Source organism: Rhinolophus hipposideros, assembly GCF_964194185.1.
Source record: "Rhinolophus hipposideros genome assembly, chromosome: 16".
NCBI lineage: Eukaryota > Metazoa > Chordata > Mammalia > Chiroptera > Rhinolophidae > Rhinolophus > Rhinolophus hipposideros.
The window spans coordinates 57,610,132-57,752,071 of NC_138062.1; the positions used below are offsets into that span (position 1 = coordinate 57,610,132).

At 51.5% G+C, this 141,940-nt stretch overlaps 2 protein-coding genes and 1 pseudogene across 10 annotated transcripts; 2 read left to right on the forward strand and 1 right to left on the reverse strand.

The window, feature by feature from the left end:
* The first annotated feature begins 4,318 nt into the window (after positions 1-4,318).
* On the forward strand, positions 4,319-105,051 carry PTPRS (protein tyrosine phosphatase receptor type S). 8 transcript variants are annotated; one of them, XM_081075996.1, is made up of 35 exons: positions 4,319-4,499; positions 43,093-43,283; positions 49,505-49,650; positions 50,195-50,336; positions 55,708-55,896; positions 61,810-61,920; positions 72,657-72,926; positions 74,644-75,225; positions 76,168-76,301; positions 76,563-76,707; positions 82,017-82,322; positions 83,582-83,775; positions 83,931-83,957; positions 86,142-86,259; positions 87,995-88,603; positions 89,021-89,118; positions 89,777-90,030; positions 90,646-90,739; positions 90,843-91,058; positions 91,540-91,697; positions 92,199-92,210; positions 92,440-92,552; positions 93,889-93,936; positions 95,047-95,144; positions 95,220-95,343; positions 95,889-96,064; positions 96,143-96,262; positions 99,104-99,258; positions 99,358-99,643; positions 99,831-100,009; positions 100,784-100,910; positions 100,992-101,117; positions 102,790-102,944; positions 103,105-103,240; positions 103,887-105,051. In XM_081075996.1, the coding sequence occupies exons 2-35, from the start codon at positions 43,193-43,195 to the stop codon at positions 103,953-103,955; spliced, it is 5,808 nt and encodes a 1,935-aa protein (XP_080932122.1). In that variant the 5' UTR covers positions 4,319-4,499; positions 43,093-43,192; the 3' UTR covers positions 103,956-105,051. The 8 variants fall into 8 exon arrangements, with proteins under 8 accessions (XP_080932122.1, XP_080932125.1, XP_080932124.1 ...); XM_081075997.1 differs by lacking the exon at positions 4,319-4,499 and adding an exon at positions 35,869-35,952; XM_081075999.1 differs by lacking the exon at positions 93,889-93,936.
* A 3,160-nt stretch (positions 105,052-108,211) lies between these two features.
* LOC308508858 (U6 snRNA-associated Sm-like protein LSm5) lies at positions 108,212-108,713 on the forward strand. Its single transcript, XM_081076263.1, has one exon. It carries the CDS (start codon positions 108,357-108,359, stop codon positions 108,630-108,632), a length of 276 nt encoding a protein of 91 aa, XP_080932389.1. The 5' UTR covers positions 108,212-108,356; the 3' UTR covers positions 108,633-108,713.
* A 17,664-nt stretch (positions 108,714-126,377) lies between these two features.
* LOC308509441 (small ribosomal subunit protein eS1-like) lies at positions 126,378-127,210 on the reverse strand (annotated as a pseudogene). Its single transcript has one exon. The product of its transcript is annotated as a small ribosomal subunit protein eS1-like (transcript).
* Between the last annotated feature and the right edge of the window lie 14,730 nt (positions 127,211-141,940).

Consider the following 141,940-nt stretch of genomic DNA (forward strand, 5'->3'; position numbering starts at 1 on the left):
AAAACCATTCTTGCCCCACTGAATTGACAATCTTGTTGAAAATCAATTGACCATAAACGTGAGGGCCCATTCTGGACTCTTAGTTCTATTCCACTAATTGGGATATTGATAGGGATTGAGTTGAATCTGTAGATCAATTTGAGGACTATTGCCATCTGAACAGTATTACGTCTCCCAATTCATGAACATGGGATGTCTTTCCATTTGTTTAGGTCTTCTTTCATTTCTTTCAACATTTTGTTGTTTACGTAGCATAAGTGTTGCACTTCTTTTGGTAAATGTATTTCTAAATATTTCATTCTTTTTGATCAATTGTAAAAGGAATTGGTTTCTTCATTTCGTTTGTTCATTGCCACTGCATAGGAAATAAAATGGATTTTTGTGTATTGACCTAATGTCTTGCAGCCTTGCTGAACTTATTTACCAGTTTTAATATTTTTTTTTTTAGTGGATTGCTTAGGATTGTCTAATACCAAATGATGTCATGTGCAAATAGAGATCATTTCACCTAATTCTTTCCAATTTGGATGTCTTTTACTTTGTTTTCTTGCCGAATGGCCAGGTTATAACTTCCAGTCCAAGGCTGAATAGAAATGGCAAAAGCAGACAGCCTTGGGGCCGACCTGGTGGCTCAGGCAGTTGGAGCTCTGTGCTCCTAACTCCGAGGGCTACCAGTTGGATTCCTGTTTGGGCCAGTGGGCTCTCAACCACAGGGTTGCCGGTTCGACTCCCGCAAGGGATGGTGGGCAGCGCCCCCTGCAACTAGCAACAGCAAATTGCTGAGCTGCGCCCTCCACAACTAAGACAGAAAGGACAACAACTTGGAGCTGAGCAGTGCCCTCCACAACTAAGATTGAAAGGACAAAAACTTGACTTGGAAAAAGTCCTGGAAATATACACTGCTCCCCAATAAAGTCCTGTTCCCCTTCCCCAATAAAATCTTTAAAAAAAAAAGCAGACAGCCTTGTCTCTTCCTGGTCTTAGGGGGACAACATCCAGTCTTTCGCTATTAAGTATGATGTTAGCTGTAGGTAGGCTACATCGGGTTGAGGAAGTGCCTTTCTATGCCTAGTTTATTGAGTGTCTTATGAAGAGACGCTGAATTTTGTCAAGTGCTATCGCCATGTCCGAACCCAGATCTTTTTGACTGCAGAGTCCCAGCACTTACCTGAAACACTAAATCGGAGGACTCCCAAAGGAGTCCTACATGGCACCCAGAAAAGAGCAGAAAACCCATTCAGCAAATGGGGTGTTCCCATGTGCCCCTTTTCTCTTCGGCATGTGAAGTGAACTTCAGAAAGCAAGAGCGTGCATGTGTGAGAGTGAGAGAGCACCATGTTTAATTTGAAGGAATGTGTAATGATTGTGGAATCTCTGGCATAGGCCAAAGTTATACGGGGGATGTTTTGGACCTGTCTCGCAGAGACTTAAGACTGGGTTCCATACAGACAATCTTGAACTTGGCGTGAAGAGTCCTGTTTGTATACAGTGAGGGGAAGCTGATGGCTCCCCTGGAGTTGTCTCAACAAAAACACACTGGAGCTAATTACCAGGTTCTAGGAGAGAGTGGGGCGGAAGCTGGGCCAGAAGGAAAGGAGGAGGAGGCTGGGAAAGTGGGGACAGTCCCCCCACCCCCTGCAGAAGATGGAAATGTTCATTGACTGAACTTTTCACCTAACATCGAGTCACACCCACTGCTTGCCAGGTGTGGAGGTCAGCAGAAGAGAAAGAGACCCAGAGCCCACCAAGCTCCACCTCCCAATTCTAGTATTTTTCATAGTGTGGAATTTTGAGGCTTCAGCTTTTCCTCCTGGGGAGAACATTCTCTTCTTGGTTCTCTTCAAGCTCTGGCTTGCAGGAAGTCTTGGTTCGGTGTTACTAAATCCTTAATGCCTTTCTGACACTTGTCAACCTCCTGAGGCTGCCCGGAGGCTACGACAAGATCAGACTAGAATGTTCTGTTCTCCTTGTATTGATTTTTATGGTCACCTACCTGACTAGCCATTCTGGCTTTCCCATTGACAGTGGCCACATTTATCAAGCAAGCCCTTCTTGAATCTATACTTGGTGCCAGATGCTCTACATGATGTAGTTCATTTCACCCTCCCAACAGCCCTAGGAGATAGAGACTATTATTATCCTCCATTTAAGACAGTCAAACAGAGGCACAGCTAGGGTGGGGAGACTGACAAAAAACAAGCAAACTGGCCAAAATAGGAAACCATTTCAAATTGTAATAAATAATCTGGTACTGAGATGAAGGGTGAGGAGGATCCTGCCTTGGGAAGAGGGGGAGGAACAGCATCCGAGGCAGAGGGAACAGCCAATGTAAAAGCTCTGAGTCTGGACTATAACTGATGTTTGCACAGAACAGCAGGGAGGCTAGTATGGGTGGAGTGGAGTAGTAAAGGAGACAGCTGGAGGAGGGAGGAGATGGGAACAGGTCGTATAGGACCTTGTGGGCTGCACAGAAGACAGGTTTTTTACCTGGAGTGAGATCTTGTCTATTATCTCCTACCCTGGTCCATTAACTCTTGGAGGGCAGATATTTTTTAGCCTGTTTTGTTTACTTTTGTGTTCCACTTCTTAAAATAGCCTGGCACTCAGATTGATGGCCTGAATGGATGGGTTCCCCGGGCACAGACTGCAACATATTTCATGCCTGTTTTCCTTTGCTGCTCACAAGAACACTCAAAGGTAGATGTGGTTGTCCCCTTTTAACAAATGGGAATTGTGAGGCTCAGAGTGACTTAAGGTCCCTCTCCTAAACAGGTGGCAGGATTGGGTCTCATGCCTCCATCGAGCATGTAAGGCTTGAGCACCTAATGTGTATGAGAAACCATGCTCAGTGTTTGTGGGACCATCCCATTTAATCCTTCAAGATGGAACTGTGTCCCCATTGCTTGTATGAGAAAACCAAGGCCAGATTGCTGACGGTTAGGTCAGAGACATGCAGCTAGAAAGGACAAAGTAGGCCCTGCAAACCTGGCCACTGCACTGGCCGCTGGGAAACTCCGAGCTTAATTTAGGTTCCTTGTTTAATTATTCATTCTCTCCTCTCTCTTCTCCTATTTATGACTTCCGCCTTCTCATTTTGTTCCCCGGTTAATGCCTTTTGTTTATATCTGCATCTTTGGCCCGCAATGAATGAATCAACGATTTTGGAGGAAAAAAACCCCAAATTCTAAACTTGCGTTCCTTTGTGGGCATGAGGCCCTCTCCAAATACACACCTTGAAGAAATAAAATGCTTTCAACATGTTCAGAACACAATGACTCCGTGTGTAATCTTTTGTCTTTGAGCACTCCCACTTCCCATGATAATCCTTCCCTTTTTCTTTTTTTCTCATCCCATTTTCAAGCACCAACTATAGGCGGGACAGGCACATTATCACAATTCATCCTTATGCTCTCCATGTGAACAGGGGTTACTTTGCCCCATTTCACAGAAACTGAGACCCAGAGAAACAAACCCATTTTGCAGTTGGGAAAACTGAGGCTCAGGGCCCCATACGGCTAGTCAGTTCCTGAGCTGGAGTTCCTACCGTGGTTTGTCCTGACTCCAGGGCAGCAGAGGATGATATTAGGTAGAATGTTTCTGAAGTGCTTACTCTGCTGGGAATGCTCCTTCATCCATGCCCTCATTCATTCAACCAAGAATACATGGGGATTCCCCAGGACCCATGGAGTCACACCCTAGTGTGACCATAATAAAGACAGGATAGGATAGAGAATGCAGCGGGATGGCTGGTGCGCGGGGGTCAAGGAAGGTTTCTCTAGGGAGTTGTCGTTTGAGCACAAACTGGATGATATTGGTTAAGACTTCCAGGAAAAGGAACAGCAGGTGAAACGGCCCTGGGTCGGGAGTGCGCAGTTTGTTGGAACCGTAAGGCGCCGGTTTGTCTGGAGCACAGAGATCCGGGGACAGAGTGGTGGGTACGAATGCGGAGGGGAGGTTGGATTTTATTCGAAGGGCAGTGGGGAGCCAAGGCAGAGTTTAGAGCTGGGCATGGCAAGCACCACAGCCTTTGTACCAAGCACCCTAGGGCTCTCGTGGGGAACCGCAGGCGCAGGGGTCCCTCGCGTTGACGCCTCCGCTCACGTGTCCCCCGAAGCCGGGTGCCCGGCGCCCCACGTGCGTCCTCGGCCATTTAAAAGCCCGCGTGCCACGTGACCGCGCCGCGCCGCCTCATTGGCCGGAGGGCGTGGCAGCCGCGCGGCTGCGTAGTGACGCGCGCGGTGTGGCCCCGCCGCGGCCCCGCCCCCCGACCGGTGGCGGCGGCGCTGGCGGAAGGGATGACGTCACCGGCTGGGGGGGCGCGCGAGCGGGCGAGAAGGGAGAGCGAGCCGCAGTGAGTGTCCTCGCGCCGCCCGCCCGGCAGCCCGGCCGGCGCGCGCACGCCGCGAGGCGCTGGCGCTCGGGCTCCGCTTGGATCCCATGCAACAGCCAGGATGTGAAGCGGGGCAGAGCCGGGGAAGCCCAGCCCAGCCAGCCTCCAGGTAAGGGGGGAACAAATATCCTGAATTACCCCCAAATTGCAGGCACTCCAGTGGGGTCTCGGAGGCTACGGAGTGGGCAGCGCGCCGGCTTTGTGCCGGGGAAGCCGCTCCTGCACGGCCATTGTGCTCGGAGGACGCTCCGCTGCAGCCGGCTGCACGCCCAGTCGCTGCGCCCGGCCAGCTGCGTCCGAACAATGCCCGGGAGGGCTGCACCGGGCGGGGGCCACTGGAAGGCTGAGCCGGCGGGATGGGGGGCTTCGCCGCGGCGGGGGAGGGGGCTGGGCTGGACTCGCCCGGAGCGCGGCGTTGGAAGCTGCCCAGCGCCGCCGGCTGCACCACCCCGGGCTGCGGGCGGGGCGAAGGCGCGCAGTGGGGACGCGCGTGTGTGCGGAGAGTGCTGGCGCGGGCCAGGGACCCCAGGAGGGTCCTGGAGGCAGGGGTCTCTGTGCTGGCGTGGGGGGCGCTCAGGTACCCTGGAGTCGAGACCAGCCCGGGACGGGTGGCCCCAGGTGGGAACGAGCGAGGACCCGCAGGTGCGCCCAAGGCGTTTGCTGTGCCCGCCACCTTTGCTCTCCAATCCCCTTCCCTGGAGACCCCCAACTGAAGATCGGCTCCGTTCAGCGCCCTCACGGCCTCGTCTCTCCCTTGAAAGGGGGTCGCTCCTCCTGTACCCTGGCTTTGCCCCACCCTTCTGCGGCCAGGCGTCCCCTACCAGCCCTCCAAGCGGGGCGAGGCTCAGCCCCCAGCCCCCGAGACTCGCGGTCGGACGAGCACGAGCCCGGCACCGGACCTCCCTTGGGTGCTGCTCTGGGGCCCCCATGGGGATCCCCGGAGAGGGGAAGCCGCCCCTTGAGCCACCAGCCCCGCGGGTTCTGCACACCCCGGGAGCCCCCCGGGGGGGCTTGGGGGGAGGGACGGTGACGTCATCCTGGGGCGGAGTCGTCGGAACCAGGTTGAAGGGGGCATGCGGGAGTGAGGGATTGCCCTGAGGGGAGCCCCCCAAGTTAGAGTGCCCGTGCCCTGGACGCAAGGGTTTTGGCTGCGGCCAAGTTTACTGCTCCTTATGGAAATCTTTCAAATTTAGGACCCCCCCTTAGCACCTTCCCCCACAAATCCAGGATACTTACCCCATAAGCCCCCATAAATCCGGGAACTCCCTTTCAGCCGCTTTCTATCCAAAATTTTCAAATCAGGGAGCCCCCCCAAACTGGAATTTTTTTCAGCCACACCCCCCCAAATTTGGAATCCACTCTTAAGTGACCCTTTCCTGATTTCCAGTCCTCTAGTAGCCCCGTAAATATGCAGCTTTTGAGAGTGCCCCTTCCTCTGTAATCTTTCCTTAGATGTAATCTAAAGACCTCATACCCTAAATTAACAAACCTCCTCAGCGCCTCCATCTGGGGGGCGCCTCCCCTCTCTCTCCTGGGCTCAGCTGGGATTCCCCTGTCCCCCATCTCAATCTGGGGAGTCCCCACTCCGAACATGGGGCCCTTCTGCCCCTGGCCAAACCCCTGAAAAATCAGCCTGGGCGACACGGCTGTTGAAGGAGGGTGTCTGAGGTGTCCAGTCTGGGCATTGGTACTCTAAGAAGCCAGGACAAAGCTGGGGGGTTCGGAGGGTCCCCAGGACAGGGGCCCGCCCAGTCTGAGCCCCCAGCGGCTTCCACCCAGATTGGTTGCTGAGGTTCTGGCCTTCTCTTGATGTCCCTCACTGCTGTTGTCCCTGGGGTGCAGAGGGCGAGGGCCCCTCTTTGTTTGGGGCACCCTGCTTTCCCCTCAGAACCGTCTGTCGCGTGCGAGGACAGGGAGCCAGCCTGCACTGCTACTCCTATGATACCAGCTGCTGCTGCTGAAGGTTTTATTAATGGCTGAGGAACCCGGTCGATTCCTCCATTTGCATAGCTCCCCTCCCCCTCCCAGGGTCCCTTTCCTTTGTGCCCCCCTCCCCCTGCCAATCTCGCCTGCCTTCTGTCCCTCAGCTCTCTTCTTCCTCTGCCAGCTGATACTTTGGCTACAGAAGGCAGGCAGCTGGGGCTGGGGGTGGCTGTTTTCCACCCCCAAATTCCGGAGCCCACCAAGTTGGGCCTGAGTCTGGCTGGACACCCCTGCCCCCCCTTCCCCACGATGCCCTCCCTTGGGCATCTCTTGTTGCCTGCGCTGCCTGCTGTCTGTCTGGGTCTCCATTCTTCCTTTCCAGAAATTTTCAGAAATCTTCTTGCCCTGTCCCCAGGCCTGGGGGGCATCTTCACCATGACAGTGCACTTCTTCGTGGGGCCCAGCCTCCCCAGCCCCCTGGGGGCTGCCATCCACCATACTCTGTTGCCCTGAGAGTTGGTATAATTGGGCTCAGGCAAACAAAACATCGAGGGAGACCTGGCTTGCCTGGTGAGCTCATGCGCTTTTCTATTCTTGCCACCTCAGCCAGTGACATTGGCCCCCCAAGGGGTGTCGAGCTGGTGCTGTCATGTCAGTGGCCATCCCTGAGAGGAGAGGTGAGGGGAGGTGATAGATAGCCTGGCCCACTCCCCACTCCCTGTGGGAGACGGGGGATGGGTCATTGTGGTGTGGCTCCAGGGTGTGGCGTTGGGGGTCGCTGCGGTGGCTGGGCTCTCTGGGGGAACCTTCCTCCCCGAGGGTCCCTGGCAGGCCCCTGAGCTGGGCATGTGGTGAGCTCAGCGAGAGGCACTGAAAGCCGGGTGCCTCACGGCACAGAAATCATCGCCTGTTGACCATGTGCTGGTCTTTCTCCCTCCTAGCCCTTCTTTTTTCCCTGCTTCCAAAGGAATTCCGGATAGTTTCCCATATCCGTGGACCCCACTTGGAGGAGACAGGAGGCATTTTCTCCCAATACCGGGACTCCCAGCTCTGGGCTGCCATGTCAGGAACAGGTGGAAGGGGTAAAGCTCCCTTGAAGTCAGGGAGTTAGTGGTGGCATCTGGGTAGACAATTCTGGAGTATTCACTGTCCACCCGTTTTCTTCCTCATTGGGTCACACAGAGCGTGGCACTCTGCCTGGCATTTTTCGGAGCTAGGGCCAGTCAAGGAAACAGAGCCACCGCCGATGGGCAAGTGGCTTTTCGGGGTGACTCAGTTTCCCGTCCTGCCTTGTGGGTCAGCACTGAACAGCATTTGACAGGTGTTGGAGTGCAGCACACACCTCCAACCGCTGCTTCCAGCATCTCCGCGACGGTAGACTTGTGGCTTCTTCGCTGATTATTCCAACGGCTGCATGGCCTGAACGATGGTGAGCGAGCAAGGTGGCCAGGGAGGGACAGGCAGGGAACATGTGACACGAGGCGCAGCGTGGCCTTTCCACCCAACTCCCTGCGTCCCGGTGTTCACCTGCTAACCGTGACTTTAGTGCCGACAGCCGTGTGTGGGGGGGAAGTGGGAGGGGCGTGGAGAGAGTTCGCGGTGGGGAGGAAAACCCTAAAAATAAAGATGGATATTTATAAACCCAGCAGGTTTGGGGAATAATTGACGAAGCTTAATGTTTTCAGTTGAGAGTGATTTCCCCCGACTGCATTAGGCTCCATTTGTGGAGTTACTCGGAGCCAGCTGAAGGTTCTTGAAAAGTGCGGTGGGCTTGGTGGGCGCCTTGCGGGCCGAGGCTCTTTCTGAGGATGGTCTTATGTTTCTGGAGGGAGGCAGTGGGCGTAGGCAGGGGCCAGGAGACACAGAGTCCCTGGCTTTCCTCCACGTCCAGGGCAGCCCCCTGGCATACCCTCCAGGGGTGGGCAGCCCGTTTTCCAAAATTTGCAAGGAAGAGGGTGCCCCTCTCCCACAAAGCTGGTGCAGACTGCCCTTGCTCTGTCCTTCCCCTCAACAAAAGATACCGGGGGTGGGGTATTTGGAGAGACCCCCAGCCGTCTGCTAGGCAGGGCAGCTCAGTCTCCAGTGGGGACCGGAGGACAAGATGAAGGCATACCCTCCGTGACCGCCGTGCCTGTGCAGGAGCCACGGGCCACGCCAACAAAAGCCCACCATGGGAGCGTGGACAAGGTCACATCACTGCCTGTATTGGGGAGAACGAGGGTTCGAGGGCTTTTCAAATGGTTTTTAAATTTTGTCTTTTCCCCCTTACCTTACCTTGGTCTGGAATCAGAAAGTTGCTGGCTTGCAGGGTGGCGAAGCAGGGGCAGAGGGGGGGCCAGATAGGAGTTGAGGTTCAAGTGCATGCTGCCCTGTCGCAAGGAGGAGGACAGCCCAGAGACAGGCAGATCTTAGCTCTGAGGTGCACAGGGAGTGGTGACACCTGAGTCTCCTAGTCTTATAGCCCAGTCACCCTTTCTGCTTTCTAGAAGCTCAAGGGTATTGAGTGTAATATGTGGGTTTTTCCCCCTCTTCTTTCTTTTTTTCTTGAAGGAAAGAAAAGACGCTCGAAAAAAGAAAAGAAAAAAACCCAATGTAGCGTTTCTGTCTTGTCTCTGCCTGATATTTCAGAAGCGTTGGGGTGGGGGGAGGGTGCGTGGGGAATATGAAAAAATCAATTGGCTTACACTTCTGCAAAGGCGAAAATTAACGAGCGGGTGGGAGTGACTCACGGACGCGGCCTCGACATTCCTTGCCTTTTTTTTGTGTGTGTGTCTCTTTTTTCCCCCTCCTGTTGGAGCTGCCAATCCCTATGCCTGCCCCGTGGCTCAGCCGGGATAGACCTGGGGGTCAGTGCTATTCCTGCCTGGCTGTAGAACCCTGTCTTTGGTTCCCTGGAATCGAGGCACCCCCCGCCCCCCAAGTTCTGCTGAGGCCAGAGGGATCCTGGACCTGAAAATCCACCGTTTTTTGTCTAGCATTCAGCGTCCCCATTGGTTCCCTTCTCATTCCCATGGATTCCACCTTGGTCAGGCGCTTGGAGCTTGGTTTTTGGGTTGTAGTGACCCCTCCCTGAAAATACCTGAACTGGGGCTGAATCTCAAATGTCGTTTTTTCCTTTGGAAGGGGTAGATTTGGTTCTGAACCCCCTGGGTTGCCCCTGTGGCTTTTGAGTTGTTTGTTTGTTTTTAAAAATCTTTGCTGTTAGCCTCTTGTAGGAAGGCGAGGGGTCTTCTGTCTTCCTCCTGAGGGAACTGAAGAGCCCAGTTTTTCTCTTGGTTCTCTACTTCCTCTCTCTCTCTGTGTGGCCTTGCCTCTTCCCCTCTGCGCCAGAGCCTTCTCGCTTGCGAAATGAGGTTATGCCTCTGGCTTGGGCATCAGAGCCTTGATTTCCACCACACACCCAGCTTGAGCTGTGCACCCTGGGCTGGTTAGTTGACCTCTCTGTGTTGCTTCATCTCTAAGAAAGATCAGGGCAATCACACGGTTTCTTGGGCAGCCAGGTCATGAGATGCTTTGTGTCTGACATCTGGTCCCCGCAAGGCATAGGGCAGCCCTGGTAGCCTGGGACCCCTGGATGGAGGCGGGCTGGGGGGCGAGGGGCTGGGGAGATGCTCTATTATCTCATTTTCATGTGGGTAATTGAGTGTTGGTGGAAATTCATGGATTCTGGGGAGGCAAGGTCTATCCGTCTGTGTGTGTATAATTCAATGCCGCTTATAATTAGCCCCATGATCAGCAAATGAGGGGATGTCGGGGGCATAATAATAGCTGCTCCAACTTATTTGCACTTGGTGCTCCGTGCCAGGCTCTGTGCTGAGGAAGCATACCAGGCACGTCCTTATTGCCTGTAACCTTCACACTCCCTGTTAGCACAGTTGCTGAGATCGGAGCCCCATTTCTAAGAGAGGGAAACTGAGGCACAGAGAGGGGTCTTCACTGGCCTGGGGTCCCACAGCCCTTAAGTGATGAAGTGAGGAATCTTACCCAGGGCCAACAGATGCCAGAACCTTAAGTCTTACCTTCTGCACTCAGGGGGCTCTGCCCAATTGTCAAAGAAGTCGTTTTGATGACATTTCACCTGCTGGGGGCACCTGAGAATCACTATTGAGACTGGGGCTCCCAGCTGCCTTCCTTAGAGGGTAAGATGCTGGACGGTGGGATGCTGGCATGGATGCTGGACGGTGGGTGCTGAACTGAGGCTGCCCAGGTTCAAATCCTGGCTTGGCCACTCACTGACTGTGTGACCTGAGGCAAGTTGCTCAACTTCTCTGTGCTTCCATTTTCACATCTGTAGAATGGAGAGTAACAGTATTCACCTCGCAGAGTTGTTGTGAGGATTAAACGAGTTAATACATATAAAGAGATGCTTTGTTACTTAGCGGGACCTGCCTGGTTTGCGGGTGGGCAGCAGCCACCTTGCCCCTCCATGGGGTCCAACATGGGAGAGATGTCAGGATGACTCAGCCACTGCAAACTGGGGCGTTCCCTGTCACTGGCTGCCTAATCAAGGCCGCCCCACTTCCACGGCAGGACCAGGCCAGGCGCCTGGCATGATCTGAACCACGGGAGGCCAGGCGAGCCTGGTGGGGAGGGCAGGTGGCTGCCGCGGGAGGCCCTGAGCACTCCTGGGACCTCAGGAGATGGCCCCTGATTGCCAGGGTCCCTGGTGGCTCCAAGTGAATGCCCAGGGGGAGGTCTCAGCTTAGTCTGTGACCCTACCATGGGGCGCTCAGAAGAGGGTCAGTTTACCAGCTTGAAGTACAAGCATCCATTCATTCATTTGCCAACTCATTAATTCAGTCAGTCAGTATTTGTTGAATACCAGCTGCTAGAGAACTTGAGAGCCAGACTCTAGGTTCAAATTCCAGCTCTGCTGCTCACTGGCTGTGGGGCCTCAGGCTAGTTACCCCGTGCCTCAGTTTCCTTACCTGTAAAATGGGTACTTTGGTCTTGCTTCACTCATGGTAGGGGTATAGTGAGGGGCATATGAACAAATATATGCCTGGCAGACAGAAACCGCTAGTAAGTTCTTTTTCTTTTTAAAAATTGCAAATAAAAATTAAATTCTTGGGATACAGCAGTGAACAAGGCAAGCTGGGTCTCTCGGACCCTGAGGTGTACTGGGGGAGACTGTGAGTACCTAAATGAGCAAAAACGTGTGACCTACAACAGTTCTGCTGAGGCTGAAAATAAGACAGATGAACAGGTGTCACCCAGTACGTCACCTGGCCATTATTTAGTCTGGGGGGGGGACACGGAAGACCTTCTGAGATGACCTTTGAGCTGAGCCCTGAAGAGAGACAGATGAACAGGTGTTGGGGACAGCAAGTATAAAGCCAGGAGGGGGGGCACCCTTGGCTGGAGGTGAGGAAAGCAGAAGTGAGAGGCAGGAGGAGTTCAAATTGCATTTTAAACACATGGGGCCAGTTTGCTGAAAGCTCCCCAGATCCGGGGTGCAAATATTGCCAATGGACACCTGGGAGCTCAGGGAACACCTCTTGCCAGGCCAAGGCCCAGAGAAGGAGAGAAACTTGCCCAAGGCCACACAGCCATGCCTGCCTGCCCACTGGGCCAGGCCTCGAACTAGAAGGTGGGCTGGGTCCCCTCACATCAGTCTGGAGGGAGAAACCGAGGCAGGAAGCCGTGGCAGGAACGTCATTCTCAAACATAAGTACCCATTAGGGCCAGGCAGGTAAAGCCCATGCGTGGCGTGGGCTGGGTGGGCTCCCCAACCAACTGGGCAGCCCCGAATGGCTCCACAGCCAGAACTGCAGGGTAAAACCAGAAAGCTAGATTTTATGAGAAATTGCCCTATTTTACATCCTTGGATCTTGAAACACATCCATATGCCGCTGTGTGACCTCGAACTACCTCACTTGTCATCATCACCAAGTTTCAGTTTCCTGGGCTATAAAATGGGTTGAAGATTGGAGGCCACCTTGATGAGGCACTGGTGCATAAACGCATGGTGGGGGGCAGGGGAGTGTTGCCGAGAACAGGGCCTGGCCCAACGTCCGCGCTCGATAAACGTTGGCTCTGATTATATTAATATTGGTCATAATGATAAACTTGACTTAAATTAAATGCTGTGCAGGAGGAAGCCGGCTAGTCCCGCGGGGTAGGGCTGTGAATTATCTTCTGGCTGCAGGACCCGGTCCTCGCGCTCTCGTCTTTTCCGGAACATACCTATTTGCTCTCCAGGCTGGGGCTTGGGGGTCACCAGTGTCACTTGTAGAGTTTATTGCAGTGGTTTGCAACTTGGGGCGATTTTGCTCCCTGGGGGACACATGGCAAAGTCTGAGGACATCTGTGGGTGTCACAACTGGGGGTCCTCCTGGCATTGAGTGGGTGGGGGCCAGGGATGCTGCTGAACATCCCACAGTGCCCAGGACGGCCCCCCACAGAAAACACTCGGCTCCAGTGTCAGCAGTGCGGAAGGGGAGACGCGGATTCCTGCTCAGGACCTGCGGAACGGAGAGAAATCAGGCTGTTGGCTTGTCCGCGGACACCCACCGCCCCCGCTCCACAGCATCCTGCTGGACCTGAACGCTGAGATTACCAGTGTACCCGCTGTACACTTGTCCCGGCCCCACTGCCCACCTGATTATCAGAAGCGGGTAATTGCCCTGGGCTTGTGGATTCTACAAAGTGGAACGGCTAGGCTTTCCAGCGATGGTGCTGGATCTGGGACGTGGAGGGACTGCCTTGTCCAAGTTTGTTTTTTTCCCCCTTTCGTCCCACCTGGACCTGGGAGCCTGGACTTTGTCCCCACTGGGGAAGGTCTCTTGGAGGCTTGAGCACTCTAATTTTGAATCCTTTACATGGGTTTTTCCCTGGCTGTATGAGACAACCCATTATTCTCTCCTCTCAAGCCTCAGTTTTCTCATCCATGAAATGGGGACGAAGCTTCCCTGCTGCATCGCTGGGGATTAAATGGTGTCATGTCGATATGGTGCAGGGTGCCCAGGGTGCACTGTGTCCTCCGCCCCCCATCTTCACAACAACTGGGAGGAACAAGGATGGAGCCCCAAATCTATAATTGTCCAACAACTGCAACAGGGGAGCTCACCCTAGCAGGCATTGAGTCCCTCTGTCATGGAGCCCGTGCCACATACCTGGCCCTGGGCTCCAGCTTTGTTCGCATTTTCACTTTTCATCCTTAGAACAGTCCTGAGAGGTAGGAACTGTTCCCTCCCCATCTTGCAGATAGGGAAACTGAGGCACAGAGTGGGGATGAGAAACTGGAATGACTGGAGTCTTTTGTCAGGGCTGTCTGCCCCCCAGCCCCAGGTGAACAGAGGTGTCACCTGTGCGTGGAAGCTCAGAAGGGTCTGCGCTTGGTTTAATGCCCTGGTATTTTCTTAAAATCCTTAATAATTTTTGTACAGGGTTTCATTTGCACTGCGTCCCACAATTATGTAGCAATTAGGGAGCCATCGCAAGAGATTGAGGGGTGGGGAGGGCTGTTGGTCAGCACTGGGTTCCAGATATGTTTTTGCATCTCACAAGTTGTGTGACTTGAGGGAAGTTGCTTTGTTCCTCTGGACGGCACACCCAAACTCCCCTCTGACCAGCCAAGCCCCTTACCCTCTCTCCCTGCCTCTCTACCTTTCGCTCATTCTGTAGCCACCACCATCCCACACTAATTGTTCCAGTTAGGCAGGTCATGGCCAGGAAAGCTCCACCTCAGCAGTTCAAACACCCCTGCTCAGCTCACACTGCTCTGGGCAGGGAGGTTAGGAAACCTGGTCCCGAGTGGAGGTGCTGTGTGACTGCCTACTCACTCGCCCTGTCTGAGCCTCTACATGTCTCACATGTCTGGTACAGAAGCAGTGATGAGTGGCTGTTGAGAGGCAGGGGTTTTGAGAGTGGGTGTCAGGGAACCCTGAAACAGTCCATGAGATTTCCTGTGTCCTGGAGAAGCCCAAAGGAGCCAGGGACTCCAAAAGGTTCATAGTAGCCAGGCCAGGTCATTTTAAGACTCAGCTATACCTAATATTTATTTGATAGTCTGTGTGTCCAGCCAGATGGCTAGAGAAGTTTCCAAGGAGGCTCCCAGGAATGGGTCAGGATATCTTTTGGGGATTGCATTTAACAGTTGAAGAACTCCCGTTCGAGTCTTGGCTTGGCCTCATGGGCAGTGTGACCCTGGGCCAGTGGATCTACCTGCCGGGTGTCAGTCTGCTCAGTCTGTAAAATGGGTGTGAGACTTTCTATTGGGCAGTTGGAAGGATCCGTACCGAGTGTGCCTGGAAAGTGCTGGCATAAATATCATATAGTACAATATGATGCTTCCTGCTCTCTGGGAGCAAATCAGGGGACCTGTGTACAGGGTTTTGGGGGACAGGGTTTGGGGGTAATGAGGAGTGGTTGGGCCCAAGTCTGCCTTCCCTCAAGGATGTGGAGTTATGCCTGGAGCCTCCTGCTGCAGAGCCAAGAGCAGGCTGGCAGGAGGCAGTGGCAAGCCCTGGTCAGACAAAACCACAGGCCAGGCTGAGGCTGGCAGCAGGCCTGCCCTAGGACCACCTGAGCCACAGTGACTGGAGGAAACTGAGTCACACTAGTGTGGCCAGAGACCTTGGCGATTAGGGGGGTTCTGACCACCTAGGTCTCTGCTGCAGAGGTCACCCTGCAGGCTGCACTGAAGCCTCTGGACTCCCTGTCCAGTGCTCTGCCTGTCACCACCCACATTTCAGTCCCTCACTATGATGTGTTCCTTTTGCCCTGGCTGCCTGGTCCTCCTAATGACTGGATAGTTCCCGGGAAGCCCAGTCTCTTTTAAAACTTAAAAGAAAAAACTTTGTCTTACTCTCGTGAATGGCAACCTGGTATGTCCTTGACATAAAAGTAGGCAGGACCTTAAAACTAAATGTGACTGGAGCAGAAGGAAAAAAAGACATTCAATCATTTGGCTGCTGCTGCAGGCTTAGAGCAGAGGCCAAGGGCTACTGAGGCATTAAAGCCGCATTAGCGCCCACCGGAGACTTCCAACCTTCAGAAGCCTGGGAAACACTGAGGGCAGGACTGGCCCCCTTGCTGGTTGAGTCGTTGTTACCAAATGCGGCTAGAACTGTTTGGGGGTCTCCTCGCCTTGGTGGCTGCGTCCCCTCCCACCTTCCGACTGGACTTTCTTGTTTGCATCTGAGTATTGCTTCTCAACAGCCTGGGGAGAAGGTTATTTCTCCCTGAATTCAATTAATGAGCCTATTAAAAACTATTTATTTTCCCTGACAGTTGTTTACTGAGGAGAAGGAGATGAATTGGTCAGGCGTCCTCACCAGGCAGGCAGGCAGGAGGGAGGATGGGGGATGCCTGGTACCTTAGGCGCTGGCGCTTGGGGAGTGCTGACTATGGGTGAGGTCCTGCCTTTGGTGGGGGGGGGGGTGGTGGCGAAAAACACAGAGCCTGAACTTGGGCTGGGGCCAGTGTCTGACCTTGGAGTCTTTGGGGAGGCAGAGCCCAGGAAGACTGAAAACCATCTTGGTGCGGTGGCAGTGGGCTGGCCCCAGTGACTTCCATCTTCACTTTCCAGGCCAAAATATCTCAGATGCATTGGTTTGGAACCTAACACCTGACCCCATGGGCCATATGTTTGTGGCAGGGTCTCCCAATGTCAGTTCTCTTCATAGCAGTTGAATCCTATGACTTATTTGGGCACATGGCAATCTGGTGAAAGAAAACATTTTTCAGTGTATTTTGCAGCTGTCTGTGCTATATGATTGAATTTTGACCAGTGAGATAAATGAGCAGGATTTCCTGGAAATGTTTTCAAGGGGAGGTGGTGCATGCGCCCTTCTACCCTCCCAGCTGGAATATGGAGGTGATGGTAGGCGCTCAGGCAGCCATTTTGGAACATGAGACGGGTATCATGGGTAAGAGTGGGAGAATCAAAGAGACGGAAGAGCCTGGGCCTCCGTGATTGTGGGGTATGCACAATAACCCTGAAAGGCCAACCTGGGAGCTTCCTTGATGTGAAGAGAGAGATTATGCCTCTTGTGAGATTTTTGGCACCCACAGCCCAACTTGAGCTAACAGTGGCAGTGTGAGCCTTAGAACACAATGCTTTTCTTGTCTCCTTCTGGTCTCTGTTCATTTTTAAGTGAGGCTTCCATTGACCTCCCTGTTAAGATTTGCAGAATTATTATTTGCAAAATTCACCTCTCGATCCCACTCCCCATTTCCCCCTTTCCTGCTCTGCTTTTACTCGAAGCACTTGTCACCATCTCTATATGGTATGCAGCCGCCTCCTGCTCTGGCTGGGACTCCCCTCCCCCCCAGGCGAGGCGTTTTTTTGCCTGTCTTCTCCGCTGTGTCCTCAGCAGCGCTTGCGCACAGTAGGGGCTCAATGCATATGTTTAGCATAAACAGCTCCCTTCACAGGGGAAGAAGTGAGGCTCCCAGACACCTGAGGTCTTCCAGCTGGCTGGTGGCAGCGCCCGCCCATACTTGCACCAAGCAGGTGGCTCCCAAATTCTCCCTTTTCACCCCACCCCCTACCCAGTTGGCCAGTTCAGGCGGGCAGAGCCCGCCCAGCGGCTGCTCCTGATCTTTCTCTCGCCCCCGTGTTCTCACCTCAGCCTCCAGAAATAGCCCCTTTAAAATAGCCACGTCCCTGTCAGCCAGCGTTCAGGGGCCTTTGCCTGCCCACGGATGTGACGCTGTGCTGACGGGCCAGTCCCCTTATTGCTGTGGGATTTTAAAAAATATAATTGGTGTTAGGTGGTCTCCTCCCCCACCCCTTTTCACCCCCTTTTTGCCTGAAGAAGCCCAGCCACCCACAGGGCTGCTTTCCCATCCCTGATACTTGTCATTTAGGTTCTGGCTGTATGTGTCCCTGTGGACACTCCATCAAGGCACAGATGCCGAGGGGTGTCTGGTTTGCAGAGCCGAGGTCTTCTTCTGTAGGCTCATGCCAGCTCAGGTGGGACCGTGTGGCCCATAGTCCCAAGTCTGGTCGGGAAGTCCTGGGTTTGAGTCCCAGTGCTGCCTATTGCTGGCTGTGTGACCTTGGGCAAATGTTAGATCTTCTCTGAGCCTCAGTTTACCTGTCTGTGAAATGGGAACATCTCAGGTCTTAGGCAAATAGCTGAAGTGCTCTGAGCCTCCATACACAGCTAAAGATCTATAGAAGTGAACAAGTATAGGTGTTTTCCTGTCGTTTTATTCTTGTCATTTTTTGAGACCATGTAGAGTCATGGTTAAGAACCGGACTCGAGGGCCAGATGACCTTGGTTCACATCCCAGCTCTGTTCCTTATTTGCTGTGATTTCACCTCTTCTGGCTTCAGTGTCCCCATCTGTAAAATGGGGATAATGATGACCCCACCCTTCCAGAGTCCTTGGGAGGTTCAGATGAATTACTAAGGGTGAACTCCTTAGACCAGGCCGGGCTCAGCATGGGGGCGCGATGGTGGTCGTATTTGCTAACTTTATCAGGTGCTTTCTGAGGGCCGGCACTTCCTGGGAGCAGGATCAGGGAGATGGACACCTCTCCAGTCGCTCTGTTTGTTTGGCTTGGAGGTCCTGACTCAGCCTCGGGGGTTCTCCCTCCCACCAGGGCAGGGATTAAACTGACCGGAGGGACCTGCTGGCCCTGGCCACAGGCTCTGTGCAGGTGGCCCCGCTTCCTGTGTTTCCTCAGCAGGTGTTAGGCCGCCTGATGGCTCAGACCGGTGCTGGAGGCTCAGGAAAGGGGGCAGGGGGGCAGAGTCCAGGGGTGGCTCAGAAATGGGGACAGGAAGGGCCCTGCCAGAGGAGGCGTGGAGGCTTCCGCCGCTGCAGCTGCAGCTACCACTTCCGCCTCCCCCGCTTCTGTGCCTTTCCTCATCTGGGAAGTTTCTCGGATGCCTACTGTGTGCTGGGCTCCCTGCTGGGACCCGGCTGGGGAGGAAGTGCATGCCTTTGTGGGACTCATGTTCCAATCATGGAGAGACAAGAAGCAAAATAAAATTCGTGTCACATTAGACAGTGATAAGAAAACGAAGGAGAAAAAGGGATTTGGGAGTGGAAGGATGAGGGTTGTCATTTTAAATGGGGTGGTAGGGATGGCTTCACTGAGGAGGTGACAGTTTGAGCAAAGCCCTGATAGAGGTGGAGAGGGAAAGCAAGTAGGGGAAGAATGTTCTGGGCAGAGGGAACAGCCCATGCAAAGGTCCTGGGGCATGACCCTGCCTGGCGTGTTGGAGGATCAGTGAGAAGGCCCATGTGGCTGGAGCAGAGTGAGCGAATGGGATGAGGTGAGGGCAGGGAGGGGATGGGGCAGGTTGTGCAGGGCCTTGTGGGCCACAGGGAGGACTTGGGCTTTTACCCCAAGGGTGGAGGGAGCCCTGGGGGGCTGTGGACAAAGGAGGGATGGGACCTAACTCAGGTTCTCCAGGCGCCCTCTGGTGGCTGCTGCAGGGAGGACAGACGGGGTGGCGAGGACAGGAGCCCTTGGACTAGGGCAGAAGGGACTGCACAGGTCCAGGTGAGTGAGACAGAGGAGTGGGCAGATTTGAGATAGAGTTTAAAGGCAGCGTTTTCATGCACTTTTTGCGGATTTAATCTTCATAGTAGCTCTGTGAGGGAGGGACTCATACCTATTTGACCGTTGAGAACACAGGCCCAGAGAGGTCGAGTCATCTGCCCAGCGTCACACAGCTAGATAGTGCATGGTGGCAGGGTGGCCAGCCGGGATGACCCGCTGCCGGATCTGGCCGGGGTGCCGCTTGCTCCCCAAGCACTTAATGGCCATCACTGCTTCCTAATTTATAGGTTAACCACGTGCATTTAAAGGCTGTGTGTTTGAGTCCTTTAGTTGAGATGTTGGCCGGGGTCTCTACCCTGTCCTGGGTTAGGAAAATACATCGTAAGTGCTACCAGCCACACAGACCAGTGGAAAGCTGGTGATTCTGTTAGACCTCAATTCAAAGTCTGCCCTTACCTCTTGCTTCACTGTGTGACATTGTGGCTACTGCTCAGCCTCTCTGAGTTCTCATTTCCTGTGACATTTGTTTGTTCATCCCAGTAATACGTTTTCAATGCCTTCTGTGCAGCAGGCAGTTTTAGACAGAGTGATTATTCTTGCTTTGATCCCAGTAACCTCCAAAGTGTCAGTTGACAAAGCACAGTGCTCAGGCCACGTGAGGGTGGGCAGGAGCCCCAGGCAGTGTTGGTACCTTCTATGGATCCCTCCAAGATGAGGTTGGCAGCTCAGAGAGAAATCCCAAGGCAGCCCTGGACATTCCTGGGACGTGGCAGAAACTGGTATAAAACCCCAAATTGGCAAGTTTGGGTCAAAAAGCAGTTCAGAGGAGCTGGGCTCAGGACACAGAGGAATTTTAGGAAAACCTGAACTCTATGTTTTACTTACACTTTCCACTTATGTAGTACCAAGTCCGGGAGAGAAATGTGATCAAGATCTATGTCCAAAGGAGTTAAATGAGCTCTATCAGCAGCTATCCAATGATCATTCTCTGCAATAAGGAAGTCGTATCCAGTTTAATTGGCAGCATTTTATTCCCCCTCTCTTATTGGCATGTAAAACACCAATGCATCTTAAACTCAGTGAAATATGGAAATTGCCAGACCTGAAACTGGGATGGGGGATGGGAAGAGAGGATGGGAGGGGAGGTCGGGGAAGGCTTCCTGGAGGAGGTGGCAGCTGATCTAAGACGTGACGGTTGAGTAGGAGTTAACTGGGTATTGGGGAGGGAAGGGTATTCCAGGCAGAAAGAACAGCATTGGCAGACTTCCCGTACAAAGTCACCTTGAGCCTTCAAGGTGAAGTAATTGTTTAACCTTGAGTCTTGCACTGGGCCAGCACACAGTAGATGTAAATGGGTGCTACCCCCAGTCCCCGACTGGATGATATTACCCATGTGCCTTCCTGTGACTGTGTTTTGAAAGACCTGAGACCTAGAGATTTGGGTCTGTCTGAAATCCTTCAACAAGATGACTGTTGAGCAGGGATAAGCTTCAAGGTTTCACACCCTCAGCTCCCTCCCTGCTTGCTACTAATGAGGCTTCAGCCTCAGACGTACAGTGAGACTGCAGCCTAAAAGGAGGGGAAACCCAAATCAAACTAACCAGTAACAAAATAGATGAATTGATTAGCTCTTGTAACTGAGAAGGCTGATGTTAGAATATACCAGCTTCAGGCATGGCTCGATCCAGGGATTCAAACAAGGACCCTTTCTTTACCCGGTGAAGAAAAGCATACCCAGATTGCTAAACCACTTGCCTGAGGCCACAGAGCTGGGAGGAGGTTAAGCCAAAATACAGACTTTGGTTGCTCTGAATCTGAAGTTTGTGGCTTGGGAAAGTTGTCCCAGGCCAGGGGGTGACGACTCCATTTTACAGATGGGGAAACTGAGGTTCATAGACAGTAAGTTATTTGCTTAAGGTTACATGGTAAGCAAGGAGCAGAGCCTGGAACTGAACTCACATCAAACCTATGGTCTGGGACCTCTTACCATATGGTTCACTGTACACACAGGTTGAATGGTGGGTTGGTGCAACTGAAGGAAAACGGGTTTGCCAGGGGCCACATTGACCTTGGGCCAGGCTCTGCCCTCCCCACCCAAGAAGCGCCTCCTCACACCACCCACCAAGGATGGTTGTGACCTTCCCTTTACTCTTGATGAACACATCATGGGTGACAGGTGGGGAGGTCCCCGCTGACCCTGGCTCCATGCCAGCCATGGGCCCTGGCCAGGCCTGCCCATCTCTGTCACAGGAGGAAATGAGACTGGCAGCCAATTGTTCTCCTCCAAGCCAGCTGCCTCGCTCCCCAACGCTCAGTTTTCTCCTAGTTTGCATTGATTGCTCAAGCCCTCCCCCTTTCTCCCCAGCGAGCACCAGCCTGCGGAACAGCTCTTGCCGTCTCCACCGGGGCACAGCCCCACCTCAGCTCACTTTGTCCTTGGGCATCTCCATGGCATTCATGGGGCACGTTCTGTGTACCAGGCATGGAGTTTGGCTGCTGGCAGGCTATGGCACCACATTCCCCTCTGCCACGTCCACTACCCTTGAGCAAGTATCCTGACCTCTTTGAGACTCAGTTTCCTTGTCTGTAAAATTGAGCAAATTAGGTGAGATATTATGTGTAAAGCACTTTGAACAGTGCCTAGCACATAATGCATGGTCCTAAAATATTAAGCAATTATTGTTACTATTGCTATTATTTTAGCACTAGCAAATGTGGCTGTGTTGTTCTCCTCACCCCTTTCCCACACGTCCTACGCCCACTGTTCTGTGCCATGCTCCTTCTCTAACAGAAGGGGTGTATGTAGAGCCATCACCTCCTTTTTCTGGGCTGTGTACTATTCCTCGCCCCCTCCTGAAGGACGGGCCCGTTCATCTCATGACATGAGCCACAGTGCTTGTCACACACAGGCTTCAAGCACGAGCGTGAGGTTCTTTGTGGAAGGCGCGCACATTTTGGCATTCATTGGATCTCATCTGGTCACCAGCAAAGTGTCTGCGATCTCCACTCTAGCCACCAATGAGCCAGTGCAGGCCTCCCCTGTAACAGCTTTGTGGTACAGGAGTGTTTTTCTTCTTTCTCTGGCTGCTCTTGGCCGCTCCCACTGCGCCAGTTACGGGAGCCGGTGCTCCCCCCACACCCCGGACCCTCACTAAGGGATCGTTCAGCTCTAAAATTTTCTTTCAGATCCTGAGAAAGCTTCCGAGTGTTGAGAAAACAATCCTAGTGCCTTTTCTGGGCCCGAGACCCTGCTGGGGGTCCAGAGATCCACCAGTGGACATTTATTGCGCACCTACTGTGTGCCGGGCCCTGATCTAGGTGCTGGGAACAGAGTGGTGCAGAAGATGGAGGGAGAAGCCTGGTCCTCGTGGAGCATAGCGGGGAGAAGGACCATATACAAATGAGTAGATTTAGTATTTATGAAGGGCCTAGGAGATGACATACCTTTAATAAAAATGAAGCCAGGAGAGGGGTAGGTGATAAAGGGGCTATTTTAGCTACAGAATTAAGGCAGGCCTCCTTGAGGAGGTGACATTTCAGTAAAGACCAGCAGGAGGTAAGGGAATGAACTCTGGGGTTCTGTAGGAAAGCTCTTCCTCCAGAACAGCCCATGCAAAGGCCCTGAGGCTCGACCACATCTGGGTCATTGGAGGAACAGCAAGGAGGCCTGTGTGGCTGGAGCAGTGACGAGGGGGGGAGAGGGAGGAGGTGAGGGCAGGGAGAACTTGGGCTTTTGCCTGAGTGAGGTGGGAGCCCTGGAGGCGGTGGGTAGAGGAGGGAGGGAAAGGCCTTGACTTAGGTGCTCACAGGTGTCCTCTTGTCACTGCAGGGAGCACGGACCATGGGGGTGAGGGCAGGAGCTGGGGGACCAGGGTAGGGGTAACTGCACTAGTCCAGGTTGGAGATCATGGGGGCTGGACCAGATGGAGGCAGAGGAGGCAGGAAAGTGGGTGGATTCTGGAGAGATTTTTCCACAAGAGCCAGTGGGATTGCCCAAGCTGTTGGGTGAGGGTGGGATTGAAAAACATCAAAGATGACTCCTAGATCTCTGGCCTGAGCATCTGCAAGGACAGGAGGGGCAGACCTGGTGACCCCTGTTACAGGACAGCCACCAAGGTTCCCAGAAGACAAAGGGGCTGGTTCTCCCTGCAGGCGTTGGCGTGGGTCTCCTGGAGGTGATGGCTCCTCAGGTAGCCTGTGGGTATGGTCTGGGCTGCAAACAAGCCAGTGGCCTGTGCAAGGCACGTTCTTTTTTCTTCTTCTTTTTAAAGATTTTATTGGGAAAGGGAAACAGGACTTTATTGGGGAACAGTGTGTACTTCCAGGACTTTTTTCCAAGTCAAGTTGTTGTCCGTTCAGTCGTAGTTGTGGAGGGCTCAGCTCCAGGACCAGTTGCCGTTGCTAGTTGCAGGGGGCACAGCCCACCATCCCTTGCGGGAGTCCAGGAATTGAACTGGCAACCTGTGGTCGAGAGGATGTTCTCCAACCATGCGCTCCAACCAACTGAGCCATCCGGGAGCTCAGCGGCAGCTCAGCTCAAGGTGCCGTGTTCAATTTTAGTTGCAGGGGGCGCTGCCCACCATCCCTTGTGGGACTCTAGGACTTGAACTGGCAACCTTGTGGTTGAGAGCCCACTGGACCATGTGGGAATCGAACCGGCAGCCTTCGGAGTTAGGAGCATGGAGTTCCGGCCTCCAAGGCACGTTCTTTCTCAGCCTTGTGTACAGAACCCTCAGAACAGTGCACCTTTGGGGCTGGATGGGACTGGGGTTGGGGCTTTGCCAGCTCCAAGCTCTAGTAGAACTCTTGGGGCAGAACTTGAGAGATGCATGGAAGCCTCCAGTTCGGGATGTGTAGGGGTCCTGGTTTGCAGACCAGGAGGCTGAAGCCCAGAGAGGTTAAGGCACTTGCCTCAGGCCACGTAGCACGTGGCAGAGGTTTGCCTCCATTCGTGGGCCTGCATTCCCTCCCCTCCTGCTCCTCTTTTCTTCTTTTCTGTGTGTTTTCCACCACCAGGGCTGCCAGCTTCAGTTCTTAGTGGTTTCCAGGCTCCCCTTGGCTCCAGCTTGGCACTCACCTCCTACCTCCATACGCTCTGGGCCTAGGGGCTGGTGCCACGCGGGCTCGAGGGACTTGATAAGCGCCATCAGCCTTACATCCAGGGTTCCCTCTGCCCCTGCTCACCCCCCCTCCCCTGATCCCAGTAATGATGGAAGAAGAACAGGAGGGAGTGAGCAAAATTATATACACACGAACATATAAAAATTAGTTTAGGATCTGGGCCAAGAACCACTTGCGCTTGGCCGGGCATTGTGGGTAATTCATCGCCGATTACCATAAAAGCCAGAGCCTGGCTGACAGGCGGCTGCAGGGCTTTTGTTTAAGATTCTGATGAATATATAATCTCCCTCTTGGTCTGGAGCTCAAGGTTTCCCCCACCCCTGTGGCCATGGGACCTCCACCTACCCTGCCCATTCCCCCCACTGCTGAGCATGGCCCCACAGATTCCTGCTCAAGGGACCACCACTTCTGGTCTGCTCAGGAGCCAGGCTGGCCCCATGTCATTGGTGACACCACCTTAGAGAATCTTGGTTTGGCATTTCATGCCCACCGCCAGCGCAGAGGTCCCAGGCCTTATAGTGCAGCCCCAGCCCACGCCTAGCTCCCTTAGTACTTCGTTGAGTAGTCAATACACATTTATTGAGCTCTAGCTGTTTGCTTGACGATCCCACACTGGCGCTGGCAACATTGCAGCAATTGAGATGGATGGGCTCCCTGCCCTTTGCCGTTTCAGAGTCTGGGGGTTGATGGATGAGTGGATGGACATTTATCCGTATTTAAAGATTGAATCCCAGGAGATGCAGATTAAAACAACGAGATACCAATTTTTTGCCCATCCGCTTGGTAAAATTGTCTGGAGCTTGGTAATAACCAGAGTGGCAACGTCAGGGGTCCAAGCCTTCTGCTGCCACTGGCGGGAGAATAAATACGCATCGCCACTTTGCAACGTCTTTTATTTTTAATTTATGTTTTCTGCCAAATAATGCATACACGTGAGACATAGTTGAGGACGTGCAGAAGAATGCACAAAGGAGGGTCTCTGCTGTCCCCCAGATCCTCAGGTCCCTTCCCTTCTCCTCCCCCAGAAACAACCACCAGCTTCCTTCTAGGAAGGGGTCAGGAGATTTTTTTCTGTAAAGGGCCAGATGGTAAATCTTCTCAGCTTTGCAGGCTGAACAGTCCTATTCCTACAACTTAACTCTTCCATTGTGCAGGAAGGAAGCCAGAGACAGTATGAGAACAAATCGGTGTGACTGTGTCAATAAAGCTTTATTTATACACACAGTCAGTGTGCTGGATTGGCTCCTGGGTTGTAGCTTCCGGGCCCCTGTTCTTGCGGCAGTGCTGTGCAGTTGAACTTTTGTGCAATGATAGAAATGTTCTCTACCTGTGCTTTCAAATAAAGTAGCCACAGGCCGCATGCCCTCTGGAGCAGCTGAAATGTGGCTCATGCACTGAGGACTTGAATTTTAAATTGTATTCCATTTTATTTCATTTAAATGTAAACAGCTACATGCTTATGGCTACTGTTTTGGACACTGCAGTTATGTAGATCTCTTCCGTGAACATTCAGTAGGTGGGCAGATTTATACTCTTTTGTTTAACCAAATGGTAGCATCTTTTACATGCTGTCTTGTACTTTGGTGTGTTTTTTTTCCCACTTAAAAATATAGTATCTTAAAAGTAATTTCATAATTGTACATCTGGCTTTTCCATTCCTTTTCACAGCTGTGATACTAATCTCAAAATACTAAGGGATACTAATCTTTTGTGGTGTTATTTTATTCCTTGTGCTATTATATATTTAACTGATCCCCTATTGATGGGCACTTAGGTTGTTTCAGGTCTTTTGCTGTCAGGACTTTCTACATGTGTCATTTCAGGGGAATGTTTCTATCAGATAAATTCCCAGAGGTGGTGTTAGCAGGCCCAAAGAGAATGTGAAAACATCCCTCCACCTCTCAGCATTGAGAGAAAGAGAGAGAGAGACAGACAGACAGACAAATGCTTCCCCATGGAAGGTGTGGATGCAGAGATTCTCCATAGCTTTGGGTGAGACTGAGACTGAGAAAAAAAGAAGCCAAACTAAGAGTCGATCAACAGGGTATTGTAATAAACGGGCTCAGCCTTTTAATGAAAGATTGTAAGGCAGATGAAAAGAGGCCAGGGATGTTTCCTGAGTAGATACAGTGTCATGTGGAAAAAATGCAAATTGGGAAATGACACAAACAGGATGATACAATGTTCACTTAAGACTCACTCTGTGTTCTAGTGTTACCTTTGGTCTATAACTGTGGGGAAGGTCTGCAGAGATTGACACAAAGCAACACAGAGGTTGCTTCTGTGGGCAGAAAAGAGGGAGTCTCCCATTCTGTAATGTTCATGTCTACTGTGTGCCAGTTGCTCTCTGTTCCTGGCATGAGGAGGCATGAGGAATTTAAAAGAACAGATTTTCCTGGCCTCTTGCAGCTCGTACTTTAGTTGGGGAGATGGAGAATAAACACAGAAAAGAAAAAAAAAAACCACATCAAATGTCAGAGGGTGGTACTTTGCTCTAGGGGAAAAAAAATCAGAGTAGGGGAATGGGGAGTGTCAGAGTGGGAGGCAGAATTTTAAATAGGGGGGTGGGGGTCCTGGAAGACTTCATTGAAAAGGTGACATTGAATAGAGATGATGAGAGAAGGAGCCAGGAGGGTGGTGTGGGGTGGGGAGAGAGTGGTCCTAGCAGAGGGACAGAGAGTGCAAAGGCCTGGTACTGAGACCTCTTGGGACCATTGCTGAGCTCAAGCCACTGTCCTTGCTTGTGCCTGTGCCTTCTCCATTACGGCGCCTGATGCTGGGGCAGCCACTAGGGAATAACTAATAATAATTGGTAATAATAATAATAACAATAAATACATTTTGGAGCCAGGAGTCCATGCTTCTGCCTCCAAGTAGCTGCCAGCTGCTGCCCACGTGCAGACAGCTGAGTCACAAATGGGCTCGATTCAAGATGCCGTGAATTCTGGAATTGTGTGATCACCAGGTGAGGCAAGAGAGAGAGGGCTGGTAAGGGGAAACTGAGGCCCAGATGAGTTGTGGGTAGAGTTGAGAACCAACTTGGGTTCAAGTCCCCAGTCTGCCACTCAGTGTTGAGAATTTGAGCCCAACCTCTGTGTCTCAGTTTCCCCAACTGAAAAGTGGGGGTAGTAATAATACCAGTCTTTGATGGGATTTGACGAGCTGCGTCATGTATGCCTGGCCCTCAGGGAGAGCCAGAAAGAATAGCCAGTGTGTTCCTTGAGCACCTACTGTGTGTCCAGCTAGGTTCTGAGCGCTTTGACCATACTAAGTATTTAATGAGCGTTTTTAGGTATTGGGCAAGACGGGGTTGGATCCGGATCCAAACCTCTGTCCAAAGATATCATCTTCTCTCTAGTCACCCAGGACTTGAGAGCTTGGGGAGCTGCCCAGAGAGGCTGTGTCCGCACCCGAGCTCACACAGCAGTTCTGGCCCTGCCGCCACACCTCCCTCAGCAGCCAGCTTCCTAGTCCTCTCACCTGTGGGATGTGACTGGGACGTGGCCCAAGGTTCCTGTTGCCACCTCTTCCATTTTGTCCAGCGCTTGGGTCTGTTCTCCTGGTGTCTCTTGTTCCTTCACATCTTCCGTCACCTCCTCCTGGAAGCCGGTCCCACTCCTGTGCCAGAGGCGTCCTCCAGCACAGCGCTGATCTGTAACTGATGGAGCCCTGTCTGCCTCCCCACAGGCCGCTGAATTCCCTAAGACTGGGTTGGGGCTGCCTGGGTCATCCTGTGTTCCTGGTGCTCAGCCTGGACCCTGGTATACAGTAGGTGCTCTATAAACGCAGATAGGGTGTGGAAAGAGAATTGTTACAGGAGTGTGATGATTGTTCATGCCTCAAATATGATTCCTTAAATAACATCCCCCTCCCCAGTAATCCTACCTCAGCTACACCAGCCCTCTCTTTCCCTAGGACTTGGTGTGTTCATTCCCGTCTCAGGGCCTTTGCACGTGCTATGCCCTCTGTCCAGAGCTTCCTTCTTATCCCCATTTTGTATGGCTATCCCTTCCTAGAAGAGAAGCACTGGGAGGTTGTCTATCTTGCTCCGTGCTGTCCCCAGAACTCAGGATTGTGCTTGGTGCAGGCTAAGTGCTGAAGTTTGAGCAGTGACCAAGACCGGGTCCCACCCTCGCCAGGAAGGTCAGTCGGGCTGCGCCAAGCTCTGCCTCAGGGACCTCACTGGCCTGTGCCTGTTTCCCTGATTTTCAAAGGCCTTGTACATACAAACATCAGCTTCAGGCATCAAAAAAATCATCCTCTGTACAGGTGGGGAAACTGAGGCCCAGAGAGTGACAATGGTTTGCTCAGGGCCACATAGCTCCCCGGGGACAGAGCTGGGAAGAGAACCTGTGCCTCTTGCTTTCCATGGGCCACGATTTCCTTTTTTTTTTTTTAAAGATTTTTTTTATTGGGGAAGGGGAACAGGACTTTATAGGGGAACAGTGTGTACTTCCAGGACTTTTTCCAAGTCAAGTTGTTGTGCTAGTTGCAATGGCATCCATCCCTTGCGGGACTTGAGGAATCGAACTGGCAACCTTGTGATTGAGAGCCTGCGCTCCAACCAACTGAGCCATCCGGGAGGCAGCTCAGCTCAAGGTGCCGTGTTCAATCTTAGTTGCAGGGGGCAGAGCCCACCGTCCCGCAAGAGCCCATCATCCCTTGCGGGACTCCCGGCAACCTTGTGGCTGAGAGCCCCCTGGCCCATGTGGGAATCGAACTAGCAGCCTTCGGAGTTTGGAGCATGGAGCTCTAACGGCCTGAGCCACCGGGCCGGCCCTTGGGCCAGTTTGGAGCATGGAGCTCTAACGGCCTGAGCCACCGGGCCGGCCCTTGGGCCACGGTTTCTAAAGTGAGGGACCTGCCCCCAGGAAGAGCTGTTCTGGGGTGACTTGCAGAGGAGGTGTCCGGCAGCAGAGAGCTGCACAGACCAGCAACGACTCCCCTTTCCGTTGGTCCGTAACAGGTCAAGGAGACTCAGGCGGGTGTAGGGTGATCTTTAACACCAACACCTGCCAATCTCTTTCTTACCAAATCCATTCAGTCTGCTGCCTTAGCAACAGTATCCAGGGAAAATGGAAGAACTTGGTACATATTTTCATTGTAACATTTTTTTCTGGTGACTTTCAAGGCTCTGCAGTTAGAGCCGTGCATTATCGAGTTAGTTTCTAAAGTAAATTCGTTTAAGGGAAAGGCATGAGCCACTTGAATGGAAGATTTAATGAGGGAATTGGGATGTGGCAATGGTCGTGAGTGGGGCGAGGGGGGTTTTTGGGCAGCATCATGCACACCCTCACTGGGAACCTGGCAAGTACAGAGGCATCTGGCCACAGCTGACTCAAGGTTGGAGATGGCGGCAGGCGTGGTGGGGGCCCAGCCTAGCGGACTGCCTGGCGGGGGACTGGCCCTTCCACCCCCTGCTTTGGGCTGAGTCAGCAGGTTGCTGCAGGTGTGTGTGTGGGGGGGGTGGGGCTGCAACAAGGAGTCTGGAGGTAGCTGGGGCAGCTTTTTATAAATTTCTGCCCTTGGGGCTGGAGCAGCAGCCCTTAGAGAGTACCTGGGTTGCAAGTTAGGTAGAGCCAGGTTCAAATCCCAGCTGTGTGTCCTTGTGGCTGCAGATGGTGCCTGCTGACCTCTGTCCTGTCGTGCAACTCAACCCTTCCAGGCTTTGCAAAGGTTCTTAGCCATTCGTTTGTTTATTCATTCATTTAAAGAGCATTCAGTGAGCACCTATTATGCGCCAGACCCTGGGACCCAGCGGTGACCAAAGCCGACTCAGCCCCACTCTCTGGCCAGCAGAGCCATCCACCGAACTTTCTGTGGTGATAGGATTGTACGTATCTGCGCCAATCCCGTGGCTGTGAGCCTTGGATGCTTTTGAGGAACTGAAGGTGAGGAACTGAATTTTGAATTTACTTTTATTTAAGTAGTCATACGTGGCTATTGGTTCCCTATTGAACAGTGCCGGTCTAGACAGTAAAGAAAGAGATAGATAATTTCAGATGAAAATAAGTACGAAAATGAAAAAAAAAAAAGAGGGATATGTGATAAAGGATGATGTGGGTGCTAGCTGAGCTGGAGTGATCAGGCAGGGTGTCTACGAGAAGGTGATGTTTGAGGGCAACCTGAATGGTGAGAAGGAAATCATCATGGGGGAACCAGCATGTGCAAAGGCCCTGAGGCAGGACCATGCCTGACTTGGAGGAACAGTGAGGAGGGCTGGTGTGGCTGGAGCAGACTGAGTGATGGGGAGACAGGGGAAGGTGAGGGCAGGGAGGGGACGGGGCAGGTCGTGCAGGACTTTGTGGATTGCAGAGACGGCTTGGGCTTTTATCCCCTGTGAGCAGAGGAGGGGCGGGACTTGGGACCTGACTCACAGGTGCTCACAGGTGCCCTCTGGCTACTGCAGGGAGGGCCGACAGAGGGGAGTTGAAGGCAGATGCTGGGGGACCACGGCAGAGGTAACTGTACTGGTCCAAGCAGGCAATAATGGGAGCTAGACAGGGTCAAAAGAGCACATAGAGAAAGATGGACAATTTCATATGAAACTTAAGAGGGAAACTTGAGAGTATTTCCAGACCAGTAGCATATACAAGTGAGAGAAGAAGAGGAATCAGGGTTGGCCGTTAGGTTCTAGCCTGAGACTCTGGAGGGATGGAGCTGCCCTCAGCTGAGAATGGGGAGGACATGGGAAAAGCAGATGCAGCTGGATTTAGCCATACCTGAAAGCATCTGGGTTTTTCTGGAAGGAGAGGAAGGTAGCGAGACGTGGGGGAGTCGGCAGGTGAGAAAGGCAGGTGAGGAGCTGAGGTGTGCCCTGGTGGGCAGCGTGCCGCTGCGTGTGGTGTGGCTGGCAGGCAGACGTGGCGCCAGCACCGCGATGTGAGTGGGCGAGGCGGGCTCCAGGCTGGTTGGCACATGCTCACTGCCCTGGGTGATGAATCCTGTGCTGGATGGAAGGTAGTGGGGAGGCCTGGAGCTGGAGAAAGCAGGAAGCTGCCCAACCAGTTTCTCCCTTGTCCTGGATCCCAGGAGTGTGGAGTTTGGTGGTTGCTGGTAAACGAAACTTTCAGAGGTTTTGGTTCCAAATGTGTGGACAGAGGGACAGGCTGGGAGACGGATGGAAGTGGGGGTCCTACCCTGGTGTGTGCATTTTTGCCTGAGGTCGCCCCATCAGGACAGGTGTCGAAGGCTTGACAGCATCCCAACAGTTGGAACTTACCTGCAGGCAGTAACAGGCCACAGCTTCAACTGTGGATGTCCCTCTCAGTATTGTTTATAATGTAGAACAAGTGGGAACCGGTTAAACTGTGGACTGGACACAGGCAAATGGTCCCATAATGGTGCTCTCCATTTAAAGAAGAAAAATACCCATTTGCACACCTAGAAGAAAGCCTAGAAGGAAGCAATCAGCCTCAGGACCTTTGCACTTGCTGCTTCCCCTGCATGAAACTATTGCGGTAGATGTTTGTATGTCTGATTGGCTTACTTCATCCGGGTCTTCTGAGAGGTTCCCCCCGAGGCCCCTTCAGACTTCTGGAGCCTCCCCACACATTTCATTTCCTTTTTGGCATCTCTTAGCCATGTCTGGCATTGTTATTGACAGTGCTGATTTCCCTATGAGTATCTGCCTCCTTCACTTGTCTGTGAGCCCCATGAGGGCAGAGGGTTGGCTCCGTCATGCCCACTACTGTGTCCCCATTCACCCGGCACACAGTAGGTACTCAATAAATGCGTGTGGAAAGAATGAATGAAAATGACTGCACGTTAACATTTTCTCTCCGGGCGAGGAGTGGATGATGGGCAATTTTTATTTTCTTCTTTATGCTGATTTTTCCTAATTTTCTGCTGCATGTGCCTATTTTATAATTAGACGAAAAGTTATTTTGAAAAAAAATTACCCCCAAATGTCCCAGCTGCGGTAGCTGACGTGATGTAGCCCCATGCTTCTCCCAAGGGCAGCTGCCTCCCGTGTGTATATCGAGGACATATCAATCGAACATTCAGGGTCTCCTGGGGTCAGCCCTCAGTGGTACGGAGTGGGCAAAGCAGCCAGAGAGAGCTTCCCAGAGGTGGCAGCTCTTAACCTTCAAGATGCTCAGGCTAAAACCCCTGGCGTCATCCTTGAATCTCCTCCTTAACTCCCATCCCACGACCAGCCCTTTAGATAATTCTGTCGGCTCTGCCTTCACGATCTATCCAGAATGTGCTGACTTCTCCCCCCAACCTCTCTTCTGCTTCCCCCTGACCCAGACCCTCATTGCTGGCTGAACCAGTGCGTCCACCTCCCTGCCCTGTCTCCCGTTCACCCCCACAGTCTGTCCTTGCAGTGGCCACAGGGCACCTGTGAGCACCTGAGTCAAGTCCCCCCCCCTCCGCCTACAGCCCTGCAGGGCTCCCATGGCCTTCTGGGTAAAAGCCCAAGTTCTCCTCACGGCCCACAGGGCCCTGCACGACCTGCCGCCATCCCCTCCCTGCCCTCACCTCCTCCCTGTCTCCTCCTCGCTCACTCTGCTCCAGCCACATGGGCCTCCTCGCTGTTCTTCCAACATGCCAGCCACGGTCCTGTCCCAGGACCTTAGCACATGCCGTGCCTCCTGCCTGGATCACACTTACCCCAAACATGCACACTTCCTTCACATTCCCTCATCTCCTTCAGGTCTTAGGTCAAATGTCACCTCCTTACTCCCCAACCCCCACCCCTCCCCATTTAAGACTGCATCCCCTTCGATGAGGCCACTCCTGCACCCCCCCGTTGTCTGTCTTCAGAGCACTTTCCTGCCCCCCCTGCTTTGTCCATCTTCCGTGCACGTACTAAACTACCCTTGGTGTGTTTTATTTCTCCTGTTTCCTTTCCATTGCCTGAGGACAGGGATCTTTGTCAGTCTTGGTCACTGATGTGTCCCCAGGGCCTCAAAGCAGGCCTGGCACAGAGTAGGTACTCAAAATACTTGTTTAAAAAAGGGTGGGTGCGGCTGGCCCAGTGGCTCAGGTGGTTGGAGCACTGAGCTCCTGGTGTGTAGGTCGCAGGTTCGATTCCCACATGGGCCAGTGAGCTGCGCCCTCTACAGCTAAGATTGTGAACAACAGCTCTCCCTGGAGCTGGGTGGCCAGGCAGCCTGGCCGGAGGTTGGTGTGAGCTGCCGTGGGCGACCATGTGCTGCCCTGAGCGGCTGGTGACCATCATGAGTGGCCAGCAGCCATCGTGACAGCTGGCGAGAGCTGTTGTGAGCTGCTGTGAGTGGCCGAGACCGACAACTGGCGACCGACTGCCTCAGCAGGGAGGGGTGCCCTCCCCCCACCCTTCCCCCCCCACCCCGGAGGACTCATAACACCAGCATGGGCCAGGGAGCAGTGTCCTACACAACTAGACTGAGAAACAACAGCTGGAACGGGGGTGGGGGGTGGGGAGCGTGGGGGGGGGGAAGCAGAAGAAAGGGGGTAAAAAAGGATGGGTGAAGACGCTGCTTTGTGATGGGCATTGTGCAGTGTGACCTCTGGGGGAGAATAAGGTTGGGGAGGGCTCTTCTGGGTGAGGAAGGTCATGGCTGTGTGTGTCAAGTTTTGCTGAGAACCTGTGTGCCATGCATACCCTCTGCTTGGGGCTGGGCACCCAGCACAGAGTGTGTGCTCTGATCAAGACAGAGACAGGCCTATCCCTGCCTTGGAGGTCACAGTTTGGTGGCAGAGGGAGGCCTGCCACCAGGCAGGTAACATGGAGGTGAGCAGAGCTGTGATGGGGATGTTCAGGGCACCGTGCAGACGGGGTCGCCCAGGTGGGGTAGACCAGAACCAGACACAGGCCTTGGTCCTGGCCCAGAGCTGCCCGACCCCTACCTGGGGTGGCTGTATTCCCAACCCACTGCTGTCGCTGCCATTGCATGGAGGCAAGAGGTCGTCTCCGGGGAGACATGGGCAAGAGGCTCAGAGAGGGCAGGACTGGCTGGGGAGGAAATGGCAGGTCCTCAGCCACCATCCCCTGGGTCCTGGACAACCCAGAGACAGGCACTCATAGCCCTGGGTGTCCTGACGACGTGCATTCATTAAGTGCCTATTGTGAGCCTGGTTTTTATTAGAGATGGGGAGACTGAGGCCCAGCGAGGTGCAGGTGCTTGTTTGAGGTCACATGGACTGTGCCTGGATTCATTTCCAGGTGTGTGTGAGCCCTGTGCCTGGGCCATCAGCCCACAGATACAAGTGCCTCCTATGCTCCTGATGGCATTTTCTGAGGGCCCACTGTGTGCCCTGCCGAGCCAGGGGAGGTTACGCTGCTCGATTCCACACCCGTGTTGATGCACAGCACCTCCCGTGTGCCCCATGTCGTGCTGGGGTGCCAGGTGTCCCACCTCTTGAAGCATCTGCTGTGTACCTCAAGTTGGGACTGTGAGACAAGGGACATATCTGAATATCCCAGTTAGCTCCGTGGAGAGTCCACATCTGGACATTCACAGGGCACCTACTGTGTGCCCAGAGCTTTGGGAACTCCAGTGCAGGCCTCCCCAGTGCTAGGGGAGGTAGCATTGTATGTTCTGTTTTGCAGAGGGAGGAACTGAGGCACAGGATGGGAAAGGGGCAGATCACCCATTGAGGGTGCTAGGGAGAGGCGGGTAATGGACTGAGGCAGCCTTGCAGGGCATGGCTGGGCTACCATGAGATGTGAGTTGTCCCTGAGCCCCTTATTGGGCTCCTCTGGGCTCCCACATCTGCCTGTGTGTCCCCCACCAAAGCCCATGTCCTTTGCCTCATTGGGCAGTGAGCTTTCAGAAGGTGAGGCCAGTCTCTCTCCAGCACTGCTATGTCCCCAGATGCTTTAAATTTGTAGTGATTTGTCATTTTCCAGCTTCAGGCCTCCTGCAGCATTGTGGGTGAGGGCTCAGCCTCTGGACCCAAACTTTGGTTAGAATCCCTGCTCTTCCTGATCTTAGACAAGTAACTTCTTTCTGTTTCTCCACTAACCCCTTTGGAAAATTGGGGTGATGTTGGGGTCACCGTGAGCAAGCACAGCGTTTTGTATACACTAAGAGCTCAATACTTAGCTGAGCACTAATGGTGGAACAAGAGGCATTTTCTCCAGGGATAGGAGTACATGGGCGAGCCAGTCCCCTGCGGTGGCCCTCTGGTCTCCGTCAGGGTCCCCGCCCCTCCCTGAGTGCCTTCCCTAGCTCCCAGGACCCGCGCTCCCAGGACCCGCGGGGCCTCCTGTTTCCCTTCGTCAGCCCTGGAGTTTTCAAACCCTCACCGGGCAGCAGCGCGGGCCCGGATTGGCTGCGTGGGTGGGGCCGCCCCTCCTTCTCCCCCCTCCTTTCCACCCACCCCTGTGGATCGGGTGTCTTGGGCCTGGCACGGTGGCCCCATCTGTTTCCAATCTGGGCCTGCGCTTTCCACCCCCTCCTCAGGGTTTTGCCTGGGGGAGGCCTCTGCCACCGTGTCCCCCATTCGTCCACCCAGACCCCAAACATCCCAGTGGGAGGGCAGCCTCTTTGTGCCTGTGCCCCTCCCCCACCGTGTGTGTGTGTGTGTGTGTGTGTGTGTGTGTGTGTGTGTGTAGGGGGCGCGGTCTCTGCCATCCAACCCAGACTGGGAGGGGCTCTTTCTGCCCCTTCTCCGACCTCCAGTATTTGGGTGTGTTTGGGGAGCCTTCTGCCGCGGCCTCCGGCATCCAGCCCGTTCATCCGTTGCCATGGCCACGATCAGCACCTGGAAGGGGAGGGAAAGCGGGATAAGGGCTCCCTGTCATCAGGCTTCCAAAGGGGAGGGTCTGAGGATGCCCATTCATGTGTGTGCATGTGGGGGTGCACAGTGCCCCCCTTGAAGGCTTTCCCCCGCAGGGACCCTATCGAGGATTCCAGTGCCCCCAGATGGGGCTCCCCCTAGGCCCCCGCCCCACTTCCGTCCGGAGCCCCGCCCCCAGCCGCCCCGCCCCCGGCCCTGCCCCCAGGCTGAGCTCCCTGGGCCGCGGCCTCTTCCCCAGTCCTCGCTGCGCGCTGTGCTCGCGCGCGGGGCAGACGAGGGACTGGCTGCAGCGGGCCCGGCCCGGATCTCCGCGCCGCGGGGTGAGTGCGCCCGGGATCCCCTTACACCCCGAGGCCCGGTCTGCCCTGGGCTTTGTTCCCCTTCTTGCCCCCGCTCCAGACTCCCGGGAGGGGGAACCCCGGCGTCCCCCACCCTCCCCGCTCCCCACACGGGCCTGGCCCAACCGAGCTCCAGGGGCTGCTCAAGTACAACACTACCTGGCGCTTCCCCATTCAGGACGGTTGCTCTTACTTTGGAAAACTCCGGACCGTTATGCTCCGCGGGGTCCCCTCCCCCGCCTGGCCCCCAGCCTGCCCTCCTCCGCCACCTCCTGAGGGTGGAGTCAGGCTCCGGCTGCCTTCCTTGCCAGCCCGGGGTCGCTTGGATGGGGTTCTTGTGCTTCCTTCTGCAGAGACCTGGACCTCGGAGGAGGTGGCAGGACCAGGGGGGTGGGGTGGGGGGGGTGGGGTGGGGGATCTGTCGCTGGGATCTCCGTACTTAGCTGCCCCCTAGAACTCACTGCAAGTTTCCCACTCTTCATTTGTCCCTGCGCCTCTCTGGGCTGTGGACCCCAGATTGACCCTGTGTGGCATTGGGGTTTTCATAAACCGCGGGGTCAGGGTAAGCATGTCAGCATCCACCTTCTCACTTCCCATTCCTGTCCCCAAGCGCCATGCCTCTGGACCCCCCATTATCTCCCATCATACCCTCTATGATTGCCTGAGAGTCCCGCTTCCCAAGCTTCCTTCTCAGAGTGCTGGGTGACGTGGGAGGGCTTTCCTTCCACTCCCCATGGGGCTCGGCCTCCCCAGTCCTTCCTGCACCCCCAATCTCATTTCCACTTTTTAAGTTTCAAGCTGACCCCCAGAACAGATGCAAGTCCGTAAGTGGCAGCCAGCGGCCATGCCTGTGTTTGCCCCCTGGCCAGCAGTGTCTCCCTCTGGCCTGTTTTTCCCTCTGCAATGGACGTGACCTCAGGGATGATTGGGTAAAGTGCCAAGTGGGGCCAGGCGTGCAGTTGGCACCCAGTATATGCAGGGTTTGTGCCACGTTCCCAGGGTGGGGAGCACGCTCCCATCCTGGAGGGACAGGCCCATGACAGGAGCAGAGCTGTGATGGGAGACAGAGGGCGCAGGGGGACCCCAGAAGGGGCTCTGATCCAACCCTGCGGCTTCAGGGTGGGGGGCAGGGATTCTTCCTGGAGGAGGTGACAGCTCGGCTGAGACAGGAGCATGAATGTGAAGGCTGAGGTTGATGGGGCAGGAGGAAGGGTGTGCTGGGGAAGGAACAGCATGTACAGATACCCCTTATGAACCGGAGGGCAGTGAGTAGGGCAGTGGGGCAAACAAGCCACTGGGGGTTGTGACACGATGAGGTTGGCAGTTCTGGAGGCTGTTAGGAACCTGGATTTCAATAGAGGTAGATGAGAACCATTGGAGGTTTTAGAGCAGAAGAGAGACAGAGGCAAACATGGCCCCTCCCAGCCCCAGGGCTGTGGGGTCAGTGCTGAGCTGAGGAAGGGTCCTCGGGTGGGAGGAGGAGTCCAGAGAGGGTCAAGGCTCAGCCCGGGCTGGGGGTGGGGGTCTGTGGCTGTGGCTTAAAGGATAAATCGCCAGGTGGGCCAGCTAGGAAGGGTGTACCTGGTAGGATGAGCTGTGTTAAGAATGGCCCAGAGGCAGAGGCAGACTAGTGCATTCTGGGAACAGTGGTAACCTTTGGGAGAAAACCACAGACTGGGCTTGGGGTCAGATCCTGAGAGTCCCAGAAGGCTGAGCAGAGCAGCTGGGGAGCCCTGGAAGATGTGCGCAGGGTGAAATACTGGTGTCTTCGGTTCCTCCATGAAGCCAGCGTGGGGGCCATACTGGCAGGGGTGAGCCTGGCAGCCTGGGCACCTGGGGAGCATGGACTCTGCACGTGATTCAGAACCAGTTTCTGACCTCGAATCCCAGCCCAGGTCCTTCCATGCTGTGTGACCTTCAGCAAGCGACAACTGCTCTCTGAGCTTCAGTTTCCTCACCTGTCAAACAGAGGAAGTGCGGGGAGCATGTCCAGGCTCGGCACCTGGGAGCCCCTGGCTGGGATTACTGATGCCTCCTCCTGGAGCTGGGCCTGGCTCCCTAGCCGCCTGCCCATCTGCTCCTGGCACGGAGACCCTTGAGGACAGCACCTAATAAAAACCCATAGTCAGTTAAAGACGATCCCTCACCCCAGTCCTAGCTGGTTCCCTGAAAGGTGGCCGGGCTGGCCCTGCACTGAGTCTGTTTCCTGGTGGGGGGGATGTTGAGACCCCAAGAGGGGGAGGGCCTTGTTCGGAACTTTTCAGCCCAGCAGTGACCACAGAGCCAGAGCTTGGACCCTGCTGGACATTTTGGAGACACAGTAATCCAGGGAGGCTGGAAGTGATCCAGTATCTGCCTCTGACAGCCTCCAAGGCCCTGGGAAAGGGGTCCTGGGCAGCAGGAAAGTCTGCAGGCCCAGAGGGAGGTGGTGAAGAGGGAGAAGTATGGGGGGTGGGTGTGAGGGCTGAGAGCTGGTCCAGTACTGGGTGTCCCCAAGCACCACTGCCAGCCTAGCTGGCCTTACCTTCCCCTGGCCTCAGGCCGTGGGAGGTTTCCTGAGGGTCAGGGGAAAAACATGAGCCCCTAGACTCGCTAGGACAGGACAGACCCTGAGGTGGGGGCAGGAAGAGGTCCTGGGGCATCCTCAGTGCCCAGAAGACCTCGCCTCATGTGGGTGACACAGAGCCTGTTTGCTGTGCAGTCCTGGGTCATAATCACCCCTTTATGCTCCCTGCTCCGCGTGGGTACACAAGGCTGGCTCCAGAATCTCGTGACCCATGCTCCGGCTCCTAGCTGGAATGGGTGCCCACTCATTCCCCGTTAGCACAGTCTGGAAGCCCCCAGAGGCCACCCAGCAGGCTGTACCAAGCCCAGAGCAGGTCGTCCACTTTCCTGAGATCACACTGTGGCCAAGGAAGGACCCAGTCGTGTGATTAAACGTGAGCTCTGACCGAAGGTCCAGAGAATGCAGGACCCAGCTGAGGGCCTTGGGCAAGTCCCCACGGGCTCCTTTGTGAGCCTCAATTTCCTCATTTATGAAAGGAGGGCACCCCCCCCCCCTCTGGTGGGCTGCTGGGAGCGAGTGGTGGATAGCTCAGCACCTGGCACGGAGGAAATGCTCATCTGACAGCCCGCTGATGAGCAGGACCCTCCCTGCACCCAAGGGTTCCAGGTTCCAAGCCTGGTTCTTTCCATCCTCCCCAACCCCCAGCCCAGCCTCGTGTGCTTTCCAAGTTATTTCCTGTGACTCCCATGGATGGTTAGTCCCTTCTTAACAGCCACACCATCCACCAGGAACTCGGGGGTGTGGCATCATGCAGCCCCAATGCACCTGCCTCAGTTTCTCTTTCTCAGCTGTGGCAGAGCTGGTGGCCCAGGCTGCTTTTCTGCAAGAGGCGCAGGGTGGAGGCTTGGCCAGGTGCCAACCTGGCCATGTCCCTCCCTGCCCAGAGCTGCCTAGGGTTTCTTGCTGTCCTGTGTCGCTGCCCTAATCTCTTCCCATCTCCCTCCTAGGACCTCTAAGCGTCTTGCCCTTCCTCATGCTGTTGCTTGTGTGGAGGACCCCCTGCCCCATTCCCATTCACTGTTTAATTCTCAGCCAACTAATAGTATTAACATTAAATCTGGAGGTGGAGAGATCCAGGCAGAGGGAACAGCCAGTGCAAAGGTCCTGGGGCAGGGCCATGCCTGGTTTGTTGGAGGACCATCAAGCAGGCCTGTGTGGCTGGAACAGAGTAAATGAGGTGGGGGAGAGAAGGAGGAGGTGAGGGCAGGGAGGGGACAGTGGCAGGACGTGCAGGGCCTTATGGGTGTGGGAAGGACTTGGGCTTTTACCCTGAGGGAGGTGGGAGCCCAGGATGGCTGTGGCTGACTCAGGTGCTCACAGGTATCCTCTGGCTTCGGGGTAGAGATAAACTGGGGGGAGAAGGTGGGAGTGCATTGGTCCAGGTAGGTAGTGATGGGGTTGGACAAGGTAGAGGCAGAAGAGGGGTAAGTTAGAAGAAGGCAGATTTGAGAGAGATTTTGAAGGCATAGCTGACAAGGCTTGTTTATACGTATCCTCCCCCGGGCCCCACACCCGGGGTGTTTTAGGAAGCGGGAGTTGGCTACCTCTGCCATAGCAAGTTCCTCTGGGGCGCATGGGGGCCTAAGAGACCCTGTCACTTTTTATCTTCTGTGCGGTGGCTGCCCCTCCCTCCCTGAGTCTGTCCCACGCCTCCCACCCCCATTCCTGCTCCATCATCCAGGCCTTGAAAGCCCCCAATGCTGGATCTTCTCCCTCCCCACGGCCCTGCCCGCAGCCCAAGCAGGCTAGAGTGGTAGGTTTGGGGGCTTGGGAGCTCACAGACAGCCCCTCCTGTGCCTGATCAGCCTTATCCTGCCCAGACCTTGAGAAGGGGAGGGTCCAGCGAAGCTGGGGCTGTGGAAGCCAGGGGGTAATTAGGATCTGCCCTGTGTAGAAGGAGCTGCCCCTGGCTTCCATGGGGCATGGAGAGAGGGGGAGGCAGCTGTGGTGGGGCCCTCCCATACTTGGCCCTCATCCGGGCCATCTGTGCAGGTGGCCCCTGCCCATACCAACCAGCACTTTAAGTGAGGAGACTGAGCAGCAGAGCAGGGAAGCCCCCTGCACCCAGGATCCATGGTAGTGCTGTGCTGCCTCGGTTTCCCCAGAAGCTCTCTGAGGGCATGTGCAGCTGTCCCACGTGGTCTGGGCCAAAGCCCCTTCCCTAAATGTGGCTAAGCAGATGTGCGTCAGTGGGCCGGGCCAGCTGCTATGGTTGCCCTGCTTCCAGCTGGGGCCTCCACTTTCCTCATTGGCACTTTTGCTCTTAAAGGGCCTATGGCAAGGACAGAGGGTGAGGGGTTGTACTTGAGTTTCCAGTCCCCCCAACTGGTTGTGTCTGAGGGCATATGTGTAGTGTGTGTACATGCCTGCTTGTCTGCACGTGTGTGTGTATGTGTGTGTAGGGATCTGGTTTTGCATATCTAGATGTATTGTCTGGCTGGGTACAAGAGTGGTTTGCTGACTGCGTGGCCTGTCTCTGTAGCCTGACTGTGTGCACCTTGATCTCTGACCTGACTCTGTATTTACGTGTATATTTGCCTGTAGCCCAACTATGTATGTGTATTGCCTGCCTGACCATGACCCTGTGTGTGTATCTTGAGGGACTGCACATCTGTGGTGTTGGTGTGGACCTGTATGTGTCTCTGATTTGACTGTGTGTCTCTGTATGTTGTGGTCTGGCCATGTACATGTGTTGCCCACCCCACTGTGACCCTGTGTGTGTATCTTGTCTGACTGTGTGCTCTGGCCTTGGTATGGACCTGTATAGCTCTGATCTGACTGTGCTAATGGTCTGGCCGTGTATGTGTATTGTCTGCCCCACTATGACCCTGTGTGTATATTTTGTCTGACTCTGTGTGTCTGAGCTCTGATTCTGTGTATGTCTGGTTGCGGTCTGACTATGTGCAGGTTTATTTGCTTGATTGCCTGACTGTATGTGTGAATCGGTGACTGTGTCTGATCTCCCTGTCTGTGATCTGATTGAGTGTCTGTTTATGGTTTGTCTGTGTGCATGTCTGTGGCCTGACTGTTCAGGCATCCTTCTCTGGGTCTAGCCTGACTGCATGTCTGTTACTGGTCTGACTATGTGCAGATTGAGCTCCCCTCCCCCACCCACCCCAGTATCCCCACCCTCCACCCTGGGCCATGACCCGGCCACCACCCAGTCTTCCCCTGGGGCCACTCTGGGGCTGGGCGAGGTGACCGCAGCTGGGTATTTTGGGAGCTAGATGACAGGGGCTGCCCTGTCATTACGTGGCACCCATCCCTGTGGCCATGGCCTGGACCCGCCCGGGTATAGGGCTGACCTGGCCCTGAGCGTCCCATCCTCCGGCCTCTCCCTGCCCCTCCCTGGCCCTCTGCCTTGACTCTGGCCAAAGGGGAGCCTGGGGAGGGGGTTGGCCCAGGGTTCGCCCGTGCGATGAGGAACCTTTCTGCCTTCAGAAGAGTTTAGATTCTTGTGGGAGAAGCAGATGCTGAGTGATTAACATTCACATTTAATTTGCAGACTGATCTGTGGAGGATGGTCTTAGTCATTTCTGAGGCTGTGGGATGTGGAATGGGGTGGGGAAGCTGACCTTTGAGGGGCAAGGAGGGTTTCAGAGGAAGTGACAACTGAGCTGAGGCCTGTCATGTGGTAGTAGGGGACAGGAGTCATGGCAGAGGGCACAGCAGGGGCAAAGGCTTGCAGGGGGCACAGATCAGGTTGTGTGGCTGTCAGCAGGAGTGGCTTCCTCTGGGGGTGACGGGAGCCACAGCAGGCCACAGAGCAGGGCAGGGACCGATTGGTGTGTTTGGAAGATCTGACTGGTGGCCGGCCAAATGGGACCGGGTTATAGCCACAACCGGCAGTGTTCGCTGGAACCTCATCCTTCCAAAGGCCCAGCCTGTGAGGGGGAGAAATTGGGTGTTCAGAGCAAATTCTAGAGCTGGTGTTCCGTCCCGGTTTGGGGCTTGGCTGGAGTCAGGGGCTCGGTCCAGGTTTGGGGGCTCGGCTGGTTTTGGGGGCTCAGTCTGGGGTCGGGACTCAGCTGGGGGTTGGGGCTGTCTCAGTTTAAGCTGCTATCACAGAATACCAGAGACTGGGGGGCTTATAAGCAACACACATTTATTTGTCATGGTTCTAGGTAGGAAGTCTAAGATCAGGTGTGGGCTGATCCAGTGTCTGGGGAGAGCTGCCTCCTAAGTCATAGATGTCTTCTCCCTGTGTCCTCACCTGACAGAAGGGGCTTCTGTTATCAGGGCACTAATCACATTCATGGGGGCTCCACCCTCAGGACCTAATCCTTTCCCAAAGATCCCACTTCCTAATACCATCACATTGGGGATTTCAACATATAAATTTGGGGTTGGGGGGCATAAACATTCAGTCTGTAACGAGGGCTCAGCACTTTCTCTCCGCCCCCTCATCATCCCATGACCCTCCCGCATGGTCCTGTAACCCTGGCCCCCATCCTGGGACTCTCTTCCACCCCTCTGTGATCCGCCCACTGCCTCCCCCATGAAGGCTTCCTGGATTCTCCTCCTCCCCTCTCAAGGCCCCTCTATTGTCTCTGCAGACGCTGCCCCATCTGACGCTCGGCTTGAGGACTCTCTGTGAGGGACCGGGGGCCATCCCCCTCCAGGGTGGAAGTTGGAGGTTGCAGGTCCCTGTCAAGCATGGCACCTGCCTGGGGCCCTGGAGTGGCGTCTGTGGTTGGTCCCATGGGCCTCCTTGTGGTCCTGCTGGTTGGAGGCTGCGCAGCGGAAGGTAAGAGCCTGGTGTGGGGTGTGTGGATTTCTGAGTGCACATTTACGTGTGCGTGTGTGAACACGTGTCCTCCCCAGGGCTCCTGGTTTTGCCAAGCAGAGCCTCCATGCTCCATGAATGTCACTGAGTAAAATGCCTATTGTGCACTGGGTGCGGAGAGAATGGTAAATAATCACAATGGCATTAATAAAGCAATAACAATAACCATGATGATGATGATGTCTGTTTTTCCAGTATCAACTCTGCACCAAGCCCAGTGCTAAATACAAACTTTATGTGCTTCACCTCCCTCCAGCCTCTCAAAACCCAGCATGCCAGTTCCATTACTTTCCATATTTTCCCATGAGGGAAACTGAGGCTCAGAGGGGGCAGGGACTTACTTGAAATCCCTCATCCTGACTGAGCCATAGAGTTCACCTTTCCTTGCTTCAGGTAGAAACACCAGTGCCCAGAAGTCAGACACACAGGCGACCCCCAAGCCGTGCGAGGGGAGGATATTTGGGGGAGAGCGCTTTGGAGCTGGGGCTTTGTAGGTGTGTAGGAGTTCACTGGTGTGTAGGTGTGTAGGAGTAACATGGAGAGGATGAGAGTCAGTTGTAGACCCAGTGCCAAGACCCCCCCAACCATGAGAGGCCTAGAGGAGGCGTCACTCAGGCCCATGGGGACACAGGGTCAGGCCAGGACGGAAAGAAAGTGGGAATCAGGCTGGGTTTGCTGAAGACCTGCTGTGTATCCTTGGGCTACTGACTCAACCTCTCTCAGCTTCCATTTTTGCCTTGATTGAATGAGACTCATAACATTATCCCCATCCCAGCATTCTTGTCACAAGGACATATGATAAGCCCCTGCATGCTGCTTGGCACATAGTAGGCTCACAAGCGAAGTAATTACTGCTGCTGGGTGAGGACACTGGTGACATGCACACCTGCTGCGTCTACTCATGCTTTTTCTCATTTTCATGTTGTTTTTAGTAAATGCCTAACACATTCAGATCAAGCAGCACAACCTAATGAGATGAACAGTGTTATCGTCATCCTCATTGGACAGATGGGGAAACTGAGGCACGGTCAGGTTACAGTACAGCCAGGAAGTGGTCATGCTCAGATTTGAACTTGGGCTGCCTGGCCCCAGAGCCTGTGTTCCCAACCACAGCGTGACACGGCGTCCAGGCCAACGGCCAGATGTGGCTGGACCGTGATCTGTCCAGTCACTGCCCAGGTGCCCCCAGTGTGACAACCTCAGATGTTCCCAGACAGAAATGTCTCATCCCCAAGTGAGAACCACTGATTGAACTTATACTGGTTAAATAAATAATAGATTTACTGTTTGACATCTTGCTTCACTGATAACTAATCAGCCTTGGCCATGAGAGAGCTGAGATCATCTCCGTTTACAGGTGGGGAAACTGTGGCCGCAAACTGGCCATTGTGACGCAGGATGGACATCACAGAGTTCAAATCCTGGGTTTGAATCCTGGCTCTATCATGTGACTACGGAAGGGTCTGGGTTCTCATTCCCTCCGTAGGTTTTTAATAAGCACCTACTGTGTGCTAGGCACTGGTTTAGATATAGGTGACAAAACAAACATCTCTCCCCATTCGAGAGCGGATAATCTAGTGAGGGAAAGACACTAAGTGTGTTGGATGATGATCATGCCGGGGAGCAAGATAACCAGGAAGGTAGATGAGGACTTAAGGTGGGGGAAGGGGGCTGCATTTTAAACAGTGGGAGGGTATTGGGAAAGGTTGCAGTGAGGAGGTGGCATCTGAGCAGAGACTCAAAGGAGTTGAGGAGTGCACCTCAATGGTATCTGGGGGAAAGAGTCCCAAGCAGAGGGAACAGCATGTGCAAAGGCCCTGAGGCAGAATGGTGCTTGGTACTTTGGAGGAACAGCCAGGAGGCCCATGTGGCTGGCGCAGAGTGAGCGAGAGAAGGTGAGGGCGGGGAGGGGATGGGGCCAGGTGAGTTGGGCCTTGTGGGTGCAGGGAAGACTTGGGTTTTACCCAGAGGGAGGAGGGAGCCCTGGAGGGCCATGAGCAGGACTGCACCTGACTCAGGTGCTCACAGGCGCCCTCTGGTGGTTGCTTTAGGGAGGACAGACCGACTACGGTGGAGTTGACTGGTGTGGTCCAGGTGGGTGATGGGTATGACCCAGGATTTCAGCACCTGGCATGTAGCATGAGTTAGCTCAGTCGGTGTTCCCTCCAGGAGCCCTTAATTATTATTAATGTATCACTGTAGGTTCTGGTAGTGGTCTAGACTCGAACCCATGTCTCCATCTCCAAGGCTGGGGCGTCTCAATCCCAGTAACTGGGTCTGTTTAGTTTAGCACGAGCCCTGCCATTTGGAGCCCGGTAGGGGGCTGTGGGCACCAGGATTGGTACTGCCAGTTTCAGGGAGTGGCTCAGGTCCTCGGAGCCATTCGGGGTGGGGGCTGTCAGGCTGCAGAGAGCCTGGGCGAGCGTCTGAAGTGTTCACCAGCCAGCAGCAAGAGGAGTGGTTTCTGCTGTAGAAATGGCTCCTGGTCCTGTGTGGCCCTCCCAGGATGCTGTGGGGCTGGCCCAGGCAGGGTTTGGAGGGGACGGTGGGTGGGTCTCCGGATCTGGCACCAGATTCTTCTCTGCAGAATCTGAAATGGAAAAACAGAAGTCAGGCCAAGCCTTTCCCAGCTCCGCACTGTTGGCATCACTACTCTGAACCTCAGTCTCTTCATCTAAGAAATGGGGACCCCCTGGGGTACTCTTAATAATGAAGACCCAAGCCCTATTTCTTCAGATTGGCAGCTGGACCACACCAGGTTGAAATCCTAGCTCCTTGCCCATCCCAAGCTGGGTGAGCCCGGGCTGGTCACTCATCCTTGCCAACCCTCAGTTTTGCTGCTGTGTGACACGTATGTGAGAACAGTGCTGAGCCCTACCAAGCCCAGCACACAGGGAGTGCTTGTTGGCCACAAGCTGCGGCCATACCCAGTGACCCTTTCTTGTGTCTGGGGCCCCTTTGCCAAGAAGAGGAGGGGCGATTTGTCCAAATGCCAGAATGCAAGAGTCGGCAAGGAAGTTTACTGGGGGACACAGGGTAGAGAAAGCTCTTCGGAGCTGGCTGGGATCTCGGAGCCACCTGGAGAGAGGCTGAGAAGGCACATGCCCTGCAGAGAGGGGGAGCCCAGGAGCAAACAGGCAGCTTCACTGGGCCTGGTATTAAGTAGGCTAGGAGGTCAAGACCCTCATTTTCTTAAGGGTCACCTGACAGAGAGAGGATGTACAATGGGGTCCTGGGAAGTGTGGCTGCCCTGGGCCCACCCTGCTGTGTGGCACGTAGGCAAGTATTTCAGCCCAGCAGGATCAGGATTGTGATGAGGGGTGTCCAGGCAGTGGTAGGGACAAAGGGGCTCTTGACCCGGCCGACTGTAATCCGAGAAGGCTCCCCAGGGGAGGTGCTGGCCCAGCTGAGGCTGGAGCTGCCAGAAGGGAGGAGGAAGGAATAGCATGAGCTCCCACTGCTGCCTGGATTGGAGGGCCTGGGGTGTATCCTCAGCTCTGAGTGATAAACAGACGGCTGGATGCCTCCCACAGCTGCTTCTGCCCTTCCTTTCAGCGGCTCCCCAGGGAGGATTTTCCCAGAAGTAAGATTCCTGACCTGGCCACAGTGACTTTTCCCTGTGACCTTGGCTGGGGACACATATGGCCCAAGTCACCATTCCTAAGGCTTGGAGGAGGGGTGGCCCAGGAAGTCAGAGCCAGGGAGGCGGGCCCAGCTGTAGGCTCAGTGTGGAGCAAAACATCTAAGTCAGGCTCAAGGCCTGGAGGTGACAGGAGCACACGATGTGGACTTAGTGGGGACAGAGAGACCCAGGTTTAAATCTTGATGCTGTCATTTCTGAGCTGTGTGACCTCATGCAAGCTGAATCTGTATCGTCCCATCTATACAATGGGATTAACAGTCACTGCTTCAGGGATATATGGGGGTTGAATGAAGCCACATATGCTGGCACACAGTGGGTCTACTGATTTTCAAGGGGAATGGCCAGTGTAGACACATATGGTCACATCACTGGGAGCAGAGCCTTGAGTGGGGGAGGTGAGGCCAGCCTGAGCCATGGGAGAAACCGAGGCCTGTGGGCACCCAGCCTTAGAACCTGAGGCTTCCATGAGCTTCTTGGTGCTTCCAAGCGCCAGAAGTTTGCAGCTGAACCCCTGTGGTCCTCTGTACTCTCCGCTGATTTTGAGGGCTCTGAGACCCGGTATTGTAAAGCTTGAGTTGTTTAGCGCCTCTCTCCATCTCCTCAGACCCCAAATTTTTACTCACTTAATATTTTTCTTTAATCAGCTTACCTTTTTATTCAATCCTTAAAAAAAATAATTTTAGGGGCTGGCCCGGTGGCTCAGGCAGTTGGAACTCCATGCTCCTAACTCCGAAGGCCGCCGGTTCGATTCCCACATAGGCCAGTGGGCTCTCAACCACAAGGTTGCTGGTTCAACTCCTCAAGTCCCTCAAGGGAAGGTGGGCTCCGCCCCCTGCAACTAAAATTGAACACGGCACTTTGAGCTGAGCTGCCTCCCAGATGGCTCAGTTGGTGGGAGTGTGGGCTCTCAATCACAAGGTTGCCAGTTCGATTCCTCCAGTCCCGCGAGGGTTGGTGGGCAGCGCCCCCTGCAACTAAGATTGAACACGGCACCTTGAGCTGAACTCACGGCCGCTGAGCTCCCAGATAGCTCAGTTGGTTGGAGCGCGTCCTCTCAACCACAAGGTTGCCGGTTCGACTTCCGCAAGGGATGGTGGGCTGCACCCCCTGCAACTATCAACTGCAATTGGACCTGGAGCTGAGCCTGCGCCCTCCACAACGAAAGACTGAAAGGACAACAACTTGACTTGGAAAAAAGTCCTGGAAGTACACAAATTTAAAAATTTATCTTAAAATAATTCTAAATCTAAGAAAAGGTACCGAGGTATAAAGCCTCCTTCCCCATGTCTAGTCACCTCGTTTTTCTCCCCAGAGGCAACCACTGTTTCAAAACACGCACGCACACACTCTCTTTCCCCTTTTTCATTTTTCTTGTCACACAAACAATAGCATTCGCTATACTTTTTTACCCCTCACAATTTTTTCCATTCCTTGATATGTCTCGTTCCTTTCCTAATAGTTCATTTAAAAAGCATCCTTGTCCCTTTTTACAGCTGTGTAGTATTCCACTTCGTGGATGGCCCAATATTCATTTAGTCAATCCCCTTTAGTTGGATCTGTAGGTTACTCCTCTAGTACTTTAGAAGGATGTTGCAATCCTTCAGTCTGTTGGTAAAAATCTCAGAAGTAACTGAATTCATTTTATGGGATACATTGTAGCATGATTGTGAATGGAAATACAGTATCCCTTTGGGCGTATCACAGGTTACTGTGAAAAGTCAACAAAAAGGAAATGTTATTGAACTTGCTGGATACTGGCGCCTGTTCCTGGTGCAGAATTGAGGTTGTCTGGGGCTGTTAAAGACATAGTAGCTCCCCCTTGAGATTTTCTCGGAGTGACTTACTACATGAGATCATTGTGAGGGGCAAAGAAGGTGAAGGTGAGCACAGGTGCCATCCTGGTTCAAATCCTGGTGGCTACCTGCGTGTGTCCAAAGCAAGTACCTTGTCTGGTCTGTGCCTCAGTTTTCTCATCTGTAAAATGGGAATTATGATAGCCCTGCCCCTCAGCTCTGTTGGAAGGAATAGATGTTACTAACCTTAGATGTTTACTAACCTGCTTGGTGCCTCAGTTTCCCCACAGATCCCACCAGGGGAGTAGACCAAGTTATCTCCTTCCAAGTCTTTTCAGGGCTAAGAACCCTCCACGGTTTGGCCGGTCACCACTGGGGCCCTCTAGGTGCAGAATTTGGGGACCCCAGAATCTTGGAGGTCTCCCCTTTCACCATCCCCTGTGGCAATGAGCGGGTGAGCGCATGTGAGGTTGTGTCCACATGTGAATGTGTGTGGCTGTTACATGCAGGTGGTGGTGGTTTGTGGGGGGCTGTGCAGGCCCCAGGGTACTCACGGGTGCCTTGATGGGAAGAAGCATTCAATGGCAGCATTTCTCCACCCTCCTTTTCTCTCTAGCCCTCCTGTTGGGCCGATGTGGTACCTCCAAGGCTGGCAGGGGATGCAGGGGATGTTCGCATGGCCCCATGGGGTCCTGGCCACGTTCCTGTGCTCACCAGAGCCCCTCTTCTTCCTCTTGTATCCCCAGAGCCCCCCAGGTTCATCAAGGAACCCAAGGACCAGATTGGTGTGTCAGGGGGTGTGGCCTCCTTCGTGTGTCAGGCCACGGGTGACCCCAAGCCACGGGTGACCTGGAACAAGAAGGGCAAGAAGGTCAACTCACAGCGCTTTGAGGTGAGTTGGGGGTGAGGGGAAGCAGCCTGGGGCCAGCACCCTCCCAGATGGGGCATGGCCGCTCAGTCACAGCGGTCACAGAATGTTCTTCAGATGTAATGTGGCAGCCGGGGCCGGGCAGGCCTGGCGGGGCGCGCTCTCCAGCCTTCCACTCTCCCTGCCATGGGGCCCCGCCTACCTGCTCAGTGAGGGTGACTTGCTCTGTCACCTTCACGCTGTGTAGCCTCAAGCAGGGCCTTGCCCTCTCGGAGTCTTATCTCACACTCACACAGGCTCACACCCAGCTCCACTGTTCACAGAAAGGAATTCACAACTCTCTCCACATGCACATGATCAGACACATGTTTCTACATCCAACACATGCCTTCACATGCCTGTCACACAGGCTTAGTGTGCATGTCACACACCCACATACACACAATACCCTTTCCTTGTACATATGCAAGCCCCAATTTCTGCCTCTAGTGCATTTGCATGGGACATCCACATCCGGGACCCCTGGGACCCTGGCTTTAGCCTGACCTCTCTCCTTTGCCCACGGCAGACAATCGAGTTTGACGGGAGTGCAGGAGCTGTGCTGAGGATCCAGCCGCTACGGACACCCCGGGATGAGAATGTGTATGAGTGTGTGGCCCAGAACTCGGTTGGGGAGGTCACGGTCCATGCCAAGCTCACTGTCCTCCGAGGTATTGGGGTGTCCAGGGTGGGTGGGGGAGGAACGGGGCCCTGCGAGCTTTGGGGACAAACACCAAAGACATCTGTGAAAGTCTTGCTTTGGATTTTCTCTTTGGGGAGACCTCGATCTCCCTCCTGCAGCCTGTAACACCGCAGGGCCCAGAGCCTGCTAACAGGATTTATCGAACCTTTGCAGGAAAAAGGAGTTTTGGGGGACTGGAGTCATCCCATTTTTCATCTTAGTCGTGCTCTTCTAATTACAAAAGACGCATCAAACCCAACTGGTTCAAGTAAGAAAGAGAATTCGTATCATTAAAATGTTCCGCTGAGTGAATCAGCTTCAGGTTCAGCTGAATCCAGGAGCTCATACCATGTTCTCAGGGCTCACTCTCTCTGCCTCTGGGTTGTTTTCTTCCATATCCTCAGTGGGATACCTCCTGTTAGCTCCATGCTCCCAGGCCCCCACCCAAAAAAGAACCAAATGACCTTCGACTGGTGCACATTGGCCAGACTGGCTCACGTGACCATCCCTGGAGTCAAGGGTGTGTCAGCCCTCATAGACGAGTCAGTAAGGCATGCTTCCCCCGAAGGAACAAAGGAGGAGGAGAGGCCGGACAGGCAGAAATAGCTGCCCAGCCCAGCCTTATACATTCACATGGACCCTTTGGGAGCAGCGCTTCACTGGGCTGCTTACTGGCCTCATTCCGGTGGCTGGGGGCACCAGGAAATTGCTTCCTCATAAAACAGCAGCCTTCAGACAGCCTCGACACAAACCCCCATTCAGATGCTCCAGGCTGTCGATCTCCATTGCATGGGGGGTTTAGCCCAGGGGCCTGCAACTTGAGTTCAAATCCTGGCACTGCCACTCTGTAACTGTGTGACCTTGGACGAGTTAATGAACCTCTCTGAGCTGCAGTTTCCCCACCTCCAAAGTGGGATAACAGTGATGGTCAGCACAAGGGGTGGTTCCGTGAACCAGGTGAGTGGACGATACAAGTGAGAGGCCTGTGCAGTGCCGCGCAGGAATTAGCACTTGGTTGAGTCTGTGTGACATTGTTATTGTCGTTATTCTGGTTCCAACAAGACAGCTTGGCCACCAGCCATGGTGCAGCTCTCAAGTGGGTGGGTTCTGCCTGTCGCCTGCCGGGGCACTCTGACCCGCTCTGAGCTGTGTGAGCCACAGTCAGCAGTTAGTTGGGAGGTGTCCCCTACATGTGGTTCCAGGGCAGTGGAGCTCTAGTCAGATTGGAGCCCTGGAAGGAGGCACCCATTGCCCCCAGGGACACTTTGTCCAGACCCTGGTGTGTGACCTTTGGGGGGTCACTCAGAAAGCTCCGCTGTGATTCTCTGGAAATTCTTAATAATTTTTTAACAAGAGGTCCCATCGTTCCATTTCACATGTGTCCTGGAGCTCGTCCTGCAGGGGCTGGAGGGAGGAGCAGGGAGGAGTCCACACGCCCCACCCCACCCCGCCCCTTCCCAGCAGATATTTTTGCCCTGACCTTTCCCGGGCCCAGACAAAACAGCCTGCCTCCTGTCGTCCTGTGCCAGCCTCCATTGTAAGCTCTCAGAGAGTTAAAAGAACAAGCTGTGAATCTATTAAGCGCCCAGTCGTTGGGCGTCTGGGAAAGCTACGTCTCTGCTCCCTGCCCCCATCAAGGCCTCTTTGGTGTCTTTCTGTGCTCCAGCTGCTAGGAGGATGTGGTGCTTGGTTGGGCTGGGAGCTCTGCCCAGGGTGTTTGACCCAGGAGCCTCTGGCCTCCCCTGTCCTGGGCCCCGAGCTCCGATCCCTGGCTGAGCCGGGACAGTCTGAGCTGCCAGGCCCAAGACTCCCTGCCTTTCCTCCCTCCCCCTCCATCTGATTGTGGACCCTGCTCACGCCTCCTGTGCTGTTGTTTTAATTAAACTCCGAGGAAATCGGGCACAGTGTGGTACGCGGTGAACATTTTTGTTTAATTAGGAGCTCGCGGTAACATCAGGCGTCCGCGGCCTCCCCCAGCACCCACGTGCCTTTTCCCCACCCCGCTGACTGCCACCCACACGTGCTCACAGGGACCCCCACAGAGCTACGTACACATGGCAAGTGCTCACGTGTGGACATGTGTGGAGTGCAGGGGTGTACACAGGTGAACATGCACACACATGCACACACATGGGGGAAGTGGGAGCACAGAGGGTTGCAGGCAGACCCAGCCTCCAGCATGCACGGCCAGCCTGAGCACCAAGAACTGAGGCCCAGTTGTTTTGGCCTTGACCTCTGATGACATCATCTGTACTAATCAGAACCACCTTTGAAGTCCAGGCCTCAGGGCCTGAACCACCTCAGACAGGGTCCAGTTGCCCCCTCAAACCCCAGAGGGTCCAGGCTCAGTTTGGGGATTCTGCAGCTGCCGGCCCCTCTTCCTCTGGGTTCAGCCAGGCCCAGGTACAAATCCCAGCCTTGCTGTGTCCTAGCTGTATGACCTGGGACAGGTGTGTGTCTGTCTGTACCTCAGTTTCTCCCTCTGCAAAATGGCCCCCATCTCTGAGGAGGGCACAGGAAGGTACCTGTACAGCACGTAGTACATAGTTGTCACTCAGGACCTGGGACCGTGGGCACCTGCCCTCCAGGCAGCGACTCCTGCAGGGGCCAGGACCACACCCCTCCTGTTCTACTGGGAAACCGGCATGATGCTGCCCCTCTCCCTGCCCCATCGTGGCCTCACGCCCCTCCACCCCCACCCACTATGTGCCTGGAGCTCAGTTCCCTCCCCACATGGTGGCCTCTCACCCACCTCTTCCCCAGCCCCACAAGTCCTGGCCCGATGCTCCCACCATGCCCAGTGTCTTTGTCAGCAAATACACGTGTATCATTTCCTTTTACACAAATAGCACTGTCTACATCAGGAAGCAGCAAGCCTTTTCTGTAAAATGCCAGAGAGCAAATATTTTTGACTCTGCAGGCCAGACAATTTCTGTTGCAACTTCTTTGCTCTGCTGTCGGAGCAGGAAAGCCACTATAGGTGACGTGGAAATGAATGGGCGTGGCCATGTGCCAATAAAACTTTATTTGCAAAAACAGAGAAACCTGAAATGGCCTGGGAGCCATAGTTGGCGATTCTTGGTCCACAACGTCTTTCACTTCGAACTCTGTCCACTGAGCGACATATCTTGGAGTTTGTTCCAAATCTGTTTGTGAGGTGACTCCTCCTGCTTGTTCCACTGTCTGTCCCGTGGATGGCCCAGCTTGTGTATCACACGTCCCTGGGGACAGATGTTTAGATGTCTCCAGCCTTTGGCTGTTACTACTAGCACCCCAGGAGTAACTATATTCCTCTTTTAGTGCTGAGATGAGGGCTTGGGTGGAGGCTTCTCTGGTGGAGGGTACCAGGTCACCTCTCCTGGCCCAGCTTGTACCAAGCAGCATTCCTGCCAGCCGCCAGCAAGCATGCCTAATTCTGCTCAGTCTCACCAGCGCTTTGTGATCGCTTTTGTCACGTGTCCATCAGGGCTGGCTGGGCGCTGTATTAGTTTGCTAGGGCTGCTGTGACTAAGTTCCACAGATTGGGGGGGCTTAAACATATTGTCCCACAGTTCTGGAGGCTGGAAGTCCAGAATCAAGGTGTGGGCAGGGCTGGTTTCTCCTGAGGCCTCGCTCCTTGGCGTGTAGATGCCGTCTTCTCCCTGTGTCCTCACATGGTCTTTCTTCTGTGCACGTCCGTGTTGTCATCCCCACTTCTTAGGACACCAGTCACCTTGGACTAGGACCCACCCTGATCACCACATTTTACTTTAATCACCTCTTTAAAGACCCCCATCTCCAAACAGTCATATTCTGAGGTCCCCAGGGGTTAGGGCTTCAGTGTATGAATTTGAGGGGAGGGGACACATTCCAGCCCAGCATAGAGGCTATTGGCTATTTTAATTTGCACTGAAGAGGCTGCCCCCGGCCTCTGGCTCAGGCGAATCCTTTGTGCATTGTGGGTGACAGGCCAGAACAGAGCTGGGGGTGTTAGGGGTCAGAGCAAAAAGAACCTGAAGTCCAGATGTTAGAGAGAGAGCGTGAAGGGCAGGAGTGGGTGGGACCTGCTAGGGGGTGCCCCAGGCTGCCTCCCCTTCCCTGCTGTCGACTCCAGCTAAGTTAGGCCACGGAGCCCATGGTGCAATTTGCAGAGCACGCAAATGAAGGTCACTTCACTCGTTGCCCCAGCCCCAACCCAGGCTTGCCAGTCACTAGAACTTGGGGACCAAGGTTCTCAAGGAGAGGGGCATTGTCTCTTGTGTCCCCCCACCCCCTTTACCATCGAGGGAAGCGAGACCTTGGCCATTGAATGGAGAGACGGAGGCTTCAGGGCACGGTGCCTCTCCTGGGTTGACAGCAATAGAAACTGTCATTCACTCATTTATTAAGCACCCACTGTGTGCCAGGCCTTGCATTGGGTGGCAGGACACAGCGGCGACACACACATACGTCATGGTAAATGGAGTGTGATACTCAGACATTCTGGAGTTGCAGAGGATTTGTAACTTGGGGGTGTGAGCTGGCCCGAGGCCACATGGATGAGTAGTTGGCTGCCGAGGGGTGACGCCGGCGGGGAGCCTGATGACTTTGAGGAACAAGGAGGCCTGTGTGACTGCACGGAGAACGCGAGGGTGGCATGAGGTGGGGCGGCCGGGCGAGGAGCCGGCTTCCTCTGGAGGGTGGTGGGGACCTGAAGGGGGTGCAGCAGGGGCCTCGTGTGGTCTCATTTACGTTTTGAAAAACTCCCTCTTGGACATGCGTCCTATTTGGGAGACCACCTCAGGGATACTGTGGATGCCTGACCATGGCATTGTACACCAGAAGCTAAACAGTAATGAATGCCAACTATAATTTTATATATATAATGTGATGGCTCGGTGCGAGGTCGGAGGGATAGTGGAAGGGGGGAGGGGGGTTCACAGTGTGAGGGATATAAATGATGAACGTCTAAGTATTACCTTGTCTTGTACACCTGAAACTAATAAATTTAAAAAAAAAGAAAACCTCCCTCTGGCTGCTGTAAGTAACCCTAGGGTTGTGCAGCCTTGTCACTGCTGACGTTGGGGCCAGATTGTTCTCTGTGGGGGGCCGTCCTGGGCATTGTGGGGGATTGAGCAGCATCTCTGTCCCCCACCCCAATTGTGACAACCAAAATATCCCCAGACATCACCAAGTGTTCCCCGGTGGGCAGAATTACACCGGGTGAAAAGCCCTGGACCAGCCGGATGGCCTTCCAGCAAGGTGGGAGGAAACAGGCTGTGGGATGTCACCTGGCCAGGCAGTGGCTGGGCCCAGGGCCAACCAGTCCCCGAGCCCCACCGGGGAGGGTGGGCCATGTGATAACCGGGCCTCGGCCCTGTTTTTCCTGTCTCCGCCCTCAGAGGACCAGCTTCCCCCTGGCTTCCCCAACATCGACATGGGCCCCCAGCTGAAGGTGGTGGAGCGGACGCGTACGGCAACGATGCTGTGTGCTGCCAGCGGCAACCCTGACCCTGAGATCACCTGGTTCAAGGACTTCCTGCCCGTGGACCCCAGTGCCAGCAACGGGCGCATCAAGCAGCTGCGATCAGGTGAGCGCAGGTGGCCGGTAGGATGTGGTAGCCAGAGAGGGCAACGGGGAGGGCAGATCTCCGGGGTCCAAGCTCTGGGAACTAATATGGACAGAAAGGCAGAGATGATGTGGAGTCGTGGAGGCCATTGGTGAGCTGAGCCAGTGGGGTTCTAATGGGGCGTCGACTGGCAGGTATAATGGGGAGCTATGGCAGATGGTAGGAGAGCTCATCGGTGCCTAAGTGGGGATACAATGGGCTCAGTTATGCACAATGATGGGGAGCAATGGAGGCCCCCAGGGCAGTGTTTCCGGTACCCAGCTGTGGGGCTCTAATGAGGCACAGATAGTTGCAGGTGATAGAAAGCCACAGAGGATGGTGGCTATCTGTAGTGCCCCAACAGTGGGGACACACGGGGACAGACAGGCAGAGATAATGGGGAGCCACAGAGGGTGGTGGGGGAAAGCCATCTTCAATGCCTAACCACTAGGTATATAACGAGGCACAGACAGTCAAGGTAATAGGGAGCTATAGATGGTGGCATAGGGAGAGTATCTTCTATGCTAAAGTAGTGTGCGTCTCCAGAGGAGGTAGTGGGCCATAGATACGTAAGGTATGGGGAGCCATAGAGAGCTGCAGGGAGAGAGTGTCTCTAAGACTGAAGCTGTAAGGATGTAATGGGGCAAAGACAGGCAGGTGTTAGAGATTTGTCTGTGATGGGTTACAGACAGGCAGCCCAGCCTGTTCGTTTTAGCTCCAGGTGGGCTAGGGGGCCTTGGGACAGAGCATGAGGCCTTGTCCACCTTGAGGATGGGCGGTTGGTTCCACAGTGGTGTCTCAGCCATGCCCTATCTGTGATTCCATGTGTCTGGGGGTCTGTGTGTGTGTGTGTGTGTGTGTGTGTGTGTTGTGTCAGTTGTCCCCCTGCCTCACAGTATGTCCACGTGTGTGTGTGGCCTGACCTGTGGGCACACGCAGGCCATGCTATCTGCACACGGGTTTGCCTTCTCCCTCCTAGAGCAGAGCTTGTCCACACTCATCTCAGCTACATGTGTACCCATGTCACCTTCCCTCCTGCGTGCCTGTCTTAGGCCACACCCCCTGATCCTTGTGTGTGCATGTGTGGTGGGAAGGTGCCCACGTGCGCTCACATTGTGAGTACACACGTTGAGGTGCACCTTTTTTTTCTTTCCCTCTGCCCCTCCTTTGAAGACCCCTCCCCTGGAGCCACCCGTGCCTGAAGGCCGCCCTTACTCACTGCCCATCCTTGTCCTCCGAGGAGCCTGTCTGCCCGTCCTCTACTTTCTGCTCCCCTCCCCAGGGAAGAAGACCCAAGCCCTGAAAAAGGGCAGATGTTAAGTCTGGAATTTCTGCTCTGGGGACAGAGATAGCCTGACCCTTCCCAACCTGTCTGAGGAGATTTACAGCTTTGGAGAATGATGGCAACCTTGGGTATCCAGTTGCTTCCCTGCTGGCTTCTGTCATTGTCACTTGAATGTAATGAAATGATTAAGAGCACGGACCTCAGGGCCTGATGGCCCGGGTCAGATGTCAGCTGTGTCCGAAAGCAGGTCCTCTCTGAGTGTCAGCATCCTTACATAACGTGCCTGCTCTGTGGCGTTATTGTGAGGGGCCCACGACAGAATGCCTGGCACGTAGTATGTGCTCAGTGAACATACGCTGCTTTAGTAAAACATCATAAATCTCAGCATTATTCTGACTTCCCCTCCCTGCCCCACCCCAATGAGGATACAGGCTTCTGTATAACCACCGTTAATGATCCTGTTCTCTTTTTCTTGTCCCTCTGTTGTAAACGTTCAGAAACCTTTGGTAAGTCTCTTTTCTTCACTGCGTCAACAACTAACGTTCCTCCTTTGTCCCCCGTCCCCTCCCCTCAGACTAACAGCCACCGTGACAGTAACTGTGACCCACTCCACGTGGCATGTTTACTAACCCAGCCCTCCCCACCAGCACCTCCCCTCACCAGCCACTCAGCCCTCTCTAGCCAGGCACCAAGGGGCTGCAGAGAGAGGAGCCCAAAAGGAAAAGAGGAAAAAAGATAAATTCAGTGGGGCCGGGTGGACCCCAGAACGGGGGCTGAGGAGAAATCAGGTGTCCTGGGGTTCGTGGAGCTTTGCACAGAACAGTCCACCTGCCCCATTCTGGGCATTATTTTCCTGCTGGAAAATAATGAAATTACAGAAGTTTGGGAGCAGAGATGAGAGAGGAGTTTTCTAGCTAGGCTGAAGCTGGGCACTAATCCTTTCCAAGCATCCAGCCTGAATCCCCTGAAACCAACTGCTGGGCTAATTCTTAACTAAGGTGAGAATACTGGCCCATGATTGTTCCTTCTCATCTTCTTTGGGGTACCTCCTTTCCTCAATATGGTGGCCATGGGCCATTTGACCATCTTGGGAAGAAGTCCCGTTCTCTAGCTTTCAGTTTCTGTCACCATAATCCACACGTAGTGAAACAGCCCAACGCAGGGGGCCAACCTAGATTCCCACTGCCCTGGATTCTTGTTCTCCATATTACAACCTTAGGAAAATCCCATTTCCCTCTGTGTAAAGTAGCCTCATCGGGTTGAGGATTTTATAAGAGATCATCGTATGGGGGCCCCAGAAAGTTCAAGCCAGAGTCCCCAGCTTGGGAGGCTGGAGAGCTAGGTTCAGGGCTCTCCCCTGCCTCTTACTCAGACAGTTCCTGGCCCCTTCTGGGCCTCAGTTCACCCATCTGTAGGATGGGCCTGGGCCATGCCAAGGAGCTCTGTTTTTTTCACCCTCGACAGCTTCTCTGCCCTGGCCTTGGGGTCTCCTGTCCTCGGTGGGGTTATCAGCTGTCATCAGCAGCAGGAGGCGTCCAGATCTCCATTCATTACTTGAATGTAATGAAATGCTTAAGGGACAATGAGCCGAGGGTGTGACACTCTAGTCTGGTTCCTCCTTTTCCTGAACCCTGAGTTGTCCCTGCTCCCGGTGCCCAGGTGTATACACAGATAACCCTTTCCTCTTTTCCTTTTGGAAGTGAAGGTGGCTGCAGGGCCCTCCTTCTGTCCTCAATACCCTTTCACTGCCCTTCCCTGTCCCTCCTACTTGGCGTGTGTCTGTAACACCTTCCCTTTGCTTTATTAATGCCCGGCCCTGGGGCACTAACCCCCTCTCCCACTGTTTCTAACAAGATTCCTGAGACCCCTCCCCCCATCGCTCCCTGTCCCTCCCAAGAAGGAAAGAAGGAAGGGAGGTCATGGACCTCCCTCCCTTGGCCCAGAAGGAAGGCAGCCAACAGGGCCAGGCCAGGCCATAGGCCTCCCTGGGGCATAGTGACGCCCCTCCTTCCCCAGGAGATTCCTGCCTCTTCTGGAAGCACTTTTGATGGACACGCCCTCAAACCCACCCTGCTCCTAGGAGCCTTACCTCCTCTTCCTCAGCAATGCCTGCAGGGTCCATGGGCCCAGGCTGGCTTAGCCCCAGCGGAGGCAGAGCGGACAGGTCTGGCTGGTGGCCCAGCCTGGCCTCCCTGGGGCCCCCCGGCCCCCCAGGACTGCCTTCTGTCATTCACCTTACTCTCTCTGCTTCCCTTACAGAAAGCACTCCGATCCGAGGTAAGAGGCTCTTTCCTCACCCACCCACTCACACTCTTGCTGTCCCCCCCGCCCCCCAGGCTCCATGGGGGCTGCCCCCAGGCCCCCCTCCACCTGTCTCCTCCTCGCCACCCTGCCCAGTGTCCGTCCAATCTCTGTCTATGTCGCTGTCTGTGGCTGGGGGCCAAGTGCGGCCATGGTGGCACCTCAGTCTACCTGGCAGCAGGAAGGGGGCTGCCCCTCTTCAGGAAAGGGTGGCATCTCCAATGCCCACCCAGAGTGCTGGGGCCAGGTTTCTGACCATTTCTCTGTACACAGCCCTCATCCGTCTGCAGCCTTGGTTTTCCCGTCTGTAAAATGAGCGTGCAGAAGGGGCCTTCTGGCTCCAAAGCTTTGATCTGGGGGGTCCAGTCTGAGGGCTCAGGGAGACAGGCGGTCTCAAAGGCCAGGTCTGACTTTGGCCCCCTATTCCTGCCCCAGAGAATAGATTAGAATAGGCCTGGATGGGAGCCCTAAGAAAGAGTCCCTGTCTAATTCTGGTGTTGCCACGAAATGCTGTGTGACCTACAGCAGCCTCCCTGCCCTCTCTGGGCCTCCATAGTAATACCTGCCTGCCTGCTTCCCCAGGGACTTGAGGTCGGGGGTTGGGGGGAAGTAGGGATGTTATTTGGGGGCAGAACCCTCATCTGCAACCCCCAGAGAGAACCTCCCAAGTGAAGTGTCCCATGTCACTCCCATGGGACAACCACAAACAAAGGAAGGCGGTGGGGTCTGCTTGGGAGCTTGGATTGGGCTTTTGGACTCCTGGTGCCAGGGACTCGGATCAAAGCCTGTGATTCTAACCTCTCAGAACTATTCACTCATCTTCATTTACAGGTCAGCCAGCACTTGGGTTCAGGCCTGTGATTCGAACATACAGATGTTTGCTCAGTTTTATTTACTTATGAAAATGAAAGACATACTTGTGGAAACTTTGCCTCATTTTTAGTTATTCATGGGCACTGAAGTATTTTATCGAGGCCCATGATCTCAAACATACTTAAAGGTGTTTGCTCACCTTTACTTGTGAAAATGAAGATTCGTTCCAGATTTGGGGGTTCAGGTATCCTTGGGGAAATCTGGTCTCATTTCCATTTACCCACGGGTGTACTGCAGTGCTTGATCGAGCCCTGTGCTTTCAAATATTCTCGAGACGTTTCGTTCATTTTTATGTGTCCATGGGAAGTGGAGTGAGTTCTGGGTCTGATTTCAAACATACTGAGGGGAAATCAGCCCTATTTTTATTTACTTATGGGCACCGAGATCTGTGACTTGGGCCTGCGAATTTTAAATACGCCTGAGAAAAATGGTCTCTTCTTAGATGTTTATTCCCTCATGCCCAACAAATGATTTGATCCAGGCTTGTGATTTCAAACTCACTGGAGGCATTTTCACCTCAGCTTTATTTGAGGGTGTTCGAGGTTCTTCTGACCTCTGGTTTCAGACACTTGACGATTCTCCCATTAACCTGGAGACTTGAGTCTAGAACTGTAATTGCGAACCCACTTGAAGAAGTTTATTCAGTTATTTCATATACACCAGGATCCTGCGTCCAGGGCTGCAGTTTTAAAATGGGCTGGCAAATTCCGAGAGACTTCAGTGGCTTTAAATTCCTGGGGACATTCAGGTCCCTCTTCAGTTAGTTGCAGGTACAGAAGGCTTTGATTCAGGCTTGTGATTTCAAACATAACTTGATGTATATCAGTCTCAACATCCTTCACTTTGAACTGGGGGTAACCTAGTCCTGGGATTTCAAACACCCTTGAAGAATTACGACCCTGTGTCCCATCACTTGCGGGCACTGTGAGCTTGGGGGCCTGTAATTCCAAACACCCTTGAGGAACCCTGACCCCTGTCCATTTACACATGGGCACTGGGTGACACCGGCAAGGCACCACCCACCAGCTCCCTGAATGTGCACTTCACTTGTGGTGGCCCCCTCGGTCCCAGGCTCTCTGCAGTGACCATTTCGGGCGGTGAATGTCAACCCACTCTTCTCGCTTTGCCTGGAGAGCATTGCTTGGTGCTTTTGCAAACACACTATCGTGGCACACAGTCCCCCAGCTCGTAAGTCAACTTGGCAGTCGTTTAGGAAGCCCCGGCCCCGTGACCAGCTGCTTTTCCAGTGACAGTGGAGGATGTGGGGAGAATGGGGGTAGTCTGGGGCTAGACACAGGGTGGGGGGAGGCGAGCCAGGGAGGCCCTGGGCCAGCTGGAACTTCTAAGCTAACTCAACTCTTTCGTCTGCCTCTGGCCATCCCAGCCCACTCCCGGGCCTCCCCTGACGGGCCACGTGTTCTCCCCTCTCCCCACAGGGGCGCTACAGATTGAGAGCAGCGAGGAGACCGACCAGGGCAAATACGAGTGTGTCGCCACCAACAGCGCTGGCGTGCGCTACTCCTCACCTGCCAACCTCTACGTGCGAGGTAGGGAACGCTGCGTCCAGGTCGAAGGCAGGGACCCACCATATCCTGTCCCGCTCCCTCCTCGGGCTCATAGCCTCCGGGCTCCCCTGTCCCCTGCAGACCCAAGCAGGAGGGCCCCCGGCCCGGTCAAGGCAGGACCTTGGGCCAAGCGGCGTCCCTCTCTGGACCTCAGTTTCCTTGCCTGTAAAATGGGGACAGCTTAACCCCCCACTCCCACCCCTGTGCCTTGTGATGGACTCCCAGTGGGCTGCAGGACTGGGGTGGGGGTGGCAGGAGGGAACGGGGCAGGGTGTCGAGGGGGGGTCAGTCTTGAGCCTACAGGGCCGGGGGAGCCTGCAGGCCTCTGCCCCACCCCGCCCACCCACCCGAGTCAGCTTCTTCTGTGGTGTGTCGTGCGTGCCTCCCTTTGTCATGTGCTCGCTTTGCTTTTTCAAACTCCGTGGCCTCGTAGCTCCCGCCTCACCGTCCCCTCCTCCAGCGCCCTCCATCTGAAAGTTGGGGAGGGGTCTTTGAGGCTTCCCCCCACTGCCAGCCCCTGCACCCTCAGCTGTCCCAGAGCCCAGAGCTCTCTCTCCTAGTCCCTCAGAAGGGACTAGTGTACGCCACAGCAAGACTGGGGCCACAGCAGGCACATGTGCCCTGGGGCCTGGCACTGTCAGGCTGGTCCACCTAGAGGCACGGGGTCCTTGCCCCAGCACCCCCACCCCACCTGAGGAAGCCCTGGTAAGCGTCTATACACACTTCCTTCTGGGTCCCTTGGTGTCCCCTCAAAGGCCTTGGGGGGCTTCCCTGCCCCCAGACGCCTCTGTCGACCCCCCTTATCCCTATGTCAGTTCTCTTGCGTTTTTTCAGAAATTTTAATCTGCCTCCTTTTCCACCATTTCCGCTCCTCCATCTCCCGCCTCCTGATGGGTGTTTCTGATCAGATTCATGGTAGAAACAGCTTCCGCCTGCCAGGAAATGGGGCCCCATTCAAACCCCAGGGCTGTCCCGATTGGCTCCGTGTACTAGATTCCGTCACACCCCTCCTCCACGCCCCAGTTTTCCCCATTCAGTCCACCAAGCCCTGCCATTCTCCGCCTGGGAGGCTAGGCGACTCCTCCCTCACCCTCGGCCCCAACAAGCACAGCGCCCCTGGCCCAGAGGGGCTCCTTGACTCTGCACCTTGGGTTTGCACCTTGTCTCTGAGGAGGAGGCTGCTTGAGGGAGGGGATGGGGACTCGGAGGGTGGGCGAGTAGGGGGCACTCATCTGATCTGCTGCCACGGCTCCTTGGTGAGTTATAGTACGTCCATGACTCCAAATGACTGGTCTTCGTCTAGCCTGCTCATTTCTCTGCAAACACTTGGGATGGGGGTGTGTAAGTCTGGCAGAGCTCAAGGCGAGTGTGGACAGCAGGCGTGGGGCAGGGTGGGGGTGGGACCTCTAGCAAGGGTCCATCAGGGAGGGGGGCCTCTGTGTCCTCAGCCACCCGGAGGTGGGGTCCCTGGCATGTGCTTTCTTTTGGGGGGTCCAGCCTCCCAATCTTTGCCTGGGTCTCAGACACTCCAAAATTGAATGGAAAAAAAAAATCGTGGAAGCCAATTGTAGATCTGGTTTGTCGAGGAAGGAGCAGAGGAAAGAAAAAAAGGTCGTTGCTGTTCTTTTTTATTTTTTAATTTTAATTTTTTTTTATTTAAAGAAAAAAAAAAAAACAAACTATTGCAGCTTTTAGCCTTGGGAAGTCCTCTTTTTACTCTCTGTATCTCCCCTATTTTTTCTCTTCTCCCCATGTCATTGTGTTCTGCATCAAACCCCCTTTACATCCCTCAGAGCTTCGAGAAGGTTGGTGTGTTTTTTTCTTTTTTACTTTCTTTACCCACATTTTTACATTCTGAAAGTGACATGCACACACGTGAAACACACACAGACACGCACACGGACACACAGACACGCACATGGAAAATAATAGAAAAATGAACTAAAAATTAAAATAACGGAATATGAAAAATAAGCGCAGAGCGCACAAAACAAAACAAAAAAAAACTGCCAAGCGAGAGCAAAAACCCAGAAAGACACGAAAATCTCAGCCGTGCCCAGCCCGGCCCAGGGCCGGCCGCACACATGCGATGCTTGCATTGTGGTCGCCTCTATGCATCCGTTGGTAATGTTGTTGCTAAGTTTTTTGCACTCCTCGTCGTCATGGTAACTTGGGCCTGATGCATGCTGGGAGAATGTAAAAATTTCTCTGCATGCCACTCGTCGGTTCGGTTTGGTGAATTCCCAACGCCTTCTGTTGGAGTGTTTCTTGTCTTCTGTTCTGTTTTTCTCCTTTGGTTTTCTTCGTTTTTCTTTCTTTCTTTCTTTTATTTATGAGGTGTTTTTTTGTTTTTGTTTTTTGGTTTCATTTTGGGGGGAAAAAACCGATCAGTTCGTTTTTTTTTCCCCCTCCCATCCCCTTCACCCAGCCCCCTCTTCCCTCAAAGCGTTTCGTTTTTGGTTCTGTCTCGTGTTCCCGTGCTGTTTGGTTTTGGTTTCTTGGGCTGAGCTGTTTTGTGGTTGTTCTCCAGATGCATTGTGATTTAAAAGCCAGTGTTCCTGTCCCAACTACCATCTGGGAGGGCGGAAGGGGTCCCACAGCTGGGATGCTGGGGCAGAAAGTGACCGCCTGGGCTCAAGGGCTCAAGGGAGGGGTCATAGACAGATGGTGGGAGGTCAGAGCCTGGGTGGGATGTGTGGGGAGAGCAGCCCAATTTGCCTGACCTCACTGGCCAGCCCTATTTTACCCAGATCTGGTGCCTCAGCCCCACTAGGCGGCCATGTTGGAAGGGGACATAAGCAAGCACGTTCCCATCCTCTACCTCAGCATGAGACCACCTCCCACCCTCCCAAACAACCCATACAACAGGCATTTGAAGCACAGCTGAATGGCCAATCGGCATTTTGAGTTCTTGTTCAATATAGTGACACATCCAAATGTGGGAAGTGGCCACCTTAAACTGGACCATCCTCCCAAAATGATGCATGCTTGGCACATAGGCAGTGCTCAAAATGGCAGCTGGTGTGATGACTTCTTGGGTCCTGGCTGAGAACAAATATGGAAACCCTCCCACCAGAAAATGTAGCATGACAGACTTTGGAAGAAATACTTAGTTATCCTGCCCTTTGGTGCTATGCCTTAGCCTCCCAGGCAGCATTGGCTGCTTCCCCCACCCCCTCACAGACTCTGGGTCCAGTCACAGGTATCCAGAAATACAGCATGGTCACTTTCTGAGTACCTGAGCATCAGAACTGTGGAATTCTGGAAAAAAACCAGGGGAACTTTGAACACAGCCTCTTGCCCTCTCTCTCTGCCTCCCCGACTCTCCCTCTGCCTCTGTCTTTCAGCTCTCTTTCTCTCTGTGTGTCTCTTTCACTCTTGTTAACCTTCGGAGATGCACGCTCCCACTGCCTTTTCTCTCCCTGAGTAAAAAGCAAGCCCTTGGGTATCAAACTCCAACCCCCAGACCAGTCCCCAGTGAAATCCACTTAGATTTCTAGCTCCCAGGCCCCAGCTGCTACTAAACATAGATGATAATTGAGGGCTGAGGCCAGCCTGTTTGGGGTCACCTTTTCCCCCCTTACCTGCCTTCTCTAAACTCCCAATTATTAAGTTCAGGGCTAAGTTGGCAAGAGGACTTTAGATGAATAAGAGGGAATGTATTTCTCCTCTTTTTTAATCCAGTGTGAGAGCTGCCAGGCTGACCCTCAGGGAATTCCCAAAAGATGGAGGAGAGAGGGGTCACCCACCACCTCCACCAAGTGAATTGGAACTGAGGGGTGGCTGGGGATATCTGAAGACCACTAGGACTTTGGGGGCAGTAATGCCGAGTGGTGAGAGCACAGACTGAGTTCTGGCAGACCAGGATTCAAACCCTGCCTCTGCCACTCCTTGTCTGTATGGGCTTGGACTAGTCACCTGAATGCTTGGAGTCCCCATTTCCTCATCTGAACAATAAGGATCATTAATAATAGGCCTCGCTCACAGAGTAGTTGGGAAGATTCCATCACGCTAACTATTTAATGCTCAAGTGCCCTGTGTAGTGCATGGCACAAAAGAAATTGCTGGTGGGATTATTGTAGAACAGGGAAGTAAAGAGTTCAAGCAATTGAGCTGGAAAAGTCCCTTTCCTTCTTTGGAGACCTCAGTTTCCCCATGTACTTCACAGATCCTCAGTTTCCCTATGTACTTCACAGATCCTCTGTTTGAATAATATGGCTTATGGGAAACTGCTTTGAAAAGAATCGAAGGACAGAAGCTAATTCATTTGCTCAGGTCTCATTTTTTGCTAGTGCTTTTCTGAGCCCATCCCATGATCTCATTTTCTCCTGTCTCCAAACCCATTCCCATGAGATTAGTGGCTTCCCCAGAGCCATGGCTCCCATCTTATGCCCTGTCACTCCCCCCAGGATGTTCTGTGGCCACAGTGTCAGAAGGGGGCAAAAAGAGTCCCAGCTTGGGTGCTAGGCTACCCTTGCAGATTAAGTACCAGTTCACAGGAAGACAGGAGCCACCTGGCACTTTCTGCCCTGAAAGGTACAAGCAAGCATTTACATTATTGCCAGAGCAGCCAGTCCTGGGAGTTAATTACAAGAAATTTCCACCCCTAACCTAACTCTTCTTCAATTCACAATCTCCAGCTTTGCTGACCTGGTTGTTTAGGGGACAGAATATTCAAACATACCCTTCTCTTCCTGAAATTTATCTTTGAGATCCGAAGGGCCAAAGTCAAAACCAAGCCCATTTTTTAATGCAGCTGGCAGCTCCACTCCCATAACTCCCCTGGGGAAGATGCAGCGCAGGCTTTTGACAAGGTGGGAAGATGATCAGATTTCATGCTCTCTGGCTGTTAATGTTCTTTTTTTGCCTCTTTAAAACTGTAAGCCTTAAAGGTGTGAGTTAGTGGCTAAAGATGGTGTTTTCACCACTTCGTCTAGCAACATAGCATTATTGAACCACGATGCACAGGACCCAGTTAAATGGTGTGCCACCCACTGTGTGTCCCGGGCACGTGCAGGGAGAGCTCAGAGCAAGCTGGAGAACTTTCCATCTTCAAGGGACTTCATCAGGTTTTTGAAGGAGGCCATGTGGCGCTGGGGTAATTTAACACGCAGTCTCGAATGCTGAGCTAAGAAACCAGGACTCAGTGCACGTTGCCAGTGGGAAGTGTAGAATGCCCCAATTTCCAGGTGTTCTTCAGAACCCTTTATCTGCAATCCATTCCCAGGCATTTTAAGATCAATCCATAGCATGGAATTTTATGGAACGAATTGTTTTTAAAGTTAAATTTCTGGCATGCAAACCGTATCATTGGTGGATATGACTTCTAGGGGCTCCCCTTACCTCCTGGCCCCCCAAAACAGGAGTAGATGCGGATACTGGGCCTGGAACCACCCGGCAGCTCCCATATCTCCAGAAAGATTTCCACTAGGTTGTGTGGGCGAGCTCCCCAGATCCTGGTGATTATACCTAGCCATGCCACCCCCGAGACCCTAACTTGACCCTAATAGCAGATCAGGACCCAGCCCTTCTCCTCATCCAACCCTCATCCCAAGGGGAGAGGGGGCTCCAGGGTGGGGAGGCAGGCTTTCCTCCATTTGGGCATGGAAGGTGGTAGGGAAGGGGGCTTTCTGCAGGAACACTGAGCTCTAGACACTTCTCGCCTGCTGCCTGCCTCACACCCTTTGCATTGCTGTTTCCTCTGTTTGGGGGTGGTGGTGAGGGGAACATTAGATTACACCTTGTCATTTGGAAAGCCCTGCGTCTCCGGTGGCTGCAGCGAGGGCGACAAGGGGATCAGTTGATTGGCAAGATGTCATCCCATTTTCTGCTAGAACCAAAAATAAGTAAATAGATAAAAACTGGGGAGAGAGTACCAAAACAGCGACAACAATAAAAATATCTATAGTGCAGCAAAATGTCCAGCTCAAAATGCCAACTTGCCAAGGACGCTGGTCAGCCCGTGGGCCAGGGATCCAACCAGGTCCCTCCAGGCCTTGCATGCTCTCAGGATGGCAATGGAGGAGGGAGCTGGTGGTGGGAGGGGGAGGCGGGGGGGGGGGGGGGGGGAGGAAGATGTACAAGACAGGCCAGTGGGGTGGGAGGGCGGTACCCACCCTCCCTGGGCCACAGGCTGGGATTCAATGGAGGGGCTTTGAAATTAGGCCTCAGACCCCCTCCCTTCCCCAGACAGGTGTAATCTAAGCTTAAAACCTTGGAGGCTGCAGAACTTCTTGGCATCTTTCGCCTGCCCTCCCCACCCTCATCCTCATTTTGGAGTCCAGAGGAGCATGCAGTAGCTTCTCTCACCCCAAAATGCCCAGCAGAGCCCCCCACCCCCCTCGGAGCTGCGGCTTGCTGAATCGTTGAGATGTCTGACACTGTCGAGTTCCCTACCTAGTGCTTCAACCAGATCACCTCACTTTTGAGTTTCCCCCTCTCCCCTCCCCCACCCTTCTCCCTTGAACCCCCCCTTTTTGGTTTTTGAGTTTCTGCCTCTTCCTGCCTGGGGGAGGGGTCGTCTCCCGGTTGCTTTGACGGTTTTTGAGTTGTTTTTCCATGTGAATCGGGGTTTGAAGCGACCCACCCCCCTCCCAAACCCGCCACCCCCCACCGCCCACCTTCCTGACCCCCTCACCCACGCGGGTCCCCCCGCTGGGACCCCCGGCTACTCGGTGACGAGAAGAGCTGGAAACGAGAGCCAGCTGGAGCGTGCTGAGGACCAAGGCTGGTGTGGTCCCCTTATAACCCACCTGGAACCTCCATTCAGGTCGGTAATTGGGGGCGGGGATCCCGCGGGGCCGCTCGTCCCGTGGGCTCCGCGCCCACCTTACTTTCTAACCCGCACCTCAAGCTTGCAGCCGGGGGTGGAAAGATGATGTGGGTGGGTGTCAGCACCAAACTGGGCAGAACACAGCGTCAGCCACCCGCCCTTGCCAGCTGGGAGGATGCCCTGAAGTCTTATGAGACCCCAAAGGGGGTTCTGAGTCACCTAGTGCCAATGGGCACAATCCTCTCCAAACTCGCGGCAAACCAGCCCTCTTCCTACAGCACACCCTTCGAAATGAAGAGGGTGGGTGCGAAAGCAAGTGGGCAAAGTGTCTTAGGTGTCAGCTTGTATAGCTATTGGCAGATTCATTTAACTGATGGCTGCCGGCCATGTTGGGAATTATAAGCACTAAAATTACTGTTGTTGATAAATGCCCTCCCACATTTAACTGACTTATAGTTAAAAACCCTGCACAGCAAGTCTTTTACATATTCAAGATGTACGCCTTGTCTCTACTTCGGAAAAAAGTTACCTTCCAAACTGTGATACTTCCTAAGGGGAGATATTTTAAGATCAGATGTGAACAGGGTCTTTTGGATGAGATGGTGAGCCTTACAGAGGGATGAATTGGGTTCACATTTAACCTTTAAATCCTAAAGCTAGCTCTTACTCCTTTAGATGTCCCAACAAGCCCGTTCAGTATAAGCCTTTTACTGAAGGCTTCTGGGTATTTATTATGCTAGTTGCTGGTTATTGTGCAACTGGTTCCTGGGCATTGTTCACTTGATAGGCGTATATAGGTGATGGGTACTTTTGCCCTCCAGGTGTCCTACAGGATAAGGACACACAAGTTTGCAAAGAGCCAGATGCCAAGAAGGGACACCTGGCTATGATTCTTGCTTCTTAACGTGGTGAAAGAAGAGCGGGCTCATTTTATCTGCGAGGCAGAGACCAGGCATGCCTGGCTTTTGTCTCTGGGTCCCACCACTTCCTTCTTTTATGTCTTCCAACTAACCCTGTCACCTCTCATCCACAAAACAGGTTTAAGAACATTTGCATCTCAAAATTGTGAGGGATAAAGAAAGATGGGGATTCAACTGGAATTTTTACTATTTCCTTTTTCAAAATTTTTTTTAACTTTTCTTTCATCCCCAAACTCCCTTAAGATAGAGCTCCTGGGAATCTGAAAGGGAACATCACTGGCTCCAACCCCAGGCTGAGTGTGGGGCACTACTATCCCAGGCAGCTTAATGGCCTCAGCATGTCACTGATTGCCTCCATTTCACAGATGAGGAGACTGAGGCTCCAGAAGGATGAGGGACCTTCCCAAGGCCACAGAGCTCATTCAGCGCCCCCATCTCTGCCTGGAGAGGTTTTCTGAGGCCTGGAGGAGTTGGCCTTGTGCGATTAGTGACTGGTCCTCTGTTTAACCCTAAATGACAGGCAGGGTGTCCCTGAGAAGCGGGCTGAGGGGGCTTTACAGAGAAGGGTTCCAGTGGGGCCGGGTTGGTTTGCCTCGAAGATTCTTTCTCCAAGGACGTCACCTCTATGGCCACCGAGGCTCTTGGGTGGCTGGGTAGGGGGGCCAGACCCTGTGTTCTGCCAGGGGTGGGGGGCACCTCCCAGGGGAAACCACAGCCCTCCTCCTTTCAGACCCCGATTTTCAGCCCCACACCCATTCCATGTTTTTTTCTTCTTGATTTTGGGTGTTTTGTTTCGAAGGGTTTTATGTTTGGTTGGTGTTTTGGATTTTTCTTTTTTCCGCTTTGTTTCTTCATTTGTTTCTCCTGGTTTTGTTTTGGATGTCGATGCCGTTTTCTGTCCTTGATTAATTAGCTGCCCCACGCTCATCCCCCATCGTGTTCCGTTTCCATGACAACGCAGCGGGCATCCCACTCGTGCCTCGCTGTGGATGCCGGCAGCTGGCCTGGACCACGTCCGCTGGCTGGCCGGACCGCATTCTCTTCCCCCAACTCCCCCCACCCAGCCCTGCCAGAAAGCTACCCCCCATCTCAGTGTCCTGCCCTGCCCCTCACCCACAGTCTGTCTGCATGGCCCCTCCATCTCCCCTCCCTGTACCCCCACTCCTCCCCTCCAGCGACTCCTTCCACTTCCTCCATCCTTTCTCCAACGTGACTCTGGACTTTTCGTGGGGCTTCCTTTTCTGAAGAGCTGCCAGCTTCATGGCCCTCCTCCCTGACCCCACAGAGCTCCCCCCTTTTCTTTGCCTCCATCTGGGATTCAGGGAGCAGGGTTTGGACTCTCCAGCTGGAAACGCAGGCTGGAAGAAGAAACCAGGCTGCTTCCCTTTATTCCCTGGAGCCTCTTCCTCTGTAGGGCAGGTCACACCCCTCACAAACACCCTCTTTAGGGGTACAACTGTACCCCCAATACCATGTGAAAATAAGGGTTAGGTTGGGATGATGAAAGTCACTTGTGACCCTGTTTTGCCTTTTGAGCCTCCAGTCTGTCCTCTCTTCAGTTGGAGACAAGACTCCTTCACCCACCCAAAGCTGGGGAGGCACTCATGTGCCTCCCGAAGTCCTCAGATCTTACCTAGGGACAGGCTCTTTCTGACTAGAAGGGTTTGCTAGGCTAACCCCAGTCCTTTCCTCTACCTAGGGGGCAGCCCCGGAAGTTCAGGTGCCCGTGAGTGTCCACCCCGTTTCCCTCCCATCCCCGAAACCCATCCAACTTCCGAAAATGGAGCCCCCGAAATGTGTCCTGCTGCCTTCGTGGTCTGTGAGATGGGGACAGAAGGCTGCATCTGCTTTCCTGCTAAGAAATGCACAGAACATGCCCGTTTTCTCAGCGTTCAAGTTCATCCCCGTTTATTATTATTATGATGATTAATATTTATATTCTATTCTGCCAGGGCTGTGATGTGACAATGTGACATCTCACATTGGGTCACATCCGCTAGAATTAATATGCAGCATTGAAGTGGGCCCCCTCCCCCCTCCTCCTTTCTCTGTCTCTGTCCCTCCCTCTCTCTGTCCCTCTCCCTGTGTCCTCTCTTTCTCTCAGCTCATCTGTCTCTTCTCTCTGGTACCCACATGGGTGTGCAATAAGGCCCCTGAGATCCAGGCCTCTTTGATGCATTAGTGCTCTCTGTCCTCTCTCTCTCTCTCTCTCTCTCTCTCTCTCTCTCTCTCTCTCTCTCACATCTCTCTTGCATGCCGTTTGTGACTCTGAGAGCTGCATTTATCAATGGAAACTTGTGAGATCCGACGGAAGCTTTCAGAAGGGTTTCTACACCCCAAAACCACAAAAATTTCATTAGAGTTTCTCATCTTTTCCTGGAGGCCCCCTCCCCAGGGAAGTGGGTGGGGCCCTTGAGTCCCTAGGGCGGATGAGGGTGGGGCGCCAATATCCTGGCCCCCTCTGCCTCCTGGTTCCAACTCTCCATGTTCTCCCCATTCCCCGAGCATCCTTCCCAGAGCCCCCCATTTGCAGCCCGCATCTTCCAAAGCTCCCCACTTGGGAGAGCGGGTGGAGGGGCTGCTCCCTGAAGCCACATCCATCATCAAAGATGAGAAACAGCTGATAAATTTTTGTGTTTGTAACTGTGCTGTGACCAGCCCCTCTGGTCTCTGAAACCCTGTTGCTATGAAATAATGCTTCATGTCTCTGATTATATATTGATATATCTCTCTATATATTGTTTGTGAAGTATCTTCCTTTAAAGTTTTGGTTTCTTTGTGTTGGAATTTGGTTTTTTAATTTGATTTCTTTGTTTTCTTTTCATCTGGATAAAAAAAAAAATTGTTTTCAACTGGGGGGAAGAAAACAGCCCTGTTTATATTTAAATTGTTTTCCGCTTTTTTTCTTTTTTTTTTCTTTTCTTTCCTTCTTCCTGCTTGTCTTTCTTTTCTCCTCTGGATTCTGTCTTCCCCCCTGCCCCCAACCCCATTCATCTCCCTCCCGGCTGCTGCTGCCGCCCCCCCAGTCCGCCGTGTGGCTCCGCGATTCTCCATCTTGCCCATGAGCCATGAGATTATGCCAGGTGGCAACGTGAACATCACCTGTGTGGCCGTGGGCTCCCCCATGCCATATGTCAAATGGATGCAGGGGGCTGAGGACCTGACGCCCGAAGATGATATGCCCGTAGGCCGGAACGTGCTAGAACTCACGGACGTCAAGGACTCTGCCAACTACACATGCGTGGCCATGTCCAGTCTGGGTGTCATCGAAGCTGTGGCCCAGATCACAGTGAAATGTAAGCAGGGGGCATCAGGGAGGTGGGTGGTCCCCAGGCCCCAGGCAGGTGATAGGGTACATACAGGTGGAAAACCTCTGAGTTCCGGCTTAGGTCATTTGGGCTGTGAAGGGGACAGTTCTGTGGACGTATATTTATTGGTTAAAAGTTATTCTGTGTCAGGCCTCAAGGAATGTGACAGGATCTCAGTCTGCTGAACTCCCAGTCCAAAGTGGAAGTGCCTGTAGAGCCAGGTAGCTATGAGACAGGCTGACTAGGGCTGTGATGGGGACCACACAGCACCGTTCACACCCCCACAGTAAAGGTCCCGTCTCCCAGAGAAGTTAGGTTAGGGAAAGACTAGAAGTTGGAAAGGAATGAGCCAACAAAGATGGGGAATAGTTCTAAGAAGAGGGAACAGCTTGTGCAAAGACTCAGCGAGATAGGGAGGGCGAGATGGGAAAGGGATTACAAGGGACCACAGATCCTCCTGATGTCTCAAGTTTGTGGCAAGGTTCAGAGGAAGGTGCCCTCGTATATTTTTCTACTTTTAGAACAGGGGCCAGCAAGATACAGCCCTTGGGCTAAATGTGACCCTTAACTTGTTTTTGTACAAAAGTTTTATTGGCACATGCCCATTGTTCACACCTTATGGAGGACAGCTTTCTGGCTACAAAGGCAGAGCTGAGTCGTCTCAACAAAGGCCTGCAAAGCTGAAAATACTGTCTGGGCTTTTGCAGGAAAAGTTTTAACAAGCCCTGCCCTAGACCCATAGAAAGTATCAGCGTCAGCTAGTTTGTTGGTCATTTTGCTGAGGGACTGAACTCCTGGTGAATGCTTTGGGGCTTGTATGGTGTGAGATCTTGGGACAAGCGGGAGAGAAAGTCACAATTGTCCAGGTGCTGGGACACAGCTGGAAACAAAACTCGGTCCCTGTTGGTTGGGAGAACAGACAAATGTGAAAATGAGATAACCTTAGGTGGTGATAAGATCTGGGTACCACTAGCCTAAGTAGTGAGTGAGGCCTTAAGAAATGGTTTTAGAAGGAGCCAGCCAGGTATAGGGAACAGCACGTGGGAAGTGGGAACAGACGGGGGCCCGTGGCTGAGCAGAGTGAACCACAGAGAGAGCTGTGGACCACAGGCCACCAGTGTTTCCTTCAAAAGTCAATATTTTTCTCAAATAGCAAATAGGTTTTTAATAAAGTAAATGCTTTTGGCTTTATCAGACATCTAGTCTCTGCTGCAGCCACTCAAGTCTGATATTAATGTATAATAGCAGCCATCAGTACTACCGTGTTTCCCTGAATATATTTTGGAGCAAAAATTATATTCTTATTATATATATATCATATATATATATATATGATATATATATATATATATATATTTTACTATAAGACCTTATATAATAAATATAATGTAAAGACTGGGTCTTATATTAATTTCTGTTCCAAAAGACACATTAGAGCTGATTGTCTGGCTAGGTCTTATTTTTGGGGAAACAGAGTACATAAGCATGGCTATGTTCCAATAAAACTATTTATAAAAAAAGGTGCCAGCCCTCAGGCGGTAGTTTGCTGACCCCTGCTATAGGTGATGGGATAGGAGTCCTTAGGCCCATGGTCACTGCCAAGGAAATCGAGGCTCAGAGATGGCAGTTGTGTGGCTGAAGGTCACTTAGCCTTCAGGGCCCACCGCCAGTGGGCCTGAAGTGTGACCTTGTCCCCCACCCATAGCTCTCCCCAAAGCCCCTGGCACTCCCATGGTGACAGAGAACACAGCCACCAGCATCACCATCACGTGGGACTCAGGCAACCCGGACCCTGTGTCCTATTATGTCATCGAATATAAGTCCAAGAGCCAGGACGGGCCGTACCAGATCAAAGAGGACATCACCACGACACGTTACAGCATTGGCGGCCTGAGCCCCAACTCGGAGTACGAGATCTGGGTGTCGGCGGTCAACTCCATCGGCCAGGGACCCCCCAGCGAGTCGGTGGTCACCCGCACGGGTGAGCAGGCCCCGGCCAGCGCCCCCCGCAACGTCCAGGCCCGCATGCTGAGCGCCAGCACCATGATCATCCAGTGGGAGGAGCCCGTGGAGCCCAATGGCCTGATCCGAGGCTACCGGGTCTATTACACCATGGAGCCCGAGCACCCTGTGGGCAACTGGCAGAAGCACAACGTGGACGACAGCCTGCTGACCACCGTGGGCAGCCTCCTGGAGGATGAGACCTACACCGTGCGCGTGCTGGCCTTCACCTCCGTGGGCGACGGGCCCCTCTCGGACCCCATCCAGGTCAAGACACAGCAGGGAGGTGAGCTGCCTGCAACTGGCGTGGCTGCCGGTGCCCCAGCAGGGAGCGGTGGGAAGACCGCGGAGTGCCTCCTCCTGGCATGTGGTGGCCGATGGTGCCCGGAAGCCACACAGGGGTTTATTCTTCCCTCGCTGTGCTTTAAAATATTTTCATGCTAGCGTTTCAGAGCAGGAAGTTGTCTCAGGAAACCCACATTTCTGGCTTCGCTTGGAAAATCCGATCTGGCAAGCCCACAGGGCTGCAATCGGGCATCCAGGTAGATCCCCGCAGCTGCGTCTGAGGAAAGGGGTGCGTTTCCGCTCCTCTCCCTCTTCTCCACGAACTGACTGGCCCCCATCGGCATCTGAGTTTGAGAACCCCTGGCCACTGCCCTCACTGGAGAGGTGCATGCTGCCCCTTGTGGAATAACAAATGGAATGTGCATCAACCCAAAGGCAGGACTAGGGGTGGGGGTGAGGGGCATTTAGGTGCACGGAGCCCCAGTTGTTCCCAGAACCTCAAATCCAGGAAGACTCCGGCAGCTCAGGCAAAGGGATGGGAGGGTTGGGGCTCTGCCACTGCAGGGAGGGTATGGGATGCAGACCCATGTTTCAAAATTTCATCCCCACGAATTTCTCTATCATTTAATTCGAGGGAGGGGAAAGCCACTGGGGTGATTTGAAAAGGGGGTTTTCCCACTGGAAGCGGAGAGGGTGGGGGAATTCAGGTGGACACCTGATAACAAGGGGCAATAGGGGGAACATGGGAAAATAAAAGTAATAAGAACAGTGTTAGAACATTCTGGAAGCATCTCGAGACAAACAAGCCTGCCCTTCAAGGGCTGTGCTGATCTTCATGGGGCTCTTTTTGGGGAGAATGGGGGCACCTGGCAAGTTGGGCACTCTTTCTGGAGTGGACCCCTCCCCGGTCTCCCCCCATTTCTTTCTTTGTTCCTCCCCCCAGTGCCTGGCCAGCCCATGAACTTCCGGGCTGAGGCCAAGTCAGAGACGAGCATCGGGCTCTCCTGGAGCCCCCCACGGCAGGAAAGCATCATCAAGTACGAGCTCCTGTTCCGGGAAGGCGACCATGGCCGAGAGGTACCTGGGGGGCTGGGCGGTGCTCACCCAGTGCCCCCCTCGCCCACTCTGAGCTTCTCTCCAGTCTCACCGACTCTGTGACCGGATGTCTCTCTTCCCTTTCTCTTTGCCCGTGTGCTGCTCGTTTTCCCACCTCTCTGCGTCTCGGTCTCCCCCTTCCCTTTGCCTACTCGTTTCTCTCCTTTCGTCTCCCATCTCTCTCTGTGTATAATTCATTGGTGTCTCCGTCTCTCTCTGTCTCCCCCCCGCCCCTGCTCCCAGGTTGGGAGGACCTTCGACCCCACCGTGGCGTTGGTGGTGGACGACCTGAAGCCTGACACCGAGTACGCCTTCCGCCTGGCGGCGCGCTCTCCCCAGGGCCTGGGCGCCTTCACCTCCGTGGTTCGGCAGCGCACGCTGCAGTCCAGTAGGTGTCTCGCGGACCCCGCCCTCATCTGCGGGGGGGCCCTCGGCCAGCACAGATGTCCCCTGTGTGCACTGACCAGGGCGGAGCCTGCCTCGGGGCGGGGGGCTCCTCCAGCCCATGCCCACCCCGCTTTTCAAACTTAGACACGTCTACCGGCGCTGTCCTCGGTTTCCCCACCAGGGCAGTGAGGGGTCCGGCCGTGGGGTCCCGCAGAGTGCAGTTTCTCTGTCTTCCTGGGGGACGAGATGTGGCCAATTGTGTGGTTTTGCCTGAGTTGCTGACTGCGTCTTTCTCTCCTCCTCTTCTCCCGGATTTGGGGCTAATTGAATGGCCACATTGCACCCACTTCTCAGACGTTTGGAGGAGTACATGAGGCTGTCACAGCTCATACCCCAGAGAGAGCAAAGGGCGCTCGATGGCCCTTCCTTCCCCCAAGACAGGGCTCCCATTACTGAGGACGGGTGGTGGGAGTCAGAGCTGACACTGGGCTTTGGGGGTAGTACAGGGCCCAGTTCGGGGCTCTCGAATTCCTGAAGTTTTTTGCTGTGCCTGCCCGGCTTCCCGGTCTCAAACAAGTTACCTTTTGACCAGGACATTGCAGCCCACAGCTGGCTCTGGTCCACACTGTGGCCCCCGCCACCACCCTTCCTGCCTGTTCTGAGCTCAGGGCCTAAGCAGACCTTTCCTCCCGCGCTCCCTCCTCTGCATTCAGCCTCATGCAGCGTGGCCTTTGGCTTGGTGTCCGCTGCCATGGCCTTCGTCGCTGTGGCCCTCTTCCTTTCCCCTTCTCAGTCAGTCATGGCGTAGCCACCCAGGCCTTGTTCCGGAAGCAGCCTCAGTGTTCACATATTCAATCCCCGGCCAGGTGTGTGCACTCAGGGGTGTCACGGGTCAGTCGAGAGTGACAGCAACTCAGGCCAGGATGTCTGAGCCACTGGAATGAGGGGCCTCAGAGACACAGCACCCCACCCCCACCCCCAGCCTCCTTCCCTCCTCCCGGCTCCCCCGTGCCGAGCGCTCTGCAGCTCACAGGCGTCTGGGCGTGTTTGTGTGTGAGGCGATCAGTGAGGGTGTCCTGTGGCTTGGGCGGCCACGTGAGAGACTGGCACAGCTGCCGTGAAGGTGAGTACGCGCTGGTCTCAAGCAAGTTCACAAAGACGGCCCACCCTGCGTGCCCCCCACTTGCCTAACAGCTCTGGGCTACACAGTCCAGAGCCCAAACTCAGCCCCTAAATTCTCCACTTCACTGCCAAGAGGCACCTTTGCCCACAGATTGGAATCTGGAACCACATGCTGCTGCACACACGTGTCCGTGTTTCTAACCATGCCCACTCCTCCTGAGATGTCACACAGGTTGGGCCGGATTGTGAAGGAGGCGGCCTCCACGGTTGTCAAGAAAGCAGCTTTGGCCCAGCCATGTGAACCTCTGGGGCGGCCCAGGACAGGGAGTGGGGGAGAAGGGACTCCCCACTTCTCAACCGAGATGGGTGGGGCCCGAGAAAACTGCAGCCAAGACTCAGGGCCAGGCGTATCCCCCCGGGGCTGCGGGCTTCTTAGGCTGAACTCAAGGGTAGGTGGAGGCCAGACCACTCAGCCGTGGGTCTCCCCAGACACCATCCCACCTTCTCGCCTCGTCGGCGCCAGTCCGGAACTGCAGCATGCCCACACTGGGGGCTGGAGCAGGGCTGCGGGCCCGTTTACGTCTGGAGACCCACCCAGAGATCGGTCTGGCCTTGTAGCTCAGCTCTCGCCATTCCCTCCCTCGTAAGAAAGTCTTATAAGTTAGCAGTTGAAGAGTGGAAGGTAGGTAACCAGACTGGGAGTTTTCTGGAAGGCGTCTTTCTTTCTTTTATTATGGTTTTTCTCATCATCATCACCATCACTGTTGTTTCATATTTTATTATGGTTTTGGTTTTATTTTTCCTCTCCCTTTCTCAGCGATTCCATTCCTTCCGGCACATTCCTCAGTTGGTTTTTCCACTCCTGCCTGATTCTCCCGGGCACTTTTGGTTGAGGTGGCTGGTCAAGAAATGGGGGAGGGGACTTCAAGTGTCAAGTTTTGGAGGAGAGAGCTCTGCCATTTCACTTTAAGTAAGGCTGGAGAGTCCTTCTGGCTGAAGTAATCCATTGGAGTGGCCTCTGAGGTCTCATAGCCTGCTGTCTTTGAAGACAGTGTCCTCTGATTCATCTCTGGATCCCAGGGTCTAGTACAGGGTGTACGTGTAGGAAGTACTCTACAAACACGTGCTCAGTGAACAAATGTGGCTGGCACGATGGTGAGGATTCTCTATGCCTTGACATCAAGTAAGGCCAGCGACCTTTCTGGTCTTACCTCCAGGCGAGATCTAGAGTCCTGGGAAGCTGAGGGAGTGTCGCTCCAGCCATCCTCAACTGGCCTGAGCTGACAGGAGGTACAGGCTGAGGTCAGAATTACCAACCTCAAGTTGAGACAGCCCTTGGACAACAGCTGAGCCTGGGTTCAAATTTTGCCTCTTGCCGTGTGCCCTTGGGCAGGCAACTTGCTGTTTCCTGGCCTAAGTTTCTTCATCTGTAAAATGGGAGGTGATATGTGAAAAACACCCAGGATGGGTGGGGCCTGGTCCCCAGTAGGTATTCATTCAGTGATAACATAAAATCAGGCAGGTGGGCTTTGAAACTGGTTTCCTCACCTGTAACGTGGAGTGGGGCTGGAGGGATGATAGTTCTGGCCCCCTAAGTGGGGGTCATGATAATTAAATGAGGTTCAATCAGTGGGATGCATTTTGAATCTATAAAGGGCTTAGGGTACTGAGTATGCAGAGGTGCATAGAAAAGTTTATCAGTAATGCCCTTAATACAGGGCCTGGCCCATAGTAGGTGTCGAGCTCCTGGAGATTATTGCTTATTCTGTAAAGACCTTAACACACAGTAGGTACTTAATATATACGGGAACTATCAGTCAACAAAGCCTTTAGCACACTGCCTGACACACAGTAGGTGCTCCATATATGTAGCTGCTATTTTAAATCTAAACATGGATTGGTACAGTGCTGGACGTATAATTGGCACTCGGTGAATGGGAGCTATGAGCAGTTTGTCACAAAGGTAATCTGGCATCAGCTGCCCAGTAGGGGCTATGATTATTCTGCAAAGCCCTTGGCACAACACCTAGCATACAGTAAATGCTCAATCAGTGGTACTTTCTTTAAAGAGGTGAGCCTGGTGCCAGGCACATAGGTGCTCAGATGGGAGCCACTGTCAGTGTAAAAGGGCGTAATGCGGTGCCGGTACACTGGTTTTGCTCACAACGGAAGAGTCATTATCTTCAAAGCCCTTGGCGCCATGTGTGCAAATAGTAGATGCTCAATAAGAACTAATACTATTTTTATATAAAGCCCTTAGCATAGTGTCTGGTACACAGCAGGGGCTTAATGTATGGGGATGACGACTACTACTGTTACCCAGTAACAGTTTTTGACACACAGTAGGTACTTAAGAAGTGAGAACTATTAATGTTCTACGAGGCTCTTAGTATATAGTGCCTAACACATAGTAGGTGCTTAATATATGAGGACAGTTTTTCAATTAAGCCTCTAGCACAGTGCCCAGCGCACAGTAGGTGCTTAGTATGTGGGGACTAGGACTATTATCTGATTAAGTCCTTAGCACAATGCCTGGTACACAGTAGGTGCTGCATAAAAGGTAACTTTTTGTCTTTAGAGAACTATTATGATGCTCAGCCCATACATAGTTGGTGCTCAATAAATGAGGCTTGCTATTGAACTGTAATGGGCTTATTGTGGTGCCAGGGGCACAGTAGGGGCTTAGAACAGAACTCTGATCTATAAAGACCTTGACACACAGTAGGTGTCCAGTAAACATGTACTTGTATCACCCTATACAGCCCTTGACATGCTAACTGGCACACAGTAGGTGCTCAAGACATGGGCATTATTGCAAGTGGGCCGAGAATGTGGTCCTGGTTGAAGTAAGCCATTGAGGGGCCTCTGGGGTCTCTGATAGAACAGGTATTCGTTCAGTAAATAGATACTTTTACTATTAACCTATGAAGCTCTTAGCCCATGCCTACCTAGCACACAGTAGATGCCCAATAAATGAGGCTTTTACTGCTATTCCCCTAACACTGCTATTCCCCTGGTACACAGTAGGTGTTCAGGAAATAAATGTGCTTACTATTCTGTGAAGGTCTTAGCACCACGCCTAGCACACAGTAGATGCCCAACAAATGGGGCTTTTATTGCTGTTACCTACCATAGTTCTTGGCACACAGAGATGTTCAGTAAATATTTGACTATTACTCCTTGAAGCCCTTGGCGTGGTGCTTGGCCCATAGTAGTTACCTAATAAGTGGGGCTTTTATTGCTTTTCCATTTGACATGGTGGCTGGCACATAGTAGGTACCCAGTAAATGGGACTTTTATTGCTATTCTGGCACACAGTAGGAGTTCAGTACATTTACTGTTATCCTATGAAGCTCTTAGTGCCATTCTTAGGATATAGTAGGTGCCCAATAAATGGGGCTTTTACTGCTGTTCCTCTGGCATAGTACCTGGCACACAGTAGGTATTCAGACAATAGTGTGTTTAGTTATCCCATCCCTGGCACAGTGCCTCGCACACAGTAATTGTTCAATAAATAAGTATTTTACTGTTACTCTCAAGCCCTTGGCACCATGTCTGACACATAGTAGTTATCTAATCAATGGGGTTTCTTGTGCTTTTCCACTTGGCGTGGTGGCTGGTGCATAGTGAGTGCCCTGTAATGGGGCTCTTATTGCTATTCCTCTGGCACAATGTCTAGCACACAGCAGATTTCAATAAGTACATTTACTATTGTTCTATCAATATCTATTATTCTATCAATAATAGTAAATGGCACATAGTAGGGGTTCGATAAATAGATGCTTTTGCTGTTATTCTATGAAGCCCTTGGCACCATGCCTGACACATAAGAGGTACCCAGATAATGGGGCTTTTATTGCTAATTCCTCTCTTCACAATATCTGGCACATACATGGGTGCTCCAGAGGGACTGTGGCTGCCCTCTATGTAAGACCTACTGTGTGCCAGGTAGGTAGCCCCATAAGCGAGCACAGTGTTCTTGGCCAGCCCCCCTGCTCCACCCCCACCCGCCCATCTCACCTTTGGTTGACACCCGCTTCTTTTGGGTTCGACTTCTCTTTGCTTTGGTCCTGTTTTGTTTGTTATCATCTTCTTTTTTATTTTCTCTTTCCCATCTTTTGTTTCCCCGCCCCCTCCCCGCCCATCCCACTCCTTCCCCCACCCCCACGTTCTCCCCCCCTCCAATAGAACCGTCTGCCCCCCCTCAAGATGTTAAGTGTGTCAGCACACGCTCCACGGCCATTTTGGTAAGTTGGCGCCCGCCGCCGCCGGAAACGCACAACGGGGCCCTGGTGAGCTATAGCGTCCGCTACCGACCGCTGGGCTCGGAGGACCCGCAACCCAAGGAGGTGAACGGCATCCCCCCGACCACCACTCAGATCCTGCTGGAGGCGCTGGACAAGTGGACGGAGTACCGCATCACGACTGTCGCTCACACAGAGGTGGGACCAGGGCCCGAGAGCTCGCCCGTGGTCATCCGCACCGACGAGGACGGTAAGCACCGCCCTGGCCCGGGGACCCCCCGCAGGCCCCAGTCCACCCCGCCTTGGAGCCTCCTGTCTGGAAAATGGGGCTGGCTGGTGGCCAAAAGGTAGAAGCCACTGTCATGAGAGGGAAACATGTGGCAAGCAGCCTCCCCAAGAAATGCTGGGCTCCTTGATCTTGGAATTCTCCATTCTAGACTTCTGGGCATCATTTGCTCCCTGAGCTTTGTGCCTGGAAAGTTGAGCTTGGCAGCCCTGTATTTTGGTCCAGTGGTGGAAACCATGGAAATGGAATGGAAGAAACAGCAAGTAGCCCTTGCAAAAACATTCATGGTTCCTGACACCAGAAACCTAGCTTTTAGACTTATCTTGGGATAAGCCAGGATCTGGAACTTCCTGGGTCTGAGCCATCCTACCTAAAATTAGGTAGACTGTGTGCTGTTAACGTTTAACCACCATCTGTGTGGGGGATGGAGACCGATTTGTATTATTGGTCAGTTTCTGGGTTGTTAATATTCCTGCCCTAGCTGATTGCAAGGTAGAAAGTTTTAAGCTGCAAAGTGAGATGGCTGCTCGGGTGGCTGAAGCCCAGGGCATGGGGCAAAATGGATCTAGCAGCTTCCCCAATAAAATCTGGTTTGCTTTCCAAGCCATTGGCCTGGAAGGTTGGCAGCTCCACATGATGTCCTAAGAATGGGGAAGAAATGAAGCAGCTCTCCAGGCCAGACCTTAGGGTGGAGTGAAGGAAGAGGGCTCTGATCAGGGAGCTGACTGCAAAAGTCCTCAATGCCAAGTGGGCTGGCTGCATACTGGGGTACATAGGTGCATGCAGCTGGACTTTCTGGGTTCAGACCCTGGCTTTGACTCTTTCTAATCCTGTGATCACAGAATCAACTCTCGGGGCCTCAGTTTCCCCATCTGTGAATAAGAGGCCGTACCTTGAAGGGATGCTTTGAGGATGGTGGCAGTGTGCATAAAGTTCTTAGAACAGGGCATGGGTGGCCCGCTCATGTCATGTGGCCCTGGAAGGTGGCCCATAGGCACTGGGGGACCTCAGTTGCCCATCTATAAATGGGGCACACCATCAGGGCTCCTTCCCCGGGCTGGGGGAGGCGTGCAGGAGGCGTGCCCTCCCAGCTGGTGGTGTGCTCTGAAAGCGCCCAGTTAACCAGCAGCCACTCGGCACCCTGGCATCGGGCAGCTGCCCGGGTCAGGGCCGGGCACCCCAGTAACGGCCCCGCTCGGCCCTCCCCTCCACTCCCCCGCCAGTGCCCAGCGCGCCGCCGCGGAAGGTGGAGGCGGAGGCGCTCAACGCCACGGCCATCCGCGTGCTGTGGCGCTCACCCGCGCCCGGCCGGCAGCACGGCCAGATCCGCGGCTACCAGGTCCACTACGTGCGCATGGAGGGCGCTGAGGCCCGCGGGCCGCCGCGCATCAAGGACATCATGCTGGCCGATGCCCAGGTGGGCGGGGCTCCGGGGCAGGGCCTGGGTGGGTGGGACCCCAGGTGGGCAGGGCGGTGCCCAGAACCTGTGCTCCTGCCCTCTCGCTGCTTCTCTCTCTCTGGCCACCCCGCTCACCACCTCCTCTCTCCCCTGCCGCCTCCTCCCACGCTCAGTGGGAGATGGACGACACGGCCGAATATGTAAGTAGCGTCCTCCGGCCATTGGGCCACTGGCGTGCTCTTCCCGCGGGCGGGGCCATGTGATGCTGTGACCCCACTCCCTGACCCCCTCTTGTCAAAGGGTCTCTTCCCCTGGGCCCCAGATGCACACCCCATTGCCTCAGTTTTCACAGCAGGCAAATGGGCACAGCAGCCCCAGCAGGCACCTTTCGGGGACTCTGGAGGGGTGACCTGAACACAAGGGAGAGGCCTGGACCTGGCTGTCATTTATTATCCTTCCTAACTGGATGGGCCCTAGACTCTGCGGGGTTCATGGCTCCGGGTTTCACACCCCACCTTATTTACTTACCTGCCTGCCATCTTCACTGCCACACCTTTGCTCAAACTTCTGGCAGCCTAGAAGGCCTTTCCTATAGCATCGACCCACCCCTCCACCCCACAGGCTCCCCTGTTGGACCCAAACCAGAACTGGGTCACTTTCCAATCCAGCCTGATCTTTTTATCACTTCCATCAGTCCTCCCTGACCTAGAAATTTCTCTCTGACCAAAGCGTCCACATCATTCTGGCCTTCAAGTGATGAGAGGGGTCAGTGGGCCTAGGGTAGAAAAGGACCCCTGCAGTACCACTGCTTTCAACCCTCCATGCTTTCTCAGGAGGCCCTAAACCAGAGTTGGGATTGCTGTGTGACTTAGGGCAGCCGCTGCCTCTCTGGGCTGTCTTTCTACCCTTAATATGGGGGCCACAGGCTCTTCTGAGAGCCCCACGTTTGATGTTAAGTTCACACTTGCACCATCCCCTCCCATAGGCTCTGCCTCTTCCTGGAGAAGTTCCCATGTGGGCTCCAAGTCAGCCTCTCCCACCCACCAAAACCAGGGGTGGGGGGCAATGAATGTGAGGCTCAGGGGCAGGAGACCCTCTGTTCGTGCATCCCTGTCCCCCCCTCCTTGTGCGCCTGACCTGGGGACACCCCACATCTTCCAGGCATGCCGGACTGTTTGTGGGTGTGCATGTATAGGGATACGGGTACCTGTGTGGTGGCGTACGCGGGATTGTGTGCAGGTCAGGGTGCTGTGGTCATTGAACAAGCTGTCGTTTATTGAGCACCTACTATAGGCTGGATGTGACAATGACCAAGACAGCTCTGAGGCGGCCCTCCCTAGTATCACAGCCAGTGTGGGAGAGGAACGTTAATGGGAAAAAGGCACAAATGCATGTCAAGTTACATCTCTGTTGGACACAGGGTACAGACTGTGGGGTAAATGTCTAACAGTCAGCTCTCCAGATTGATGGATGGGGATGGTCCTGATCTGTAGCATTTGCCCATTTCCATGGTGTAAATTTGCCCATCGTGTCAGTTTCAAGGTACCAACTAGATATTCAGTAGCTCATCATTGTATAGTTCTCTACCACAATGTACAAGAGACAGAATAACCTCGAGAGCACAGATAGTGGTAAACGTACTGGGATAATTAGGAAAGGGGTTTTTGAGTATTTACTACCTTTCTTTTTAATATTGTTTATCTGATTGTAAGTTTATATACCCTTGTAGTTTACTTTTTAATAGCGGCTGTATTTAATAACTGGCTCGCAAAATTCCTGAAAATTTAACTATTGGCTCTTGCAAACTGGTATAGGGAATTCCAGCACACCAATGTAGTGGAGGCAGAGAGAATAGCCTGTGCAAAGGTCCTGGGGCAGGACCATGCCTGGTGTGTTGGGGGAACAGTGAGGAGGTCTTTGTAGCTGGAACAGAATGAATGAGGAGGGGAGAGAGGGGAGGGATAGGGGCAGGTCCTTCATGGCCTTGTGGGCTGTGGGAGGATTTGGACTTTTAACCCAAAGGAGGTGGGAGCCCTGGAAGGCTGTGGGCAGAGAAGGTGCAGGACCTGACTCAAATGTTCACAGGCGCCCTCTGGTGGTGGTTGCAGAGAGGACAGACTGTGGGGATGGGAGTGAGAACTAGGTTACTGGGGCAGAGGCAGCTGCCCTGGTCCAGGCAGGCGATAACGGAGTGTCAGGCTGTGTGTGCCCATCTCAGCATGGATTTGCTACCTGTCAGAGTCAGTGCATGAGCTTGGGTGCATGTCCCTGCCCAAGGACCAGGCCCTGCATCCGCCTTGCTTGAGCTCACTCCAGCCTAGGGAGGAGGGTGGACAGGGCTGTCTCAGCCCTGGTTGCGTCGCTGACCCCACCCCTCCCTGCAGGAGATGGTCGTCACAGACCTACAGCCTGACACCGCCTATTCCATCACCGTAGCCGCCTATACCATGAAAGGCGATGGCGCACGCAGCAAACCCAAGGTGGTGGTGACCAAGGGAGCAGGTATGAGACCCCCACCCCATAGCCCCTTTGCCCCCAGAGCTTCCCTGCAAAGTTCTTGAGCCCATGTGGATAGAGGATATACCGGGCAGGAGGAAAGGCCAGTATAAATGGGTAGGGACTGCTCAAGGGGGCCTTAGGGGCCCAGCAAGTTCCAACCCCATTTCCCCTTCCTCACTCACTTTCGCAGTCATTCCGTCCCAGACAGATACAGATAATGAACAGCTGACTCTAACCCCCTGTCCTCTGTCCCCCGCCCCCCCAACCTGGACTTCATCCAGCTGTTCCCTCTGCCTTGATACACTTCTGGGTTAGCTGTCTCCTCCTCATGTGTTAGGTCTTTGCTTTGTTTCTACTTCCTCAGAGAAGCCTTCTTCATCCCATCCCATCCCATCCCACAGTCTCGGTTTGGTGCCCCCTCTGGGACTCCCCAGTACCCTATCCTTCCCCCATCATGGCTCTGATCACCCCAGGTGGGTTGTCATTTCAGGGTGGTGTGCCCATCTTCCCAGCTGCACCATGAAGCCTCTTGTCCTGGCAGCCCTGATTCAGTTTCCCCTTCTGGCCCTTCCCATCAGTCCCATGGTTCTATTTTATCCCTAGCCACAACTGAGCCGAGTGAGGAGAGACAGCCATGAAAATGTAAGGGGCTGGGGATCAAATATATGGTGATGGAAGGAGAACTGACTCGGGGTGGTGAACACACAGTGGGATTTATAGATGATGTAATACAGAATCGTACACCTGAAATCTATGTAATTTTACTAACAGTTGTCACCCCAATAAATTAAAAAGAAAGAAAAGAAAAAGAAAATGTAAGGGGTGGATGTTCCTTCCAGGCAGAGGGCACAGCGTGGGCAAGGCTCAGTGAGGGCAACAAGCAAGCTGAGTGTGTTACAGGAACCATAGAAAGGCCCCCACTTCTGACACCCAGTCCTTTCTCTGGAACCTTCGGTGCCGTGCCTGTGACCACATAGTCTGACATTCAGTCTAGACACAGCCCCTCTCTTCACTGCTGCCAGTTTTTCCCAGACGCTGTTCCCTTCTCCTGTCTAATCTGGGCCCATGTCACCTCTTCCAAGGAGCCTCTTGTGATCTCCCCCTCCTCTCTCAGGAGTGTTGCATCAGAGCCATGTTTGCTAAGCTGAACCCACTGCATACACTGTGACTGCTCATACCGCAGTTCCATTAAAGATCCTGATAAGCCCTGTAGTGGAGAATCCTGGTTTCTTTGTGCAGTCCAGCTTTCCCTTTTCTTTACCTGACCCCAAAACCTCTTTTGGCACATTTGTCACTACTCTTACTACTGTAAGAACCACAAGGCACAAGCAGGATTTTGGACACTTCTATGTCCCATAGATATTAATCAGGTGCCAGCAAGGATCAAATAAACAAGGCAAGAAATGTATAACTTATTAACTAAAGGAGGAGGTGAATAGATAAAGCCTGTTGTAATGTCTGTGGCTATTTCCCTTTATTGGTTCCCATTTATTGGTCCCCGGCCTCTTTGCGGTTCCTTATATCACCCAGCACATTACTGCCTCAAAGCCTTTGCACTGGCTGTTCCCTCTGCCTGAACACTGTTCCCCCCAGACCTTCCTGCTACCCCCTCCTTTGCCTCCTTCAAGTTTTTGCTTCTCAATGACGCCTCCCTGAGACCCACTTTTAAAAACTGCAACCCCACCCTGTGCTCCTAAACTGGTGAGTGGCCACTGACACCAGCCCCATATCCCCACAGTGCTGGGCCGCCCCACCCTGTCGGTGCAGCAGACCCCTGAGGGCAGCCTGCTGGCACGCTGGGAGCCCCCAGCCGGCACCGCTGAGGACCAGGTGCTGGGCTACCGCCTCCAGTTCGGCCGCGAGGACTCGTCACCCCTGGCCACGCTGGAGTTCCCGCCCACCGAGGACCAGTACACTGCATCAGGCGTGCACAAGGGGGCCACGTATGTGTTCCGGCTGGCGGCCCGGAGCCGAGGCGGCCTGGGCGAGGAGGCGACAGAGGTTCTGAGCATTCCAGAGGACACACCCCGAGGCCATCCACAGATCCTTGAGGCGGCCGGCAATGCCTCGGCTGGCACTGTCCTGCTGCGCTGGCTGCCACCGGTGCCTGCCGAGCGCAATGGGGCCATTGTGAAGTACACAGTGGCTGTCCGGGAGGCCGGTACCCTGGGCCCTGCCCGAGAGACTGAGCTGCCAGCAGCAGCCGAGCCAGGTGCTGAGAACGTGCTCACGCTGCAGGGCCTCAAGCCCGACACGGCCTATGACCTCCAAGTGCGGGCCCACACGCGCCGGGGCCCTGGCCCCTACAGCCCCCCCGTCCGCTACCGGACGTTCCTGTGGGACCAAGGTAGGCGCGCGGCGACCCCCGCACCAGAGCCGGATCGGGCCTTGCGCCCATCCCCACCCCAGCCCCCTCCCTCTCCCCTGCCCAGGTAAGTGGTCACTTTTCTGCTTCCTCATGGACGCTCGAGGCAAGTCCGGACCCCGAGGCTCTGGCGTTGGCAAAGGTGGGACATGCCTCGGTGGCACCGCCGTCCCCCACCCCTTCTCCTCTGCCTTCTCTCTGCAGCCGCGCCGTCTCCCCAGCAGGGACTTGGGACAGGGCCAGGCAGGGCCGGGCCAGGGCCAGGCAGGAAGGCCATAGGCACAGTGGACAACAGGGAGTGCCTGGGCCGCCCCATCCCACCCCACCTGCCCGCCCCACCCACTCCTGACACTCATAGGGCTTCTCTTCTCTCTCCTGCTCGGCCGCTGCCTGGCACAGTCTCGCCCAAGAACTTTAAGGTGAAGATGATCATGAAGACGTCTGTCCTGCTCAGCTGGGAGTTCCCCGACAATTACAACTCACCCACGCCCTACAAGGTGTGGCCATGTGGCTGGCAGGGGGCGGGGGTTGGGGCTCGGTCTGGAGTCAAGGCGGTGTGGTATTGGGGTTCAGCTGCACTCAGGGCTGAATGGGTTTCACTGGAGATGGAGGCTCAGTTTGGGATTAGGACTCAGTCAGGCTTGGGACTCAGAGCTGGGGCTCCTCTTGGGGTGAGGGCTCAACTGGGATTGAGGATCAGTTGGGCTGAGGCTCATTCTTTGAGTAGAACTCAGAGTGGGACTCAGTATGGAGTCATGGCTCATTCTGGGATTAGGACTCAAGGTGGTGATTCAGCTGGGATTGAGGTTTAGTCTGGGATTAGGGCTCAGTAAAGTTTGGGGCTCAGCTGAGATTGAGGCTCTGGTGTCTGGGCTGAGTTTTAGGATTAGTGCTCAATTAGGATTGGGGCTCAGTCAGAGTTGGGGCTCAACTGGAGTTAAGGCTCAGTCTGTGGTCGGGGCTTAATCTGGGATTTGGGCTCAGTAGGATTGGGACTCAGTCAGAGATGGGGCTCAGCCTGGGGTCAGGGCTCAGCTGAGATTAAGGCTCAATCTGGGATCAGTTCAGCAGGGTCAGGGCTGGGTCTTGGACTGAGGCTTAGTCAGGATCGGGGGGCTCAGCCCAGAGACCCACTGAGCTGGCCCTGACCTGCAGATCCAGTACAATGGGCTCACACTGGACGTAGATGGCCGCACCACCAAAAAGCTCATCACGCACCTCAAGCCTAACACCTTCTACAACTTCGTGCTGACCAACCGTGGTAGCAGCCTGGGTGGCCTCCAGCAGACGGTCACCGCCTGGACCGCCTTCAACCTGCTCAGCGGCAAGCCCAGCGTGGCCCCCAAACCCGACGCCGATGGCTTCATCATGGTGTATCTACCCGATGGCCAGAGCCCCGTGCCTGTCCAGTATGCTTGACACCCTACCCCCAGGACATCTCAAACCCCATTAGCCAGCTGTGTGACTGGGGCCAGCCACTTGAACTTTTTGTGCCTCAGTTTCCTTACCTATCTGTAAAATGGGGTCTCATCGGTACCATGTCATGTAGTTGCCCTGAAGAGCCAAGACTTCTCATGGGCATCATCGCTACATGTGGCCTTGTTCTGCTCCTCCCACATTTCATTTTATGACACCCCTGTGTGTCTAACCTATTGGTTTTGGGTTTCTGTACTGGTGGGGAGACAACTAAACAGACTCTCAGGCAGTAAGAGGTACCAGGGCTGAGAGTCCTATGGGGAGAGGACTCTGCTTGGGAGGCAGAGAAGAATTAAGGGCTACAGAAATGTGTGGGTTTGGAAATGGGGGCTTTGAAGGATGTGTAGGAGTTCAAAAAATATAATCGCAAGGGGTAGACTTTCAAGGCAGAAAGCACAGCGTAATCAAAGGCTGGGAGGTTTAAACATGGCTGGAGCAATAGGGTAATAGACCCATTATGTGAGCAGAGGGAAGATTGGGGGGCTTCCCTACAGCGTTTTTTGGTCGTGCATATAGACAGCTCCCTCTACAACTTGATCTCCTGACAGGAACTACTTCATTGTGATGGTTCCACTGCGCAAGTCTCGTGGCGGCCAGTTCCTGACCCCACTGGGCAGCCCAGAGGACATGGACCTGGAGGAGGTGAGGGCGGGGCCCGACTGGCGAGGGCTGGACGTGTCCCAAGTGTTGTGAGCCCAGTTACTTCCAGCCAGGCTCTGAGCAGCCCACACCTCTGATTCCACAGCTCATCCAGGACATCTCCCGGCTGCAAAGGCGCAGCCTGCGGCACTCACGCCAACTTGAGGCGCCCCGGCCCTACATTGCTGCTCGCTTCGCCATGTTGCCATCCACCTTCCAGCCCGGTGACCAGCAGCAGTACGGTGGCTTTGACAACAGAGGCCTGGAGCCGGGCCACCGATACGTTCTCTTTGTGCTTGCTGTGCTGCAGAAGAGTGAGCCCGTAAGTCCCAAATGGTGTCTTGCCCACATCCAGCCACACCCTCGGAGTGAGGCAGGCCCCAAAGTGGCCTCAGCCCCCGTAGCCCTGACCTCAGAGCCTGACACAGAGCCTCTCAGTTCGCTGGACAGCGGGAAGGACTTAAAGTTGGGGGAATCCCAAGAGGAAGGTGTTCTGGAGGAAGAAACTTTGGAACTGGGGTTTTGACAAATGCATAGGAGTTCAACATAGAAAAGACACTGTGCAAAGGTTTAGAGGTGCAAGAGGAACAGAAAGGATTTCAGAGTGGTTAAAGCAGAGGGAAGAAGGAAGATTGGCAAGTGCCAGGCCATGCAGGTTACCACCAGGGTCAGGGTTCTTGGGAGCCATAGGAGGGTTTAGAGTAGGGGAGGGACAGAGATTTGTGTTGGAGGAAGACCCATCTGGCCACTTGTAGGAGGAGGGGCACTGATGGAGCCCCCCCCCCACTGCCCCATTTCTGCAGACATTCGCAGCCAGCCCCTTCTCAGACCCTTTTCAACTGGATAACCCAGACCCCCAGCCCATCGTGGACGGCGAGGAGGGCCTTATCTGGGTGATTGGGCCCGTGCTGGCCGTGGTCTTCATTATCTGCATTGTTATTGCCATCTTGCTCTACAAGAAGTAAGTCCTCTGCGCTCCCCTACTCGACAGAATGAAGGGCTTCCTGGGAACGGAGGGGCTCTGGAAAGGTCTAGGAAAGGGTCATCTCAGAAGATTGTCATGGAAGCTCTCTATGGTATAGCTAGAGAAACTGAGGCTCAGAGGTTAAGCCACTTGATGAAAGTCACACAGCCTGGGAAACGGCAGGGCTGGGGTTCAAACCAGGCCTGTGATTTGACTCCTCTTAAGCCCCACACTCCGCTCAGCAAGGTCTGGGGTGGAGGCTGCCTTTGTCCAGGTGAATGAAGATAGTCATTGTAGTGGCCACGTGGGACATGTCCCAGCTTAGAAAGGGAAGGTGGTAGACCCAGCAGGGAGGATTAGCCCTATTTTCTGGACAAGACCAAGGTTCAGAGAGGTTAAGAAAGGCCCCCACCATCACAGAACAGGCCCTTTATGGCCAACACACACTCACCTATCTTCTTTTCCCTCCTTCTCACCTGTGTCTGCATTTGGGAGCAGCAAACCTGACAGGTAAGAACTGGCCCTGCCCCCTGCAGGCCTGAGGGAATGGGGTGGCACTGAGCCGATGGGGTGAGGGCATGTCTGGCTGCTCCCACAGGTTGCACACATGTCTGTGTGTGGTCCCTTTCCCACCGGCTGGGTCACACGTTTATGGTACCTGGATTGTGTTCACACATGTGCCTGCACATCTTTGGGCACACGCTGGCACTCACTGACTCTTCCTCTTCCTCCCACGAAGTAAACGCAAGGACTCAGAGCCCCGCACCAAATGCCTACTGAACAATGCCGACCTCGCCCCCCACCACCCCAAGGACCCCGTGGAAATGAGACGCATTAACTTCCAGACACCGGGTATGTGCTCATCCCCAGTGCCAGGGACGACAGCGATGGGAAAGAGGAAGCTGTCCCCTGGTGTTCCCTCACCCGCCCCACCGAGCTGTGCTTGGTGCAGTTAAATCCCTGATTCCCAGATTCCTTTGTGGATCCGGACTTGGAACGCTCATGGGTTGATTCTGCTTAGAACCTAGTGAGGCTTTGGAAAAGTTGCATTTAACTGGTGGTTCCTGTCTTCTCTGGGAGCTTAAAGGACATCTAAAATCCAAAACGAAACAAAGCCTCATTTCTTCTGGCAGCAAGAGCTATGCTTCTGTTTATATCCCTAGTCTGAAGAGCACTTAGTGGTAGGTCTTAGGGTGTTTCCGTGACCTTTTTCCACTTCCTGGGATGTGCCCCAAGCAAAGCACAGAGATTATACCTCCTCCATGCGCTGTACCTCCCCCCTTTGTGGCCACAAGTGCTCATGCTTCCCCTGCCCCTTCACAGCTCCCTGTAGGTTAATAGGACGAGCTCAAGTCACCTGCTGCGCCTGGTGGGAGATGAGGCAGGGTGTGATCCTTGGGCACCTTCACTGCAGCAATCCACACACTCCCTCATCTCCTCTTCCCAGTGGGCTCATGCCAGCTGCTTCTAACCAGCAAGCAATGTTGTAGTTCACTGATGGCTGCTGTTCTGAGCTCACAGCCTGCTTACATCCATCCCACTGCCGACACTCTGGTCTCCACTTTCTGTAGCTGATCTGGTTCATATTAACTCTGTTTCCAACCAAATGGAGGTTTTAAACATTTGTATTTAACTGATGGCTGCAGCCCTCCCTTCATAACAGATCGTGAAAGGTCTCACATGGCACCTCTAATCTACTCCCGTCTCTTTCCTGTCTCTGTTCAGAAAAGACAGTTTCTGTCTCATGTCAGTTCTGTTTCCATCCAAAGGAGGATTTTAAAGGTGTATTTAACTGATGGCTGCCGTCCTTAAAGCTCATGGCATGGGCTTGAACATCCTTCCCCTGCCCCTGAGTTTCTCCCTCACCATCCTGCATCCTCCTAAATCCTCCCTGCTGACCCCAACAGGGGACCCAAGGCCCGGTTGGTCTGGGGGGACATATTGACAGAAGAACCTAAAACTTTGGGATTTCCCCAAAGTTGTGGCTAAACATCAGGCAGAGGGAGACAGCAGCTACGTGTACTGTTGGTTCTTGGGTTGGGGCCCAGCAGCCGTGTGTCCCTCGCTGTTGAAGTTGCTCTACCTTTTGCGTCTGTCGGCTGGCCGTTGTGCGTGCACCCATGAAGGGTGGGCGAGGCGGCAGCCTCCCCGCGTGTTTTCATTTATTTATTGTTTGCTGTTTCTGCAGATTCAGGCCTCAGCAGCCCCCTCAGGGAGCCGGGGTTTCACTTTGAAAGTTAGTTCCTGTGTCTTTCTGTTCTTGGCTTCCTTTCGCCCGCCCACCCCCCGTTTGTTTTCATCTTTGGTTTCTCCATCCCGCCTCCTATCTCTGCCCACCTGTCCTATGCTGGCTTCTCAGGGGAGGGGGTCTGGTCCACTGGGCCCTTAGGCTGCTGGTTGTGTGTGTGGGGGGGGGCAGGGACATAGGTGAGACATGTATGTGTGTACATACGTAAGAACAGGAGCCCACCCGTGTGACAGGCAGGGGACCCACCAGACAAATGGACACCAGCCTCAGACCATGTAGAGGTGTGCTCTTGCGTGACACTTGGGGGCCCCCACTTAGAACAATAGTTGTTTACCAGCCGGCCTGACCGTATCTTAACTGTTTAACACCGGTACTTCCATGGCGGCACGTAGCTGCAGAGGAAGTGTGTGAGCGCATGCATAGCCAGCGGCCCTAGCAGAGGAGGGGGTGTGGCAGACCCTGATTCGGGAAGAAAGAGCCAGGCCCACCCCACTACCTCCAGCCACACCCCTGGAGGCGCTGAGGATCAGGGGCATCACCATTCCATGTACCCGATAAGACAGTCAGCCCTCAGAGTCAGGGACTCGGTGCACCTGCCCGAAGTAGGTGCCCAGATAGATGGGGACACACCTGTGTCTCCCATCTCCTGTCCGTTGACTCTACCTGGCAGACAACTTTTCAGGCCCTCTGATCCCAGAGAGGCAGAAAGGGGTCTCCTGTTGTGTGTCCCCCTTGCCCCCCGGGAATGATGTTTTTGGAGGCCCAGCCGGCTGCCATCTGCTTCTTCATTGCTGTGTCACCCGCTGCTTCCAGCCACAAGGCCCTAGGAGCTTGAAGTCCTCCAGGGCACCCCCTCCCCAGCTGGGTTGGGGGCCTGGGACTGGCCGACATTGGGAACCAGGAGTGTCGGGCTCGGCCAGGAGCTGTAGCCTCTAATGCTCCACTTCCAGCCCCGCGGGCCTGGGGTCCCCTCCCCTGCCACACCCTCTAACCGCAGCTCGTCCTCGCAGACTCACACTGTAGAGCACCCCCACCCCCGGCCCCTGGGCTGGCCCCCGAGTGACCGGCCCATGCCACTGGGGTCTGCTCTCCCTGCAGGCATGCTTAGCCACCCGCCTATCCCCATCGCGGACATGGCTGAGCACACGGAACGCCTCAAAGCCAACGACAGCCTCAAGCTCTCCCAGGAGTATGAGGTGAGCTGGCCCCGCCCCCGCTGCCCCGGGCCCACCAACGCCCACCCTGACACCCCCGCCTCCCCTGCCCCGCAGTCCATCGATCCGGGCCAGCAGTTCACGTGGGAGCATTCCAACCTGGAAGTGAACAAGCCCAAGAACCGCTACGCCAACGTCATCGCCTACGACCACTCCCGCGTCATCCTGCAGCACATTGAAGGTAGCACGCCGGCCCAGGCTCCCTCCTGCCGCCTCATCTCCCAGACAGCACGTAGACCCCACACCTCTCCACAGGGCAGGGCCGGCATGGGGTGGACAAGCTAGGGGACGTCTCGGGAAACGGAGGCCTGCTTCTGGTCTCAGAGTTTGTCCAGCTCCAGGCGGAGGCCGCTGGGAATGTTTAGATATGTGTTTAACTGATGGCTGCTGTCCATTATGTGTCTGTGTCTATCCCTCCATGTCAGTGGTTCTCAATTGAGACCATTCTGTCACCCAGGGTCACTTGGCAATGTCTGGGGACATTTTTGTGGTCACAAGTTGGAGATGGGTGCTAGTGATATCGAGAAGGTGGGACCAGGCCTGCTGCTCAGCCCCCTCCAGTGACCAGGCCGGCCCCCCCAGAGTAATCTGTCCCCAGCGGCAGTAGTGCTGAGGTGGAGGAATCCTGAAGTGTGGGCCCCACCATTTCCTTGGGGACAGACTGGGGCCGTCCAGGGTCGAAGGGCCGGCGCCACTCTGATGACTGGCTTCTCTCCCTGGCCGTAGGTATTGTGGGCAGTGATTACATCAACGCCAACTACGTGGACGGCTACCGGCGGCAGAACGCATACATCGCTACACAGGGGCCGCTGCCCGAGACCTTTGGTGACTTCTGGCGTATGGTGTGGGAGCAGCGCTCAGCTACCATCGTCATGATGACACGGCTGGAGGAGAAATCGCGGGTGAGGCCCGGACCCCACACCCCCAGGCCCTCAGCCAGCCCTGGCCCACACTCACCTCCGTCTCTCAACCTGGCACAGATCAAGTGTGATCAGTACTGGCCGAACAGGGGCACGGAGACCTATGGCTTCATCCAGGTAACGCTATTGGACACCATCGAGCTGGCTACATTCTGCGTGCGGACATTCTCCCTGCACAAGGTAGGGCCCAGGCCGGGGCTATAGGCTGAGGGAGGGGTGATGGGAGCAGAGGAGGAAGACGGCCCCAGCTTCTGCCCTGGGAGGTCCCCATCAGACAGAGATAATCAAACACGTTGACCCAGGCTGACCACATTCTCATGAAGCCCACTTTATGGATGGGGAAACTGAGGCTCAGAATTGGGCACAGCAGGAGGACAAAACCAGCAGAAGCCAACTTAGCAGCAAACCTGTTCTCTTGCCATGAGTCGTGCCCCAGGTGTTACCTACCCTGATGCTGTGGCCTCACCTGTCCTGGGCCTATGACAGGGTCCTGGCAGATTCTAAGCCCTGCCGTTAAGGGGCCTTAAGTCTCGGGTGGAAGACTCAGCTGGAGAGACCCTGCTCACCCCGGGCAGTCAGGGCTGGAGCAAAGGGACGCTATAGCTTTCTATTTAACTGAAGACTGCTGTTCGTAACATGGTTCTGTCTGCCTTCTACTTCAGTGGTTCTCAGTTGGGGCACTTTGCCATCCAGGGTCATTTTTATTGTCATGATGGGGAGAGGAGGTGCTACTGGCACCGCAGTGTTTCTATGACCCTAGTCAGGTTCTCGCTTGACATTAAGCAGACACCTGGCCCACGTGCCAGAAAACCGAGTAGTGAACAGGAGTGAGTAAGAATTCTTGGTTCATTCACACATACGAAGCACATGCTGTGTGTCAGGCCCTGAGCTGGGACACAGCAGGGACCGAGACAGACAAAATGTCCTTTCCCTGTGGGGGTTAGTCTAGTGGACAAGACACAGACAAAAGAAATGAGAATGACAAATCTTTTGTAATTAAATGTATTGGGGCAATTTTGGCGGATAATATATAAGCTTTAGGTGTATATCTTTATAATGCAACATGCGTGTACTCCATTGTGTGCTCACCACCCGAAGTCTAGTCTCCTCCCCTCGCCGTGAATTTGACCCCTTTACCCTCTTCATCCTCCCTCCACCCCCTTCCCCTCTGGGAACCACCATTCTGTTGGCTATGTCTATGAGTTTGTTTGTTTGTTCGTTTGTTGTTTATGTTTCTTACCCGACATGTGAGTGAAATCATATGGTTCTTGACTTTTGCTGACCTACTTCACTCAGCATGATAATCTCAGGATCTGTCCATGTTGTCACAAATGGCAATATTTTATCCTTTTTGTGTTGTGTGGCCAAGTAATATTCCATTGTGTGTGTGTGTGTGTGTGTGTGTGTGTGTGTATATATATATATATATATATATATATATGTATATATATATATACACATATATATATATATATATATATATATATACACATACACACATATATGTATGTAAGTCTTCTTTATCCAATCTAAGGGCCCTTTGGTTGTTTCCATGTCTTGGCCACTGTGAATAATGCTGCAGTGAACGTAGGGGTACTTATATCTTTATGTATAAGTGTTTTCAAACTTTTCAGGTAGATACCCAGAAGAAGAATTGCTGGGTCGTAGAGTAATTCTATTCTTAATTTTTTGAGGACCCTCCATATTGTTTTCCATAGTGGCTGCACCAATTTACATTCCCACCAGCAATGTACAAGGGTTCCCTCCTCTCCAGCGTTTGTTTTTTGTCTTTTTGATGACAGCCATTCTAACAGGTGTGAGGTGGTATCTCATGGTAGCTTTTTTATTTGCGTTTCCCTGATAACTAGTAATGTGGAGCATCTTTTCGTGTACCTGTTGGCCATGTATACATAGGTCTTTGGAAAATTGTTGAGATCCTCTGCCCATGTTTTAATTGGATTGTTTGTTTTTTTGTTGTTGAGTTGTGTGAGTTCTATATATGTTTTGCATATTAGCCCCTTGTCGGAGGTGTTGTTTGCAAATATCTTCTCCCATTTGGTTGGTTGCTTTTTTGTTTTGTTGATAGTTTCTTTTGCTGTGCACAAGCTTTTTAGTCTGATGTAGTCCCATTCATTTATTTTTTCTTTTACTTCCCTGTCCTTTGGGGTCAAGTTCACAAAAACTCCTCTGAGGCCAAGGTCCAAAAATGACAATAAATCTCACATGTAGGATTAAAGTAAAGCAAAGAAGGTAGGATGTGTACTGGGGGACCTGGAGTAAGTAAGGCAGGGAACCACAAGGAGATCTGGGGAAGTAGCATTCCAGGCATAGGACATCCAGCTGATGCAAAGGCCCTGGGGCAGGACCAGGCCTGGCATGTTGGAGGAACAGCAAGGAGTCCTTGTGGCTGGAGCAGAGTGAACAGTGGGGAGAGAGGGAGGGCATGGGGGAGGGTATGCAGGGCCAGAGGGAGGACTTGGGCTTTTACCCAGAGGGAGCTGGGAGCCCTGGAGGGCTGTGGGCAGAGGAGGGGCGGGACCCGGGACCTGACTCAGAGGCTCACAGGCATCCTCTGGCCGCTGCAGGGGTAGCGAGAGAAGACAGGTGGGACCCGGGCAGAGGTGACTGCTCTGCTCTGGATCAGCAACAATGGGGCCGGACCAAGGTGGCCACCATGAGGGGGATGGACTTTGGAGGCAGAGCTGGCAGTTTTGGCTGATGTTTTGGATGTAGGGACGGGGAGTCCAGTTGGGGGTGACGTTTAAGTTCTCAGCAGAGCGCCTGGAACGTCGGTGCCACCGTCAGCTGAGAAGGGGGAGTGGGTTTGGGGAGAAAGTCGGGGCACAGGGTTGGCGGTGTTGTGAGGAGGACATGAAACTTTCATGTGGAGACCGCTCTGTGTGCAGGGGTCAGCCGGACACCCGAGTCATACATACACTCAGGGCCGGAGGTGTGAATTTGGGTGTTCTCTGCACGTGGGTGGTGGCGCTGTGGTGACAGGCCGTGTCCTGTGGCCCCCAGAATGGCTCCAGTGAGAAACGTGAGGTCCGCCAGTTCCAGTTCACGGCATGGCCGGACCATGGGGTGCCTGAGTACCCAACGCCATTCCTGGCTTTTCTGCGGAGAGTCAAGACCTGCAACCCGCCGGATGCGGGCCCCATCGTGGTGCACTGCAGGTACGCCTGTCCCTGTGCCCGCCGGCTCCCGTCTGTGCCCCGCCCCCGCCCCGCCCCGCCCCGCCCCCAGGGCCCTGATCGCCACGCCCATCCCCGCAGCGCTGGCGTGGGCCGCACCGGCTGCTTCATCGTCATCGATGCCATGCTGGAGCGGATCAAGCCAGAGAAGACGGTAGACGTGTACGGCCACGTGACCCTCATGCGATCCCAGCGCAACTACATGGTGCAGACCGAGGACCAGTACAGCTTCATCCACGAGGCCCTGCTGGAGGCCGTGGGCTGCGGCAACACGGAGGTGCCGGCCCGCAGCCTCTACGCCTACATCCAGAAGCTGGCCCAGGTGGAGCCCGGCGAGCACGTCACCGGCATGGAGCTCGAGTTCAAGGTAGGAGGCGGTGTGCTGGCTGCTGTGGGGAGCGGGAGGGGGGGGTGGGCCGAGGAGCTGGAGACCGGAGTCGCCCCCCGTGATGGGGACCAGAGTTTGGGGGTGGTGTTCCCCCACCTACCATTCCACCATTAGCGCTCTGACTGGAGGCTGTCCTCATGGGGCCCTTCCCTCCTCGTCCCCGCAGCGCCTGGCCAACTCCAAAGCCCACACGTCCCGCTTCATCAGTGCCAATCTGCCTTGTAACAAGTTCAAGAACCGCCTGGTAAACATCATGCCGTACGAGAGCACGCGGGTCTGCCTGCAGCCCATCCGGGGCGTGGAGGGCTCCGACTACATCAATGCCAGCTTCATCGATGGCTACAGGTACCTCACCTTTGCCCGGCGATGCTACGGTCCCAGCCTGGCCCCCAAGGGGCCTCCATTCTTGCTTGGAGACATTGCCAGTGTCGTACAGTCACAGCTTAGGAGGGAGTCTTTTAAGGTATATTTAACTGATGGCTGCTGTCCATAGCATGGCTCCATCTTTCCACATTAGTGGTTCTCCATCTGGGCAGTTCTGCCCCCCAGGGGGAATTTGACAATGACTGGGGACATTTGTGATTGTCATGACGTAAGTAGAGGAGGATGGCTACTACGCGTGTCTAGAGGGGGAGGCCAGGGATTTGCTCAAAACCCTGCCGTGCCCAGAACAGTGAATCACAAAGAATCTTCCAGCTTTGAATGTCAGTACTGCTGAGGTCGAATAACCTGGCCAAGGCAGGGTGTGCAGGCAGAAGGTACCCTCCGGTGCAAAGGCCCAGGGCTGAGCAAGAACTTGGCCTGCAAGTTTCCTGGCACTTGAGGGAGGGGGAGCAGGAAGGCAGGAGAGGTCAGCGAACAGTCTGCAGCTTCCTCAAAGAGCTGGAATATCCCCTGCAGCCAACGGTTTCCCCATGTGCCAAATGGGATTTGGGGTGGGGGCTGAATAAGGTCGGGAGGGAGATCGTCCACTGCTCCTCTGTTCCGGGTAGGCAGGGCCGTGGCAGGTATGTACGGCTGCCGTGGATCCTGCTCTGCTCCTGACCGGTCACGGGGCATCAGGCCAGTTCCAGGCCGGGGCCTCCCACTCAGCCCTGGCCTCCGCCACCCACCCCACAGGCAACAGAAGGCCTACATCGCGACACAGGGCCCCCTGGCAGAAACCACGGAGGACTTCTGGCGCATGCTGTGGGAGAACAACTCGACAATCGTGGTGATGCTGACCAAGCTGCGGGAGATGGGCAGGGTATGCTGGGGGCCGTGGTGGGGGCAGGCGGGCCGGCGGGGTCCTAGGTGGCGCTGACCACAGCCACCATCCCCTCCACAGGAAAAATGTCACCAGTACTGGCCGGCGGAGCGCTCCGCCCGCTACCAGTACTTCGTGGTGGATCCGATGGCAGAATACAACATGCCTCAGTATATCCTGCGGGAGTTCAAGGTCACAGATGCCCGGGTGAGTACGGGATGCATTGGCAGGAGGGGCTGGCACCAAGGTCGGGCTCGGTGTTCCCGAGCCGTCTTGAGAGAGCTTCTCTAGTTGGGGGTAGAAGCAAAGGCCAGGGGGAGGACTAAGAGTAGGGGGTTGGGAGGAAAACGAGGGAGTTGACCAGTTGACCAATCACTTCTACACCAAGTGGGTGGCAGAGGGGCCAGGTGCTGACCCAAAAATATCCCCATTGGTGCGGGTGTTACACCTCTCACTAGGAACATGGCCCGAGGGGGTTAAGAACACAGAGAGTGCATGGGGTGTCCCCTGGAAGCAACAACCTGTGAGGACAGTGCTAGAGGCTGAAAGCTGGGTAGGGGGGAGCTGAGGGATTGACAGTGCTGGGTGGTGGGAACGAGCTGCGGAATGGAAAAGGGTGATGGGAGCTGGCACCGCGGGGTGGGGCGAGGTGAGCAGGGAGAGTAGACGTGTGGCTGGTGAAGACTCAGTGGAGGATGGCACTGTGGGTGGTAGGAGAAGGGCAGGTATTAGGTGGCAGTGGATGAAGACTGACAGTGGAAGGTGGCGCTGTTGGGTGACAGAGGGTCAAAGTTAGCGGCAGAAGAGGGGACTGGAGCATGCAGGGATAGGATGATGGGGGAAAGGCAGTCGAGACATGGCCTGGGGCTGTCGAAGCCCTGATCACTAGTGCTAGTGTTGGGTGATGCAAGATGGTGCCATTGGATGGGTGGGGTGTGGGATTGGAGAACCAGGGGGACACTGCACTGCTGGACGGTGGTGGAGGGTGTAAGCACGGAGGGTGTTGGATGGGAGGAAGGTGGGATTCGAGAAAGGACGTGTTAGGTGGTGGAGGATGGACAACTGCGGGGTAAGAGGGCATCACTGATGGCACCATTTGGCTGTGGAGAATGTGGTCGTGCTGGGAGGTGGTGTGGGCGGGTGGTGCTGAGGAGCAGAGGTGATGTCCAGCAGTGGACGGTGAAGGATAAAAGATGCTGGTGTCGGTTGGCACTGGTGGGAGGTGATGAGTTACCAGGGGCGTCTGGTAGAAGCTGCGCCATTGGGTGGGGCTCTGAGATGGTGCAGTGAGGCTGACGGAGGATCGTGGGGTGGAGAACGGGATTGCGAAGGGCAGCTGTTGCTCGCACTGTGGGACGGTGCAGGGTGGCAGCGTGTTGGTGTGGGATGTCACTGGTTGTGGTGGCTGGGATGGAGAGGTGGGGGGTGGACAGTAGCCATATAAGATGGTGTTATTGCAAACAAACTCATAGACGCCAACAACGTATGGTGGTTACCAGGGGGAAGGGGGTAAATACATGGTGATGGGAGGAGACTTGACTTTGGGCGATGAGCACACATGCAGTCTGCAGGTCATGTATTATAGAAATGAAACCAATGTCACCTTAATAAATTTAATAAAAATGATGGTGTCGTTGGATGGTGACAATAGAAGATGGCAGAGGAGGGTGGTGTTGGCAATGAGACGAGCATCTCAGTGAAAGATGGTGCCATCAGAGGGTGAAGGACACTGAGTCATCAGGGTGGGTGACGGAAGATGGGAAGGGTGGAGGGTGCTGCTGGCTGGTGATGGAGGACGGGAGTGGAGGACGGCGGGGATGGAAAACAGCCGTGAGCACCAGGGGCTTCAGTAGTAAGAGCAGGCTCCTCTCCTTTCCAGGATGGCCAGTCCCGTACTGTCCGGCAGTTCCAGTTCACAGACTGGCCGGAACAGGGTGTGCCAAAGTCAGGGGAGGGCTTCATCGACTTCATTGGCCAAGTGCACAAGACCAAGGAGCAGTTCGGCCAGGATGGCCCCATCTCTGTCCACTGCAGGTGAGCTGCTCCCCAAACCCCAGCCCGTTTTCCGGCTGGGGAAACTGAAGTCTAAGGGGGCCAGCCGTCAACCTTAGGCAATGCAGTTTGGGCTATTTTTGTGCCTGGGGCAGCACGGGCTCCAGTGGCCCTGCCCCTGAGCTGCTGTCTGTCCCCCCAGTGCTGGTGTGGGCAGAACCGGCGTCTTCATTACGCTCAGCATCGTCCTGGAGCGGATGCGGTACGAAGGCGTGGTGGACATCTTCCAGACGGTGAAAATGCTGCGGACCCAGAGGCCAGCCATGGTGCAGACGGAGGTGAGGAGGGCGCGGGGGAGGTGGCCTGGCCTCGCGCCTCTGCCGCTGGAGCCTCGGTTTCCTCCTGTATGACGTCGGCTTGTTGTGGGTGGGTGGTCTTCACCGCCTGCTTTGGGCTGGAAGGTGCATTAGTCAACTCCTGACACAAGAACAGATTGAAGTCCAGAGCCGAGACGTGTCCCATGGAACGGACAGAGAGGGGTCCTTTCCAGTCCCTAAGTCAGTGACTTCACAGCGCAGCCATGACCCTGGCACAGGCCACAGATCCTGAAGTCCCCTCTGCTCCCCAGATGGGAGATGTGAGGCCCTGTGTGCGGAGTCTTCCCTGCGATCGGACTCACATTGGGCATTTTAACAATGTCCTCAAACTGGCCTGTCTCCTGAGAGACAGAGCTGGCGTCAGAGTCCTAGCCTGGAGGGGGCATATGGCAGGCAGAGGGGACGGCTGAGCAGCCATGTCCTAAAAGATGTGTATGACCTGCAGGCAGAGAGGAGAGGGCATTTGCCGTGGATAGTCAGCTCACGCAAGGGACATACATACCAGGCTGAGGCCCATGGCTGCCCCTGGGGGCGCCCTGGGACGTATCAGATCGCGACTGGCACTGACGGAACCCCCGTTCCTCTCCCCTCCCCTGCCCTCCCACAGGACGAGTACCAGTTCTGTTACCAGGCAGCTCTGGAATACCTTGGAAGCTTTGACCACTATGCAACGTAAAGCCATGGTCGCCCCCGGCCCGACTCCACCGGTCCCGGAGGCCTCTTCCCGGGCCCCGGGAGGCCTTGGACCCCCAGCAGCTGCATTTCTGCACGGTCTCTGGGAACAGCGCGGCCCCTCGAGCCCCCCATGCGGCCCCTAGCAACCTCCCTGGCACCGGCCACCGCCTTCAAATACTTGCCACATTCCTCATTTCCTTCTGATTCCAAAATGATATTCCGGGGTGGGGGGTGGGGGGATGGCGAACAAACGGGGGTTCTCCCCAGAACCAGAGGAGGGCGGGGGCTGTGACCCCTCGTTCCCCCAGAGCGCCTTCTGGCCCAGAGGGCCTAGGCTGGGGGTTCAGAATTCAGCTTTCTTTTCAGACTCTGTGTAACTGTATCCAGTGACATTTCCTTTTTTTAAATAGCGTATTTTTTTTCCATTTTTTTAAAAGAAGAAACAGAAAGAAAAAAAAAAAACTTGCCAGTCAATGAATTTAAAAAGAAAAACGTTGCTTCTTCCTGTTCTGTTCACAGTCTGTTTTTTCACCGTAGCAAACGTTCTTGTGTGATGACTATGTCCGCAAGCAGCCGACGGCTGTCCCCTGTGGCTTTTTTCTTTTCCTACCATTGGAAGGTGTGCCTCACTCAAGCGTAGGGCGTCCTTTTGCTCCTGATTTCTTTCTTTCTTTTCTTTTTTTTTTTAATTCTCAGACATATCAAGGACAGTTCTGAGGGTGGGGCGTTGGGGGGCTTGGGCCCACCAGCATCGGGATCGAACTTATCAGCTGGGCCTGCCCTGCCATCTGAGCCCCTGTCGCTTGCCCCCAAGGAGGAAGAAGGAACAAAACAGGAGATGCCACCTCTTTGGGAAAAGGGCGGTGTGTGCTGCCCTGGTTGAGGAAGCCTTTCCCCCTGGGACTATGGGGCAGTTTGGGGGCAAAAGCAGAAAGGATGGGATCCCCCACCTCCAAGCAAATGAGTTTTTCTCTTTGTACAAGAGCAGATCTGCCGTTGCTCTCAACACTGTTTATTCAAACGGAAGCAGCTGGGTGGTTTTCTCACCTCTGTGTATGTAGATATATCGACTTTGTATTAAAGGAAGATCGTCCGACCCCGGCCGGTGGTGGTGTCTTTGTCATGCCCCTGTCCATCCCATCCCCTCCCTGGAGCTGGGATGATGTGGGCGCCTGGAGAGCTGACGTGTTCTCATTCCATCATGTGACAGTCCAGTGAGGAGTGGGGCCCAGAAAGGTGGTGGTGTTGGTCCAAGATAACACAGCGTCTAAGAATAACATTGATAATAGTTGTTATTCTTGATAATACTGTGACTACCATTGAGTGTCTAACAGGAGCCAGCTCTCTTGAGATGGGTCTCACCAGCCCAATTTACAGATGAAGAAACTGAGGCTCAGAAGCGCAGGCACCAACCCAATCACACAGTGGATTTGAAATGGAGCTGGGATTCATACCATGCTCAGTCTTATCCACAGCTCCCAAACCCCACGCCATGCTGCCTTCTCCTGAAGGGGCAGTGATGGAGTTGACCCCATGGAAGGAACCACGGGGTTGGGTTGGGAGCACTATTCTTATCCAATGACTGGACCCATATTCAGAGTCAGAATCAGACCCTGGGGGGTGGAGGGTGAGCCATTTCTTGTCTACACTTTGTCTAGGAGCTACAGGTGGAATGAAAGCTACTCCCACACCCCGCCATGGTCACACAGAAGCTCTGTGGACGAGAAGGGGTGGTCTTAGTGAGGACGGGCCCAGCCTCGGAAAGGCTGGGGTCACACCTTTTAGAAACCATCAGATCGAGTAGTCAAAAAATACATATATAGAAGATATGACTAATACCATTAATAAGCTTGGTAAAATTGTTCAAACATTATATCCCCGACCTCCAAATTTTCAAATACACATGGAACATTTACAAAAGATTGGCATTTAGAAAAACCAACAGTGAACATCTTTACAAATTCCAGGAAGCAAATATTAGATAAGGTGACCTGATCTTGACACCAAGGAGTAGATTCTGCATTAAAATCATTCTCTCCCCCGAGTAAGGCCTACAATGGGAAATTTTAAAACATTTATAAATAGGCAGAGGTTTAACGAAGGAATCAACATAGAAACAACGTTTTTCAAACTGAACAAATAGTCCACTCTGTAATGAAACCTGTGGATTGCAGCCAAAGGGATATCAGGAGGAAAATACACAGCCTTGAACACCTTGATCAGAAAATAAGAAATTTGGAAACTAAGTGAACTTAATAAATAAACCAAGCTTTCGATTCAAATAACTAGAAAGGAATAGAATAAATCCTAATAAAAAAGAAAAAAGATGAAACTGGAAAGTAATCAGGCATTTTTGAGGTGGTTCTTGTGCATTAACAAAAATATTTAGCTCCTGACTTCTGGATTCACTAAGGGAGAGTGGTTCTCTAATACGTGACAGATCATGGGACAAAATGGACAGAAGAGTCAGACTCAGGTTAACCTAAGCCTGGTCCTAGCCGAACCAGCCAAGACTACCAACAGGCCACTCCACTCCGAGAACTCCTACTCAATCCTCAAAGCTCTGGTCTAAAAGCTCCTCTAAGAAAGCATCCATACTTCCCTTCTCTCATCTCCCAAGCCCATGAGGCTGAAGTGTCTAAATAGGATCTACCTTACCCTCCTTACTGGAAACTGGACAAAGGGTCTTCAGGGAAAATGAACCATGTGTGACCTTCAGCTCTGGCTTACCCCTCGAAATGCTCAGGGCTATGGTTGGGGGTAAGTGGAGACAGGCAGGGATTTATCCGAGGGCTTCCTGGAAGAGAAGGGGCCTTCAGGAAGTGCCTAAACCTACAGGCATGACCACCAACACTATGCATCTCCAGTTACCTTGGCCCTGCCACAGGATACCATAATATCCACCCCCAATTATTGAGCACGTATTGTATGCTTGCCTCCCACAATCTCATTACTCCTTCTGACCATGCACCAATAGATGAGAAAGCAGGCTCAAAGAGGTCAGGTCTCTTACCCAAGATGATGCAGGTGGTAACTGGTGGAACTGGACGTGGGCGGAGGTCTACCCATTTCCCACAGCTAGTACAATGCCTCGTTAAGCTCTGCCTGCCCGTATCAGCCACACACACTCCAGCTCCAGGATGGAAAGGATGGAGCCTAGAGAAGAGCCCACCTCCCATCACCAAGGATCTGTCAGGAACCAAAGTGCTTTAGTGCTGTGAAGTGCCAATACCCTAAATACACACTTTGTCCCTCATAACATGACTTAAAAATGTTTAAAGCAGAAACACTCATGAGAAATGCAGAGAACCACAGTGGTGCTGGAGACTGAGCCTAACTCAGAAAGACCAGGTCGTCAAAATAAGGATCTTGAGATGAATGATGCAATAGCAAACTTGATCAAACAGATGAGTACAGTACTTTGTATTCAACAAATAACGTACATTCTGTCCAAATACAGCTGTCATGAAAGCAGAGCACGTGTTAGGTAATAAAGGAAAGCTAAACAGACTTGCTAACAATAAAAGCAATAAAATTATAAATCAATGATGACATCTAACTCCTGGATCCACATGATTGGAAGTGTTAAAACAATGAGTTAAAGAGAAATCATGTAAATTACAATTTAGAACTGAATGATGAGAGCGCTGCAAATGAAACTAGTGGGATGAAAAAGAAAATGTGCTCAGAGGTAAATTTAAAGTCAAGCACATTTATGTGGGGAGGGAGATCTGGAATATAAATGTAATAAGCAGCCAAAGATGTCTCAGAGGGAAATATGTAGCCTTATATGAATTTATGAGGAAAAGAACTGAAAATAAACTAGTTAAAACTTTCAACTAAGCACCTACAAAAACAAACAAAAAAACAACAGATAAACCTAAGGAAAGTCAAGGGAAAACATTAAGAAATTAATAAATGAGAAATGATGGCAGTAACAATAATAAAATAAGAATATAAAAATCTGGATCTTTGGAAACACCCATAAAAGAGGCAGACCTTTGGCAGGAAGACAGAAGGAACAAACAGCAGGAGGGATGACAGGGGGACCAACTATTATAGGGGAGATATTTTAAAGGTTGAGTGTATACTATGTATAGACTCAAACCACTAAATGTATAAAAGGATAAAATAGGAAAAAAATCTAAGAATAAAAATTGAATTGAGTTGTTAAAAAGTGAATAAACTTAGAAAATATTGAAATGATGGTCAAGGATCGATCCCCCATTCAAAACACCTTCCCAGTTGGTTTTTCAGGTGAGTTTTGCCAAACCTTCAAGGAAAAGATTTGCATCTTTTATAAACTGTCAGCTTATAAGGGGAAAAAAGAGATAGTACTCAAACTGTACAAGGACAATCTGAGGGGAGAAAAAAAAAACACATCCCTACTTCCGGTGTCACCATGGCGGCTAACGCTACCACTAACCCATCGCAGCTGCTGCCGCTAGAGCTTGTGGACAAATGTATAGGATCAAGAATTCACATTGTAATGAAGAGTGATAAAGAAATTGTTGGCACGCTTTTAGGATTTGATGACTTTGTCAATATGGTACTGGAAGATGTCACTGAATTTGAAATCACACCAGAAGGAAGAAGGATTACTAAATTAGACCAGATTTTGCTAAATGGAAATAATATAACAATGCTGGTTCCTGGAGGAGAAGGACCTGAAGTATGAATGGATTCCCTTGACTTATGCTAGATTCTAGTTTTGTCTTATAATGACAACAAAATATCAAATTTTTTTTAAACCTTTCAATGTTTGGATTCTGTGAAGCTAAGTTTCCCGTTAAAGGGGAATGCTTTGAAGAGGCATTGTAAATGCCATTTTTGTAAGTTAATCATGATTATCTTGGAAAAAAGAACTATTTGTTCTTTGAAGACTAAAATAAAGGTGTTTTTGGTTAATTGTCATTTTATTTATTATATTGCAATAGCCAGTGGAACAAAGCTTGCATTTGTTTTGTCAATTGCTTTCTTGTCATTTTATGCCTGTTTGCTTTCTCATTTGCATGACCATTTGATTCTCAAACAAAAATTGTTCCAAACAAAATGACAGACTTTGAATTTGGACAGGTACATTTAAAAAACCTGAAATGATTACTTACGCAATTTAATTCAAACTGTGATGCTTTGAAATGAGGATTTTTCTCCTGAACTCTAGCTGTTAACTTCTATTAAAAACAAACAAGCAAAATACATGGATAGTAAGTATATTAAAAAAAAAAAAAACATCCCTGTTATGTGTCTAGATGCAAAAAGGCTAAAAAAAAATACCAACAGTGCAAATCTAGCATCTCGTTAAAAGAATAGAATGTTATGACTCAACAGAGAAGGAGTTATGGAATGCAAGGATGGTTTAACGTCAGAAAATCTCAAATTAGAGTGAGAATAAATTGCTACCTTGGAGAACAAGTTGAGAGTATCTAGTGAGTTGAAGGGGTAAATAACCTTGGACTCAACAATTCCATTCCAAGATACACATCTTACACAGACTCTTGCACATGTGCCCTAGGAGACATGTACAGCTGCAGCACGGTGGGAGTATTTGTTAAAAAAAAAAAAAAAAAGGTACAAAGTATAATACATTTTTATCACGAACAAAAAATTTAACATTGGAACCAATTTTTTAACTTTATAAAAAGTTGGAACCAACTTAAATATCTACCAGCAGGAATATGTATAAAGAATTCTCTGTGGACATACAGTGGAATCGTATACAGCGGTGAAGATGAAGTCCTATAACATGAGTGAATCTCAAATATGCCAAGCAAAACAGCAGGCAGAAGGAAGAAAAGGCAGTGTAATTCCATTACAAAGCATTTTAGAACACATAAAGCAAATTCTATAGTTGTTACGCATAAACACATAAGCAGCAAATATATAAAAACTCATCTATATGGCAATACTACCCAAAGCAATCTACAGATGCAATGCAATCCCTACCAAAATCCCCATCACCTTTTGTTTTGCAGACATGGCCAAGCCGATCCTCAAATTCATATAGAATTGCAAGGGGCCCCGAACAGACAGCACAATCTTGAAATAGAACACTAACACTGGAGAACTCACCCTTCCCAATTTCAAAACGTATGGTACCCAAAACATAAGGAGAGACATACAGATCAATGGAACAGAACTGAGAATCCGGAACTAAACCCATACATCTATGGCCACTGATTTTTACAAGGTTGCCAAGACCACCAGATGCAGAAAGAACTGTGTCTTCAACAAATGGTGATGTACAAGTGGGTCTCTACATACAGAAGAAAAGTGACACTAGACCCCTACCTCACACCACACACAAAAATGAACTCAAAAATGGATTGGAGACCTCAGTGTAAGAGCTAAACTATAAAACACTTAGAAAAACTCATTGATAAACAAATTCACAATTAAGTGTTCCCTGTGGGCAGTAGGAAGCGGGGTGCATTCAGCAAAGTGCACAGATAAAGTCAATGAGATGTGTAGTGTTTCACTTTTTAAGTCGGGTTTGAAGGATGGGGTATCTATTATATCATTATTTCACTTTTGTATATCTGGAATAATAAAAAAATCTATCAATGGAAAAAGGGAGAAATATCACCCCAAAGCACTGATTAAAAAAAAATCCCCTCTTCTATAACTTGGTAAAGTAGCTTGATAATGCTGACACTTTAGAAGTTGACCGACTTTTCTGTAAAGAACTAGATGTAGGGGCGGCTGGTTAGCTCAGTTGGTTAGAGCGCGGTGCTCTTAACAACAAGGTTGAGGTTCGATCCCCACATGGGCCACTGTGAGCTGCGCCCTCCACAACTAGATTGAAACAACTACTTGACTTGGAGCTGATGGGTTCTGCAACAACACACTTAAAAATAAATAAAAGGTTTTTTTAAAAAAAGAACTCGGTGTAAATCTTTCAGACTTTGCAGGCCAACAAGTCTCTGTTGCAACCAGTCAGCTGAACTCGTCAACCAGACAGAGCCTCCCTGAGTGCAAAAGACGATTGGTATGTAGACAACCCGAAAGAATTATCTTTAGTTGTACTGGGAGTAATAAGAAAACCCAACGAAACACCAGTTACAACGCCACCATAAAAAGTTATTGGCTTAGTTCTGAAGTTGACGCAGCTCAACTAAGAAGATTTCCAGCCACACATAGCTCGGATCCAATTTCTTGTCAAGTACTCAGCACACCTCTATTTAGACCTTCATGACCATGTACTCACAGGCCAGAAAAAATGCAATTTTCCACATAAAAGAGAGGTCCACCACCTTCCCACACTTTGCATTTGAACCTGACTCTCACTTGGCAAAGCCTTGCGGAGGTCACTGGTTCTTCTCTCCTCCCTGTGCACACACAGCCAGAGTTCTCTCTCTGGGCTGCAATTACTTGTTCGAGAGAAGGGATTTTTAAAAGTCATTTTGTTGTATCACTAGGATACACACATGTGTTACCTGGTACAAGTTAACTGTGAATTATATGTTTCAGAAAAGAAGGAGGCAAGCGAAGAAGGGAGGAATTGATAATGATGATCATAGTAACAGTAGTAAAATTAGTGGGTGGAAAAAATGATTGGACCAATTTATTACACCATATAAAAAATAAACCCAAAATGGATTAAAAGATTTAAATATAAGACCTGAAACCATAAAACTTCTAGAAGAAAACACAGGCAGTAAACTCTCTGACATCTGTATCTTTTTGGATATGTCTCCTCAGACAACGGAAACAAAAGATAAAAGAAACAAATGGGACTGCACCAAACTCAAAGGTTTTTGCACAGCAAAGGAAATCATCAACAAAGTGGAAAGACATCCTACTGAGTGAAAAGACATTCTCTAATGATATACCTGATGAGGGGTTAATACCCAAATTTATAAAGAACTCATACAATTCAATACAAAAGAAATAAACAATCCAATTAAGAAATGGGCAGAGGACCTGAATAGACATTTCTCCAAAGAGGACATGCAGATGGCCAATAGACATATGAAAAGATGCTCAATGTCACTAATCACTAGAGAAATGCAAATTAAAACCACAATGAGATACCACCTCACTCCTATCAGAATGGCCATCATCAATAAATCAATAAACAACGGTTGGTGAGGATGTGGAGAAAAGGGAACTCTCGTGCATTGTTGGTGGGAATGCAAATCAGCCTAGCCGCTGTGGAAAACAGTATGGAGATTCCTCAGAAGGCTGAAAATAGAACTACCTTATGACCCAGCAATTCCACTTCTGGGCACTTATCCAAAGAAATCCAAAACGCTAATTTGGAAAAATAAATGCACCCCTATGCACCATTACTAGTAAAAGCCAAGATACGGAAGCATCCATAGATGAATGGATAAAGAAGATGTGGTACATATATAATGAAATATTATTCAACATTGAAAAAGAATCATCATTTGTGACAACATGAGTGGAGCTAGAGGGTATTACGCTAAGTGAAATAAGTCAGAAAGAGAAAGACAAATCATACAGTATTGTGGAATCTGAAAAAAAACCCAAAATAAATGAATAAACAAAACAAAAGAGAAACAGATTAATAGATACAGAGAACAAGCTGGTGGTTGCCAAAGGGGAGGGGGTGGGGTGAAGAATATAGAAAAAAATGAGGACGGAAAAGCAGGATGGGGGTGGCCGGTTAGCTCAGTTGGTTAGAGCGCGGTGGGGATCACACCAAGGTTGCCGGTTCGATCCCCACATGGGCCACTGTGAGCTGCACCCTCCTTAAAAAAACAAAGAAAAAGCAGGATATTTGCATAATCTCAGTATCTGCACACAAGATACTTTTTAATTACAGAGGGAAAAATAGTAACTTTACAGTGGGGAAGCCTGGCCGACAAGACCTTAATCACATGATCAGTCAACATCCCCCATGATGAGACATGTCAATGGCATCTGTCACTTCTGTGATATTCTTGCCCCAAAATGCACAACCTCAATCTTATCACCAGTAAACATCAGGCAAACTCATATTCAGGGACTTTCTACAAAATAATTGACCAGAACTTGTTAGCATGTCAAGGCCACCAAAGACAAAGAATGAGACGCTATCACAGACCAGAGGGGACGTGGAAATGTGATGACATGGGGTCCTGGATTGGATTCTGGACCAGAAAAAGGACATAAGAGGCAAAACTGCTTACATTTGAGCAAGGTCTGCTGGTTAGTTACTAGTATTGTTATCACGTTAATTTCTCGGCTTCAGGAAGTGTACTGTGGTCATTATGTAACACGCTAACATGAGGAGCAGTGGGCGGAGGACACAAGGGACCTCTCTGTATTACTTCTGCAACTTCACTGTGGGTCTACAATGATTAAAAGTAAAAAAGTTATAATTGTTTTAAAGTCATCAGCTCACTGTAACCTCAGCAATAACCAATGGGACACTGGTAAATAAAAAAGGCAGTAAATCACCACAGTGGTTGCGGGGGGGGAGGGGAGAATGGGAAGTCCGTGTTTAATAGGTACACGGGTTCAGATTCACAAGATGAAAAGGGTTATGGGGTGAACAGTGAGGAGGCTGCAGAGCAATGCAAATATATTTCATGCCACTGAGCTGTACACTTCAAAATGGTTAAGATGGTCAATTTTGTTAAGTGTATTTTAACACAATAAAAGAAGAGAAAGATTATAAATGTATCCACCTCAAAAAAAAAAAGGCAAAAAGGCACTAGATCTTTTCTCGGGGACACATATGTGATTATAAATACACAGGAAAGAGGTTGGAAATGTTTGCGCCTGACAACACGCCTCTGGTGAGCTATGGCCGTTTTCAGACATGAACACAGGGTCTTTTGACACTGTTCTCATTTGAGAGGTGGGGTCCTGTCCCCTCCCCTGAGTCTGGGTAGGCTTGTGACTATTAGGACCTACAGGATACAGGGAAAGTGGTGCTAAGTGATTGCCTAGGTGACGTCATGAAAGACTCTTAGCTTCCACCTGGTTCCCTGAAGACAGACATTCGCTTGTCGGAAGCGTCTTCTCAGGATGGTCGCTCTCGGCACCCCCAGCTGCACAGAAAAGCCGCACTCAGGGCCTGGTCTGCAGTCCCAGCTTCCTAGCTGACGCCTGGGACAACACGCAATGTAAACAAGTTGCCCAACTGCACTTGGGCCCAACAACTGACGCAGCAGATCAGGAGCCAGGAACATAACCAAATGATGGGTGCTCACGACGTCAAGTTTAGGGTGGAGGTTGTGCGGCCACAGAACTGAGAACAGAGGGCAAAGATGAGGCCGGCGGCAGAGATGCGGCCCGCATCTGCAGCTGTGGAAACGCGGCCGGTGCAGCCGCAGAGACGCAGGGGATCCCAGGCCAGAACAGAGGACACAAAAGCAAGGAGGTGGGCTCTTTCCCTGCGTCCCACAGCTGATCTCTCCCACCCAGGGGGCAGCATATCCAGCATTTGAGGCAATAACCTCAGCTGACCTCCAGTTGGGCCCTAGGCTGGACAAAGGACACAAACTCCATACCTGGGTCCCTGCCAGACCCCGCTCTTCCAATCCTACCCTGGCCCTTCCAGAGACTTAAACTGGCCCCTGAACTGAGGAGTAGTGTCAGATTGCAGAGGAGCCTTAGTGCTCAGGCTCTGGGAAGACTGGCAGGCAGCTCTGACCCAGGGAAGAGGCTGGGAAGAGTGTGATTTTTGCTGGGCTGGGAGAGAAGAGACTCCTTCACCCCAGCCACCACCTTTTCTGGCCTGCGGGAAGAGTGTGACACAGCTGGGCTGGGAGAGAGAAGACCCCTCTATCCCCAGCCCCCACCCTTTCTGGCCTGCCTAGGGCGGGGCAACTGCAACTGTGGAGGTACTCCCAGGGGTCAGCAGTAGGTGGCAGATACAGCTCTGGGCTTTCAGCAGCTCAGAAATCTACCGCACACACACACACACACACACACACACACAGACACACACACAAGTGCCCTAAGACTCAGGAGAACTGGACACAGGGCTGGTGGTGCTACTCTCAGTGTGCTTATGTGCAGGCAAGGGCAGAAACTGCACTGACTTTGTAGAAACTACCATCCAGACCCCTCCGCCCCATGCATCTAAATCTGCAGTCCCAAAGTCATTCTGGGCACCAGGTGACCAACTCTGCCTGCACAATACGCCAGGGACTCTTTGGTACAGCAGTGGACAACCTGGAGATTACTTGGTGGGCTTAAGCCAAGACTGGCACTGCTTTTTGTTTTGTTTTGTTTTGTCTTTATATCTTTGATATCTTTGCCTGTGTTGAGTGGGGGTTGTCAGTTGTTTTTACATGTGAATGTATTTGATTTTTTCTTTGTTGTTGTTGTTGTGCTTGGTGATTTGTTTTGTTCTGAAATTGCCCCACCAGGGCCCAGCTTAAGAGGCACAAGATTCAACATACCCAGAGGCCAACTCTAGACAGAACCAGAACATTACCGGATTTGACCTACAAGTGACACACCCAGAGGGAATTCTCTACAGGCACAAGAGCCCATAGGGGCCAAACCACATTTAAGTGGTCAATCCTCACGCAACAGAACACCTTGCGGTGGGCAGAGCCAAGTCTCACAACTAGTCAGCCTGGGAGTTAACCCCACCTACTCACAAGCAAAAAGCAATTAAAGATCTTCTTTAACAGGACAACATACACAACACAAGAGTCACCTTTGGAGCACACGCAGAGGAGAAGAACGAAGTAGTGGAAGTCAAATATAAAGGACACATACTACATAAGATAACCCAGAAAGAAATGAGAACTCTAGGGGATCTACCTAATACATCAACCAAACACAGAAAGTCAGACAGAATAGGGAAACAAGGAAACATGTCCCAAATAAAAGAACAGAAGAAACCTCCAGAATGGAACAAAATGAAGCAGAGGTAACCACCCTATCAGAGACAGAGTTCAGAACACTGGTGATAAGAATGTTTAAGGAGCTTAGAGACGACATAAAGAAGGATGTAGAAATCATAAAGAACAACCAGTTAGAACTAAAAAAGGATGTAGAAATCATAACGAACAACCAGCTAGAACTAAAGAACACAATTACCAAAATAAAGAACTCACTTGAAGGAATTACCAGCAGGTTAGGTGAAGCAGAGGATGGAATCAGCGACTTAGAAGACAAGTTAGCAGAGATCACCCAAACTGAACAACAGAAAGAAAAAAGAATAAAAAACAATGAAGATGGGTTAAGAGACCTCTGGGATAACATCAAGCGCAACAACATGCTCATCATAGGAATACCAGAAGATGAAGAGAGGAAGCAATGGATCGAGAACATATTTGAAGTAATAATGTCTGAAAACTTCCCTAACCTGATGAAGGAAACCAACATACAAGCCCAGGAAGTGCAGAGAATTCCAACCAGGATAAACCCAAACCGGTCCACACCAAGACACATTATAGTTAAAATGGCAAAGCTTAAAGACAAAGAGAGAATCCTAAAAGCAGCAAGAGAAAGACAGAGGGTTACACACCAGAGAACTCCCATGAGACTATCAAATGACTTTTCTACAGAAACATTGCAGGCCAGGAGGGAGTGGCAGGAGATACTCAAAGTGATGGAAAACAAAGGCCTACAACCTAGATTGCTCTATCCAGCAAAGCTATCATTTAAAGTTGATGGAGAGATAAAGAGCTTCCCAGAAAAGAATAAGCTAAAGGAATTTATAACCACCAAGCCAGCATTGCAAGAAATACTAAAAGGACTTCTGTAAATACAAGAAAGATGAAAACAATCTAGCTACAAATTTAAAAATGGCAATACATGTGTACCTGTCAATAATCACTTTAAATGTAAACGAATTAAATGCTCCAATCAAGAGACATAGGGTGGCTGAGTGGATAAGGAAGCAAGACCCTTGTATATGCTGTATACAAGAGACTCACCTCAGATCAAAAGACACACACAGGCTGAAAGTGAAGGGTTGGAGTAAGATATTTCATGCAAATGGAAATGAGAAAAAAGCTGGAGTTGCAATACTTATATCTGACAAAATAGACTTTAAAATGAAGAACATATTAAAAGACAAAGATGGGCACTATATAATAATAAAGGGATCAATCCGACAAGAGGACATAACCCTAGTAAACATCTATGCACCCAACATAGGAGCACCTAAATATATAAAACAGATACTGACTGACATAAAAACAGAGATCAACAGTAACCCTATCATAGTAGGGGACTTCAACACACCTCTGACAACAAGGGATAGGTCTCCCAGACAGAAAATCAATATGGAAACACAGCCTTAAATGAGACATTGGACCACTTGGATTTAATCAATATTTTCAGAGCATTTCACCCCAAAGCTGCAGAATACACATTCTTCTCAAGTGCACATAGAACATTTTCCAAGATAGACCACATGTTAGGCCACAAAACAAGTCTTGATGAATTTAAGAAAATCGAAATCATACCAATTGTCTTCTCTGACCACAGTGCTATGAAATTAGAAATGAACTACAGGGAAATAACTGGAAGACACACCAATTCATGGAGGTTGAATAACATGTTATTAAATAATGAATGGGTCAACCAGATCAAGAAAGAAATCAAAAGATATCTCGAGACAAACAAAAATGAAAACATGACGACCCAAAGTCTATGCAATGTCGCGAAAGCAGTCCTAAGAGGGAAATTCATAGCATTGCATGCCTATCTAAAGAAACAAGAAACATCACTAATCAACAGTTTATCTTCACACTTAAGGGATCTGGTAAAAGAGCAGCAAAATAAGCCCAAAGAGAGTACAAGGAAGGAGATAATAAAGATCAGAGCGGAAATAAATGAAATAGAAACCAGAAAAACAATACAAAAGATCAATGAATCCAAGAGTTGGTTCTTAGAGAAGATTGACAAAATTGAAAAACCTTTAGCCAGACTCATTAAAGAAAAGAGAGAGAGGACCCAAATTAATAAAATCAGAAATGAAAGACGAGAAGTGACAACAGACACCACAGAAATACAAACAATTTTAAGAAATTACTATGAGCAACTATATGCCAACAAATTTGACAATCTGGAAGAAATGGACAATTTTCTAGAGGCGTACAACCTTCCAAGGCTAACTCAAGAAGAAACAGAAAACCTGAATAGACTGGTTACCACCAAAGAAATTGAATTAGTAATCAACAATCTCCCAACAAACAAAAGCCCTGGACCAGATGGCTTTACAGATGAATTTTACAAAACGTTCAAAAAAGAATTATCACCTATTCTCCTCAAGCTCTTCCAAAAAATCCACAAGGAGGGAAGGCTCTCAAACACTTTTTATGGAGCCACTATCACCCTGATCCCAAAATCAGACAAAGACACCACAAAAAAAGAAAACTACAGGCCGATATCTCTAATGAACATAGATGCAAAAATCCTCAACAAAATTAGCAAACAGAATTCAGCAATACATGAAAAAGATCATACACCATGATCAAGTGGGATTCATCCTTGTATGCAGGGGTGGTTCAACATCCGCAAATCAATTAATGTGATACACCATATTAACAAAATGAAAAATAAAAATCACATGATCACATCAATAGATGCAGAAAAAGCATTTGATAAAATCCAGTAGCCATTTATGATAAAAACCCTTAAGAAAGTGGGAATAGAGGGATCATATCTCTACATAATAAAGGCCATATATGATAAACCCACAGCTAACATCATACTCAATGGGGAAAAGCTAAAACCATTCCCCCTAAGATGGGGAACAAGGCAAGGTTGCCCACTTTCTCCACTTCTATTCAACATAGTGCTGGAAGTTCTAGCCACAGCAATCAGACAAGAAAAAGAAATAAAAGGCATCCAAATTGGTAAGGAGGAAGTAAAATTGTTATTATATGCAGATGACATGATACTATATATAGAGAACCCTAAAGACTCCACCAAGAAACTATTAGAGCTGATAGATGAATTTAGTAAAGTAGCAGGACACAAAATTAATATTCAGAAATCAGTTGCATTTGTATATACCAATAATAAAACATCAGAAGGAGAAATTTAAAAACCAATCCCATTTACAATTATTCCAAAGACTATGAAATACCTGGGAATTAATTTAACCAAAGAAGTAAAAGATCTGTACTCAGAAAATTATAAGACACTGAAGAAAGAAATGAAAGAAGATACAAATAGATGGAAACACATACCATGTTCATGGATCGGAAGAATTAATATAGTTAAAATGTCCATACTGCCTAAGGCAATACACATATTTAACGCAATTGCTATCAAACTACCAATGACGTTTTTCACAGAAATAGAACATATAATCCTAAAATTTATATGGGACCATAAAGGACCCTGGATAGCCTCAGCAATGTTGAGAAATAAGAACAAAGTGGGAGGTATAACAATACCTGACATCAAATTACACTACAAGTCTACAGTAATAAAAACAGTGTGGTACTGGCATAAAAACAGACACATAGATCAATGGAACAGAATAGAGAGTCCAGAAATAAATCTATGCCTATATGGCCATTTATTCTATGACAATGGAAGCAAGAATATACGGTGGGGTAAAGACAGTCTTTCAATAAATGGTGCTGTGAAACCTGGACAGATACATGAAAAAAATGAAGCTGGACCACCTCCTTACACCATATACAAAAATAAATTCAAAATGGCTTAAAGACTTAAATGTAAGCTCTGAAACCATAAAATTCCTAGAAGAAAATATAGGAAGAACCTTCACAGACATTACCTGGAGTAAGATTTTTACTGATCTATCCCCTTGCACAAGGGAAGTAAGAGAAAAAATAAACATGTGGGATTACATAAAACTAAAAAGTTTTTCACAGCAAAGGAAACCATCAATAAAACAGAAAGGGATCCTACTGAATGGGAAAAGATATTTGCCAATGATATATCTGATAAGAGGTTAATATCACAAATTTATTAAAAAAAAAACTCATTCAACTCAACTCTAAAAAAACAAACAACCCAATTAAAAAATGGGCAGAGGACTTGGGGAGACATTTCTCTAAAAAGGACATACAGAAGGCAAGAAAGCATATGAAGAAATGCTCAACCTCACTAACCATCAGAGAAATGCAAATAAAAACCACAATGAGATACCACCTCACTCCAGTCAAAATGGCTATCATCAATAAATCAACAAACAAGTGCTGGCGCGGAGAAAAGGGAACGCTTGTGCACTGTTGGTGGGATTGCAGATTGGTGCAGCCACCTATGGAAAATAGTATGGAGGTATCTCAAAAATCTGAAAATGGAACTACCTTATGAGCCAGCAATTCCACTCCTAGGTATCTATCTGGAGAAATCCAAAACTCTAATTCAAAAATCTTTATGCACTCCTATGTTTATTGCAGCACTTTACACAATAGCCAAGACATGGAAACAACCGAAATGCCCATTGGTAGATGACTGGATTAAGAAACTGTGGTACATTTATACAGTGGAGTATTATGCAGCCATAAAGAAGAAGGAAATCTTACCATTTGCAATAACATGGATGGACCTAGAGAACATCATGTTAAGTGAAATAAGTCAGTCAAAGAAAGACAAATACCATATGATCTCACTTATATGTGGAATCTAAAGAAAAGAATAAATGAATGAACTAATCAGAAACAGTCTCAGAGACATAGAAGAAAAACTGAGGGTTGCTAGATGGGGTGGGTAGGGATAAGGGGGAAGGTGAGGGGATTAGAAAACAGTCGGTAACCACAAGATGGCCACGGGGTTTTGAAAATTAATTTGGGGAATGTAATCAATAATGTTGTAAAGATTTTGTAGGGTATCCGATGGACACGTGTCCCATTAGGGAGACCACCTCAGGGAAGATGTAGATGCCTGATCACTGCACTGCACACCTGAAGCTGAACAATAATGAATGCCAACTATAATTTTATATATGTATACGTATATATATGTATGTATGTATATACTTAGAAGAAGTGGAATACAGCATTAGGAATAGAGACAGTGGAAATGTAATGCCTCTGTGCGATGTCAGAGGGGTAGTGGATGGGGGAGGGGGGGTTTACACAGTGTTAGGGATATAAATGATAAACGTCTAAGTATTACTTTGTCTTGTGCACCTGAAACTAATAATAAATAAATAAATACATAAATAAATAAAAAGATGAGGCCTGCATGAAAGACGTGTGAAAGACAACTTTCATTCTCACAGTTCTGTTTTTATGATGGAAATGCATTTATATAGAAGTTAGGCACAGTATGTGATTAAAAATGACTTAAAAAATAAAGCCCTTCCACCCATTATCAGCTATTAGAGACTCAGCTCATTGTGAGCAGAGAGCAGCAGCCCACTAGCATGAGGGCTCAGCTAATGCTTGCTAACTATGCCACTTCCCCAGGGGTCCCTGTTACTATCATAAAAAAAAAAATGGCTCCCGCTTATTGAGTGGTAATTGTGAGGTTTCATACCGCTGTGATTACATACGAGTTATCATCATCACCATTTTGCAGACGAGAAAACTGAGGCACAGAGACGCTGAGTAACTTGCCCACGGTCACACTGCCAGAAAATGGCTGAGTCAGGATTTGAACCTGGGCCTTCTAGCCCCAGAGTGTTCACAGAATTGAGCAAGCATTGTGCCAAGCACTGGATATTCAAGCATGAACAAGACATACCTCAGCCCCGCCTTCAAAGGGCTTGTTGCCGAGTGCGGGAGACAGACCTGTAAATAGGAAATTTCTGCTCTATTCTGCTGGGTGGAACACGAGGGACTATGGGTGCATAGATTAGGGGGTGTCAGGAAAGGTTGCCCAACAGTGCAGGGTGAGTAGGATTTTAATGTCTTCACGGTGGGGACAGGGGGGTGGGGAGGGGAAAGGGTGCATCTGGAAGGCAGCACACACAGCCCAGGCCAAGAGCAGTGAGAGAGCTCAGTATCTGAGGGCATGGTGGACAGACGCAAACTCACGGGTCCCATCATTGACAGTTTTAAGGTCCAGACAGCCTAGATGGGGGGAGGGGAGCTGGACATTGGCTCCTGGAGGAGGGGGAGGGCTGCTGGCTGTGCTCCAACTGGCACCTGTTGCCCCAGCAATTCTGCTTGGAGCCCACTTGCAGACTCCTCCACCAGATGAATTTTTGGGAGACGAAGGACCCATCCTGAGCCAGCTCCGTGGGGTGTCAGCTTTTTTGCGCCATGTCCTCTAACAATAGTAGTGCCCACTTATCCGCGGGAATAAGTCCCAAGACCACTGATGGCTGCCTGAAACTACGGATAGTACCCAACCCTACGTGGACTGTTTTTTCCTATAAATACACACCTATGATAGAGTGTAATAAATAAATTAGGCACAGTATGAGATTAACATAACAGTAAAATTACAGTATCGTTATAGTTGTTCTACACAAGTTATTTGACTGTGGCATTCATTACGTAAAAGAAGGGCGAACTTGAACACAAGGTTGTCATCCCACGACAGCTGATCTGATAACCGGGTCGGCTATTCGGTGAATAACGGGTGGGAAGTGTCACAGCACAGAGATGTCCTGGGCGGGAAGGAGCAGATTTTATCAGAGGACTCAGAATGGTGCACCATTTAAAACCTATGGCTTGATTATGTCGGGAATTTTCCATTTAATATTTTCGGACCACAGTTGACGACGGGAACTGAAACCTGCCCAGGATTTTGCCCAGCCAGCTGAATGTTTCTTCTGCTTCTACATTGAGTTAAACCAGGTCTTACGGGCCTAATTGTGTTCCCCAAATGCCTACGTTGAAGTCTTAACCCAAGGACCTCAGAATGTGACTGCTTTTGGAGATGGGAGTCTTTACAGAGGGAATAAGTTAAAACGAGGTCTTTAGGGTGGATCCTGATCCAATCTGACTGGCGTCCTTATAAAAGGCGATCAGGACACAATCTCGTAGATGGAAGAGCATGTGAGGACACGGCACGGGGAGAAGACGGCATCTACTCGCCAAGGAGAAACCAGCCCTGCCCACACCTTGATTCTGGACTTTCAGCCACCAGGACACTGAGATGATAAACGTCTCTTGTTTAAGCCCCCAGCCTGTGGCACTTTGCTACAGCGCTCCGAGCAGACTAATATACAAGGTTTCCCCAGTTTGGGAACCAGAGCATAGGAAATATAGAATTGACAGAAAGTGGGGTGGTCTCAGTCGGCATAGGGAACAGCACAAAATTACTCTGAATCACAAACGAAGATGTTTTGGTTTAATTCTAAATTCTAAATTCTTCTGCTTGGGCCCAGGCAAAAAGATTCAGTTGTGTGTTACTTAATAACCACTCGAATCCTTGCTAACCTCCCCTCACCTTTAAAAAATTGAGGTATAATTTACATGTCATCCAACTCCAAAGATTAAGTGTATAGCGGGATGAATTTTCACATCCATTTACCAGTCAGATCAAGATAACAGAACGCTTCCGGCCTGCTATGCTCTGAATGTGTCTCCCCAAAAATTTATACAGTTGACCCTTGAACAATGCTGGGGTTTGGGGCACCACATTTGACTCCTCAAAAACTTTACTAATAGCGTACGGTTGACTGGACGCCTTACTGATAACATAAAGCGTTGATGAACACATGTTTTGTATATGCATTATATACTGTATTTATAATAAAGTAAGCTAAAGAAAATGTTAAGAAAATCATATGGCAGAGAAAATATATTTATGGTATTTATTGAAAACATCTGCGAATAAGTGAACCTGTGTAGTTGAAAACTATGTTCTTCCAAACTCTACTGTATATTGAAATCCTACACCCCAACGTGATGGTGTTAGGAGGTGGAGATTTGGGGGCTGATTATATCACGAGGGTGGAGCCTCCACGAATGGGATTAGTGCCCTGATAAAAGAGACCCCAGACAGCTCTCCCACCCCTTCTGCCACGTGAGGACATGCCTGAAAGTTGCCAGCTATGAACCAGGAAGAGGGCCCTCAGCAGACACCGAATCTGCCATCACCCTGATCTTGGACTTCCAGCCTCCAGAACTGTGGGAAATAAATGTGTGTCATTCACAAGCCCCCCAGTCTCTGGTATTGTGTTACAGCAGCTCGAATGGACTAAGACACCCCCTCCAGAAAGTTCCCTCGCCTTTTGTAATCAATGTTCCCACCCCAGGGAGAACCCCTGTTCTGATTTTCATCACCATAAATTAGGCTTGTCCGTTCTTGAGCTTCATAGAAAGAAAACCATGCAGCACCTTCTCTTTGGGGTCTGGCTTCTTTCATTCCACGTCATGGCAAAGAGATTCCCGCATGTGGCTGCGTGATACTTCTGTTATGAGATTCCCTCTCTTGTTGCCTAATATTCTGTGGTAGAATTATCCATTCCACTGCCAATGAGCATTTGGGTTGTTTCTAGTTTAGGATCAAAGCTGATGTGAGCATTCTTGGAGAAAGACCCGGAATGTTATGGAAGATGCATTCCATAAGAAGATGGACGCAGCATGAGAAAGGGCCGGCCATTGAGTGGGATTGCTGGGTCCTCCAATCTATGTTTTCAAAAGGACATCAGGTCTGGGATTCAAGTCCTTGGGCAGGAAAACTTGAATATAACTGTTCCCTTTATATATTTTTTTAAAATAAATACATTTTATTTTTTTAGAGCAGTTTTAGGTTCACAGCAAAATGCAGCAGAAGGTACAGAGTTGCCCTGTGCCCCCGCCCCCACATGCACCGCCTCCCCCACTGTTAACACCAGGCGGCAGAGCAGTGCATTTGTGACAATCGATGAACCTGCACTGACATATCATCACCCAGAGTCTGCAGTTGACACTGGGGGTCACTCTTGGTGTCGTACCTTCCATGGGTTTGGACAAACGTGTAATGACACGTATCCAGTGTCGTACAGAGTAGTTTCACTGCCCTAAAAACGCTGTGCCCCACCTGTTCATCCCCCGTCCCTCTGGAAAGCGCTGACAACCACTGATCCTTTCACCATCTCCATAGTTACCTTTCCAGAATGTCATACAGTTGGAGTCACACAGTTTGTAGACTTTTCAGATCGGCTTCTTTCACTTAACGTTCATTTAAGGTTCCTCTATGTCTTTTCACGGCTGGAGAGCTCATTTCTTTTTAGCGCCAAATAATATTCCATTGTCTGGATGCCCCACAGTGTGTTTTTCCATCACCTGCTGAAAGACACCTGGGTTGCTTCCAGGTTTTGGCAATTATGAGTAAAGCTGCCATCAACATTTATGTGCAGGTGTTTGTGTGGACTTAAGTTTCCATCTCCTTTGAATAAATACCAAGGTGCATGGATGCTGGAGCCTATGCTTAGTTTTGTAAGAAACCGCCAGACTGTCTCCCAAAGTGGCTGCCCCATTTTGCATTCCCACCAGCCGTGAGTGACAGTTCCTGTGGCCCCACATCCTTGCCAGCATTTGGGGTTGTCATTGTTCCGGATATTGGTCATTCCACTAAATGTGTAGCGGTAGCTCACTGTGGTTTGAATTTGTATTTATTTCCCTGACAGCATATGACGTGGAGCCCGCTTTATATGCTTATGGGCCATCTGTGTATCTTCTTGGGTGAGGTGGTGTTCAGGGTTTGGCTGTTTGTTTTCTCATTGCTTCTCCCCCCACAGCTTTATTGACGTATGATTGACACATAAAGATTGTATATATTTAGGGTGTGCAATGTGGTGTTTCGATACATGTTACTTTGTGAAATGGTCACCCCAATCAAGCTCATTAACACACCTAGCACCTCACACAGTTACCTTCGTGTGTGTGTGTGTGTGTGTGTGTGTGTGGTGAGAACACTTAAGATCTACTCTCTTAGCAAATTTCAATTATACAATACAGAATTATTAACTATATTCACCACACTGTCCATTGGATTTTCAGACCTGATTCATCCTGCGTAACTGAAAGCTTGTACCTTTTGACCAGCACCTCCCATTTCACCCCTGCCCCCACCCCAAGGCCCTGGCAACTACCACTCTACTCTCTGCTTTCATGAGTTGTTTTTTTTTTTACGATTCCACATACAAGTGAGATCTTGCAGTATTTGTCTTTCTCTGACTTGTTTCACTGAGCATATCCTCCAGATTCATCCACGTTGTAGCAGGTGTCAGAATGTCCTTTCTCTTTAAGGCTGAGTAACATTTCATTGTATATATATACCACGTTTTTAAAATGTATTCATTTGTCGATGACAGTTTGTTCCCATGTCTTAGTTATTGTGACTAAAGCTGCAATGAACATGGGGGTGCTGATATCTCTTTAAGAGAATGATTTCATTTCCTTCAAATATGTATCCAGAAGTGGGCTTGCTGGACCATAAGGCAGCTCTACTTTTAATTTTTTGAGGCATCTCCGTGCTGTTTTCCACAGTGGCTGCACCAATCTGCAGTTCCACCAACAGCACACAAGGGTTCCCTTTTCTCCGCATCCTCGCCAACACTTGCTATCTCTTGTCTTTAAAAAAAAAAAAAAAAATCACCAATGGGTTTTATTTGTCACCATAAGAAGTCTGAATTTTAAACAGATTCTTGAACTGGGGGCTCATATCCATCAACTCGTTAAATTTTAGCACCTGTCTCCTCCCGAGCAGCTTTCCCAGAACTGCCACCTTCCATGAGTTTAGCTCCGTGAATTTTCCCAGTTCACACTTGGGCTTCTTCAGCATTTTGACTTTTCTAACAAGGACATCATGGAGCGGATACATAGATTGGCGAGCCTTTTCTACGTCGTTTCCAGTGCTGTCAGGAATCAATTTATTGACCACTTCTTTCAAGTCATTTGTCTGTACCTCTCGGGTCCTGATTTCCATCATCTTCTTCTGGATTTGGCCGACCTGCTGAGGCTGAGCATAAGAAAGTCTTCCGAATCTGATGGTTTAGTAAAACCAACACAGACTCGATGAAGCAAATCACCATTGGTAGTCTTGACATCAACATGAGCTTCGATCATGGCCGGCCATTGTTTGACCCTGGAGCACATTTTGTCGCAGGTAAGATCCAGGCCGTGGTCAGGAGGCAGGCAGTTTGTGCCAGAACATCCTCAGTAATTCACCTGAATTTTCTAAATGCAACTTCATCATTCTGCAGATCAGCTGGGCTCACTTCAAAAACACGACCCTTGAGACCACAGATGCACTGAGTTCTCGTGACTAGTGTTTTCCCCAATATTTCTTATTTTGAACATAGCTGGTGCTTTCACATTATACCAATCTTTCTTAGAAAGTGGGTCAACCACTTTTTTCTTGGCTCCCTTCTTGCCGCCTTATCAGAATAAGATACTTATTCTTGCTGAGCACCATGGTGCTGATCGGAGAGCCAAAAGGGTCTCTTGTCTTTTTGATGACAGCCATTCTGACAGGGGTGAGGCAATTGCTCATCATGGTTCTGATTTGCATTTCCCTGATGATTGGTGATGGTGAGCATCTTTTCCTGTACCTGTAGGCCACCAGTATGTCTTTGGAGAAATGTCCATTCAGGTCATTTGCTCATTTTTAAATCTGGTTGTTTATTTGTTGTTGAGTTCATATATTTTGTATGTTAACTACTTGTCAGATGTATTGTTTGCAAATACTTTTCCCATTCCATATGTCCTTGCTTCACTCTGTTGATGGTTTCCTTTGCAGTGTAGAAGCTTTTTACTTTATTTTTTATTTTTCTTTTATTATTTTTAAAAAATTTTATTGGGGAATATTGGGAACAGTGTGTTTTTCCAGGACCCATCAGCTCCAAGTCATTGTCCTTCAATCTAGTTGTGGAGGGCGCAGCTCAGCTCCAAGTCCAGTCACCGTTTTCAATCTTTAGTTGCAGGGGGCGCAGCCCACCATCCCATGTGGGAATCGAACCGGCAACCCTGTTGTTCAGAGCTCGAGCTCTAACCAACTGAGCCATCCGGCCGCCCCCAGAAACTTTTTAGTTTGATGAAATCCCAGTTGTCTCTTTTTGCTTTTATTGCCTGCACTTTTGGGATCACGTTGAAAAAAAGTCTTAGCACCAGACCAATGTTAAGAAGTTTCCTCTGTTTTCTTCTAGAATTTTATAGTTTCAGGTCTTCCCTTTAAGACTTGAATCCATTTTTGAGTTGATTTCTGTATGTGGGTGAGATAAGTAAGTGTCCAAGTTCACTATTCTGTGTGTGGCTGTCCAGTGTCCCCTATACTGTTTGTTGAAGAGACTCTCCCCATTATGTGTTCTAAACACTCTTGACAAAGATCGGTTGACCATAAATGTATGGATGTTTTTCTGGGCTTTCTGTTCTGCTCCATTGGTCCATGTGACAGATTTTATGCTGGTTACCGTAGTCACTTGATCACTGCAGCTTCGTAATAGAGTTTGAAATCATGAAGTGTGAGTTCCAGTTTTGTTCTTCTTTCTCAAGATTGCTTTGGTTATTCAAGGTCTTTTGTGGTTCCATATGAATTTTGGGATTGTTTTCTATTTCTCTGAAAAAAAAAACACGCCATTGGAATTTTGATAGAGATCGAATTGAATCTATAGATTACTTTGGGTAATATGGACATTTAAACAATATGAATTCTTCTAATCCACGAACACAGAATATCTTATTTGTGTCTTCTTCAATTTTTTTTCATCAGTGGATTATAGTTTCACTGTATAGATCTTTCATCTCCTTGATTAAATTTATTCTTAAGGTTTTTTGTTTGTTTTTTGGTGCTGTTGCAAAATGGGATGTTTTCTTAACTTCTTTTTCAGATAGTCCATTGTTAGTGTACAGAAATGCACCTGCTTTCTGGTTTTGATTTTTTATTCGGCAATGGCACTGAATTCATTTATGAGTTCTAACATTTTTTTGGTAGAGTCTGTAGGGTTTTTCTACGGATAATATCATGTCATCTGCAAACAGACAATTTGACTTCTTCCTTCCCAATCAGGATGGCATGTCTTTCTTTTTCTTGCCCGATTGCTATGGTTGGGACTCCAGGACTACGTTGGATAGAGATGGAGAGAATGGGCACCCTTGTCCTGTGACACTGAGGACCTTTCACGTACCTGATGGCCACATGAAAAGGTGGCCCTGATCTTACAGGAAAAGAAATGTTTTCAGCTTCTCACTGTTGAGTGTGATGTGAGCTTATCATTGAGTCTTAAGAGTTGGTCTTATTTTGGATAATAGTCTTTTATCAGATACGTCCTCTGCAAATATTTTCTCCCATGTATTTATTTCCGTGGTGCTCACTCTCATACACAAGAGACACCATCTGGAGCTCTGTGAGTTGATGGAGGACCCTGGCGGACCAGCCAGAAATCAAGAAAGAGCTGCCCAGACCACGCAACTTTGTGGCAACATTCTGCTGAATGAAGTTGAACTCCAGGACCAGCCGGGAATGGAAAATTGTTCTTTTTGAAAACATCTCAAAAGCTGTTTTCTTCACCTGCTCAGCCTCTAACCACTGAATTCATTAAAATCCAGAAGAAAGAGGGGGAAGGAAGCGGGTGAATTCTAATTTTCTCTTTGCATTTCAATCAGGGCAGACAATGGGGAGCTGCAGCCAGAGGGCTTCAGGCGAAGCTGTCCCCACCCCCGCAACCCCCCTTAGACGGGGACCCTACAAAGGAAGGCAGGAGGCCTCCATCTCCAAGCTTTGTTCACCAGCAGCAGCCTGGCCTCCTCCCGCTCTGGCCCTTTTGGAAGGGGCTCTGGCTGAATGAACCTCCTGAATGGCCAACCCTGCTGACGCTGACAGTTCCCAGTCCTGGGATGACTGGGTTGGCTTAACCCCCTCCCTCCCAGCCTGGGAGCCATCACGTGGGACACCGGGCAGGAAGGCGGCAGAGGGCTGGGCCACTTGCTTGTGACTTGCATACTATCCCAGAGCTCACTCACTGTATCAATGGGTCTGAGCTCCCTGCAGTGACTTTCTCCAACCAGTGCCCAGGAGCAGCTCCACTCTCAGCACACTAGGATGGCTAACTTAATAAACACAATAACAAGAGGAATCGGCGCCCTCATGCTCCACTGGTGAGGATTTAAAGTGCTGCAGCCACTTTGGAATAGCCTGGAAGTTCCTTGAAAGGTTAAACGTAGAATTATCATCACATAACCCAGCAATGCCACTCCTAGGAGCTGAAAACATGTTTGCACAAAAACTTGTATACAAATGTTTATAGCAGCATGATTTGCAATAGCCAAAATGTGTAAACAACCCAAATGTCTATGGTGTCAAATGGATACATGGTCCATCCACACACTGGAGTGTTACTCCATTGTGAAAAGGAGGAGGTGCTGACACTCGCCACAGCGTGGATGGACCTTGAACACACGGTGCTCATGAGAGAAGCCGGACACACAGGCCACACAGTGTGTGATTCCACTTATGTGAAATGTCCACAACAGGCACGTCCACAGAGACAGCAGGTGAGCTCGTGGTTGTTAGGATGGGGCCAGGGGATGGGGAGTGACTGCTAATGAGGACAGAGTTTCTTTTTGGGATGATGGAATATTCTGGAACTAGATAGTGGGGATGGTTATACAATATTGTGAATACAAAGGTCTGACAATTAGGTTCGTAAACTTGTTGCAATGATGTTGTTAAACTTGTTTAATATCAGAGGGATTATTCATTACGAATCTGTACCAACTGGACAAACAATTAACCAAGTTTACTATTTGGAAGTGCTGAAAAGGCTGCATGAAAAAGTTAGACGACCTGAACTTTTCACCAACAATTCATGGTCCTTGCATCACGACAATGCACCAGCTCACAGGGCACTGTCTGTGAGGGAGTTTTTAGCCGGTAAACAAATACCTGTGTTGGAACACCCTCCCTACTCACCTGATCTGACCCCCAATGACTTTTTCTTTACCTGAAGATAAAAGAAACATTGAAAGGAAGACATTTTGATGACATTCAGGATATCCAGGGTAATTCGACGACAGTGCTGATGGCCATTCCAGAAAAAGAGTTCCAGAATTGCTTTGGAGGGTGGACTAGGTGCTGGTGTCGGTGCAGAGCTTCCCAATGGGAGTACTTTGAAGGTGACTGTAGTGATATTCAGCAATGAGGTATGTAGTAGCACTTTTTCTAGGACAAGTTCGCGAACTCTTATACTAAAAACCACTGAACTGTATAACTTTAAAATAGTGAATTTAAACCTACTTAGATTATCTCAATTAGGAAACCTTTTCAATTCTCCAGGGCCCCCTCCCAAAGCAAGCTCTGAACTCCTAGCCTCCCTCCTGCCCCCTCTTACTGTTCCCTTTTCCTAGAACCCCCCACCCCCACCTCATCTACAGTAAGCCCCACGCTCCCCTGTCCAGCTCTGCGTCTCCCACCTGTCCTTCAGGTCCCAGCTCAAACTTCTTCCAGAAGTCTTCATGGACCTCCCCAGCTCAGGTCAGGCTCCCTTCAAATACCCTCGTAACTCCCTGTTCCTTCTCTGAGTTGATCACAGTTGTGATTTTGTATTTTGGTGCATGGTCATTTATTGAATATCGGTTTACATCTACTAGATTATGAGGTCCCCAAAGGCAGGGATCTGGTCTCTCTTGGTCACTGCCAGGTCCCCAGCACAGGCCTGGCACAGAGTAGTTGTTCAGTAAATATTTGTTGAATAGGCAAATGAATGGATGGATGGATGGATGGATGAATGGATGGATGGATGGATGGGTGAATGAATCTGGAAGTCTAGCAACCACTTGCTGACTTAACAAACTTCTGTTAATTGAGCACCTAATGTGTGCCAGGTACTGTGCTAGGTGTGAGGGCACAGCAGTGAACAATACAGGGCACAGAGGACAAATACAGCATGTGATGTGGCCCCTGATCTCTGCCTCCTGGTGATCATGCCCTTGTGTGATCCCCACCCCTTGAGGGTGAGTGGGACCTGATGACTTGCTTCAAACAAACACAACAAGACAAAGGTGATGAAAAGTCACTTCCAAGATTAGATTGTAAACGTCTGGGACTTCTGTCTTGTTCACACTCTCTGGCCCTTTTCTTCACTTGCTGTGATGAAGCCAATGGCCATATGGATTGCTCATGTCACGAGAAACAGAGGGTGGCCCCCAGCCAACAGCCAGCAAGGAACGGAGGCCCTCAGTCCCACAGGCCACAAGGACTGAATCCTGTCAACAGCCACTGGAATGAGCTTGGGAGCAGATCCTTGCCCAGTTTGGCCTTCAGATGAGGCCGCAGCCCCTGGCCAAAACCTCATCATAATCTGCAAGAACCTCAAGTAGGGGACCCACCAAAACTGCACCCAGAGTTCTGGCCCCCAGAAACTGTGAGATAACAAATGTCATTGTTTCAAGCTGTTATGTTTTTAGGATTACTTGTTACACAGCAATAGCTGACTGATACTATGCTTGGCCACAGTGTCAGATGCATAGAGGGGCTCAGCAAACATGGGTGGTTTTGATTACTCCTGTCTTGAGGCAGGGTGTCCAGCTGGAAGTGATGAGCACACCCTCAGAGGAATGAGATGTCCTAGTGGGGATCCAGACCCTCTCCCCCCACACCCCCACCTCATCTACAGTAAGTCCCATGGCAGCCAGCCATCACTTGGGGCCCAAGCCCTGTGTGTAATCACACCTGGGTTCTGTTTTAGGGAGACTCTCACTGTATGTGGCTTTGGGGGTGTCATGGCACCCTCTTTTGGTGAAGGGACTGGTCCTCCCCCTTTGTCCCATGTCAAGCTGCATGGGGAGCGATCAGGGTTTAGGCTGGGTCACTCTCTCCTGGAGCTTTGAAACTGGAAGTGACATGAGAGGAGGGAGAGGGCAGAGAGCCATGTGTCAAAGCTAACAGTCCCCCTATTTCCATTCTGTAAGTCCCCCCTCATATCCTCTGAGACAGCTGGAAGTGGCTTCTGTCACTTGCCAAGCAAATAAGCCCAGGAGACACAAACCTGTCCTGAGCACAAGGTGCAGTGCCTGAGAGACTGACCTCAACTGGACCCCAAATATTCCTGCACCGCGGGCCCCCCACACCTGCCACAATACAACACTTGCCTCAAACCAGGCCGGCTCGGAGGCTCTGAGGGAGGTGGCAGAGCCTTCAATGGCGCTGGGTGAAAAAAGGCCACTGGTGCACCAAATCCAAGGGGTGGCTTGGGACAAAACTGGATGCTCTCTTGCTACTCATGCTCCATTTGCTCATCTGGAACCTCCTCCTCCTCCCACACTCTATTTTCCTAAATTGAAGTTAATATTCCACTAGGATAAAAACAACCCCCAATGGTTGCTGAGTTTTGTGGGATTTTTTTTAATAATCTAAATAATGTTTAGGATTTTTTTTTTTAAGAGGAAAGAAAAAACTAATTACATCTTTGAGGGAGGAGAATCGTAAATCACAACGCTATGATGAGAACACGGGCGACTCGGGCCAGGCCCGCAAGCCGGCGACAACTTCTTATCTCATTACGGTTTAATTAAGAATTATGTCTCAGCGTCTTCTGTTTCATTATCATTGGGCCCAGCTGACTTCTAATCTTTTTTTACCCGGCGTACAGGAGGGTCTGGTCCAAGATGCGTGCTAATGAATTTACAATTCTCTCTTTGGGGAACTTTAATAAAATTAGCCCGCACAGAAGATGAACACAGATATGGTAAACTTCTGGAAGGAACATTTGCTTTCAATTATGAGAGTTCTGGAGAAAAGGGCCAAGGGGGCCTCCAGGGGGCACTGTGGAAGCCACAGGCAGGACGCCAGGGGGCTGTGCTGTGTGATCTGGGCCACACTTCACTCCCCTGGCCAAGGAAGTTCTGCCCTAATGAGTTTTCCTGTAAACATTGAGCACCTGCTGTATACCAGGTCCCCAGCTGGGTGCCCTAGATACAGCCAGGCTGCATTTTCTGCCCTTAGGGGAGCAGGTGGATAAGACAAAACTCTAAACCATGTACAAATAATTGTGTAAATATGGATGTGAGAAGTTCTCCAAAGGTGAGCACAGCAAGGTGTGGGAATCTAGAACAGGGTGCTCAAACTGGATGGTGACATCAGGGGAGGCTTCCTGGAGGAGGTGGCATTTAAGCTGCAATCCAAGGAATTGGCCAGAGAAGGAGGGGGTGAGAGGTGCTCCAGGGAACAGCCTGTGCAAAGGCCTTTGGGGTGGAAGGGCCTCGGGGTATTTGAGGAATTTGGGGGTGGGGAGTATAGCGTGAAATGCAGTCCAGGAGGTGTAAGGAGGGATCAGGACTTTGAAAGCCACATTGAGAGTTTTGTCCCAAGAACAATGGGGAGCCCTGGAAGATGTCTCAGTTACTGTTAAGTGAGTGCGTACAGTCCACATCCCAGCCACACCATGTGCTCACCTCAACACCAAAAGCTGAATGTAGAACTCCAACTGTGCCTGTGGGATTTTTTTCCTCCCTGGAGGAGAATGTTCAGCCCTGTGCAGAGTGAGCCAGGCATGCCAGGAATATGCTGGTGTTCACCCAAAGCTCATCGCTCACTCACCCCTCACTTACAAGGATGACAGTATTTCGTAGATAAATACCCCGGCTCTCTCATCCTTCAGGTAGGACAACCAGGCTGTGCTCTACTCTGTCTCCAGAGGCCCCAGGAGAACTGAGCCTCAGTTACCCACACCTACTCATGAACACACTCTGTACTGGCTCCTTTTCTTCCCATTTCACTTTGCCACCCCTGCCCAGGGCTTCCTGGGATCACTTCTCACATAAACTACTTGCCCTCAAATCCTTGTTCCAGGGTCTCCTTCTGGGGAACCCAAACTATGATAAATAGTAAATGCCAAAGTAATAGTGGTTCAAACAAGATAAACAAGGTATCTGGAGTTGAGCAATTCTGGGCTGGTTGGCACATCCATGGCCATTAGAGTCCCAGGCTGCTTCTCTCTCCACCCTTCTAAGAGTCACCTCAGGACCCAAAGTGGCTGCCAGAGCCCCAGCCATCATGCCTACATTCCAGGCTCCAGGAAGAAGAAATGAGGGAAGGTTAAAATGATTCATCTCCCATCTGAATCAGGTTCCTTTAAAGTAGCCTCCCTAGAAATCCCACATAAAACTTCTGCTAGGATCTCATTAGCCAGAATATAGTCACACAATCATATTTAGTTGTCAAAGACACTGAGACACGAGTCTTTTAACTGATGCGTGAGTACCCAAAATAAAACTGGGACTCTGTGACTAAAGAAGAGAGGGAAAATGGCTATTAGGTGGGCCACCCACAATCTCTGCTGTAATGGTTGTAAGCCACTTGTTTGTTCATTCATTCATTTATTTGACATTTATTGAGCACCTACTGTATACCAGGCACTTGCTATCCAGCAGTGATCAAATTAGAACAAGATTCTTACCTTCTTGAAGCTGACATTCTAGCAACAGAGAAATAGGATCAGATTTATGTTTTTAAAAGATCACTCTGGCTTTTGAGTGGAGAAAGTACTGGAGCAGGTAGAGGCTGGAAGCAGGAGCAGTTACCTGGGAGGAGGAGAATGGGGAATCATATGGTGACAGAGGTGCTTAGGACTGGTTATGGGGCTGGCAAGGGAGAAAAGGTCCCTGGGTCATGGCCCAAAGAGGAGGAGGGAAGTAGGACTATGCCCAAAACTCTGCTCCCCTTCCCTCTCCCCACACACATTGCAGCCCAGCACCGTGGGCTCGTGCTCTGTGAAGACATGATGGACAGACCACCAGCCCAGGTTCCTCCAGTGGGAAACACTGCCAGCGAGGGTTCTTGGCTAACAGCTACAGACTTTAAGTCCAGACGGTTTTAAAAAAAAAGGAGGATTTACAAAATGATACTGAGAAATGAAAATCACAGCCATAAAAAGCTACGTCTTCATACCCACTAGAAAAGTACTATCCATAGAACTTTCTGTGATGACGGACATGGTCTCTTCTATTGTGCCATTCAGTACAGTAGCCGCCAGTCAGATGTGGCTATTAAACCAGCATGACTGAAGAGCTGGAGGTTTTGTTTTATTTCACTTGAATTAATTTGAATTTAAATGACCACATGTGGCTACTAGGCAGTGTGGCTCTAGAATACCTAAAATTTTAAAAGACTAACAACATCAAGCATTGGTGAGGATGTGAAGAAACTAAAATGCTCAGATGTTGCTGGTGGGGGGCAAAACGTGGTGAAGACACTTTGGACATGGTTTTGCAGATTTTTAAAAAGCTCACGATTTGCTTAGTTACGACCCAACCTCCTACTCCTAGATATTTACCCAAGAGAAATGAAAGCATATGTATACACAGAAACCGACAGATAAGTCTTTACAGTGGCCTTATTTATAATAGACCCACACTAGAAACAACCCAATCATCATCTATCAACAAGTGCATGAACGGATAAGCAAACTGGTCCGTCTATAAAATGGCCACTTATCAATAAACACCACTTATCAATAAAAAGGAATGAAATATTCATATAATGTGGACGAATTTCAAAAACAATGTTAAATAAAAGCTAGATTTAAAAGATGGCATTCTTTGTGGCTGTATTTATACAAATTTCAAGAACGGAACAAACTCGTCTATAGCACTGTATTAGTTTCTTACTGTTCCTCGATTATGCTACCAAAAATTTAGTGGCTTAAAATAACATGAATTTATTTTCACAATTCTGGAGGATAGATGGTCTCACATGGGGCTAAAGTCATGATGCGAGCAGGGCTGGTTCCTTCTGGAGGCTCAAGGGGAGAGGCCATTTGCTGGGGAGAGGCCATTTGCTGCCTTTCCAGCTTCTAGACGTGCCCGCATTCCTTGGCTTGTGGCCCCGCCTCCAGCGTCACAGCCAGCAAAGGCAGGTCAAGTGCTTCCCAAATCACATCTCTGTCTCCCTTTTCCACTTGTTAAGAACCTTGGTGATTACCTTGAGCCCGCCCAGATAATCCATGATAATCTATTTTAAGGTCAGCTGACTAGCAACCTTCATTCCATCTGCAAACTTAACTTGCCCTTGGCCACAATCTAACACATTTGACAGGTTCTGGGGATTAGGCTGTAGGCAGCTTTGGTGGGCCCTCATTCTGCATACCACTGTAACACTGCAAAGCAGAGCACAGTTTGCTGCAAGGAGGAGAAAATAACTGGGAGGGGACGTGAGGGGACCTTCTGGGGGCAGGCCACATTTTGTTTCTTGATCACATTTTGTGTCACAATGTTCTATGCAAATGCACTGATACACACACTGAAGATACGTGCTCTTTACCGTATGGTGTGCCCTAATAATTTTTTAAAAACTCTTAATTTATTTAAGTGTATTTTTCCAGGACCCATCAGCTCCAAGTCAAGTAGTTGTTTCAATCTGGTTGTGGAGGGCGCAGCTCACAGTCGCCCATGTGGGGATCGAACCGGTGTTAAGAGCACCGCGCTGTAACCAACGGAGCTAACCGGCCACCCCCTAATAATTTTTTTTTTTTAAAGAGAATGATCCACCACGAAAGAAGCACATGAAAAGAGGTTCAGCATCCTCGGCCATTGGGAGATGCACACTGAGCCCCCAGTGAGACACCTTTCCACGCCCATTAGGACAGCTAAAACAAAAAGCCGTGACCACACAAATACTAGAGAGGATGTGGGGAAACCAGCTGTCTCATACACAGCCAGTGGGAATGGGAAATGGCAGAGCTGCTCGACAGCCCTTAAAAATGAAACATGGAGCCGCTCGACAGCCCTACCTCCCAACCAGTGCATTCCTGGGCATTCATCCCAGAGACATGAAAACATATGTTCATGCAAAAAAGTGTACACAAGTATTCATAACAGCTTTGTTCATAATGGTAAAATACTGGAAATTGTATGTCCTTCCATGGTTCGATGGTTGAACCAACTTTGGCAAAGCAACACCTGGAATATTACTCGGCCATGAAAAGGAAAAAGTGACACCTGGACAAGTTTGAGGGCAGTGTGAAAACAGTCGACCTCGGAAGGTCACAGGCCATCTGCTTTCATGTATACAACATTCTTGAAGTAAGAAAACGGTAGAGATGCAGAATGGTTTGTCGTTTTCTGGAGACAAGAAAGTGGAGGTGGGGTTAATGCAAAGAAAGAGCTAGAGAGGATGACTTGGTAGAGAGGAAGCTGTCCTGTATTTTGATGGTGGTGGTGGGTACATGAATCTATGTATAGAAACACACACATGCAGATTTAAAACACTATGGCACTGAACATCCATAGTCTAGTTAGCAGTACTGTGCCCTTGTCAGTTTCTTGGTCTCGGTATCAGCCGCTAGCCATGTGAGACGTCACCACTGGGGGAAGCTGGAGGAAGGGTACGTGAGACTCTGCGTACTATTTCTGCAACTGCCTGCACGTCCGTAAGTCTATCAAAATAAAAAAAAGTTAAAACCCAAAAAGAAAGATCTGATTATCAATGAAATAAGAGAGACTTTTGGGGAGACTAATGCCCCCAAAATGCCCTGTGACTATTGTCACTGGAAAATCAAAGGGTGTCATTCTAGTGTGTAATTCGTTGGGAGAAAAATATGCCAACAGTGCCCCCCAAACACTTGACGGTTTGTGTATTCTAAGGATTTGCACATAGTTGTAACAGCAAATTAAACTGTATGGACCATAGGATAAAATAAAGCAAGTTACATAGCTTGTGTCTGAAGATAAAGTCCTCGTCGGACCCCTCCAACTATTGCTTCAACTTCTGGCACCTGATTTGTGTGGATTTTCTGCCTGCTGCATTTTTGATCCCATAAGCTCAGAAGGCTCGGCAATGGGGGCTGGGCGCTTTCCAACCTGTCCCAGTCAGCTCGGACAGGATAACAACATACTGCCGGCTGGGTGGCTTAGACAATAGAAATTTGTTTCTCACAGTTTTGGAGGCTGGAAGTCTGAGATGAGGGTGCCCACATTAGGGTTCTAGTGAGAGCTCTCTCCCAGGTTTGCAGACAGCCGCTTTCTTGCTGTGTCCTCCCATCACACACACACACACAAAGCTCTGGTCCCTTCATCCTCTTACAAGGACACTAATCCCATCAAGGGGCTCAAGCCTCATAACCTCATCCAAACCCAATTACCTCAAAAGGTGCCCCTCCAAATATCATCACACTGGGGATTAGGGCTTCAACATAAAAATTCTGAGGGCACAAACATTCAACCCATAACACAATGCCAGGGAGATACAGCCTAAGGCAATTTCCTAAAACAGAATCACAGCCCATATTTTCTCTTCTTCTGAGATGTTCCCCTGGGACCCAGGCAACGCCCTCCCCCCAAACACGGGGGATAAGGCGCTTCCAGAACAAGCCTGAATGGAGATAAAAGAGGCTCTGAGCCCAGAGAAACCGGATCTCACTCATGCTTTGCGGGTGGGAATGTAAAATGATACAGCCCCTCTGGGAAATAGCTTGGCAGTTTCTTTAAAAACTAAACACTTACCATATGATGTAGCGATTGTACTCCTGGGCATTTATCCCAGATACAGGAAAACTGACGTCCACACAGAAACCTCGACACGAACGTTCATCGCAGCTTTGTTCGTAATAGGCCCAAACTGGGAACGACGCAGATGTCCTCCTGCGAGTGAGTGGTTCTACGACCCGGGGTCCATCCGACGGTGGAATACTGCTTGGTAATGAAAAAGAAGCCACTAACACCCAACACCTGGATGGATGGCAAGGGCATGACTTTTTCAGACTTTGTCTGAAGAAAAAAAAACCATCTCAAAGTGCAACATACTGTGGGAGTCCCTCTGCAGAACATTCTTGAAATAACAAAAATTATAGAGATGGAGAAGAGCTCCACGGTGGACAGGGCTTAGGCAGGGAGTGACAGCTCCAGGCAGGGCTTTGTGGGGATGAAGCAAGATTGCGGGGGGGTGGGGGGGTTACAAGAGTCCACACGTGACAACATTGCATAGAATTAGGCACGCTGTTATACCAATGTCAGTTTCATGGTTTGGTATCATACTAATGGCTATAGAAGACGGAACCAGCAGAGGCAGCTGGATGAAGCCTATAGTTTTTCTCTGTACTATCTTTGCAACTTCCTATATGAATCTAGGGTTATTTCAAAACAAAAACTCAAACGAAAAAGACAGACTGATGTCTGTGGTCTTATACATGACAACTCTTCCCAGCAGCAGACTCAAGCACAGAGCAAATGACTTCCTGAGAGGCCCAGGAATGAAGAATGAGCCAGCTCAGGGGGCCCCCGCAGAGCTCCCGCTCCACCTGTGTATAATGGGCGCACGTGAACTTCATGGGGCCAAGAGTTGGGAAACGCTGCCTTGAGCACATTGCCCACGACCCTGGCAGAAGCTTTCTTGACACAATTAGTCTTGCCAACAACAAGGTAAACAGAAGCACAGTCCATCATTTGCCAATTGTTCTTGCCGTGCTCTGCGCCCTGGCAGGTGGCCACGACACGCAGATGCACGAGATAATTGAAGCAACGCGCCGAGCACATCCCAGGTGCCACGAGCGCTGGGCCCAGACAGGCAGAGCGCGGGGGCTGCTCCGCCTCAAACCAATTCTGGCGAGTCTGCCCCCAAGCCTTTCCTCGAGCTGTCCTTCTGCCTGAGAGTTCGTGTCCTGTCCTGCCAAGCCTTTTCTGGTTTTATCCCAGTCTACAAATAAGTCTTCCTCTCTCCGAGAATCCTCTAAAGACTCCTAGAATCCTCTAAAGATTCAGATTACTCTCACACACTTGAAAACCTACCCAAAGCTCCAGATCTAAACAGTAAGCACAGCTGTCCTTGGCAGCCAGAGCTCAGAGAGACGGGCACATAACGCATCAAAGTCAGGGAGCGGGAAAGGCTCCCTGGAGGAGGTGACGTCCGAACTGAGAGCCGAAGACTAAACAGGCAGAGTCCCAACAAGTGCAAAGGCCCCGAGGAGGTGAATTTGGGGACCTGCGAGGAGCCTTGCCTGGAGTATAAAAGCAGAGAATCGGGGAGGTGATGTCACCAAGAAGGCAACACAGGTTGTTCCCAAACGTTCTCAGAACCCACTGAGAAAATCCTAGCACACGGGGTGAGTCGGAAGCACCACAGAAACCAAGACAAACTGCACCAGGAGAGTAAGAGGAGGGACTAGCTGACGCACTGCCCCGCCCCCAGGGGAGCCCCCGCTTCCTCCTGTGGGAAAACAGAGCCCAGGGTGGACATCCAGCTCGCCTCGTGCTCTGGGTCACTGTCTGGGAACCCCCACTTCACTCTCAACCCATGAAAAGTGCAGGGAATCTGCGGGGCTTGACCACTGGGAACAAGACAGTGATGGGGAAGGGGAGAGGGGCTTGCAACAGCCAGCACTCGGTTTGGTCAGCGTTCCTACCTGCAGCGCCCAAGGGGTCCTTGTCCCAACCAGCAGCTTTGCTCATCTGCAGAGCCAAGACGGAGGCACAGACTAACCAGGAAACTGATCACAGGGCACAGGTCTGCGGGACTTGGGCCCTCAACCAAAGAGGAGGGCAGACTCTGGAGTCTGTTCTGGCCGCCCCCTGCCCGCCCAGGGGAGTTAATTTACAGCCCCGCCCTCTACTGCATGTGAGGCCCCCCCTCCAGCCCAGGAAGCCTGAGTGGGAACACCTATGAGGCTGCCTGCAGTGGCCTTTCCAGGCGCTCATGCATTGCCCCGCCCACTGCTCAGTAGCTCTCAGCCCCATCTGATCAGCAAGACCACTGGAAACGCCTGGAACACCCGGAGAGCCGAGTAGCCCACCCACCCATGGTGGAGCTGAGAGTCTGGCCTGCAAAGCGCATTGTCTGCAGAGCAATGCCAACAGCCCCACTCAGCCAGGAAACTTGGGGCATGGATGGACGTAAGTTAAGAGCGCAAACACAGATCACGGCTGGCCTTGGGGCAGGTTCTTCTGCTCTACCTGGCAGGGAACTTTATACCTGTACCCGTTGCTGAATCAGCCTTTAGCCCACCCAACTAGGGAACATACCAGAGCACATGGGAAGCTGCATCACCCCCCTACAGCCCTAGCTTACCGTGAAACTTGAAAAGAGGGCACAGACCATGGCTTTCCCATCTGCGGAGCAAAGCAAGTGTCCCTACCTGGTCAGGGAACTCAGTGCACAGTCTTGCCTGATTTGGGTCTCCCTTTGCAGTTATTGGGGTCCTCCTGCTGCCCTCATTCATAGCCCCGCCTACTGCTGAGTACAGTATCCAGTCCCACCGGAAAAGGAAGCCTCACC

What these genes read in the sequence shown, in the direction of transcription:
- PTPRS (XM_081075996.1), top strand. Translation starts at nt 43,193, where the DNA reads ATGGCACCTGCCTGGGGCCCTGGAGTGGCGTCTGTGGTTGGTCCCATG. An exon ending in CATCCGCACCGACGAGGACG is followed by an intron (nt 82,323 to 83,581) that starts GTAAGCACCGCC and finishes CTCCCCCGCCAG; the next exon opens with TGCCCAGCGCGCCGCCGCGG. An exon ending in CCCATCGTGGTGCACTGCAG is followed by an intron (nt 99,259 to 99,357) that starts GTACGCCTGTCC and finishes CCATCCCCGCAG; the next exon opens with CGCTGGCGTGGGCCGCACCG.
- LOC308508858 (XM_081076263.1), top strand. Translation starts at nt 108,357, where the DNA reads ATGGCGGCTAACGCTACCACTAACCCATCGCAGCTGCTGCCGCTAGAG.